At 45.9% G+C, this 144,179-nt stretch overlaps 2 protein-coding genes, 1 long non-coding RNA gene and 1 other non-coding gene across 7 annotated transcripts; 1 reads left to right on the plus strand and 3 right to left on the minus strand.

Annotated features, from left to right (window-relative positions):
* Window positions 1–13,450: 13,450 nt before the first annotated feature.
* LOC149344303 (uncharacterized) lies at window positions 13,451–22,098 on the plus strand. Of its 2 annotated transcripts, none has more exons than XR_016283195.1 (4): window positions 13,451–13,967; window positions 14,696–14,899; window positions 15,787–16,018; window positions 20,989–22,098. It is a non-coding gene; the product is annotated as an uncharacterized LOC149344303 (long non-coding RNA). The 2 variants fall into 2 exon arrangements; XR_016283194.1 differs by having other exon boundaries at window positions 13,458–13,967; window positions 14,719–14,899; window positions 20,989–22,097.
* A 14,397-nt stretch (window positions 22,099–36,495) lies between these two features.
* Window positions 36,496–116,118, minus strand: LOC149344304 (nose resistant to fluoxetine protein 6-like). Of its 3 annotated transcripts, XM_089546236.1 has the most exons (16): window positions 115,838–116,118; window positions 86,831–87,048; window positions 83,262–83,446; window positions 82,652–82,760; window positions 79,784–79,880; window positions 78,114–78,250; window positions 76,647–76,856; window positions 71,766–71,892; window positions 68,686–68,778; window positions 56,161–56,338; window positions 47,759–47,838; window positions 46,050–46,151; window positions 44,191–44,323; window positions 41,526–41,715; window positions 38,431–38,573; window positions 36,496–36,782 (listed from the first exon to the last, which is right to left on the minus strand). In XM_089546236.1, exons 1-16 carry the CDS (start codon window positions 115,843–115,845, stop codon window positions 36,669–36,671), a joined length of 2,124 nt encoding a protein of 707 aa, XP_089402362.1. In that variant the 5' UTR covers window positions 115,846–116,118; the 3' UTR covers window positions 36,496–36,668. The 3 variants fall into 3 exon arrangements, 2 of the variants coding, with proteins under 2 accessions (XP_089402362.1, XP_089402363.1); XR_016283196.1 differs by lacking the exon at window positions 41,526–41,715 and having other exon boundaries at window positions 36,647–36,782; window positions 115,838–116,117; XM_089546237.1 differs by lacking the exons at window positions 41,526–41,715; window positions 44,191–44,323 and having other exon boundaries at window positions 115,838–116,116.
* On the minus strand, window positions 43,447–43,592 carry LOC149344305 (U4 spliceosomal RNA). Its single transcript, XR_016283363.1, has one exon. It is a non-coding gene; the product is annotated as a U4 spliceosomal RNA (small nuclear RNA).
* Window positions 116,119–125,355: 9,237 nt separating the features above from the next.
* LOC149344306 (uncharacterized) lies at window positions 125,356–132,850 on the minus strand. Its single transcript, XM_089546239.1, has 6 exons — window positions 132,692–132,850; window positions 131,658–131,815; window positions 131,043–131,206; window positions 126,969–127,051; window positions 125,615–125,698; window positions 125,356–125,499 (listed from the first exon to the last, which is right to left on the minus strand). The coding sequence occupies exons 2-6, from the start codon at window positions 131,787–131,789 to the stop codon at window positions 125,372–125,374; spliced, it is 591 nt and encodes a 196-aa protein (XP_089402365.1). The 5' UTR covers window positions 131,790–131,815; window positions 132,692–132,850; the 3' UTR covers window positions 125,356–125,371.
* Between the last annotated feature and the right edge of the window lie 11,329 nt (window positions 132,851–144,179).

A 144,179-nucleotide genomic window follows, 5' to 3' on the forward strand; every position in this document is an offset into this window, starting at 1 on the left:
ATTCATTCACTCATTCAAACCCGACCACAGGCACATCAACGTGTTTCCGATGAACTCTAACAAGCCGGAAAGGATATATATTATATTAAATTATGAGAAATTTTCTACAACCGAAACTTTTAACTTTTAAGTAGTCTCGACGTTTCAGAGCCTGCTCGGTTAATTCTTCAGGGTTGACAATTGCCCTTTGTCACCCCAGAAGAAACTGTCTACATCACAGTGGATCTGAATTAGAACCCATTCCCCCCCCCCCCCCCAAAAAAAAAGAAAACATAAAATGGGACGACCATGACCTTGACGCGTGATTAGTCACAGTTCAGAAGGATTTCCACTGGTATATAGGTAAGTCTCTTTACTGTTACCTTTCACCGCGGAAACATAAGCGGGGATGGTCTGAAAAAACCAATTTAATGAAATCAGCACGGAATTCACGAGAAAGAAGAGGTTTAGCTTGATGTTTTTTTTTTCAATCCGCTTCAAGAGAAGGCATTTTCTAAACAGGGAGAGTGCCCTTATAAAGTGAGTTCCGTCCTCAAAACTGTCAGCAAAAAAAAAATGGCTGAGGCTTAACTTGGTTAAGCCTGGAGAATGCGAAGCATCATCGTGTCGCGTAATTTGGAGGCGCACAACCACAGCTACGGCATGAGGTGGGCCCCCGTTTCTTCACTGTCGTGACGTCATCGTGTCACGTGGTGTGACGTCATGTATGACGTGATTTGGAGGCGCACAACCACAGCGACGGCGCGAGGTGGGCCCCCGTTTCTCTACTGTCGTGACGTCATCATGTCACGTGGTGTGACGTCATATATCACGTGACTTGGAGGCGCATAACCACGGTGAAGGGTTGAAGTGGTAGCTAAAGTAGTATGCTTCGCATAAAAAAAAGAAGAGGGGTGTATGGTCTTGCAGTTACGTCCTTGTTAATATGTTCTTGCGCGTGTATTCGCATATCGCAGGACTGGTAAGTTGGTTTCAGTGCGAAAAAAAAAGCTTCATAATCTGCATGCAACAGCTATTGACCTATTTCAATAGCTTCTTAATCTATGTCAATAGGTTAAGAATTTTGCAGGATACGGTGGCCGCAGCTGGCGAAGGACAGGGTAAATTGGAGAGACATGGGAGAGGCCTTTGCCCTGCAGTGGGCGCAGTCAGGCTGACGATAGTGGTGATGATGACAATGATAAAGGAGCACGTCGTTTATTCTTACATCGTGAACTTTGTTAAAAATGTAGTTTATTCACCGCAATGAGCACGGTTTTCAGAAAGGTTAGTCGTGAGACACTCAGCTAGCAGTATTCATAAAAACATCGGTTTAGCTTAAACCATAACATTCCACTGGACGCGTTGTTTTTCGATTTTGAAGAAAGTATGAAGAAGTTCCCATTAAATATTTTTTTTAGACATCCACGTTTGAATCTTATTGATGTCTAATTTTCGATTGGATGCATAGCTTCTTCAATAACCATCAGTTCTATCAATTCTTTGTAAATGGTAATGGACATATATCTCCTTAGACCTCCTTTGCTACTGTGGCTCCAAAAGATGCAGTACTCGGCCCTTTCCTTTTCCAAATTTTGATTACTGACCTGCCGTTTTGGTATTATATCTGCCGACATAATTTCGTGATGGCTACATACTGTAACGTCATGTCAATAACAGCAGCCATACCTTACTACTGCAAGCTGACCAAAAATACATTTAATTGGTGCAGGAGATGGCTGATGTCTCTACAGATTAATAAAACGTCGCTAAATATGTTCACCACCTAAAATCATAACTTTAGCCTAAATACCTTAGCTCTAGCTCCGAAATTTTTGCAGTTTACTCTACCTTCGTTTCATCATATTTCTCTGAGATAACTCGGTCACCGTGCATTGCCAATATTATTAAAGGCGCCAACCGCGTGCTTGGTTATTTACAGCGTAGCCTGCGATTACACCTCCCTCGTTAAACGTGTTGGCCTATTTGGTGCATGTTCGTCCAAAACTGAACTACGCAGGCACAGTTTGCAACCTGCATCTCACAGATCTTTCTCTGGTCCTTAAAGTCTTGCAATATCGTGCAGTAAGATTCATTCATTCTCGTTACTCCTTTCAATCAAGTGTTACCGAACTGAAGTCACTATCTTATCTTCCATTCCTCTATTCTGGTCGTTAGAGGGCCATTCTCTGGCTTCTTCATAAATTCTGCCACTCATAAGATACAAATTGTGTCATCATACCTTCTGGTATGATGACAAACAATCATGGTACAGCAGAGCACGTATCACAGCGCATCGCAGCGCTTTCTTCGCGTAGAGAACGAAAGACTTGAATCACCTTACTGCCGACACAGTTCATCACACTCATCCGGCATCCCTCAAGGTGTTCCCTGGAAAAAATTTCGCCAAGCTGTAACAACCCACCCCTTAATACCCCAAAGGGCATTTGAGTTATAAACAAGTAAATAAATAAATAAATAATTATAATGAAGTCATCGTCGAACTCCTTGAATAGGGCCCCAGTACGCTGCTGGGACATATCCATTGATACCAGAGCACTACCCTCAGCTAGTACGCAGGAATGCACGTTCTAGTAGATCGAGTTGTCGATTCCTGTAAAAGCCGCATGGAACAGTAACGTGCTGCTGTTGTCATTGCGTCTCCGAGGAACCCTTTAACCTGGTCGCACGACGCTAGCACACAGAAGGAACTAGTCGTGCTCCACAAACAAGGAATATGTGCGGCCAGAAGAGTAATGCCCCGTGTCACACTTCCTCCCCTCCTGAGCTCTACTCTTTTCATATGCACGCTTCAACAACCGTCAATTTACTGACACTTTACGCGTGCAGATTCCTTTCACTTTGAATTTTAATATAACTATGTACTTGAGTGACCCGGTGACCCTGGCGTCACTGACACTCGGTGACCCTGCTCCGAAGCATGAGGAGCCTACCGAGAAGATAAGCATGTCTACTGATTTAGCTCAAGCTCCACCAGTCACCGCAGTAGTTCCTCTTGGTCCCCGTTGACGATTCCTGTATATGATACCTGGCCATAACCATTTTCTGAGCTGCGGTAAATGCTAGGGCACTTATCGCGGCCCACATCAACTTTATTTTGAGTGAGAAGAATACAGCCTAAAGCTTCACCCTCAGCTCAACTAAGCGCGCCTTAGTCATTTAATACAGATTGTGCTCTCGCTACTGCGATATTTTCCTAAACGGGGCTTCGATGTAGTTGTACAGACGTACAGGTTTACTGCTTTCTAGCGCAGCATTCTCGACACGAGAATGCTTGAAGCAAGAAACTGCTGCGGCAGTAGTGACATCTGAAATCGATATTTCGCTGTGAAAGCGTAAATTTTCATGAAACTCGAAGCGCAGTCTTGCAGTGTCTTGTAAAGCATCCATTCTTCGCACCACCGCGCCTTTAGTAGTTAAGCAGGCATACGTGCACTACAATAACTTGCTATTAAAACGAAGCGTTTGTTTCAGTGCGATGGGATTAAAAGCGTCATCGAAGAAAATACTCGGCGATGTCCGGCGTCTTCTGCCGTAAAACTCGTCAACTGGTCGACAGGGTATGTGACGTTGACTACGCGATAACAACAAGCGCTAATTGATCAATAGGGTGTGCGACGTCATGAGATCACGTGAAATGTTCGAGTTGGCAAGTGCGCAGCACAGGTGACGTGGCAGAGCGCGATGGCAGTTCGGCATCAGTTGGCAGGTGTGCTTAGTTGTGTGGAGACGTGCCTATACAGCTGCGTGTATCTCGCTCAAATGGAGCCACAATAAACGTGGCATGTGTCTACCGTAAGGGAAAATCCCCGCAAGCGCAGCGGTCGACCACGGAAGTATGTCGCCGAAGATGGAGTACAGATGGAGCCACAGTGGCGGCTTACCATTATTTTCAAAATTACAATAGAAATCAAGCTATTTTTTTTTCTCTGCATAGAGTATACGATATACTCTAGGCAAACTGTGAGCGTGAGAACAGCATTATTTTTTTCTAATAAAAACATGTAGACAATTCGGTCGAAATAAGTGTGTAGGAAATAAAAAACAATCACTAATAAAGCGCTTTTTGTATACTGCAATAACTTTAGTGCAGTAGCTATAAGCTGAAATGCTGAACAATAAGGTGTAAATATCCGGCCTCGGTCTGTATTAGTTGCTGAGAAAAATTCATCGCAATATGCCCCAATATACATGGTAAAGATGACGCTTACCCTATATCCTTAAAGGAAGAGCTAGAGTCTGGGAAGGCATAGAATTCAACGGGCAGTCTCATCGGTTCGAATCCCTGTCACAAATTGCACTCCAACTTGATTGTGAACATGCAAGCTGTATGCAAATAAAAATGGTATTGCGCAACCCGGAGCGCTGTACAACGCACGATTACTCAAAGTTTTGGTACGAATACTGTAGGGAATACTGGCACAACATTCAGGTTAGCCAGTGGTCGGTATATATTGACACATGCCTTCCTTAGAAGATGAGGAAGAACGCAACGGGCCATTGGAGAAAGACGAAGTGACTCTGCTCCGTCTCGTGCTGACCTGACTGGCTGCTGGTGTTCCTCGGCGCAGGAGACTTCTTTGTAACGTTACGTTACAAATCTGGTGGAGGTGCGGGGTACGCTTCCAGCGCATAATCTACCTCTCACTACGGAGCTTACTCCGGTACATCAGCGCCTCGGCCGCCGCCTACGTGGAGAGCCCCCGGAATTCGGACCCCTTCCGGCCGCTACCAGGTCGACGCAGCCTCGGGCCCCTGTAACACCTGCGGTAATGACATCTGAGAGTAGGCTTCCCGCAAACATCCTCTGCCATCAGCCGCGAACACCACCGTCTTTTCATGGAGACGTGTTCGAGGACGCCGAGGACTGGCTTGAGGCCTTCGAGCGTGTGGCGCGTTATAACGGGTGGACCGATGAGCGTAAGCTCCACAACGTCTACTTTGCTCTTGAAGAGTCGGCGCGGACATGGTTTGAAAACCATGAGGCTTCCTTTCCATCCTGGGAAGCCTTCTGTCGTGACTTGAAGACCACTTTTCCAAGCGCCGACCGCCGGGAGCGAGCAGAAGCTGCGCTGCACTCGCGCAACCAGCGCCAAAACGAGAGCGTGCGCATGTTTTATGAAGACATGACGCGTCTTTTCAAGCGCGCAGACCCACAGATGCCAGAAGACAAGAAGCTGCGCCACCTGATGCGAGGCGTGAAGCAAGAACTTTTCGCAGGACTAGTGCGCAGCCCACCGCGCACTGTTGCGGAGTTCCTCAGTGAGGCTACCACCATGGAGACGACGCTACAACACCGGGCTCGTCAATACAATCGCGACGTGAACATCATTGGGTCCGACGCACTACCTATGCAGGGCGGAAGCGATATGGATGCACTACGCAACCTCGTCCGTGCTGTCGTGCGAGAAGAACTGCAAGCACTCCGGATGCCTTGCAACACGCCGTCCTTTCCATCACTAGCTGAAGTCGTCCGGGACGAGGTGCGTATAGCAGCTGAGCGAGTTCCTGACGTTTCCTACCAGCTCGACGCGAGACCCACCTACGCGTCCGTCCTACGTAGGGCTCCCACGCAAGACAACAGTATCAATACCGCAGCTCCAGCAATGGAGCCGCAGGGTCCTCCTCGCTACACCCCTGCGCCAACCTATCAGCGACCCCGTAAGAGTCAAGTATGGCGGGCCCGCGACCGTCGGCCCCTCTGCTTCCATTGCGGTGAAGCAGGTCACCTCTACCGGGCGTGCCCGTACCGCCGCGTCGGCCTGCGCGGTTTCGCACCGGACGACCCCTGCCCCCAAATTGGCGAGCGGCCTACTGAAATCGAAAGCCACCTTGCTGCGCAACAGCATCCTGTTACGTCCGGCTACCAAGAACGTCGGTCTACGTCCCCAACAAGTTACCGTTCCTCAAGTCCGAGCTATCCCCGACGCCGACGCTCTCCCAGCCCTCGCCGGGAAAACTAATGTCAGCGGCCTTCGGAGGCAGGGTCGCTGATGTCGCGAAATGTGAAGATCCTCCGTCCTCGTCACGCCGACTCGACGAGATTTCGCTGGGGTCAGGTAGCAACAGAATCCGACGGGCTACCTTCGACCGATACGAAGACATTCCGCTTGGGACAGGTGGCGACAGCATCCGACACACTACCTCTGATTTGCGCGTAAAGATTGATGGAGCCGATGTAACGGCGTTACTAGACACCGGTGCAGATTACTCGGTAATGAGCCACGGCCTCGCCCGCGAATTGAAGAAAGTTTTGACGCACTGGTCCGGCCCGAAAATTCGCACGGCGGGAAGTCACTTGATTACCCCTGTAGGCAAGTGCACAGCGCGTGTCGGCATCCGGGGTTTTGTGTATGTCGGAGAATTCGTCGTACTTCGCGAGTGTTCCAAAGACTTGATCCTTGGCCTAGACTTCCTGCAGACTAACGGCGCTGTCATTGACCTGAAAGAAGCGCGTGTGACGTTCTCGACGAAACGGGCCGTGGAGCGCATTGAAATCGAGGATCCGGAACTCAACGTTCTGCGTATTGTCGACGATGACGTGAGGGTGCCAGCACGGTCTAGTGTGCTTGTTCTTGTGCGTCATGACTTGTTTCACGACTACGAGGGCATCGCGGATGGGCACCTCCCGCTACTTCTCGAGAAGGAGATAGCCGTTGCTCGAGGACTCGTTCAACTCCATAACGGTTGTGCTACTGTCCTCCTGACGAATTTTGCTAAGGAGATGCGGCAACTCGCCAAGGAAACGGCTGTTGCCTTCCTTCACGACGTTACTGCCTCGCCTCGTTTATGCACCGCCGGGGCCAACCCTCAAGAGGAGGCTACATCTTGCCGTCTCCTTCAAACCGTTAAAATTAGCCCGGACTTGACGCCCGATCAAAGGAATCTTCTTTCGGCTCTTCTGACTGATTTCGCAGACTGCTTCGCCACTGGCTCCAAGGTCGGTCGTACTCCTGTCGCCAAGCACCGCATCATAACCGATGAGGCCACGTTACCGGTATGCCAACGCCCGTACCGGGTTTCTCCTAAGGAACGTGAAGCCATTCAAACGCAAGTGAATGAGATGCTTGCGGACGACGTAATCCAGCCTTCGACGAGCCCATGGGCGTCGCCAGTAGTCCTCGTCAAGAAGAAAGATGGCACCCTGAGATTCTGTGTCGATTACCGGAAACTAAACAACGTGACCAAAAAGGACGTCTATCCGCTTCCCAGGATTGATGATGCCCTCGACCGTCTACGCGATGCCAGGTACTTCTCCTCATTAGACCTCAAAAGCGGATACTGGCAAATCGAGGTGGATCAGAGAGACCGAGAGAAGACTGCATTTGTGACGCCCGACGGCCTATACGAGTTTAAGGTGCTTCCGTTTGGTCTTTGCTCTGCGCCGGCCACGTTCCAACGTATGATGGACACGGTTTTATCAGGTCTGAAGTGGCAGTCGTGCTTAGTGTACTTAGATGATGTCGTCGTTTTCTCGCCTACTTTCGAGCAAACCTGGACCGGTTGCGCATTGTGCTTCAAGCACTCAAAGGCGCACAATTAACGATCAAGCCGGAGAAATGCCATTTCGCTTTCAAAGAACTTCGCTTTCTCGGCCATGTTGTCAGTGCACAGGGCGTTCTCCCTGATCCCGACAAGACTACCGCAGTGTCAAGTTTTCCACGTCCCAGCGATAAAAAGGCACTTCGGCGATTTCTGGGCCTTTGCTCTTACTACCGACGCTTCGTCCAAGATTTCTCCAAGATAGCTGAACCATTGACAGCACTAACCAGAGAAGACATACCCTTCCTGTGGGGAGGCGATCAAGAACAAGCTTTCCAGGAGCTCCGAAGCCGCCTCCACAGGCCCCCCATACTCGCCCATTTCGATGAAAACGCAGCAACTGACGTCCACACTGATGCCAGCAACGTTGGCCTTGGGGCTGTACTTATCCAGTGGCAAGATGGCGTAGAACGAGTTATAGCTTACGCGAGTCGAACACTATCCCGATCGGAGGCGAACTATTCAACGACCGAGAAGGAGTGTCTTGCGGTAATCTGGGCCATAAGCAAGTTTCGACCATACCTGTATGGACGACCCTTCCGTATTGTCAGCGACCATCATTCGCTGTGCTGGCTGGCCAGCCTCAAAGACCCGTCTGGACGCTTGGCTCGATGGAGCCTTCGTCTTCAAGAGTATGATGTTACCGTTGTTTATAAGTCGGGACTTAAACACCAAGACGCAGATTGCTTATCACGCGCGCCCTTAGACTCCGCTGCAGTGGAAAACGCCGACGATTTTCCCTTCATTGGGGCCATTACTCAATCCCATATGGCTGACCTTCAACGCAAGGACCAGGAGCTGGCGCCGCTCATCGAGTATCTAGAAGGCCGCGGTGGTCGGGTACCGCCTGTTTTTCGTCGTGGCTTGCAGTCATACACTTTACGAAGTGGGGTTCTCTACAAGCGCAATTTTGAAAGATCACAAGAGACATTCCTGCTCGTAGTACCTATGGACCTACGGCCTGACATCTTGACTGCTGGCTGACTGGCTGACTGGACCTGACTGGCTGCTGGTGTTCCTCGGCGCAGGAGACTTCTTTGTAACGTTACGTTACAATATTGTTACGTGGCAGGAGGCGTTCACAGCTCGCAGAACACTGGTGCACTCACACTGAACAGAACACAAGCACAGGGCGCACCGGACGTCAAGACACAGGCCACTGCACAGGATTCAGGGCCCGAGCACGCGCCAAGCGCCCTCTCACTTCGTCTGCCTCATCGTCTCTGAGTCGACCCGTAGCATGACCCCCGGGCGTGAAAGCACCGTCGCGGTGCGGCTCAGCGAGTGTCAGAAGAGGGTAGGTGGTAGGGCTTAAGGCGCGACACGTGCACAATATCGGAGGGTGGAGTACGGGAATTGCACTCGGGGAAGGCAGGCTCAATCTCGTATGTGACGGCTGTGACTTGGCGCAGCACGCGATACGGGCCCACATATCGAGAAAGAAGCTTTTCCGAGAGCCCTACACGGCGAGAAGGCACCGAGAGCAATACAAGGGACCCAGGCAAGAAGGCACTGTCCAGGTGGCGGCGGTTATAGTGCTCTTGCTGAGAAGCTTGGGAGGCTTGCAAGCGGGAACGGGCGACTTGGCGAGCATGGTCAGCATGGGCAATGGCTTGACGGGCGTATTCAGAATGTGCGGGAGGGGACGTTCGATACAATGTATCAAGCGGCAGTTGAGGCTCACGGCCGTACAAGAGGTAAAACGGAGAGTATCCGGCAGTGTCGTGGCGGGAGGAGTTATATGCAAATGTAACGTATGAGAGTGCGACGTCCCAGTCTCGGTGATCAGAGGAGACGTACATGGCGAGCATGTCGGTGAGCGTCCGATTGAGTCGCTCAGTGAGGCCATTAGTTTGGGGGTGGTAAGCGGTCGTCAACTTGTGCTTAGTTGAGCACGCGCGAAGAATGTCGTTTACCACTGCGGAAAGGAAGGTGCGGCCACGGTCAGTGAGCAGTTGGTGGGGTGCTCCATGATGAAGAATGACGTCCTGAAGAAGAAAGTCGGCGACATCAGCGGCAGTACTCGTGGGGAGCGCACGCGTTATCGCGTACCGGGTGGCACAATCTGTGGCGACTGCAACCCATCTGTTCCCAGAAGTGGACTCAGGAAATGGGCCGAGAAGGTCCAAGCCGACAGGGTAGAACGGCTCCGGAGGGATGTCAATGGGCTGAAGAAAGCCAGCGGGAGCAGACGCAGGGCGCTTGTGACGCTGACACTCATCGCAAGCACCAACGTAACGGCGCACTGAGCGGTAGAGGCCAGGCCAGAAGAACCGACGGCGGATGCGGTCGTACGTGCGAGTAACGCCTAGATGGCCAGCAGTCGGGAGGTCATGAAGTTCGTGGAGAACGACTGTTCGTAAGTGCTTCGGGACGACGAGGAGAAGGTCAGGACCAGTTGGTTGAAGATTCCGGCGGTATAAAATACCATCAACGAGAGCAAAGCGGTTCAGTGAAGGGTCGGTTGGGGCGGACGTTAGGCGATCGATGATGGAGAGAAGCTCCGCATCCCGACGCTGTTCTTCGCCGATAGTTGTAAACGGAGTTACAGAGAACAGGTCAATGGTGCTTGCGCTCGTCACAGTATTAGAGTGGGCAACAGGGTAACGAGAGAGACAGTCGGCATCTTTGTGCAACCGGCCAGACTTGTAGATCACAGTGTAGTCATATTCTTGGAGTCGTAGCGCCCAACGACCGAGGCGACCGATAGGATCCTTCAGAGAAGAAAGCCAGCACAGTGCGTGATGATCTGTCACAACTGTGAATGGCCTGCCATATAGGTAGGGACGAAATTTACCAACATCCCTTACAAAAATGGATATCAACTTTCTTTAGAATTTGTATTAACATTCTATTGACTCTAGTAACCTTGTAGTAACTTTTACATTCTATCAACAATTGTTCATACAACGTTGGTAGAAGTTACTTCTTTGTATGTACTCCTGTCAATAAAAAGTTACTAGAAACTAATTTTTACATTCTATGTACCTTTGTCAATACAAAGTTGGTAGACTGTTACTTCTTTGTATTTACTCCTGTCAATAGAAAGTTACTAGAAAATCTGGGCGCAGTTTGACACGTTGAGAGAAGTAAATGAACAAACTGCATGGCGTTCGAGGTGATTAACACTATTTTGTTAGCATAATCGTGACGACATCTTATCTGATTACATGGTGGAATCTGTTGCAGCTAGTCAACAATTTCACTATATCGAAAAGCGACCAACATTATTCGCAGCAAATGCGTCTGGAATGTAATCAGGATATGGGAAAACGTTTTAAAACAAAAGGTATATTCCATTTTAATACTTTATGTACTTTACGTACTGTTGTGAGCAGAAATACTCTAGAAAGTGACAAAACATTTTTGGTCATGCGAATAGATGCCTCAAATCATGTACTGTAGGCGAACACTTCAAAGCTATTAAAATAACCTTGAACACGAAACAAACATTACACTCACATTCCCTTAGCCGAGCATATTCTATTAACATTCGTTGATAGGAAGTTCATACAATTTCCTTACTGCTTTCTATGTACTGCTGTCAGTAGAAACATACTAGACACCGACAGAACGTTTTATAATGAAAATAAATGCCTAAATTAATTAAGTACTCTAGCCTAACATGTCAATGCAACTAAAGCAACCTTGAACACGAAACAAACATTTGCAGTCACATTTTCTTAGGGCATATTTTATCAACATTTGTTGATAGAAAGTTCATACAATTTTCTTACTGCTTATATACTGCTGTCAATAGAAATATACTACGAACCGAGAAAGCATTTTGGTGATGCGAATAAACAAATAAAAGCCTAAAATAATCAAGTACTGTAGCCGACAACTTCAAAGCGGCAACTTAACTAACCTTGAAGACGAAACAAAAATTTGCAATCACATTCCCATAGCCGAGCACGCTGTGGATTTTTAAAAATTTCAGTTCAATTTTCTCAATACTAGCTTTACTGCTTTCGCATTTTCGAGTGCGGGGAAAAGGGCAAAGTTCATAACAGAACATTTATCCCGAAATTCAGAAACGTGCCTTGAATTGAAGACATTTAGTGACAATTTTTGATTGTATGAAGTCTACGAAAAAAGTTACCAGCAAACGAAATAATTTTGGTACAAAGTGAATGAATTCATAGAATACTCAAGTATTATTGCCTCGCACTTCAAGGAAATTAAAAGAACTTTAAGAAAAAACAGGAGCTAGTGACATATTGTGTTACATAAGCGCAATGGTGACTTCGTTACAGCGAATCAGTTTCGCTGATGGCTCATTCTACACGAAAACAATGCTTTCTGCTGCGTATTCGTCCTTAAATTCTGTACTCGGGCAGTCATTAAACAGATTTAACATTTCAGAACTAACAAAGAATTTCAGCAGAGCTGTACAACAACTCTGCCAATTCGAAACACGTTGGTGTTGCTATTGTTGTAATTCTTGATAGGTCATATTTTAACGTGCAGTTGAACAGTGATGTACCGTACGACGGTGCTAAAACACACTAGCATTAAGAGGGTTTCGCTCTGAGGTTTCAGAGGGATTATTGTTGCGAGCTACAAAAAAATTCAAGTTTAGCATTGCACCGATGTGTTTCCACACTCATTGAATGACACGTTCTCGCTAGCCCAAATGGCGCCCAAATTATACCACCAGCTTCCTGAACCTGCACCGCAAGCACACTTTCCCTGCACACTGCCCGCCATGCAAAAGTGCCCGGTACACTATGCCACTCCACGTGGGAGCGCCCAATTTAAACCCTCGCACTACCCTCCTCCTCGAGCGACCAGCAATGGCTGATCGCACGGGACTGAAAAACCCCGCGTGAAAAGGGCCGCACCGCTTCGCGCTCTGAGTAAATTCTGTGTAACGTGTGCAGGCTTACAGCTTCGAGAACTCAAGTTGCTTCGTTCCTCGGCGACTGTACATGCGAAATTTCAGGCAAGGCAATATTAATTTTTATTCATGTTCGGCGATACTATACTATAAAGGCCGATACTATAAAGAGAAGTATAGAGAAACAAAACAGGTAACAGCGGCCCGCTGTACTCAACTGCGGTAACAAGGGCTTTGCATGAGGAAGGTGCACGGCAATTGGAGCACTATATAAGCCCTCATTCTTGACTTGTTACATTTTTCGCTAGTACTGAGCCACAGAGGAGCTTCCAGTATGGAAAAAGCTAGGGTGAGAGCAGCCCCCACTTTGAGCACCGCTAAAGCACAGGCGCAGTGCCTCTTCCGCATCTTCACTTGCATCTCCTTCAACGCAAACACGGTACGAAGCTGTGGCGAGGGAAAACGTGGTGATAGCTGTATTTTCTATCTTCCCGTAATGCAATGATTAAGGAATCCTGGAATAAAGTGTTGGGTTTTAACGTAGTCATACGGAGTAGACGCGCGAAAGCATGTGTTCATTCTTCGCCTTTTCTTACTGCCATCAGCGGACGTGAGGCCGAGCCGAGGACCGCGTAAGGCCGAGGCAAAAAGCAATCAAGGAAGCACACAAAAAGACTACGGTAGCGCGACTGTTGGCGGGGCTCGCTCGAGCAAAGAGCGTGCAAGGTGTCCAATGACGTGATATAAACACACACAAAACAGAGGCGATGCTGCAGCGCAGCCTTGAAAGTTTCGCGCGTCACGCTAGAGCGGCGTACACACACACACGTACACTAAATCGCATGAGCCAAGCTGTGTAGAGTACGCTAAGCCACACAATATGCGAAAATAAAAACCGAAACCAGTAGCGTTTGGCAACATCATCATCATTCCTTATTCTGCGACGCAGTTACGGGGAGCTGAGTTATAGCCTTAGAACAAGGCAGACAGTGCAGCCGTGCAGCGGCTGCGGCTCTCCTGGCCCCAGATGCGTCGCCTGTAGCTGCCCGGTTTTCCAAGCTTTCGTTCGCAGCGCCGCCAGAAACAGATGGTTGTGAGTAGTCGCATTTTTTCACCTCAATCATTCCAATTTGCTGACTTTGTAATTGAAACAAAATATTTTGTCGTTTAATGCAACAAGTTTGTGGCAAAAAGGGCTTTATCGATTCTTTTTTTAATGCGTGTAAAGTTAGGCGACATTAGCGCCACCTTTCCGTTCGCTGGCGGCGGATTGCGAGTCTCATGTTGGCCGCGCGCTACACTATCTTTTTTAGGACGCTGAAACGACTCTTTGTTGGCGGGTGCGACGGTTGTGAAGTTCTGGGTGCGTTTCTTCAGTTTGTTTGTGTTAAATGTGCTGCCTCGTTAGTGTTGTGGTAGTGTGACTGAACTCGGAAGGTGACAGATGGCTCCAGTGCTGCGGAAGACGTTCTTACGCGCACGCAGTGCTCAAAAACTGCTCTGACGTACTGCACGCAACCACGCCGAGAGCGGCCGGCGCCCGATGCCCGATAGAAGAAACGGCTTGCCGTGAACGTTGACAAATGTAAGTACAGAACTGGAAAATGACTTCTGCGATGTGTCGGGGGTATGATTGAGGGCTGCGAATGCATTTGGGTTGGTCTTCACGCCTTGTTCGCAGTGAGGTGCAAAATGCGGGCACCACGCGATCGTTTGCAGAGAGAAGGTGTTCTGACACGCTCGCTTGCCAACTATGCAACTTTTAACCCGCCGCCTCACGCTCTTTGCGTCAGCTCCTCGGCGCACGAGTTATGTGATAGAATTTGGTTGCACGCCGAGAACTATGGGGTGCTAACGAAAAGTGCTTGTAGCGGCGTGCGTCTTTTGATTCTGCTGCCTGAGTGTTTACTGGATAAGGAGCATTGCCCGTTCTACGTCGCAGTCACATCAAGTGCTGTGTTTCTTGATAGTTCTGTTCAACGAAACGACGATTAAAAATAGCAGAACCATTCCATTGCAGTGTAGCTGAGGTAATCGCACAATGGAAGGTTTGTTGTCATTTTATTTTTTTACGTTCACTACATTTATGTCATTCCCTCATTTTCAGTCTGAAGCGATAAAAGTATAACGTGATTCGCGAATAATAGCTTTAAGAAAAGTATGACAAGCTTTGTAAACCATTTTTTTGCTAACTATTGGAGGCATAGGTAATTAATCATTAGCCTCCACTCATGAACACATTGGACTGAACAGCTAGAGGTTGTAATGGGATGTGCCTTCTGTGATGTTTATGAAAGCATGGCTCTAATGCAGCCTTTCTTCAAATGCACCCGCAGTCAAGCCCTGTACAGCTGCTCCACCGGTATCATCACGCTACTTTTGCACCAGCTTTCATCTGTCATCGAGCCAATGCTACCTCAACCAGAGGCAAATGACATCAAGACCTGCTGGTTCAGCCTATCAGCCATTGACACTGGATATCAAGCATGTGCCACTTGTAAAAGGATAGGTAGACAAGTGGGTACATTTTCCTTGTCTTTTTTAGCCTGCCAAAAATCTTCTGGTCCAGGCTTCCTCTCTCTTTCGTTTTTTTTTTCTTTTAAAAGAGGACCAAGAGAAAGGGAAAAGATATTGCGGGCATCATGAAAGCACTCCCCTAGTCAAGTGCATTGTGTTATAGTGTGAAATGCTTTTTATAGTTTTTTCCCTCATGCCTCTCGTGCTTGGAAATCTTGACCACAGTATAGACCAAATTAAAACAATTGTCTGCTTCATGACCTTTATACAGCAGTCTAAAAGCAGCAAATAAATTTTATAGGTTTACTTCAGCAGTACCTACCTCTTACAAGGTATGGCATGTTTGAAGTGAACCAGTGATGTGATAGGCATGGCCTAACGGGCAATGCATAATTGAATATTGGCGTTCAAGTGGAGCACTCTGCTTTAGAAGCATATTTGTTGCTAGCATCAATAATTGATACCTTACCAGGTTATCCTTGCATTACATGAAACCCTGTAAAGCTTATATTTTAGCTGTACGGAAGAAAGGTGCCTATTCGATATGTCATGAGCATGCTGAGGTTTTCTTTCACACTCCCTTTGTCACAACTGACTGCACTGTACAGTTGAAATGCATTTGGAATTGAGTATTGGTGCATTGTTATTTTTATTCATGCCGACGTTCAGTTACTGATTGCATTACACTAGCTGAGCCTAAGTCAACAAATATTGCTGTGACCTTAACAAGACCCCTGGCTTTACTTGAACCGATGCATTTGATGTTGCCTTTCTCCCGTGCCATCAAGGTTTGTAATAAGCTGTGTAAATAACTTAATTTACTTTCTCGAGGTATTTGGCAGTCGGTGGCGAGCGTTTGGCTGGAGCTGATCACAGCTTTATTGCAGAACTACAAGGACCAAGCGGATAGTATCACCTGCGATGCATATCATCTTTGAAGCAAGACGGAGCATGCCTGGAAAACCACTGCGCAGCGTGGTCACTATCACCAGGGCATCGTGCTGAGCGCTTCCTGCCCCGCCCCCGCCGAATTCCAGGAGGATAAAAGGCGCTGTCAACGAGCACTGCGCGCAGTCGGTGGCGGGCGTTTGGCTGGAGCTGAGCACAGCTTTATTGCAGGTGAGAGTTGTATTTTTTGCACTCTCAGATTTGCCTTTTGCCCACCACCGGCTGCGTTTCTGTTTAATCGTTTTATTTTGTGACCATGTCAACTTGCTTCAAATGTTCGGAAGCATTGCCCTCCGAAGGCAATTACTTAACATGTTCGGGTTGTGATAAGGTGTTTCATTATAAAAAAAAATGTTCAGGGGTTACGGCAAAGTCTGCTGCCGAAAGAGGGTTTGAAGCATACGCTGACTGGTGCTGTCCGCAGTGTGGCTTACAGAGTGGTACAGATTCAGAAAATGAAAAGGCTAGCTCGTCAAGAACTCTTGAGGAGCTCTTTGCCAAGATAGAGAGCTTGTTGCCAATTAAGGACGCCATCAGCTCACTTTCTCGCAGAGTGGATGAGTTGTTGTTGCTGAAATCTAATGTTGAGTCGCTGGGAGAATCAGTTAAAGGTATACACGCCTCTATTTCTTTTTTCTCTGAGAAATATGATGACTTAGTTAAATCCACTGCTGAACAGCAGACCACAATCCAGAAGCTTCAAGATGAAGTGCTTACTCTGAGCACCACAGTGACGGGCCAAAATGAACAGCTACTGCACCTTCAGAAAGAGATTAATGACATGGAACAATACAGTAGGCTGCAGAACTTAGAAATAATATAGGGGTTCTCTCTTAAGCAAGGTGAGCAGGTGTCTGAGACACTAAAGAACTTGGCAGAGAAGCTGAAAATTGAGCTAATTGATTCAGATATCGAAGCAGCTCATTGTCTTCCGCAGAAAAAAGGAAAAAAACCAATTTTGCTGGTGAGATTCACTTCTGTCGCTGCAAAAGAAAAATGGATGAGTCATCGAAGCCAGATCACGCCCCTAGTGCAAAAGGGAGAGCTATCTGAAATGTACTTTAACGACAACCTCACCACATCAAACAGGAAACTGCTCTGGGAGGCTAAGCAGAAAGGCAAGACAAGTAATTTTAAATTTGTGTGGGTCAAACATGGAAAAATCTTTGCTAGGAAGTCCGAAGTCTCTTCTATTTTTCGAATCCATGATTCTACTGATTTAGATAAACTAGTTTGAATCATGAACTGTACCTTTTCCCTTTGCGCCAATATTGGTGAATTTTGTAACTTAGTCTCGCCAAAGGTGGACGCATTCAGTGTAGTTCATGTAAACATACGCAGCTTACGAAAACATTGGAATGAATTTTTGGCTGTTGTTGACAACACTAAGAATACCATAGATGCATTCATACTTACAGAAATTAACATCCCTTCCACACTTCTCTCCTCTTTTTCGTTACCCAATTATTCTAGTTTCTCTTTCACACGCTCAAATCGGATAGGCGGCGGAATTCATGTTTTCGTTCACAGCAAATGGAATGCTTACCCTTTAAAGTCAACATTTTGCTTTGCTGAGTGTGTTGCATTGCAGATATCACTTTTAAGTTCGGAGGTTACACTTCTAGGAGTTTACAGGCCTCCTTCCCAAAATGTGAAAGAATTTCTTTCTGAGCTCGACAATTTTTTGGGCTCCCTATTGCCAAATCATGCTATATGCCTCATTGGAGACTTCAATATTGACACCTTGTCACCAGCACGTTCATCTGCTTGCGAGTACCTCAACACTTTGGCAAAACATGGTATTGAACCAACGATAAAAGACTACACAAGAGAAGAGTACCTGGGAAAACATTTCGTAGCTTCTTGTATCGATCACATCAATATAAGAGCTCCGTTTGCCCAGAATTTCTCTTCTGTGATTACATACAAACTTTCAGATCATTACTTTGTAGGTTCTCATATCCTTTTTCCTTCTTCAAATAAATCATGCCTTAATAAGGAGCAAATTTCATATACAGACACTGCCACATTCGATAAACTTATAGCCGACTTTAACTGGGCCTCTTTCCTCGAGGAAGCGAATTCTTTTAACGTATACGATAGATTTGTGCAGGTTGTCAGTTCCATAACAGCCTCATCACAAAAGGTCAAAGTGATCAAAAAACGTAACCCAAACCTTCCTTGGTTAACAAGGGACATTCTAAAGGCCATTGCAGAAAAAGACGCCCTTTGGACACGTTGCAAGCGTTCTCCCAACAACACACGCCTCAAAGATAATTTCAGGTTATTTAGAAACAAAGTTACTGCCATGATTCGAGCCTCGAAACGTAACTACTTCAATTCGGCTTTCCGTAACAACCAACACTCTTCGCGTAAAACTTGGTCAACTATCAATTGCCTTTTTGGACGAAACCCTAAACAATCCATTAGCGATGCATTTGCCAAATCCTTCAAAGACCTTCCCTCTGCTGCCTCTGAGTTTAATGCATTTTTCTCTCAGGTTTCCAGGAAGTTTCCATTATCCCACTATGAGGTTCCTCGGTCTTTATATTGCACAGCTTCTTCAGCTTTTCTCCCCTCTATTACACCCCAGGACCTTCACAGCATAATCTTTAGCTTCAATTCGAAGAAAGCCGCAGGTATTGACAATATCAGGATGAGTGACCTCCAACGGAACTTCACGAAACTGCAGTCGGTACTTCTTTTTATGTTGAATGGTTTTATCACTGAATGCTTCATTCCACACAATTTAAAAGTTGCCATAGTTAAACCGTTACATAAAAGTGGCTCTTTAAAAGCTATTGAAAATTACAGGCCTATTTCAATTCTACCTGCGATTGCGCAGATTCTTGAAAAGCACCTATTCCGAGTTATGTACAGTTTTGTTTTCACGAATAATATCTTATCAGAGGCACAGTTTGGTTTTATTGAAGGTAAAGGAACTGTTCTGTTATTAGAAACCTTTACTGATATCATTTACTCATGCTTTGATAATAACAAATTCCCATGTGGTCTGTTTTTGGACGCTAGCAAAGCTTTTGATTGTGTTCGGCATGACCTACTGCTAGAAAAACTTGATGTGATGGGCTTTAGGGGTCCTTTTAAAGATTTGCTGAAAGAATATTTTTCTAATCGGGCTCAAGTTGTTGAAATAAGCGGGCATCGAAGTTCTGAATCATTTTTGTCGGCAGGTGTTCCACAGGGCTCTGTTTTATCGCCTTTGGTTTTCAATTTATTTGTAAATGATTTATCAAATGCTGTCGCAAAATGTTACATCTTTCAATACGCCGATGACACGTTATTGTTGTCAACAAATACTTCGTTGCCTCTGGACATGGATGCTCTTAGAACAGATGTGGTGCATGTTATGAACTGGTTCTTAAACAATTCTATTGCTATTAATCAACAGAAAACTAAACTCATTTGTTTTCGTAATCCTCATAAAAAGCTTTCTTTTGTTGAACCATTGTTTTTACATTCTTCGCATTGTCATAATTGTTCTTGCATTCCAATTAATTTTTCAAATAGTGTCAAGTACCTTGGTATACTTTTTGACAGTGATATGTCTTGGAACAGTCATCTTACCCTAGTATGCAACAAGCTTCGTGGTTTATCATGTGTACTATACAATGTTCGTTATTTATTACCTTTTCAGACTCGCAAGCTTATTGCACATGCTCTCATTTATGGGATTCTCAGATATGGAGTCACTGTTTATTATCATTGCTCAAAGACTTGGCGAATGAAATTAAATGCGATACTAAAGAACATCCTTCGATCCGTGGCATACAACACAAATGCTTCACCTGATTGCAATTTGTTTTCGCTTTTACAGCTGCCCTCTTTTGATGCCCTCTTCCATCATGTAGTCATTCGTGCTCACTTTTGGGAGAGTACATTTTTGGTGCCTTTCATTCCTGTTCGTCCTTTTCGACATCATCCCCGTTTTACGGTACCTCGCTGCTACACTCACTATGGCCACTTCACTCGTAATTATTACATACCAAAAATGTTTAATTCTCTGCCTGATTCAATCTTTTCAGTTTCTTCGTTGTCTCTATTAAAGAACTTCTTAAAAACACATATGTCGGCAACCTAAACTGTTTCTTTGTTCTTGTTTGCCTTAGGTATTGCGGTTTATCATTGTTTGCTTGCTTTGTAACACCTATTGTTTAATATATCTGTCTTTCATCGATTGCCGAGTACTGCCCTACAAGCCTTTATGGCTTGGGCAGACTTGTCTTAAAGATTGTATTCTGTTCTCTGAAAATAAAGGTGTTTATTATTATTATTTATTTATTGCTGCAATTAGTGACAGGTAATTTCCTAAAGAACAACCTAAGTGCACATTTTTATCTTCTTTGGAACACTTGTTTGCTTGTTTCCCTTGTATTCTTAACTTAAACAGATATGAGCAGGCCTCAGCACTGGAGGGATGTGCTGCGGGACAAATAAAAAACTACCAGTCCAGCTGCTCCCTTAGGGGCACGTTTCTGAGGCTTTTATCGCTTGTAATTCTATGCAGCTTCACTTACAAGTATTGTATCTGACGCAGTGTGTGCCTTAATATTTTGATTCATTTGCTTTAGAGTGTGCCACTCTTGCCTTGACGAACTTGCTCACCTTTGTACTCTTTGTTCATACATTTTCCCCTAACACCTGGTATAGCTCCAAATGATACATTGTCTACAGCAACATGTGCATTATATTGCAATGTCTTTGTGCCATCACTTTTGAAAACAAAAGCTGCCTGAATTTTTGTGCAGACAAATCAGAAACACAAAATAATTTTCATATTTGATGGCCTGCATGTTATCTTCATATGACTGGAATGGCTAAATATCTCTTCGTGGTAGCCTAATTAGGTGTAACACGTTAATGTCAGTTCCTGTGAATATCATTCAGTCTTCGAATGTGGGGGCAGAATTGAACACAACAGCATGTTATAGCTTTTTCTTGTTCAAGGACGCATTACATTTAGTTCTAGTCTTGTGACTGCTGCTTATGCTATTACTCAGCAGCCTTATCAAACTCGCTCGGAGTGCTGCATTTTAGTGCACATTTAACTGATTGTTGCTTCTCCGTGTTTGATTCTATTAGAAGTTACTATAACTGTATACTTTGAATGTTTTCTTGTGCAGTTCTCTTGCTGCTGCATTCTGCCATGGAGGAGGCTACCTGTTCGTGCGCACGTCTCATCACTAGGACGCTACCTCTTCCGCTGGTGATGCAGACAAGTAACGACAGGGTTAATTGGAGAGGCATGGGAGAGGCCTTTGTCCTGCAGTGGGCATAGGCAGGCTGATGATGATGATGAACAACAAGCAGGCTGCCTGATATTGAGGACAAGTGTCAGGATAGTGCACCAACAAAGTTGCTTAAGCATTTCTGTGCTGATGCATTTTTATTAAAGTCAGCTCATAGCTTAATATCTACATCCATGGGGACATTTAGCATATGTTTGGCATCTGTTTGACTTTTAATTCGCTAGTGTTTGCAGCCTTTAATGTTGGTCTTAAGACAGTGTAAGCATTGTTTCACTGTGTGGGATTTTTTAGCTGTTTTGGAGAGATGTGTGTATATGCATGCAGTTTTTTTCCACGGGTTTGTTATGTGGCTCATGGAACTTTCATGTTACAGAAGAAATTATTTCGTTTCTGTGTTGTACAGGAAACTGAGCAGTATTTATATGCACCAGGTGTTTCAGGGAAGAATAAGTAGTTCTCAAAAATATGGCTTTTGCTGCAAAATATTACCAGTGTTAGCAGACACCAGAAAGCCGGTGAGGTGTATTTAGTAAGCTGGTTAACTAATTTCTGATAATTAACTTTTTAACTAACACAGGTTTGCAACTGGTTGCAGTTAGAGACTTTTAGCCAGTTGTTCGTAGTAGCCATATCAGTTTCTGGAATGTACAAAACATGATTACTTTCGCTGCTGTGGCTCGACAAAATTTGGCTGCATCGTGCGAAAATACATGCGCTTTTGAAAGCACACAGGGAAAGAAACCCCTCCAGTGCATGTAACTGCTACAAATCTCTAATGGCAACTAGACGCCTAACTCTGATAGTGAAGGAATCATATTCTTAGCGGTAAGAAACAGACACAACACCAAGATACACACACACAGGACACCCGCTAGACTTCAACTATCTTTACTGGACACTTGTACGACATAAATATGTATCACTGAGCACACGCAGGTGCCTCGTCATCTGCAACAGGTCTAACTACACCCTCCCCTCTCCTCCAAGGCATACTGTTGTGATGATAAACAATCTCTTTTTCTGCCAATGCCAGGGAGGGAGTGCTTACACACGTCACCCGCCTCTTGAATACGAAAGACTTCGATAATTTCTCTTTCTTTTTTCTCGGCTCCCAGGCCTTTCGTATTCAAGAGGCGGGTGACATGTGTGTAAGCACTCCCTCCCTGGCATTGGCAGAAAAAGGGATTGTTTATCGGCGCAACCGTATGCCTTGGAGGAGGGGAGGGCGTAGTTAGACCTGATGCCGATGACGAGGCACCTGCATGTGCTCAGTGATACATATTTATGTCGTACAAGTGTCCAGTAAAGATAGTTGAAGTCTAGCGGGTGTCCTGTGTGTGTGTGTCTTGGTGTTGTGTGTGTTCTTACCGCTAAAAGTATGATTCCTTCAAGCCGTTACCAACTAGCCCAACTTTGTTTTAACGAAGTTTCTGATAGTGAAAAGGTTCATTAATAAAAATTAGCTAACCAGCTTACTACGTAAGACTCTTCACAAGTTTTCTGGTGCCTGCCAACATTGGTAATACTATGCTGAAAAAGCCATACATTCATCTCAAAATACCTGTTTTTTGAAAATTACTTAGTCTTCCCTGAAACACCTCGTATATATGTAAGAAAAACCTAACGGGATTTAAGTGACGACGTTTTGGTTGGAGGGCCAGCCGTTTTCAAGTGTACTACAGCATTTGAAGCACACAGCTTTTGTTTCGAATGCTATACTATACTCGAAAAAGGCTGGTCCTCCAGCCGAAACATCGTGAATTAAAACCTGTTATGTTTTTCAATTGCTGTGTGTCAGTCATTGTTACTCAGAGGGAACTGAGGGGAAGCGTGCCGAAGGCAATATTCTGTTCCTCTATTGTTCTGCATAAAATATTTTGATGCATCATGCATGTGTTGTAGCGCGTATGTACACTTGTGCACAATAAATGTAATAATTTGCATTTTGCTTCTATTATTCTTTCAGCACTCCAGGATAGTGTTCACAAAATGATTTTGAAGTGATAAAACTATGTTGGTAAAAGTGTTGTACTGTGTAGTTAGCATACACTTTTCCAAAAGTTGATGTAGGAATTATACTTTCTTCGTACTTGAGTCTTTTGAATAACGGTGGCCAATTGTCGGAAGACCGTTGATAGGTTGTCGATAGACATTGTTGGTAAATGGTCGATATGAGGTATGTAAACTGTCGATAAGTGGATGATAGGAGGTATAAAGACTTTTTACGTACTTGAGTCTTTTGAATATCGGTGGCCAATTGTCGGAAGACCGTTGATAGGTTGTCGATAGACATTGTTGGTAAATGGTCGATATGAAGTATGTAAACTGTCGATAAGTGGATGATAGGAGGTATAAAGACTTTTTACGTACTTGAGTCTTTTGAATATCGGTGGCCAATTGTCGGAAGACCGTTGATAGGTTGTCGATAGACATTGTTGGTAAATGGTCGATATGAAGTATGTGAACTGTCGATAAGTGGATGATAGGAAGTATAAAGACTTTCTATGTACTTGAGTCTTTTGGATATCGGTGGCCAATTGTCGGAAGACGGTTGATAGGCCGTTACTACGTAGTATAAAGACATTTAAAAGACTTTCTATTCAAGGTTACTAGGTTCTATCAACTTTTGTCCGTAGACTTTCTAAAGAATGTTACTAGAAATTTTTGTAAGGGATCCCAGACGAGGGCCAAGCACTCTCTTTCGGTAATGGAGTAGTTCTTCTCGGAAGGGGATAGGAGACGGCTAGCATAGGCAATTACACGATGTGTGCCGCATTGACGCTGGGAAAGGATTGCACCGATGCCATGGCCACTAGCATCAGTACGGACTTCCGTAGGAGCGGACACATCGAAATGTGCCAAGACCGGTGCAGTGGTAAGCTTTCTTATAAGGTGGGCAAATGCTTGGTCTTGGGAGGACCCCCAGGAAAAACTAACATCCTTTTTAAGAAGATCGGTGAGCGGCTGAGCAATGTCGGCAAAATCTTGAATGAATCTACGAAAGTAAGAACAAAGGCCCAAAAAACTTCGGACGTCATTGCTCGAACGGGGTACTTTGAAGTCTTTTACTGCTCGAATCTTGTCTGGATCGGGACGAACCCCCGTAGCATCGACGACATGGCCTAATATATTGAGCTGGCGACGCGCGAAACGGCATTTTGAAGAGTTGAGCTGCAGCCCGGCATGGCGAAAGAGGGAAAGAACTTGTGAAAGGTGGCCCATGTGGGACGAAAACGAGGGCGAAAACACAATTACATCGTCTAAATAGCACAGGCAAGTGGACCACTTAAATCCTTGCAGCAAGGAGTCCATCATGCGCTCGAAAGTGGCTGGGGCGTTACATAAGCCGAAAGGCATAACCTTAAACTGATATAAGCCATCAGGAGTAACAAACGCAGTCTTCTCCCGGTCCTGGTCATCCACAGCAATTTGCCAATAGCCAGATCGGAGGTCTATGGAGGAGAAGAATTTGGCTCCGTAGAGGCAGTCTAAGGCATCGTCGATTCGAGGAAGCGGATAGACATCTTTTTTAGTGATCTTATTCAAGTGACGGTAATCCACACAAAAGCGCCACGAGCCATCTTTCTTCTTGACCAAGACGACGGGCGAAGCCCAAGGACTGTGAGAGGGCTCAATGATGTTCTTCTCCAGCATTTTTGTCACTTCCGCCTGGATTACCTGTCGTTCGGCATGGGAGACCCGGTATGGTCGGCGGCGGATAGGAGGAGCATCGCCGGTGTCGATGCGGTGCGTAACGGTAAGAGCTTGGCCGAGGGCGCTGTTATGGAGGTCGAAGATGTCGGAATAGGACTCGAGAAGCGCACGCAGCTGAGAAGATTGGGCAGGGAGCAAATCGGAAGGCATCATTGCCGTGATCGCGTCAGTCGAAGTGGGATCGTGAGCAGGGTCTGCAGGAGCTGATGCATGGGCAGTGTCCAATGGGGCAACTTGGCAGGAGCCAATAGGTGCGAACGTTGCCACGCATATGCCAGGTGGAAGGACTTGGGCTGAATAGCTGAAATTGATTAACGGAAGTGACACACTGTTTCCCCTGATTGTAGCGACAGTATGGGGCAGTGCAACGTTGCGGTGCAGCAAGACATCTGAAATAGGGGCGACTAAGTAGTCACCATCGGCGACTGATGAGGTAGGACGTAGGGTAACGAATAAGGCGGCTAGGGAGGGCAGAGAAACTTGGTCGGGCGAATACAGTCTGGGAGAAGGCAAGGGTTCAGGATCGATGGCTGGGAGATCGAGGTGTAGGATGCCGTGCGAGCAGTCTATCAGGGCGGAGTGTTCTGATAGGAAATCGAGGCCGAGGATGAGGTCATGAGCACAAGGGGTCAAAACATTGAACTGCACCGGAAGGTCATGGCCAGCAACACTGACGCGTGCAGTGCAGAGTCCGTCAACACTAACTGTTCCGCCGTCCGCGACACGCACTCGAGACCGAGCTGGCGTGAGAACTTTACGTAAACGACGACGAAGTTGTGCACTCATGACAGAGATATGCGCTCCAGTGTCGACAAGCGCACGCACGGGAACACCATCAACACAAACGTCTAGTTGGTTCAAGTGGGAGGTCTGTAGAGGATTTGTGGGCCTGGTCGTGGATGCAGCGTCACCTCCGGGAGCTGCATCAGCTAGTTTTCCAAGTCAGAGCGGTCGTATGAGGCTGCAGCCGAGGATCGAAGGGACTGCGGGGATCGGAAACGACGGCCTCGTGGAGATGGAGAGCGGGAAGAACGACGTGGTCGGGAGCTGGTGAGATCGTTGGCCGAATCTGATTGGTCATGAGGTGGTCGGGGCGGAAAACGGCGGGGAATATCTGAACGGTTGTCGTAGGAGAGCTCGGTGCGAGGAGTCGGAAACCATCTATTGCGGCAGTGCCGGGAAATGTGGCCGACACAGGAACAATTGAAACATATGGGGCGATCATCAGGCGTGTGCCACTCTGCTGGATTTCGGTAGCGACGAAAGTTCGGAGCCCTGGGACGGTAAGCATTCCTGGTTGGAGGCCGGACGCTAGAGTTCCCGATGGAACAGATGGCAGGTGAGAGATTCAAATTTGCGAGTTCCTCTCGTACGACGGCTTGAATAAGGGACACATCGGGCAAGGGGTGACTGGGGATGGTAGGTTGGAGGGCCGCAGGTGCACAGGCCTCCATTTCGCGGCGAACGATCCGGGTGACTGTGTCGTTGATGTTGTGAGACGAAGTGGGAGGTGGGCTAGTTGGCGGCTGCTGCAAAACACACGAAGATGTGGCGGCCGTATGGGGAAGTCTTTGAAATTGTGGAAATATGCGCCGGCTCTTTACTTGCTCGAAGAGACGGCACTCCTTAATAAGGGCATCCACGGTATCACTGCCTTTGCAGAGAAGTAAATGAAAAGCGTCGTCCGCGATCCCCTTTAGGATGTGGCCCACCTTTTTCGATTCCGGCATGGAGTTGTCAACCTGGTGACATAAGGCAAGGACGTCTTGAATATACGTGATGTAACTTTCAGAGGTGGACTGAGCACGCGAGTCAAGATGTTTTTGGGCTGCGAGCTTCGAAGCATCTGGAGGTCCGAAGAGAGCGCGAAGCTTTTCTTTAAAGGTGTCCCAACTCGTTAATTCGTCCTCATGGGTTTCGTACCATTGCCTCGCTGTGCCAGACAAATAGAAAATGACGTTGGCCAGCATGACGGTGGGGTCCCACCTGTTATGGGCGCTGACGCGTTCATACATCAAGATCCATCTGTCGACGTTTTCAGTTGAGGCACCGGCGAAGATGTCGGGGTCACGGGGATGAGCCATGACCATGAATGTAGTGGCAGTGGGACTTGGCGAGTCGCCGGGCTGCGTCATTGTAGCGGTCCCGGTGTAGCGACCGCTGCGAAGCTCCGTGATGGAATAGGCCAGAACGAGAGGAAGGGGAAAGTCCTCACCTCCACCAAGATGTTACGTGGCAGGAGGCGTTCACAGCCCGCAGAACACTGGTGCACTCACACTGAACAGAACACAAGCACAGGGCGCACCGGACGTCAAGACACAGGCCACTGCACAGGATTCAGAGCCCGAGCACGCGCCAAGCGCCCTCTCACTTCGTCTGCCTCATCGTCTCTGAGTCGACCCGTAGCAATATGATAGACGGGATAAATATGATGTCTCAAATTGGGGCGCTCGGCTGGCTGTGTGCCTGCTACAGTCGCTTGATTACGTCACCCTCTTTTTCTTGCCATCGCCGGGATTTCCTTTACCGCCTACGAATACAAGCACACTAACGCATGCCGCAGGCTTTCCTCTTAATGGAGCTAGTAGATCTTTTGCCTTAAAAGAATCATCACCATCACACGCATTTGTCACGGTATTTTCGTGGCCGATTATGCCTAAGCACATATTAGAGGGGCGGAAGTACTCAAATGATAATTTAAACATTTCGGATGTTTGCAACCTCTTTGGCCTCTTCATGGTTTGATCTTGATGCTCGTTGGGCAAAGAGACTTTAGGCGAATGCTTGTTTAGTGCAAGCGAACTAGTTCAAGAGGTCTAACCGGTTGACTTAGTTTGTGTGAAATTTGACGTTGAGGGTTACCTTGGTCAAACCATGAAGATATGAATAAATTAAATGAAATAAATATTGCCGTGATTGAAAATTCGAGCACGAATAGATCACGAAGGCACGAATAGATCAACTTCACTGGCCACTGCACGAGAGCACTATGTTATCGCCGAAACCGAACAAATAAAGTGCGACACACTCTCGTGCTGTACTTTGCACATCGTCGTTTCCAACTGAAACTCCTATCGAACTAATATCGTAGCCAGACGTGCCCACGACCCAGCAATGCAAAAACATGAGCCAACCAGGCTAAACACATGGTTTCGCATTTTTACTCATTGTAACTACCTTAAAGACCTAGCACTCTTACAGCGAAAAGCTCCACTCCTTGCATGCTGAGCCTGAAGGTCATCTGGCTCTTAGATTTGACCTGCAATGAGAGGGGGGGGGGGGGGGCGCCACATGTGCAAAATCGCGCCTGGCAGGTGCCTCGATCTTCTGCTTCACCTTCGTCGCCACACCTGTGCGCTTGGCAGTCACGACCGCCGCTGCTTGGCCCTCCTCCTCGCCAGTTGTGCCATGTGATGTGTCACGTGATTCGCTCTTGCACTTGGCATCACTATCGCCACTGCGCCAACCGCTGCTCTCGACGCTCGCTCTTGCACTTTTGGCACGCGATGCATCACGTGATTTGCTTTCGCTGAAGTCTTGAAAAAATAAAGATGAGCCAAACTAAACTGTGCCTAAGCATATGCGTCACAGAGCTTTTGCTCGGTATATCCTGGTGCAGCTGAGTTGAGCCACAGCCACATTTTTGGGGCATTTTTTTTGTTCTTTTCTTGGTCACAAGGGTAATGTCCCTATTTTTAGCTCTTGACCGAAGTCCTGGCAAACTGTATTTACCTGTATTTAACCGATAGAAACAGAGACAAGTCTGCCTGCTGTGCTTGTATTATGTACTTAGACCTCTTCAACGAGATCACGTCACATATTGGCATTGATATCATAGAGTGGACGTTATAAGAAAGAGACTTGCATCCTGTAGCACAAATAGGCCATGCAAGTTATTGATTAAAAATCTTTTATAGATTACAGTGCAGAAAACTACCATGACAGAGGTTCATTCTTCCCACCACCTCTTGCTTTGTGTCCCTTCTGAAACGTATGCAGCTCATGAACATTTTATTTTTACGATTTTATTTCTCAGATCACTGACACAGATTTGTTTTAATGAGCACGAAAAAAAGGTTCACTGTTATGACAGACGTGTTTCCATCTGATTGTATTTCAGTGTCTTAAGGCATGCCATTTGGATTTTGTTTATTTTGACTTTTGGCCCTTCACTGTAGTGGTATACAAGGCAGGAATGCAGCCGTGAATTCCCCTCAAAGGAGGCCCTCCAGTCAATGCCATCGACCGGTTCCAATGACGTCACGGTTGCAACGATGCTAGGCAGCCCAAATCAAGCATTAGCCCGACAACTTAGCTTTTCGAATTCAGCTACCATCAGAGTTTTTCCTTTACGGTTCGTTCCGTTGCTTTTTCAATGGCGAAAGCATTTTTTTCCAAGACCATAGCTCTAAGCACGACCATTTCTTCGCTAATAACTCACAAATTCAATGATCGGGATGACATAGGGTTCAAGAGAAACTCTACGTGAATTTTGGTCCAGCGAGTGTACCACGCTATATCGCCACAAAAAAACTGAAAGTTTACGTGTAGAAAATATTGTTCTCCGAAAGAAAAAAAAACGAAAACAGCGTTGTGCAATTAACCGCGGAAAATATTAGCGGAATACTAAAAATTTAAACTGAGAAGTCTTACCCCTAACAATAAATCATAAACCAGTTTAATATTGCTAGCTGAAAGAACCGGCCACAGATTTTGACAGTAATGTCAAAAGTGTTGCCGCTGTTCCATACGAACAAGAACCCTTCATTTTTATCTCTTGTTTTCCGGATGCTTTGAGGCATGCACATGAGCAATGGTGGATAGTAAAACCAGTTGCTTGTCAGCCAAAGGACGGATAAGAAAACCATGTTAAGTTTCGTTGCTTATTTTGATTCCAGACGCATTCGGTATATATTGCAAGCGTTCAGAAATTTACTTTAAAATCTGACTGTTTGACACGTTGGAATTTATTCGCGCGGTCCGACGTGCACTGCCAAAACTATTTACAGATGTGAATAGGGTGAGGCGCCCCATATTACTTTTTTAAGTTGCCTGCTGTGTGTGCATAGTCTACAGAGATTACCTGGAAAAAGTAAATGCGCAGATGGCTTGAGCCACTCTTTCTGGAGAAATCTGTTACTCGTTCGAACTTTACGCACATGCGCAACGAGAAATAACCGACGCTAACAGAAGCAACAGCTGAAGAAGCCGAAACTTTGAAAATACTTATATCTAGATGACAGTCCTTAATAAATATAATTTGTCGGAAATATTGAACACCAGGGAAAATCCCATTGCTTTGAAAGCTTGGCACGGCACTGAAGCTACTAGGAAGTGCAGTGACGGTTTTTTTTATATATGGATAAGACAATCGACGCTGGCAGCAGCTGTAGTCGCGGTTATATACGACCGTAGACCGCATGACTAAAGGCTCCAGCGGCGGTGATTTACAGAGCAAACACAGTTGCTGCTTCAATTATGTTATTTCAAATTATCTTAGTTGAGCCATTCAGAGAATCTGGAAATCGATGCAGTGGGCGTGGAAGTCCATCATGAAGGAGGAAGTGAATGTTATGAAAGGAATTTGCATACGTAAATTTCGAGGGCCTCTATTTATCGTGAATCTTTTAGAAAGGAATCGAAAATTCACTGCTTTATATTTTTACCAGAACAGCTCTGCCCAGAATGTGTTCGGGAATTTCTAGTAATATGGCGACTACCCCAGACCTGAGCCGGCAATCAAGGGGTCCTGAGAACATAAATATCTGAAGAACAGTGGTCAGCCTAGTTGACTTATTATTAGCTGTTTCGTCGAAAGTGTCGTACCAAGAAAGGCAGCTTCTGGAATAAATCTGTTAGGAAGTTACCGAGACGAGTTCTCTTTTACGCTTTTTTACCCTTTTCAAAGGCAGTGGGTCCACTACTACGACGTTTGCAATCCTTTTACTTCTGCTCGTTTTATAGCAATTCAGTGCTCCTGTCTTAGCAAACGTGTTCATTCAGTCATATTGAATAGCGTTATTAATTTTATTCGGAAGTGTCCTGCATATGCAAATTCCGCGCCCACATCATATTCATTAGCCTGCTTAAGACGATAAAAAATGATGCAAACGATAGCCTGTTCACTTTCATGACGCTGAACATAATCAGAGAGCAATCAGCGTAAGTATATGCGACACGTTTATTCCGTGTGTAAGGTGCGGCTTATTTCTAAAACCTTCGGAACAGGAGCAGGGTCAAGAGCAGTCCCAGATCAGCCAGTCCAGCCAGGGGCGCCCACCAGGCGATAGCCATTGGCTCGCGCGTATTCCCGTCGTCTTCCTTACAATGTCCCCCCCCCCCCCCCCCCCCACTCCCGCAGAAGAGGAGCCACCCTGGCCTCTTAAGGGGCGGACAAGACAGCGGGTGATAGTGTCCTGAGACGCTGCGCATGTACAGTCTCGCGGCTGCGGCGTCAGAGATCGGGAGACGACGTGAGTGGCTCAACAATGTGGTTGACAGATGTTTGCTGTAATATGCGATAGGGGCTTTTATATTTAGCGAAACGTTTCCGGGAGAGGCCCGGAGTACGGCGAGGTATCCACAGCCAGAGAAGAGAGCCGGGTGGGAAGTGCTAGGAAGATTTACCTTCGTCGTGGCGGGTTTTTTGGAGGGACTGGGTAGCTGTCGCGAGTGACCAAACGATCTGGAGGCAATCTTCGGCGTGCCTGGAGGCGTGGAAACAGTGTTGAGCTCAGATGTGTCAGGGTGGTAGGGGAGAACAGTGTCGATGGGAGCGGAGGGATGTCGGCTATTAAGAAGGAAGAAAGTACAGAAGCTTGTTTTAGACAGCGCAGCAGTATTGTACGCGAGCGTAATATACAGTTCCTGTGGTTCGAGCCGACGTACATAGCCAGCATGTCACCCAGAGTGCGGCTAAAGCGCTCGGTGAGGCCATTTGTCTGAAGGTGGCCTTTCGCTCTCGGAGCAGACCTTTGATGACGTCATGTAGGAAGACAAGGACTCTGTCGGGAGTTCACGAGGGGCACCATGTCTAATGGCTGTCGCAGCAGGGAGCGCGCCGGTTACAGTGTACCTCGTTAGGTGATCAACGGCAACAATATCCCACCGTTTGCCAGAGGCAGTATATGGGAGGGGCTCGTATAAATCATTAACAACGTGGTCTGAAGAGTGAGGCGGACATGATAGCGGCTGAAACTCGCCAGCAGTACGGCTAGTGGGTGTCTTGGGGCGTTGGCACTGAAGCACGAGCGCACATACTTGAAAACGAAGTTGTACATGCCATGCCAGTAGTATCCGAGGCGGAGGTGCGTGTAAGTCTTCGAAAGGCCCGCGTTACAGCATTGTAAGTCGGCGTGAAAACATGAGCGGATGTAGGGTGATAGATGTTGAGGAATGACGAGAAGCCATTTCCGTAAGCCATAATTGTAATTACGGCGATAAAGCAGGTTGTCTCGGATCTCAAAATATGTGGCTTGACGGCGCAGGGCGCGCGATGGTGTAACCCCCGATGGGTAGGAGAGAAAGCCGAGAAGAGCGCCAGTCTAGGGATCCTTCCGTGGTTTAAAAGGCGGGCCACTGATGGCGGGACACGGCGCAGGGGTCTTGATTTCGCAGAGGCTGCCATTTTTTGCGGCTAGCGCGGAACGAGACAAGTCATCGGCATCCTGATTCTTGCGATCCAACCGGTAGACGACGCGGATGTTATATTGTTGGAGATGCAGCGCCCATCGCGCTAGGCGGCCGGAAGGATCTTTCACCGAAGACAGCCAACAAAGGGTGTGATGATCCCTAACGACCTCAAAACAACTATCGTACATGTAAGGAACTTGCCTAGGTCTCCCACAATGGCGAGTCATTCTTTTTTAGAAACAGAGTAGTTGGAGTCAGCCTTAGTGAATGTGTGGCTGGCATATGCAACGACATATTCGTCGAATTCACATTTGCGCTGGGCTAGCACTGCACCGAGACCAATACCGTTAGCATTCGTATGGACCTTAGTCGGAGCCGCCGGGTCAAAATGGCGCAAGATGGGCGGTGCCGTGAGGAGACGACGAAAGGTGTAGGTGTCGTTGCATGCAGGTGACCAAGCTAAAAAATGGGCATTGTTGCCGAGCAGCTCAGTCAAATGGGCAGCAGTAGAGACAAAGTTCCGAATGAAGCGCCTAAAATAAGAGCTGAGCCCTAGAGGCTGCACAGCTCGTTAAAGGTGGAAGGTTTGGAAAACGCAGCCACGGGACAAAGTTTGCCGGGGTCAGGACATACACAGTCTTTCGACACAGCGTGACCTACAACTTTGATCTCACGGGCAGCAAAGGTACATTTTTAACAAATCAGCTGGAGGCCGGCGTTGGTGTGACACGTTAAGACGGGCTTCAGGCTGCGTAGATGCGTCTCAAGGTCGGGCGAAAAGATGACTATATTGCCAGGTAGCACAGTCACCTCTTCCACTTGAGGCCGCGCAAAACTGTATCCTTAATTCGCTAGAAAGCAGCAGGAGCGCTACATAGGCCGAAAGGCATGACGGTAAACTTGTAGAGGCCATCAGGGGTCACAAACGCAGTTTTTGCATGACCTGCAGCAGTCATTGAGACCTATCTGCCAATAACAAGACACCAAATCAAGCGGAGAAAAGAGGTCCGCGCCTTGTAGATGGTTCAGAGAGCGTCATCAATACGGGGCAGAGGTTAGACGCTTTCGTGCGTGATCGGATTAATGCGGCAGTCATCGACGCAAATCGAACGGAGCGATCCTTCTTCTTTTCGAGGAAAACCGGGGAAACCCATGGGCTGTTGAAAGGCTGAACAACCCTGATTTTAAGCATGGTGCTCACCTGTTCTTCATAGTTAGTCCTTCAGGGACGGAAGCATGATAGGCGCGCTGTCGCAAAGGGGCATGGGCACCAGTGTCAATGATGTGCTCGACAGTCGGCGTGCGCCCCGAAACGGGTCGGTGGCAATCGATGCAGCAGCGAAACTCCTTCGGAAGTGCAAGAAACTGGGCTCACAGAGTTTGGGGAAGAGTGGCGTAAATAGAGCGAAGGAATAGGTCGGTCGACAACGGGATGGGCGTAAGAAAAGGTGAGCTGAGAGCGTCAATGGGTATCGGCGGCGATTCTGCGTCGGCGTCGTAGTAGGTAACAGAATCGAAGAGCTGCACGGTGTCGACGCATTCGCCATGGCGCAAAGCGGAGGTGCTTGAAAACGGGTTGTAGACCCACAATGCGATGAGTCCGGGGGATATAGTGAGCAGGGCATAATAAGGCAGCGGCAGACAGTGGCGGCGCACAAAAGTATGAGACGCCATGAAGACTACACGAACCGCGAACAGAGTCGCAGGAGCGAGGCACAATCACGGAAGAGCGCCGGCGACAAGAACTTTCGCAGAAAGATCATCATCAGTGTGATGATGATGGGCAATGGCCGCTCCCATGTCTCTCCAATCAACTCTGCCCTTTACCAGTTGAGGACACCCTATCCCCTCAGACCTCTTGGAATCCATTCTGTTGCATTTAAGGATCAGCGGTTATAGGAATCCACGCCGTTACACTTACGAACCAGTTGTTATGATGCCTTCGCATTGCAAGCCCGGCTCAAGCCCATTTCTGCCTCTTGATTTCGACTAGGATGTCATTCACCCGCGTTTGTTCCCTCAACCACTCTGCCCGCTTCCTGTCTCTTAACGTTACGCCTATCATTTTCTTTTCCATAGCTCGCCACGTTGTCCTCATTTTAGGTTGAACCCTTTCCTTTAGCCTCCATGTTTTTTCCCCAAAGGTGAGCACCGGTAACACAAGCTGCTTTATATTTTCTCTTGAAGGATATTCATAAACTTTCATCCATGATCTGAGAGTACCTTTCATATGCGCTCAATCCCATTCTTATTCTTGTAGTTATTTTTCTCTCTTGATCCGGGTCTGCGGTCCCAACCTGCCTAAAGTAAATGTAATCATTCATCATTTCCAGCGCCTTGCTATCTATCGTAATCTGCTATTTCCTTCCGAGACTGTTGAACATTACTTTACTTTTTGTAACATGCCGCAAGGCGGAGATCCATGTCGGCTGTCCAAGCAGCAGGAAGGCCCCTCTGAAAATAAGAAATTTATAGCAATACACGAAGTTTCAGACTCCTCAAGTCTCTCATCGACTCAGCACACCTTCTGAGCTCTTGCGCTAGCAATCATTCAGCCGCCGCCATAGCCGCGGCAGTCGAATTTCAATGGAGGAAAAATTCTAGAGGCCCGTGTACTGTGCAATGTCAGTGCACGTTACAGAACCCCAGGTGGTCGAAATTTCCGGAGCCCTTAACTACGGCGTCCATCATAGCCTGAGTTGCTTTAGGCCGATAAAACCCCCTAAACCAAACTAACCACCTGCTGACACAGCTGTGGAGCACTGAAATCAAATCGAGAAGCACTGAGCAGAAACTTCTTGATAAATAGGTATACTAAGCATATTGATGACTGCACATCGTTTCCTAGGGTAACTCTGCCGTATGCAACATTTAGAGCTCAGAAGGCTACCCATAAATTGCCTGCGTTCCCTCCTACGCGACTTGTATCACTGCACCAGGAAGTAATTGATGCTACATCGTCGCCACATCTTTTGTTACGTGCAGAAGGCGGCGAATTCTGTTCGTCGGTTATGTAGCAGTTTTACACTGCTGAAACAGGTTCATATCGAGGCTAAAATAACTGGGCCAGAGAATTATGTCATAGTATAACAGAGGTTGCCGCTCTACCATAGGGGCAAGCGCCCATCATTTTCATATCTTGTTTTTCGAGACTTTCTAATCCACACAAATGTCGGTTGTAACTCAGTGCAGTTGGATCGCGTTCTCTGACTTGTCTGCCCCCTTTGTCACGGTCCGCAGCTGCGTGATCGGATATGTTCTTGCAATACTTTGTGAGATCTGTTTTTGCAATACGAGGTGGAAAACAATGTTACACTGCATTTTGATATTTATTTGCATCCGTATAATTTCCTTAGTTTCTGAGTGGTTGACAGGCTTGAACGTGTTTGCACAATCTGTGACAGATCTGAACATCTAGAGGCAATCATTCTAATTCTCTTTTGAAGTTGTCTCCTAAAAGCCGGTAATCTATAGAGGCTAGCTGAAAGACTTATTCACTTCTTTCTGGGGAAATTTGAAGCTTATTAGAGCTTCCTTTTATTTCTCTTATCATCTTTAAGAAAATGTTGTATGCTAACTGAAGAACACCTGTAGAGCAAGCCGGAAGTGCACACATATTCTTCTCTGCGGGACTGCCCTTAAGAAACAATAATATTGTTACGGGGGTGGATTTATTTACAAGATGAGTGGGAGAATGAGTTAAAGCAGGAAATGCCCACCGTCAGGCTAACCCCAGCCCGAGTCCTCATGCTTCAACTTCGATCTTCTCTGCCCTGCTCACAGCGCCGCGGCACGCAGCGTAATCGCCGTAACAATACCAAAGAGTCTGAAGAAAAAAGAAAATTGTTTTCCTTTTCAACCTTGGCATCACACTGAAGCTATGAAGTGCGGTGTAAATACTTTATGGTGAAGGCAGTCAGCTATGGAAGGAGCTCTTGTTGCGGCCATAATAAGAGGGAGACTGCTTACTTTAATAATCGCGATGCTGAAATTTAAAAGGACACACTTGTTCATTCGGAGCAGGTCAGAATAAAATGCTTTATTCACGTCGTTCAAAGAACTATGCACTAGACGCATAGAGTTGTTGAAGAGTGAAGTCCACTTCCAAGCAGGAAATAAATTCTTTGAAAGGAATATGCATAATATGCAAATTTTCCTCGCCTGCATTTGCAGTTACTTGTTATGAATAGAAGGCAAAAATAGACGTATTATGCTTTTCCAAGAACAGCATTCTCCAGGCTTTGTAAAGGAAACTCAAGCAACAGGGAAACGACCACAGACGCGGAGTAGACAGTCAAGACGTGTCCTGAGAACATGTAAACCTGAAAAAGAGCGTTCAATAACTCAAGCTTCTTACTGAATCTTTTGATCAAAGGGTGGTACCAAAACTTTCAATTCTAGAATACATATATTACAAAGCTCCAGAGACAACACGTTGTTGCTGATTAGTCAGTTTTCCACCTATTTATTCGGACAAAGGGGAGGAAGTTTGCGGTATTTAAATAAGAAGGAAGATAAATCACCATTTTGTAATTTTCAGTGTGAATGGCTGCAGTTTTCCTAGGTTTCTAATATTTTTCTCCTGTTCGTTTTAGCTGGAATTATGCGGGACGAGTGCACTAGGATAGCACTTTTCGCCCTTGCAGGAAAAAATGCGTTTACTTCCTTTGGGTGCACATCTGTAAATATGATTTTTTCACCGAATAGATTTCTTACAACCTGCTGCTGGCGAGAGGCATCGATGTAATAGGCTCCCTACTGACTTCCAGAATAAAGCTGAAAATAAAGAACGTAACCCAGCCGTTCGAATTTTTTTAAGACTAAATATACAACGCTGTTATTTAGCGCGTTGTTACGGCATGCTAAAGCACATCCTTGTTAAAAGGAAATTACTATAAGGCGACACGTTTTTTTTTTTAAAGAAGGTACCCATGGTTCCTTAAAAGTGTCAACTTCCTGACGTCTTTCGTAATAGGGCATCATGACTGCTTTTAGCACTGTCACTTTTGTATTTCTATTAAGGTTATGAAACATGACCACAGAATCTATTTAGTCACTTGCCTAAGCTCGCTCTGAAGTCGAGAGCAAGGGACGTCTTCGTGGAAGAACAGGACGTAGCTACCAGTGGCGAAAGAGGCGTACAAGTACTTGTTGTTAATACTGTAGCCCTTCAATGTTTTTTCATTGAAGGACTGTGATGGTAGAGAGGACAATACCGATAGGAGGGGATCCTTTGAAGACTGATACCATAAAGGCTATTTTACGCATAAATAATGAAAACAAGCCACCCGCAGCCATTATGACGCTTTTTGGATCAAAACGACAAAAATATTTAACACCAATGATCAGTTTAACAGGAAACAGGGAAAGAAACGGCAAAAGACGGAAGCACTGTACCACTTCCAAAACCACGCTGAAATAGTGTACTTAATAGCGCGGGATACTGGTATTGCAACAGAGTACACGACCACATACATTAAATGGACAGAACTCTAGGAAAACTGCAGTATGTCAAGAGTAACTGTGTGTCATTATAAGAGTGTTTAAAGATACGGAGATCGGTGGTGCACGCTCGAAAGTAAGCACAAATTATTCGAAAAAAATGTACAAGTGTTATTACATTCTGAATTAAATTTTGTGCGGACTGCCTGCATTAAGCAGGCGAAGCTTTCGAAATCCCGAGATTTCGGCCTGACAAATGTGTTATTGAGGCGTCCGTCCCCTTGTACCGCAAAGAGTCGGAATTTTTTGGTTTGTCGAGATGATTACCGCTTCTTGTATTTGTGATGATGTTGAAGGAAAAAGGAGCCGGTGCAATAAATCAATTGTTAGTCGGCACTCCTCCCTTGGGCTTCTTTCTTGCCCCCTCCTTTTTGCGTACTTATTTATTGTTGTTATAAAATATCAGGAGTAGAAATTATTATTTTTCTTTGTGTAAAAGCCGAATGGTACTGCGGCAAGTATACTTACGATCATGTAAGATGACCCGTCGAAGAGCTCTTCTTGGGAGGCAGCGAACATGTACATTACTATGGGGTGTAGATGGTACGTCGTGAATGTGAGCCTGCTTAACGGCACAAGAGCGTTTGCTGACAAGACTCTGGTGACGAGACCTGCGAGCACACAAAAGGTACCACCCTTTATCATTTCTAAAAAGAACAGTACACATAGAGGCAGGGATTTATCTCCTTTTGTAAACACTGGAAAAGTACATTAGGTCGATTATTTTTCTTAGTGGTTCTAGTAAATTTGACAGTAACTCCTAGCCGTTGTGAATGGCTCAATAGGCGCAATATTAGGTGCAAGTACAATGTTTAGTACACTCTGTTCCACAGTAAACACCAAACAATGGAGCCCTTTTTGTATGTACCAAGGTGGAATCGGTTCTGTACACCTAATTCAACTCTGTGCTATGCAAGGAAAGCTAAGAAAATCTATTGCCCTTCTTCCCCTACGTGGCCGAAACTCGCAGACCAATTTACGTACACCTACCACCGTGCAAATTGCAGTCGATCCTCAGTATCTGACTTTCTCGGCATGATATGGATGATTACTATTATGTTGTAGTTCAGATGCTGGCCGTAAGGGCTCTGGGCTTAGTAAATGGTTTGAAGCAGCACTGTATTAATCTTGGACGTTAAAAAGCACCGTGTCAAATCTCACGGTACAGATAGGGCAGAGAAGATAAAGGAGGAGCAGGAGCGAAAGCTTAGTGTGCTAGCCGTTGTTTCAGCTAGAGATTGTCTTCGTCCGAGACGGAGACATATGCTCTTCTCGAAACATTAGCTTGTAGACGTGGCCTGAGCAGAACTGAATAAGTCAGAGGACTGCTTGACACTTCAGAACCACTGAACTTTCTTTGTTCACACGCAACGGCTACGCCACCTTACCAACTAGCTACTGCTATGCTCCCTATTCACTGCTTCTACTAGCACAATTAATACTACAAGGCAGCACTTCATCGAATCAATGAGGCCGGTACTACGGCAAGTGCGACTGCTCTTTTATATAAAGTAGCTGGCTAATGCAGCAAGCAGCGGCAGCACTGTTTTGTTTTTTAGTGTGTACAATTAAAGACGTTTAAAATCAACAACAAATCAAAACCTTGGCGACGCGTGCAGGCTTACATGTTACTGATTTTTTCTATTATTGCTAACTGCACCTATGGGCAGCCATGGCAGAAATGATTAAAAAGACAGAAGACGAAAAATTTTAAAAATACTCAAGGAGGCCAATGTAATAGAAATACTTTCCCATCAAAGCAGCAAAAGAAACAGGGCGAATGAAATATGTACTACCCAAGTACATGCCAAGAGCAATATTATTCCAAACAAAAATCGAAAGGTGCGGGCAAAAAGCGAGGTCGTGCAGAATGTGGAGTGCCTCGGCGTTGTTTTAAACGAGTGGCCCAACTGGGACATGCATATTGAGAACATCTACACAAAAATGAACAAAATTAATGGCGCCTTACGTAGTCAGAGCAACACACTTACGTCAAGAGTGAAAATATTAAGTTACAAGGCATTTATTTATACTGCCACACATAACTTATTGGCTGATGGTCTGGAGGGCAACAACCAAACAGAATGAAATGGAAATCCTACTGACTCAAAAACGAGCACTTATATTACTAGCAAATGTGTCATGGTGTACTCATACGGGCCCCTACTTTGTAGGGTTCAATATCATGAAAATTCCGCCGTTATTATTATACGAATTAATTTCTGTGTATAAATATGCTGTTTCAGCTTAGAATAAATTAACTTTATCAGCTTTCAACCTCACTCGTTCTATTTCAGCTTACAACTATTTCAGCTTACAGTAGTACATACATCAAGTGCAAATTACATAGAATTACGTTATCGCGCAAGTATTTTCGCACTTGCGTTATTGCGATGTGTCAGACTCCTTCAAGAACACGCTAAGTGAAAGGTGCACCATCGTGAACGGTGTGCCACGAAGTCTACACTCTAAACAGAAAAGAGAGAAACAGGAGTAAGCTGTCGTCTAGCGCATTACCTTTCATAGATGGCAGTGCGCTAGACGACAGCTTACTCCCTGTACACTCATATATAGGTGTATTCACGTTTAGAGTGCAGCGTCCCCATTGATGAGTGAATTTCGCAACTTTTATACCGCCTAATCAGCTGGTTAGTTATTATGATGTTGCCGAACAGTAGTAAGGCTCGAACATCTGCTGCTGAACACAGAGTCAGTTATCACGTTCCATAACAGCGTTAGAGTTCAGCGGCTACCAATCAAATCGTGTTATGAATAGTTTCAACGTGATTCAGTGCATTAAAAATGCATACATTAAAAGTACGGGCAGAGCACGCAATTAAATGGTCACAACAATCGTAACCTATGGATATCGTCCTTGCGCAATACACTTTTACCTTATTTTCTTCCACACAGACAGCTGGAATCGCATACGGAAACAACGATAACGCATTCTTTAAAGAACGACTGGGGCAGGAATCCTTCCGATTGGTGTTGTCTGTAAAAATTCTCTATCTGGCTCTTTCTCGTTATGTTGACGTTTGTGCGGCCGCCAATGGCGCATTTATCGGCGAGGCAGTGCAGTTGCAAAATCATCCCGCAAGTCGATTCGACCTCTTAACGTCCTCAGAAAAAAAAAAAAAAAAAGGAAGGGTTCCCACCGTTTCGCAGTAATGGCCTCAATGATCCGCTCAAATGTTCGGTGTCGACGCATCTTACTTACGGAATTGGCCGGTTATGTCAACAACTGTATTTCGTTGTTTATTCTTTTCTAGCTTCTAAAAGCAGCGCGTTTGGTGGTAGTAGCCTTACTGCGATTACAACGCGATACCCTATCGATTTCATATAATTTATATTTGCAGTCAGCTTTCTTTATCAGCGACACGCGCCCAAGCAGTATGTCAATCACTGCAACAAGATTCCAAGCATCCTTCCTTCCTATAGCGATAAATGCACGGTAATAATGCGCTGCAAAAGGCAAATTTACATCACAAAAATTCGATGTCTAAAATTTAATGGCGGGCTTGGTCGAAACAACCAGTATACTGATTAAAGAAATATCAAACCTCCGTAACCGGCAACTGATGAGAACACAATCCATGCAAGCCCGACGGCCCACAGAGTCCGTACATAGGCAGAGAAAATGGCGGACACAGCAGCAGCTGCAACCGTCCCCTCCGCTCCGCTAGGCCCCACGAAGTAGACGGACCCAATCAGCAGCAAGGCGCACAAGATCCAGCCCAGGCACACATAACACTGCGTAGATAGGGATTTTTATCACCCTAATGTTGAAGTGATTTTTTTCCAGTCCAAAAACGACGTGCAGAAAAGGCAGAACTGGACAGGACCATAGCAGAACTAGCAGGAGAAATTTTTATTGAGCCCAGACGGCTCAGTAAGAGTCACGCGCGCCTGAAGCCACCAACACAGGTAATCTACACACAGCCATTCAAAAATCAGATCCCTTAGATGTCAGCACTAGAGAAAGATAATTGATACAAGGATCGCCATGTTTCGCTGTGTGGAAACCCTGAAAGATTTCGCGTCCATTTCATCCTTTTCTTTGGCCTCGATTGGAAGCATCCGCAATATATAGAGAACATTTCATGGGACATCTGTAAGTATGCTATGCAAGATTGCCGTCCTCACCGATGCTAGTTTTTGTTCGGCGCATGCGCCACGCTCAATCACGCCTCACCAGTACGCTCTATGTAAAATTTTCGAAAGGCCAGCAGAATCTCAAAGATCATTTAACTTCCGAATTTCGCAAATGTATTTCTTTGCTTGGTAGTGCAGCGCTCGCTCCTTTCGTCTCGGGTAGTTAGTTCGCAAAGAACTAAATGTTTATCAGCAGCAGAAAAAAGAACATCAACATCAAGGCATTTTCTGAGCTTTTGTTCATGAATTTCCGCAAGTGGTCTAAAGTCAGTTCTTCAAACACCTGCTCTGCGGCGGAGCTTGCTTTAATTGGCTTTTTCAAAACTCTGAAGAGATGTTTGTCCTTCGGTGCTGCGGCTTTTTTTGTTAAACCACCCCGTGCTCGAGCTCTATCCCCACACATATGTGGTACACTGAATACTATCAGCAAAATAATTGCATTTTGTTATTTTTTTGCATCAATGTACCAAACACATCATTAGCACTCAGCACTGATGTGGAAATTTAATTCATGATTCAAGGGCTTCCTTAGTGATTTTTCTTTCCATCCTGTCTCTACCGCAAAGGATTAGGTGGAAGCAACTCCGAAAGCGAAGGTGGCACTTGAAGGCACCTTAATATTTCTGGCTGAAGGAAACGAGCATAACAATGAAGTGGTGAAAGCTTCTAGCGCGTAGTACATCTCACCGCCGCTATTAGCATGGCTGATAGGGTCATCTACTGCGCACTGCCTTTGTCTTTACCGCAACTTTATAGTGCCGAAGGCCAGTCATTGCGCTTCTTTTCGCGACCAAAGAGGAGTGCCGTATTGCCACTAATTCGCATTTTGTGTTTGCCGCCGCAATAGCGCCCGTTTAACCAGACTGGTGCATAGCTCCTCAGCGTGCAAAAAAGGCAATAAGAAAGAAACGACGTGCTACACATCTAGGGCCATTATTCGTACTTTGCAAATAAAGTGTCACACAGCTACATGCAGACTTATCGCCCAGTTCTGCTGCCCCCCGGTTGCTTCCGCGTGGCACGCTCTCCCTACTCACCTCGTTACACTACGAAGTCCCGCTTCGACGAAAGGCTACAATCTGACGCCTAAAACAAGCCGCCGGTAAAAGGCAGATGCAATGAGACACCGGCTTCAACCTAATCCGCTACAGTAACTTTGTTCTTAATTACTTTTTATCTCGAGTGGTATCCTTTTACAACCATTCACGCTCCCTTCCTGTCTTTCCTAAACTTTACCAAAGTAACGATTCTGCAAACATTTATATCTCACCAAGAATTATTTGTTTGGATTTGTCCTGCAGTCCGATCTAATGCGGCTTTACCATTTGGTGCTCTTGCAAAAACATAGGCGGAAATATCACCAACACTACCGGTACTTTACTAATATAACTGTTTTTATAGCGCTGTTTTCAACTAGCAATAGTCGCTCCTCAGTCGAGACTTCATGAGATACGACACTGCCTCTGCGCAACCTTCCTCACAAAGGAAAGCGGTGAAAGCGCTCCTGAGATTATGAAAGGAATCGGGGTTGTATTCCCGTCTATAATCTTTAAGTTTTTAGTGCCCGCCCTACGTCCTCTTGTCATAGTGGTCGATGGACAAATTGTAGATCGAGGCATAATAAATGAATAAGAAAATGGGCCTCTCCCGTCCCAGTACTGTATCGCGGGTCGATGGACACTCGGAAAACTCATTTTATTGCCGCTCTTTTTCATTTTTTCCCCTTTGTTCCCCTCCCCAAGAGTAGGGTAGCCTACGGGGCATCGCCTGGTTAACCTCCCTGCCTTTTCGTCCATTTCTCTCTCTCTCTCTCTTATAGAGCTGTTACTACTACCACCTGCAACTAGACGACGTAGCCAATAATCGCATTCCGCACCTCTGCCAAAACATCACTTATTTAAAGGCGCACGTGGGGGGATGGAGGGTAATGGGCAGAAACAAAGTTACTACTATTATTCCTGCGCATTAATGTGGTGCAGATGTATGTCAGCTCACTGTGGAATAAACAGGCTCGTTTCTTTCGCACAGAATTTCGCAGGTGTTTAAAAGAGGCACAAAATCACATGGACATACCTTCTTTATTATGATCGGCTCCTTACGACGGACGAGTACAAAGCCAAGCAAGATGCCCACCAAAAATGGCCCGATGCGAAAATAGGGCCTTATGTACACATCGACAGTGTATTCTGGTCGCTCCGGTAGAATACTGCAAAACCGAGAGGTGAAGCTGAGCAAATACACGTACGGCGCCACTGAAAGTCATAAAAAATGTGAGGTGTGAAAAATATTGTTTCTTTTCTTTTGTTTTTATTATTGGATATTTGTTGAGAATCTGATGTACATAAGGTGAAATTCTACACGTGTTTTTTATTTGTCGCGAGTGAATCTTTCCATTATCTTCACCAAATAAAGTGCATCTTAGGAAATTCCAGCGCGTGCTGTTGAAACCGAGCTTCTTTTTTTCTAATAAACGTCTTTGAGTTCGTTCAGCCCATGGTGATTACAACGCTCCGATTAGCAAATTCAAATAGAAGAAATTTCTATGTGATCTTCCATTATCTTGACTTTGCTGATAAATCTTTTGTTTACCGAAAACGAAAAGCTGCCCTGATTGACTGAGAAATTGTGCCTTCACTACAAAAAATGATACTCACGCAACTTGTTACACATAAGATTATCCTAAGAGTTGTAGCTCTCAAGAAAATGCAACGTAGTGAAGTGTGAAAAATGCAAACGCCCCCGATCACGTTCCCCTAGCAGGAATTCTTGTCTCCATTCGGGATTCATTAATTTCCATGGTGGTCACCTTACACGAACACCAGGATATTCTGCACCTGCCGAGAAAAGCTCAGAACGTGGTTGGAAAGTAAATTTCAGCCCCACCTTTTTCGCCACGCACTCCTGAATATTTGTGCCTACATCGCTTTGCCCTGTGTGGGTAGAGCTGTCACTAGGGTTTTGGGTTACGCGCTTTCCTGCGTCAGCCATTGAGTTTTAGTGTAACTCTACCGGTTTATTATTTCTAGCATGAGGAGTAAACACCAACCATGGCCACCTCAATGAGCGACGATGATGTGGCGATCAACTGGCAGTGTCTTTCCTCCTCAGAGTAACGGAGTTTCCTCCTCAGAGAGTCCTTTCCTCCTCAGAGTTCGAATCCTCAGCACGATGATGGGGGCACAATGCTCACTTTCTACTCGCCTTCTAGCTGCCACCGCGGCAGCGTCCTCTACAGCGCTCAAATGCCGAGCACGAAGACATCGGACTGAATCTCTACTTTGTACTCGCCTTCATGCTGCCTCCTGGCAGCGCCTCCTACAGCTTTTAACTTTTCAGCACGACGACGCGATGAAAAGAAAGGTCGAGCCAGGACTCGACCCGCTGCCCTGGGTCGTAAAGCGGGTCGCTGCCCCTCGACTACTGAGGGACGTTCATTCAGAGCAATAGTTAATGGCTTTATGCGATCAACTTATACAGCATAGTTAGTAGCCCTATCGCGTTAAACTGTTAAGGTCACTTAAGCGTCCCAAGAACTTAAGCATCGCAAATGTCCCAAGGTCACCAGATTAACGCCAGGCCACTGAGCCAGAGCGGCAGGTCATATTCGTTATTGTGATAACAGCGATGTGGATTTTCATACGTTGCTTTCGCATCAATTGGAACGCAGAGTACGGACGGGAAAACAGCGCGGGATGAAGAAATACCTTAATAATATATTTCCTAGCTTCTGAGCTGGAAAATTCATCTGCGTGCAATTCATTAGGGCCGAAGAAGGGTGAGGTAGCACGAAGATCAAATGAAAAACGAGTGTTGTAGGACACTGGTACATTTTGAAACTTATTCATAACTTAGGGAGACCCCATGCATAATAAAAAAGACAGGAAATTGTGCGTAGCTCGAAAGGCCCCACAGTTTTTTTTACAAGTGCTTACGCCGCACGGAACTCCGCGTCGTGGATTCCCACATAGATCGCCGTGGCCGTAGTTGATGCACCGAGTAGTGCGGTAGTTATGGCAATTCCTGCTCGTGGCCACCTGAAAGAAACGCATTTAGAGGTCATGACTACGCTTAATATTTGCCGTTCAAGGTGAGACGCTTGCCCTTCATTGGCTGTATATCTGAAATCATTAAGAAAGGTATCAGATTTAGAAGGGGCATGGCAGTGTACAAGCGGTCTGCAGAAACGTGGTCTCAACCACCGAAGCAAATATCGTGTTTAACATGTGCCGTTTTTTTGGCGTCAGTAGCGGCAACAATGAGATATCAAAATGTTCTTGACTGCCAAAAAAACAAAAAGAGAAAACTGCGAAGCGCTTTGCCTATCGCGTAAGGAGTGTGATGCCGATAGCATGGCAGTGCCTTTCACATCAGTCAAGCACCTCCTTTCTCACACCATACCGCAGCATGAGCCTCAGCCCCCAAAATGACAGGCGCCTACAGGACAGATGAAATCAAATTAAGCCATTTTATTTATCAGAGTGGGCACAGGAAACGCTTAATGGTTCGCTGAACTAAAAGTTGTAATTATTAATTTGACGTTGATCAAAGAATTTTACTGAGCCATTGTACAAGTGGTTTTCGATATCAAGAAACAACAGAAAAATTTGGCACTCAAAAAATAATAAGAAATGCAGACGTCCACTACAAAAGATAGTTCTTTCATTCTGTTGTATAATATACAGCGCGATAATCCTTCAGATTGCGTTGTGAGAGGGGTATTTACTTGCGTGTCACATACAATACAGCATGCAGTTGTGTGCAGTTTTGTCACTCTAAGAAATTTCCTAATTCCAGCTCCAGGAAATAAATTTCCTGCGCTCGAGTGATCGTACCTGCTTTTTCGCATTCAGAATATTGCGTGCCCTTAATGATTAGTTACTTCTCATAAGTAAAGCGGTGATAGAACACCAGCAGATTTAATGGTGGAATGGAAAGTGAGCGGCTGTATCCATTCGGCAGGTGGTGTCAGCGGCGGCGCTAGTATTCTTAGTGAGGACGACGAAATTGAAGATCTCCTGTGGTTGTAGGCATAAATAGCTCCTCATCATCACCAAATAGCGCAGGAGACAAGAGAGACACATACATTGCGTCTGTAACAATATAAATGATCTACAGCCGAAGAAAGAAAGCAATAATCAAGGTGCTCATGAAATGAAAAGTACTTGAGTCCGGAAAGCAGCATATACAATGCGAGGAAGTGTTCAGAGGGATGAAAAAGACACTACATTTGTCAAAAATAGCGACGGAATGTGCATGGTTGCTGCACAGTAAGGATAAATATAATCGAAGGCAAACACCAGTAGCATATCATTGAGTAGCATGTCAGCGAATATTCACGCCGGTTAAAATCTTTTTCATGAAAGCGCTTTCTCTCCGTCTCCCTCTGTATCGTTTTTATTAATCGTTCCTACAAGGATGAAACTTTACCTAAATGTAGGAACGGTTCATAAAAACGAGTACTAACTGACACAGCCGCTATCCGCAAAGTGAGAACGGTGTTGTCACTGGCATGTAGGTAGAATCAGTATGAGATGAGCACTGCTAAAACTCATGGGCACAATGCAGTATATGAATTTACTTTCATTGCGATGAGAAGGGGCCTACTAGGTTCTTTTCTGACGCACGTAATAATTGTACCTACCGGTATAACGCATACAATATTGGCGGAGATATTGCATAGAACTGGAAATCGACAGCTGAATACCAGGTTTCGCTGAAGCACTGAAAGACAGTAAGAAAATATTGGAATCAATATCTGTGCTGCTAGGTTTCTTGGGAAAGTATGTACTAACTTTTCCAATTTGCAATAAAAATGAGTCATTACGCAATACAAAAGGTTAAATATCTATCCGAAGACAAGCACACCGTTCCATCGCTGTCCTCGTGAGCACGTATTTTAGGTGCTCCTGGATTTAAGGGCTACCTCAAGCAAAAGCTCTTGTTGGATGAAATGTTCGAGACCGCGAGGCGTTTACTGTTTAACAGCGTATTTGTCACATCCAATTGTTTGTTACCACAACACTGAAATTAAATATCAGGGTTGTGCAAACAGTCGAAATTTTTGAACAGCAAACCAAGTATTCTGCTGTTCCGTTCGTTGAGCAAATCAAATAGTGCTATCCTAATATTTTTTTTTTTCAAAGCAAATCGAATCAGCTCTCGAGTTTCGTCTAGTTTTCGAATAACTGGTACTATGTTCGACCAGTGTACGGCGTAATTTTTTTCCGAAGACTTTTCCAAAACAAGGCTCATGCCGGTACTGCACAGCATGCTGGGGCGATTTCTTCGAGCGCGAAGGCTTCAGGGTAGCTCAGCGGTCCATTCGTAAAGCATCGTTCATAATGCTCAAACACATGATCTGCAAAATTGGGTGACCAGTCACAAATCACCTCGGTTTAGTAAGCCCTGCCTACCTTGGTCTCTTTCTTGGGTAGAGTGAATACAGACAGGGTTTCAATCTGCGACTTCCAAACTAGCATATTGTAATTGTTGCGATCGGCCCATTACACTTGCGTTGAATGCAAGCAATACCACTTTTCGACATTGTCTGCTTTTACTACTTCTAGCAGTGAAAATTTATCTTCCTTCACTACTCTTTTTTTTCCATCTACTTCTACAAATCTTGCATATTCAGCTGCTTCTACGGCTGCTAACCAGCGCTAGATCGTTTTAACTTAGAGAAAACGATCTGAGTTGCACTTTCAGACCTTTAAATAACAAAGTTAGGCAGTGTTTGACCACAGTTGTGCCAAAAGCTCGAGCGATAGCATTTTTGCAATGGCACGGGCCTAACTCAGGTTGCAATCGTGTCGAGCACGGTTAGTGATGTTTGTACGTCGATTTTGGTCGAAATCGGCCAAGGTAAAAATTTCGGAGGTGGGTCTAATTTTAGCTCAGGAATGAATGCGAAAGCACGGATTTGTGTACATAGAAGACGACGACCAGCGGGCAGTGCAGCCAGACTATAGTGCCTAGAATATACAGTATATTCTAGGCACTATAGCCAGACAGAGCACATGGGAGTTGATGAAGATGACGCTCTATAATGCAGAGCCCGAGAGTGTGGTGCAGTTTAATACAAGGCGTGTTCCTTACTTACCCTTGTGCCTTAGTATCATCCGATCCCAAGCTATTCGAGGATCCTCACTGATCAGTTGAAAGAAGGATTTTAGCCTATGCGGATCACGTAGTCCTTTCCTGATTTTGAAAGGACGATTATGCCACAAGCTTCGCATTTAGCAGCGCAGTTGTGTGACCTCTTTGCCGAGGCTATAAATTTCGAAAAATCCAAAGTATTCTGGTTGGACTACTGAGGTACTAAATCTAACCGTTTTGGTGGCATAAGCTGGGACTCTAATTCCCTACACTATCTTGGGGCACCTCTTCATCAGGACTACAGGTCTGGGATAATGGTTCTTATGGGGAGTCGCAAAATCTCTCTTTGGGGCGCCAAACACAGGCGTGGATTGGTCGGGAGCTCTCGCCTTTTGCTCGGGCACAAGTTTGCAACATTTTCTGGTTGCGAATCTTGTCTATGCGTTGCAAGTAACGCACTGTGCGAGAATTAAGGTGCAAGTGCTACCAGACTATTCGCGACCTTTGTTTGGCGCTCTCAATGAGAGCCTATACGCAGAGACTTCAAGAGCTTGCCTTATTAGCTTGTTTGTTCACCAGCTTGTTCCACAGTTTTTCTTCATCAAACCTGCAAGCCGTCCCTTACTGCAAGCGGTGCTTACGAGATGATTCAGTTATCGTCATTCCCATCTGTTCGCTTCGATTGGTCATGGCCGTGAGGGCGCTTTGTAGGGTTTCCTGAAGGAGGTCGCTGATACCCTTGATTTCCTGACTACTCGCTTCTCGCTGTAATATTTATTCTACCTGTCAACAAGGCAGCTGACAAGAGTACTAACAGAATCTCCATTCCCTGTGCCCCTGTATCGGCAGCGTTGCCATTGGTTTTATGGATTGTAGTGTATTTAAGTGAGTTCAGTAAATGTATATTCAATTAGCTGCAAAAAAATCTTTTTTAAACTCTACACTTTCACTCTAATCGTGAAGGTCTGGCTTCGCGCGAAGGAGAATTTTGTGACGTGGACGGTGAACTGGTTTCTGTGCGGCCGACCGCAGACGATTGTTACTGCTTCATGTGGTGCCAGATGCTGTGTTTTTCTAGCCCATACTTCCGCGGACAGTCAAAAACGACATTGAATATCACCTTACACAAGAATGTTCTTGGCTGTCCTGAATGACTCCGGGATTCCGTGCGACCTGTTCATGCTGATTTGACTGTTTAGCCTGTGGAAGAGCTTATCATAGATCGACACGCAGAACCATCTCTTTCATGAAGTCTCTACTCAATGAACAGTGCGCGTTCATGCGGGGGCTTATGCTGTGCAGGACCGGCTACCCGAACATTTGTCAGTTCTTTCCGCATGTTTATGTCTCCCGCATTTCTGGTGTACAGGCGAAGTGCAGTGTACGAAGACATGAGAATGTGTGTCTGCATTGCGGAGTTGTATGTGTGTACGTAACGAATTTATTAGCTCAGCGCGATTTATTTCCATGCAATAAAGAAAAAACTTTGGCGGCAACTTTGCGGTCTCGCGCAGCGTCCTGCGAAGCTGTTCTCTTTGGACAGCCGCCGCCTCGACTTCTAATCGAGACTTGATTTCTTTCAGACCGCAGCGCTTAGGCGCCCGTTTCTGCGTTTCACGGCGTCGCCGGGCGCATGATCCGCCGCGTTTCCAACAAGCGGGGCGGTCTGCGGGGCAGGGACGCACTTCGGCTCGTCTATGCCTTCGTGACTAGCCGGATCCTCTACGCCGTGCCATATCTCCGCACTACTAAGCAAGACGAGGCGCGAATAGACGCCGTCATCCGCAAGGCAACTAAGCGAGCCCTGGATCTCCCGGTGGCTACCTCTAATGCCAAACTCAAGGCATTGGGGGTGCTAAACTCCTACCAGGAGCTGCGGGAGGCCCACCTCGTGAACCAATACACGCGGCTCATGCAGACGGCCCCTGGGCGCCGTCTGCTAAACCGCTTACACATCCAACACGACTGCACTCCAGAGGAGGCGGAGCGTATCCCAGTACTGTGGCGCCATATGCTCTGGGTCTCCCCGCTCCCCCGTAACATGGACACCGACATGCACGTAAACAGGCGACAAGCGCGGGCTCGGGCTCTTGAGAGACAACACGGCTCCCGACCCGGTGTATATTATGTAGACGTAGCAGGCCCATCGCCCACGGGATTTTACACGGCCGCTGTCGTTCACCAGGAAATGCACGTTGATGGACTCTCTTTTCGAGCCCCGAATTCAATGCGAGCCGAGGAAGTAGCGATAGCGCTTGCTGCCGCCCACGCCAATTCGAGGATCATCATTACGGACTCCCGAAAAGCATGTGATCATTACTTGGCAGGGGAGATCTCCCCCTTAGCTGCTTGCATTCTAAGACGGACTGCCACTGATCCAACACCCAAAAGAATCATTTGGGCTCCTGGCCACCAGGGCTTACGAGGTAATGAGGCCGCTGACGCGGCTGCCCGAGCGCTTACTCACCGGGCTCCTCATCCCAGCTCTTCTGGCTCGGAGACTAACCAGCCGCTGCTGCGATTCAAGGAAATTATAACGCATTATAGCGACATCCACCGCCTTTTCCCGGCCCCTGCAAAGGGGCTGAGTAAGACGGAGGAGCGAACTTTAAGGCGCCTGCAGACAGGTACTCTACTCTGTCCTGCAATCTTAAAGCATTACGATCCTAACACGGATGGGCGATGCCCACACTGTGGGGAGACCTGTGATATCTTCCACATGGTGTGGGCATGTACTCAAAATCCCCACCTCCCCCCTTCCCCTACCCCTTCCAGAGAGGCATGGGAGACTGCCCTTCTCAACTGCTCCTCGCTTGAGTCCCAAAGGGCTCTGGTGAAACGGGCTAGAGACGGGGCATTGTCATGCGGTGTCCCGGACTAGGGACGCCGACCATGTAGCGTGGCCACTCTGTGGCTCCCAAACTCTATTTCAGTAATTAAAAGTTTTCACCACCACCACCGTCGCTGTTGTCTGTTCTAACCAGCAGTGGACACCCTTTAAGCTGCGAAAGCAATAGAGCGGGAGCTTGGAAAAGAGAAAGTAAAAGAGCAACCTCGTCCGCTCTGTAGCAGCCAGCGCGCGAGTGAGGGCCGCAGCTGTGCATAGCAACCGTGACGTCACACAGTAGCGGTAGAACGAGTGCGGGCGCGTCGGCGGTGGCAGCTACACCACCGCTCCTTCGCCAGACGTCTCGCTGCAGTCGAGTGAGTGAGACGCATGGCTCCGAAGCGGCCCTCTGATTCCGTGCCAAGCGATGCGGGAAAGCGGCAGTGGGTTCACCACAAGGCTTTCGCCAAGCGCACTTTAGAATTTCCAAACTGTCTTCAGTATTTTTTTGATGAAAGGAAATGCGCAGCACCTGTCTTCCACAGCTGCGAAACCAATAGAGTGGGGGCTTGGAAAGCAGAGGGTAAAATTTGTAAATTGGTTTTTGAGGAAAGGAAATGCACAGCATCTGTCTCGCACATCTCGGTGGACACCTGACCCAGAAGGAAGGCGCATAAGCGCGCTCTCTCACCGGACATTTCCTTCCGACACCGACGATCAGGAATTCGAATTCACTCCCGCTTACTCTTTCAAAGACATTGCTTTACTTTATATATCTGGCCGCGGTCATTATCCCCGCCCGTGTAAAGGCCTCTCAAAGGCGGAGGAGCGCCTTCTGCTTCGCCTGTATACTAATAATTTGCTGTGCCCGGCAGCTCTCAAAACACTTCGACCCTTCTTTCTCGGGCAGCTGTCCGCACTGTGCGGAGAAGTCTTCGGACATCTACCACATGGTGTGGGCCTGCCCCTCCAACCCTGCGTTTCCCCCTCACCCCAACCCAACCCGGGAGGACAGGGAGGCGACCCTGCTCACTGCTCTGACCTGCAGGCCCATTGGGTCTTGGTCGCGCGAGCCCGGGCGGCGGCCGACGCCACTGGGGTCCCGAACTGGGGACCTCCCCTAGTACTTGTAAGGGCTGGCCCCCTCTGGGTCAGCTCATCCATATCCTCCTGCAGTGTATCTGTACATAAATGTTTTTCATCACCACGTAACTGCACTCTTGGAACAGTGGACACCTCAATCGTGCTTTAAGCTACGTGGCGGTAGTGACAGGTGTGCGCTGCATGCTTTGGCATTGACAACGTTGTGCCAGAAACGCTACCGGACCAGGTGGGCCGCATGGTCCGCCGCGTTTCCAACAAACGCGGATGGTTACGAAGTAAGGATGCCTTGCGGCTGGCAAACGCCTTCGTAACTAGTCGAATTCTGTATTCGACTCCTTATCTCCACCTACGGAAACAAGAGGAGGACGCCCTTGAGGTCATCCTTCGCAAAATTGTTAAACGTGCCCTTGACCTCCCCATCACTACTTCAAACAGCCGGCTTATGGCCCTTGGGGTGGTGAATACTTTCCGGGAGCTCCGGGAGGCGCACCTTACAAACCAGTACACGCGCTTGTCGCTCACGGAGTCGGATCGCCGCCTTCTTGCTCGACTCCATATCCAACACACCCCTCCAATGGAAGACAGGTTTCGCATCCCGGAACTGTGGAGACGTGCCCTCCACGTGCGGCCTCTTCCAGCAAACATGTCACACGAAGACCATAATGGTCGGCGCCTGGCACGAGCGGAAGCGCTAGCCCGATATTATGGTAACAAAACAGGTGTATACTACGTGGACGCCTTTGGCCCTCACCACAGGGGATGATGGTACACGGCCGCGGTAGTTCACAACAGCAACACAGTTAACGGCCTCACTTTCAGAGCCCGCAGTGCAACACAAGCAGAAGAGGACGCGATTGCTCTCGCGGCCTCACATTCCAATTCAAAACACATAATCACCGACTCGCGAGGGGCCTGTCGGAATGTCGAACAAGGCTGCACTCCCTTCCTAGCCTATCGAATATACCAAAATTGCATACGGGATACGGACCCCGCTCACCGTTACCTCATATGGGCCCCTGCTCATCAGGTGTTGGCAGGAAACGAGGCAGCAGACGCAGCCGCCCGCGCGCTCTCTCACCGGGCTGTTTTCTCCTCCCCAACTGATCAGGAACCCGATTTTAATCCGGTCTATACGTTCAAAAATATCGCAACCTACTATCAAGATAGCCATCGCCTTTACCCTAGCCCATGTAAAGGCCTCAAGAAGGCGGATGAGCGGCTCCTTCTCCGCCTCTTCACCAATACATTGCTGTGCACGGCAGCCTTAAAACATTTCGACCCCTCCTTTAGCGGCAACTGCCCGCACTGTAGTGCGTGTCTTCGGACACCTATCACATGGTGTGGGCCTGCTCCTCCAACCCGGCCATTCCCCCTATCCCCAACCCAACCCGGGAGGACTGGGAGGCGACCCTGCTCGGCTGCCACGACTTACAGGCCCAACAAGCCTTAGTCGGGCGCGCCCGGGCGGCGGCTACCGCCACCGGGGTCCCAAACTAGGGACCTCCACCTAGTGTTTGTAAGGATCGGTCCCTTACGGGCTGATCCAAACACATCCTGTCCGTTCTAAATAAATGTTTTCACACCCACTATCTTCCAGGGTGGCAGGGTGGGTGGGGACTTTAATGGAGACATAAAGACAAACGGGAATTTCTTACAACTTATGCGGGAGAACGTCCCATTCCTCTCGCTTGTAACGGCTCTCACAGCTGTGACAACCTCGCGAAATATTTGCGCAGATCTCGTCTTTGAGAACCCGGGATTGGTGCAGCAAGTCGAGCATATATTTACCTATTTCTCCGACCACAAAGCTTTCTTCACGACAGTCAATAACTGTTAGTGGAGTGTATGTTAAAGAAGGAATATGCGTGAGAAATAACAAGTTGCCTGTAATTTTACATACATGTCTTGCTCGAATTATTTGCCTCAATCTATCGAAAAGCGGAAACAGCTGATGAGCTGCTCTCGAATTTCGCATTAGGATGTAGCTAAATTGTCATCCTTTTTTTTTCTGCCTCTTTTTTTCTATCTAGGTACATTTCGAGCTCGCCTGAGCTGAAGTTCAATTACACAGCGGGCAGGTCACATGTGTAGAGCGGGGTTGATCCATCGCGTAGAGCTGTCGTCCTAAAAGCTAAAAAAAAAAAGAATTTAGAAACAAGCTTGCTCCACTTGCGTGACCGGGCAACCACGGAGCACTGACGTCACCCTAGAGAACACAGAATGGTGCACTATATTTAATATTGTTGTCAGGACAACATTTTCAGCTTGTTTATTGTCTCCAGTAAAGTTGTAAAAATATACAAAATGACCTGCGTGCCCAAGTGAGCTGTAAAGGTATTAGAAAACGCCAGCAGAAGCCAATTTCTAAGCACGCTTAATTTTTGCCTTCCGTCAGAGTCCTTGCAGATTTTAACCGCGACGAAGAGGTAGAGAGCATTAAAAGGGGAGCCCACATTACCAAGGGAGCCTCTTTGTGTCCATTTCACTTTTGATCTCAGTGACTGCCATTAATGTAAGGCTAAAAAAGCGTAGTCTATCTTCATTTCGGGACACGAGGAACGAAAGGGTTTCACCTGTTACTTTTGTTTCTCAAGTGCGGATTGAGACAACCATACGATTTTAATCCAAAAGCATCACCTCGTCCTCAATAAGAATTCCATGCACAATCAGGAAATAGGACATTACATGTATCAATTCTGAGTTTCCTGATTTTACGATTTTACTGCACGAGGTCTCAAAATGTATCGTATACCTGACCTAGTAATTAAATCTTTGCATCGCACCGTTTCTGGCTGTCAGTGAATCTCTTTTTTTCCTCGCCGTTTACGTTCACCGAGCGGAGTGGCGTAGGTTGCTGTCATCAAAATATTATTTTTCTCCCTTTCTTCTCGATCTTCTCGACAGGCGCGCTGGCTTGTGTAGCAAGTATTTCTAAAATGCAAGTCGTGTTTCACATTCTTCTTCACGCTTGCCAGACGCGAAGCCAAATGTATTCTGGTACGTCTACCTGTGCTTACCGTGCCATAGAGGGGGGAAAAGCCAATGAAGTTCTGCAAGTAGAGGAGATTGGTCCACCAGTTTTCTCTGCAGGGCAGCCACAAAGTCCTGAGTACTTCCTCTTGAATAGGGTTTTCACTAATGTGTGGCAGGAGCAGGGCGTAAACCGCGATCACAAAAGCCATGACCGGTGTCATTCTGAAACATGCACATGTTTCAGGTCAGTAGAATGTGACCGCCCACAGCACGCGACTGACTATCTGCAGGGTTCACCAGTGCGATCAGTGATTTTACTGAGAATGCACTCATACGCTCACCGTCATCGTCTAAGAATCTTGACAACAATCCAATCTTTCCTTTTGGGCCGTTGCATAGCAACCGCAGCCGAGCTTACCCAAGTTAGTCGGATAAAGTCGGGCGGTGACTCGGGCCAGCTTGGGTGCGCTCGGAGGAGCGCAGCGCAAGCTGCAGCCAATGGGAGGAAGCTCAGGTAAGTTCGGAGAAGCATAGTGCCAGCTGCGCAAGTTGCTATGGCAGAGCAACATGGGTCGCACAATCCCCACCGATGGCTGTGACAGAAAAAGTGACCAGCTAGTGCAGTGCCGCATCGCTAAACCGCTGCGCCACTCCACTGGTAATATGTAGACTCGCGGCCATCTAAGAATGTTAAGTGGAGAATGAAAAATTCTGCCTATATAGTCATTAACCCGCTAAATAAATCGAGTCATACTCTTACGGCGTATCTTAAGAGTCCCTCTAATTGAAGAATGACCACCTGCTTTCGCGTGTCTACTCGATTTAACTACGCTAAACGCCTACCACTTTTTCAGTAAAATTTCAAACCGCGCAAGTAACAAACCAATATGCAAACCAAATTAGGTCACCTGGCAACGAACTTTTGACTGAAAGACCTCAAGAACAAATGAGATGGAGCCGCAGGTGCCTAACTCTGGCTAAAAATAGAACGACGATGATGCTCCCATTCGTTGGGCCTCGGCAATTATTAACGAAGACGACGATTAGCGGACCATTTGACTAAAACCAGTCCGCAACATTCACTCTATTTACGAAGTGTGAGTGCTTTCAGCACTTTTATGTGGCGACCTGTTAGAAGCACATCAAGGGGCTTCCTAGCTACTTTGTGCCGCATCAGCCCCGACACAAAACCTAACTGCCAGCTGCACTCCATGCTCCAATAATGGCACCAGTGGCAACTACTAGACCAGTGGTCATTGTTAACGTGGACATAGACCAAAGCCCTCCGAACAAGAGTCGACGGCAAGAAAAAGCCTCCTACGAGCCTTGGGAATGAAATGCAGAGGAGATGGACCAGGCATCCTTGACTGTTCTATCCTACAATAAAAAAAAAGAGTGGCTGGAGTACCTGTAGATTTCAGGCCTACCCTAAAAGAGGCAGTCTATGGAAAGCCCCTAAAATCACAGCGTCAGCAGTCGTAACGTCTGCTGAAGAGAGTATTCTCAGCCATCGTCTTCACAAGGACTGAAGCGTGATGGTTAATGTCGACACTGCCACTGCCAATCGTGCGCTCACAGTAACGAAATAGACGGCTTCTTATGGCGAAATCAAAGATGTATATGTCATTCACTTAGATCAAGAGCTACAGGAGTACCTACGTGACCAAGACACCGTCTCAGCAAGGAGGCTGCTTATTTACCCTCCTGAAGACGATGGCAAGATCAAAAAGGTACGCCGTCGGGCGCTTATGTTAGAATTCGCCAAGGAATCACCACTACCTTAACGGGTTATGCTTAGATTCTGTTGTTTCTCGGTTACGGAAAACGGAGGAACCTTCAACATTCAAGAAGCGATCAGGGATATATCGGCAAATATAAGCTCCATGTTTTTATTAAATTTTGGATTTTGTTTAGAAATTCATAAATTCTTCTCGTAGTTCATTAAATATCTCAGCCACGAACTATACCCTTATCACTTTCCCTTAATTAGTAACGATCACAGTTTTCTGCACTTTTCAGTCCGTAAATGAAACGTTTTAAGGCATTTCAAAAATTTTTTTAAAGTCATGATATGCGATCAATACAGAAGAAAATAGTTTCCAAATTTTCAGTAAATCATCATCGTCAGCAGCCTAACTACGCCCACTGCAGAGCAAAGGCAGCTTCCATGCCTCTCCAATTAACCCTGTCCTTCGCTAGCTGCAGCCACCGTTTCCCCGCAAACTTCTTAATCTCCTCCGCCCGCCTAACTTTCTGCAGCCCCCTGCTACGCTTGCCTTTTCTTGGAATCCACTCTGTTACCCTTAAGGGAGCGCATTTACCTTGCCTTCGCATTACATGTCCTGCCCAAGGCCATTTCTTCCTCTTGATTTCGACTAGGATGCCATTAACCTGTGCTTGTTCCTTTACCCACTCTGCCCGCTTCCGGTCTCTTAACGTTACAACTATCATTCTTCTTTCCATAGCTCGCTGCATTGTCGTTAACATGAACTAAACACTTTTGGTTAACCGCCACATTTCTGCCCCATAGGTGAATACCAGTACGATACAGCTGTTGTGTACTTTTCTCCTGAAGGATACTGGCAAACTGCAATTCATTATATCAAAGACCCTGCTGTATGTGATCCATCCTTTTCTTACTTTTCTAGATATTTCCTTCTCATGGCCCAGATCAGAGATCCCTAATGCTCTGAGTAGAGGTATTCCCTTGCCACTTCCAGCACCACGCTACCAATTCTGAACTGCTGCTCCCTTGCGAGACCGTTCAAGATTACTTTGGCCGCCTTCTACATATTAATTTTAAGACCTACCATTCTACTATGCCTGTCTAACTCATTGATCATCATTTGCAGTTCGTCTCCTGAGTGACTTAGCAATGCAATGTCATCAGTGAATCGCACATTACTTAGGCTATTCTTCATTAACTCTTATCCTCAGCAGTTCACAATCCAGGCCTGGAACACCTCCTGTAAACAGGCTATAAATGGCATTGGCGAGAACGTGTCTCTCTGCCTGACACCCTTCCTTACTGGAATTTTATTCCTGACTTTATTAAGAACTATGGTCTCTTTGCGGTCGTTACAAATATCCTCCCGTATTTTCACATAAGGTTCTTCTGCACCCTAATTTCAGAATGCCTGAAAGAGTGCGGAGGTTTGCACTGAGTCAAATGTTTTCGCGTAATCAGTGAAGGCTATATATCGCACTTCGTTATATTCTGCGTATTGCTCTATCACCTTTCTCTCCCCTTCTCTCTGTGATGCCTTCGGGCCCTGAGAGTATACAAATAATTAAATTAATAATGTGTAACTGCAGACTGTAACGTACATGTTGACGAAGGAGGCTTTAATAGCAAGTGCAAAGACAGACAAGGCCACGCAAGCTGGGCAGCAAAGGCGACAGATTCCTCACAGCGCGAGCCCTACTTCGTCGTCCTCAACTATGCGCCATCTGGCAATACTAGGTGGCATTATTCCCCCTTATGAAGAAAAAAAAAGAGCGCTATCGCTGTGGACGTAAGGGTAAAACAAAAAAGAAACAAAAAACAAGCAAAGTGTCGAAGCTGAAGCTACCGAAAACATCAGCACTGTTGCGTCAATAAGATCTATTATCGAGTATCATTTACGAAAGCCTGCCTGATTATTTGGTTGATTGAAACCTAAGGTTGTTTTGATTCTATCAGCGATTACCTTAGTCAACACCTTTTAGGCAAAGTACAGTAAGCTGATCGGTCTGTACTTTTTCAAGTCCTTGACGTCTTCCTTCATTTGAATTAAGATAATGTCAGCGTTCTTCCAAGCTTCTGGTACGCTCCAGGTCATACGCCATTGTGTAGACAAGGCTGTCAGTTTTTCTATCTCAATCTCCCCTCCATCCTTCAAGAGATCTGCTGTTACCAGATTCTTACCTACTGCCTTCTCCCTTTGCATTGCTTCTAAGCCTTTCTTTACTTCCTCTTCCGTTACTGGCGGAATATCTCATAGCAGTGCGCTACTGTTTCTCTCATTAACCTTCTGAATATATCGGCCAACCAAGCCAACCGTATTTTTCCTCTTGGTTAAACTACTGCAGAGATGTTGCTTAAATTATAGTGTCTACTATTAGTCACAACAAATTTCAGAAAGCGCAGTATATAAACATATATTCGCCTGTCCTTGAGGCTAACGGACAACCCTGACAACCGGAGCCTTCTAAGGTTTCTTTAAGAGAATAAGCTCCACTACTTACTCGAACTTTTCAACCGACTCTCCTTATGCCACAAAGAAAGCCACCGAATTAAAAAAACGTAATACCATTTGTACACTTATTATTAAGTTGGTTGGTTGGTTTATGGGGTTTAACGTCCCAAAGCGACTAAGGCTATGAGAGACGCCGTAGTGGAGGGCTCCGGAAATTTCGACCACCTGGGGTTCTTTAACGTGCACCGACATCACACAGTACACGGGCCTCGAATTTCTCCTCCAAAGAAATTCAGCCGCCGCGGCCGGGATCGAACCCTCGTCTTTCGGGCCAGCAGCCGAGCACCATAGCCACTGAGTCACCGCGGCGGCATCTTATTATTAAGTGTACTGGTTCTGCGGTGATGTACAACGTGATAGACAAAAGTACCATACACTTATTATTAAGTGCATGGTACTTTTGTCTATCACGTTGTACATCACCGCAGAACCAGTTCTAAGTCTGCTGTACCATATATCCTGAAAATGATTGTTCTATGAGCTTTCCTAATTACTCTCACATATTTCCTAACAATCAAGCTCCATTTGTATGGCATTACAAGTGCTCTAATTATAATATTAATCATGAAAAAATGTGAGAATCCTTTAGGAACACTGTTTGTGTGGATTTCTATAACATATATGATTCATTTTTATCGATGCGTGTGTGCGTGCGTGCGTGTGTATGTGCGTGTGTGCGTGTGTGCATGTGTGTGTGTGTGCGTGCGTGTGTGCATGTGTGCGTGCGTGTGCGTGCGTGTGTGCGTGCGTGCGTGTGCGTGCGTGTGTGTGTGTGCGTGTGTGTGTGTGGGCGTGCGTGCGTGTGCATGTGTGTGTGCGTGCGTGTGCGTGTGCGTGTGCGTGTGCGTGTGTGTGTGTGTGTGTGTGTGTGTGTGTGTGTGTGTGTGTGCGTGTGTGTGTGAGAGAGAGAAATTTTGCGCTTTCCAGTCTGTTACTGTGTGGTATCCTGTTCAAAGCTTTCGCGCCCAAAATCATACTCATTTATATCTAATGCCAGAGCAACGTCATGAGCACATTGAAAGGTTCTTGGTCTTTGTTCGAAAAAGAAACCTGTTCATAGATGCAAATGTGAAATATTAATCGGGCCAACGCACATCCTTTCGTAACTGCGAAGTCCATTGCAAAAATTCACTGTAGTTCTCCCGAATGCTTCCACACTGTCAGTCCCTGAAATATCTCAGAAAATTGACAAAAGTGGCCCCTGAAACTCATGTCTTTCAACTTTTTCAACATTACTGGTTGATCATTCCTATCAAAAGCTTTTAAGGTACCAAAACAATGCCAGTATAATGTGATAAGCAAGTATAGTCTAGTACAAGATTTTCTAAATGTGATCTAGTAGTAGTAGTAAAAGACTTTTAATCGACCATAATTTACAGGCCGAGCATTTCGACCGCCTGGGCGACCAGAAGCCGCTGTTCTTCTTCCCCTTCAGCGCCAAGCCAGTCGAGCCAGGTGGTGAGGATAGAGAGGGTGGGGGGAAGGAACCCGACTGCTGAGCAGCCGGGCAATAGAAGATACAATGGGCCAGGTCCGCATAGATACAGGGGCAGTTGGGACAGGAAGGGTCCGATCGATAGCGATAGAGGAAGAGGCGGGACGGGGTGATAACTGCATTCATCTGAATGTGCCGAAGAAGGCGAGACTCCGGCACCGTGAGTGATGGATGAGGGGGAGGGTAAAGGCGTTTGTCGAGGCGGAGCTCAAGGTAGACCTCTTTTATGGTGCGGCGAAGGGTGAGTCTCCCACCGTCCTCCGAGGGCTTGGGCCAGGGGATCAACGGTGCCCGGAAAAGTGTGTCGCGGGCGAGCTGATGGGCCAGCTCATTGCCGTCAATGCCTGAATGCCCAGGGACCCAGCGGAGGAAAACGATGGAAGGCTGCAGTGCGGAGACCGCTCGTTCGACCTCCTGTTGGAGAGAAGGGGTCAGGGTGCGTTTCTGTATGTGGTGTATAGCGGCTTGTGAGTCCGAATAGACTGTGTACTCTTGGAGAGAGGGAAGGAGGGAAAATGACTGGAGGGCATGCGCAATGGCGAGGACCTCGAGGGACAATGCGTCTGGAGGGTGTAGATACGGCCCGCTGGTGTGGGTGTCAGGAGCAGGGAGGTGTGGATGGTACAGGGCGTAGCCGCAGGAACCTCGAGGAGCCACGAAGGAGGCATCCGTGTAAGCTACACCCTGGGTATCAAAGAGAGGGGAATGGTGCTGTGCGGCCGCATGACGACGGCCGGCGTGGAGAACGGGGGACATGTTGGACGGAAGGGGGAGCTAGGATCCGAAGATTGGTAGCCGGGGTGGGAATAGGAGAAGTAAACGGGGCGCAGGGAATGGGCGAGATACCCGCTTGAGTCAGTAACCACTGACCCTGACGGGTAAGGGAAAGCCGGGCAAGCTGCGAGTCACGATGGAGACTGAGAAGAGAACGAAGAGGATGGAAGAGGCCTGTGGCAAAGAGCTTAGTGGTAGAGGTAGTGATAGGGAGGTTGAGAGCAGCCTTGTAGAGGCCCACAAGGGCAGTCTCGAGAGCGTTAAGTTGAGTCTGAGTGAAGGAAGCGTAGGGTGCAAAGTACAAGACCTTGCTGAGGGCCAGCGCGTGGGCAACTCGGCACGCGTGAGCGTCGTGGAGACCTGAGCGTCGAGTGACCACGCGCCGCAAGAGGTGAGTTACAGAGTGGCAGGTGGTGACAGCGTGGTGAAGGGATTGCACATTCTTAGCCGCATGCAAAGGGAAGCCAAGAACTTTGCACTGTGTGACGACAGGAATGGGAGAGCCAGAAAGGTGGAGAGAGACGAAGTGGTTGTGTGAGCGCTGGTAGGAGGAATGGTTGAGAAGGAGAAGCTCGGATTTCTCAGGAGCAGGAGAGAGGCCAGCGGTGGTGAGAAAAGAGTCGATGAGATCTAGGCCTCGTTGCAGGGTGTCCTGTACGTGACCGGGAGAGCCAGATGAACACCAGAGAGTGATGTCATCGGCGTAAAATATATGATGCAGGTCGGGAATTTCAGCTAGCTGGGAGGCGAGAGGGGCCATAGCGAGATTGAAAAGGGTAGGAGAGAGAACAGCACCTTGAGGAGTGCCACGGGGGAGGTGGTGTGGGTTAGACAAGTGGGTATCTACTCGAAAGCGAGCCACACGTTTAGAGAGGAATGAGCGGATATAGGAGTACATGCGGGAGCCACAATCCAAAGAGGCGAGTTGAGAAAGGATGTGATCGTGGCAAACACCGTCAAAGGCCTTGCGAACATCGACGGTCACAAGTGCGTAAATTTGAGTAGGTGTAGGGGACAGGAACGTTTGCTGGAGAATCAGAAACATGTCCTGTGCACAGACGCGGCGTCGGAAGCCAATGAGAGAATGGGGGAAGAACTCCCGTGCCTCAAGAAAATCAGAGAGGCGAGTCAGAGCCATTCGCTCAAGGGTCTTACCAACGCACGACATCAGGGGGATTGGGCGGAGGTTAGAGAGAGAGGGAGATTTGCCCGGTTATGGAATCATAGAAATAAGGGAGGATATCCAGGAGCTCGGCAAGCAGCTGCTCTTCCAGGCCTCATTGTAGGTTTGAAGGAGGAATTCTTTGGCGCAGTCAGGAAGGTTGCGAAGTGTGCTGTATGTAATGGCATCCTCACCGGGAGCCGAGCGTGTAGAATTAGCAGCCAGAGCAGATTCGAGCTCCCGGAGAGTGAAGCATTGGTCCAGATCGGGGTTAAGTCCACCCGAGTACACCGGGTAGGAGGGTGCCAGATGGGGCGGGAGGTAGAGAGCGGCAAGTTGATCAAAAACTTCGGAGGGAGTCCCCTTAGTGAGGGCTTTAGCTAGAGTGGGAGCAAGGGCAGGCTTATTGCCAAGGAGGGATTTAAAGAGAGACCATGCGGATCGCGAGCGCAATGCAGAATCAAGGCCATCACAAAGAGCATTCCAACGACAGTGCTCGAGGGAGGCGCAGTGGGCGACGATCTCGGCCCGCAAAGCAGTGATCCGGGAGGAAAGTTGGGCATTGTGTGGTTGGGAGCGAAAGGAGCGTTGAAGACGTTTACGGCGACGCCATAAACGGAGAAGGTGAGGATCTGGGTCTTGGATTGGGTAACGAGAGCGAACGCGACGGCTACTGGACGTGAGCGCTGCAGAGATGCGCGACGTCCAGTCGTCGTAGGATTGAAAGGAGTCGGAGGCGAGATTAGTGCGAAAAGCATGCCAGTCAGTGTGAATAATCGGATGACAGCGAGGGATGTGGGAGAGAGAGGTGGTGATACGGATGAGAAAGTGGTCACTTAGAATAGTTTCGGCTGTCACCTGCCAGTGAAAGGAAAGTGAACCCCGAGAGAAAGTGAGGTCGGGTGTCGTAGGGCGTTGTGAGGCAGTGCCCGCTCGAGTAGGAGAGCCAGGAGTATTAAGAAGGGTGAGGTGGCGTTCCTGGGCCAGACAATGGAGGAGGCGGCCGGGTTTGAGGGTTTGTGGGTAGCCCCAGAGTGTGTGAGGGGCATTAAAGTCACCACCAAAGAGGAGATGGGAGGTAGAAGAAAGAGAGTGAAGGAATTTGCCCAGAGCACAGAATAAAGAGGAAGTGACAGGGGGGTCGTAAAAAGACAAAAGGACGAGTGAGATGCGGGAAGAAGGGTGGTAATAAACCACACCTACTAAATATTTAAGGAGGGTGGAGGGGATGTCAATTTGCTCTACGAGCACGTCACTGCGTACATAAATAGACGCAAGTGGTGTGGACGTAGTGGCATGGTAGGCGCGGTAGCCTGGGACATTGCGGGCCGTCCGGGTCTCCTGGAGAAGGAGAAAGTGAGGTAGGGAGGGGCGGGTGAGTAGATACTGGTGGAGGGGGTCTTATTGTGGCAAAGATTTCGGCAGTTCCACTGCACAATCTCGAGGTCCTCGCCAAACGCCATTATGATAGTGGAGAGGAACGTGATGGTACGCGTTCCTTCTTTTTTGCCGAGGGCAGTGACTCATGGACGGATTGGAGCATAGATGCGAAGGAGTCCAATTGCTTTGATTGTGCTTGGAGGGTGGTAAGGATCTGGAGAACCGAAGTTTCCAGCTGAACCAAGCGAGTGTGATGTACCTGTGTGGTGGTTTCTACAAGGTCAGCCAAAGGGGTGACCTGGGCGCTGGAGGAAGGAGTGGTGAACGTGGCAAGGCGCTCATTTAGCTTGCTAAGCTGGGAGGTAAGAGAGGAGGTGGTTGTCTGGAAGGTTTGAGTCAAGGCATGTATCTGCTGTTGTAGATCGTGGGAAATGCGCTGCTGCTCTCGCTGCTGGCGTTCCAGCATTGCGAGCCGGAGGTCGAAGGAGCGGCTCTCGTCAGTCAAGGATGGAGAGGGTGGTGTAGTGGAAGAGAGGGACGCTGGCACCGAGGATCCTTTAACTATGGCGGCGTAGGAGCCTCGTGGTGACGTGATCGGAGATGATGGAGATTCATGATTAGAGGAGGAGGAGGAAGAGGAGGCGGGGGAGGAGGAAGGGGTGGTGGGTTGAGTGGCCCGGCGCAAAGCTAGGCGTCGGAGGTATGCAGCTTTAGCACAATCGCGTTGCTTAGCAAGGATGAAGGGGCAAGTGGGGTCGAGGGAGGGGTGGGTGTTCAGCTGGCAATGAACGCACCAGGGCTGGGCACACACATGAGCGGAAGGGTCAGCGGGCAGAGGAGCAGCACAGCGACGGCACTTGGCCGGAACGCTGTGCTGGGGGCATTGGTGGGCGCGATGGCCTAGAGTGAGACAACGGGTGCAGGTGGGAGGCTTAGGTTTATGAGGACGGCACCGGAAGGCAACGCGTTTGAAATAAACAAAGTGGGGGATGACGGTACCAGCGAACGTTATGAGCACTGATTGAGTGGATCCCATCATGCGAGCAGCAAGAATATGTTTTGAAAGATTCCAGGTCATGCATGAGGTCATCAGGAGTGAAGTGGCCCCCGAAGTTATGGATGACGCCGAGGCATGAGATGGGAGGATGGGGTGTGTAAGTTTTGATGGTGACAGGCTTACCATGAAGCTGAAGATGCGTGACAGAGAGTAGGAGGTGGGCGGTGAGAGGAGAATGAGTCTTTAGAAACACAAGGCTTTGGGCTGCACCTACTCCAGCCAAAGGTCCCACTGACACCAAGACCTCCAGCCCGGCACCCGCGTCGCACACTGAGACTCCGGCTGAGGACTCAGACATGGACCTTACGACGTCCCCGGCATACGACACTCCTTCCCAGGAAATCGGCTGGACCACCATCGGTGCCAACCGTAAGCCTGCCACCGCAGCCCGACCCCGCGCCGAGCTCATCACAGTTTCCATCCAGCTTCCCCCTGGAACCCTCACCCCCAAGCTACCTCTCTACGACGTACTCGCCGCAGTCGCCTCCGCTGCACAACTTTCCTCGGAGACCAGTGCCGACATGTGATCTTTAATTCTTCTCTTTTGTCACTGAAATATCGTGGAGAGTTTGGATGATTACCATTTCCTGCAAAAGGACCGCCTGACGTATCACACCTGTTTTTTTCAAAATGTGAGGTTGTGCAGATGTGAGCGAAATTGGCAGCAAGTTTAGACAGCCAATTTTTGTTGTTCTTTTTTCAAGTTTTTTAAAGTTTTTCGTCCTTATTGTGTTTTTTTAGTATTATCTGCCGTATCTTAAGAATCACACCTGCTAGTGTGTTGAAGTTATAGTACAGATAGCCAGTCAGCGAAACCTGTTGGCTCGAACCTTTTCATTTTGCTTACGATGCAATGATTTCGTAAGGTACTTTGTCTGGGCACATGATTGAATCGGCTTGTAATCGAAACGGTTCGTGTCACGATTGCTGTTGAACTTATCAGTTGCGATAATGAAATGTGTCGATAAGTAATTCCCGCAATGACTGAGTTTTTCCCTTCGGAAGCTTGTTGCTTATTATCTCCTGCATCGTAGCCTATTTGAAACGGCCAGTCAAACTGTTTGCCAATTTCTATTTACTTCTTCCATCATTCGTGTTCAATGTGACCTGCTGAAATTATTATCTCCTTTGCAACTGTCACGATTTTGCTTTTCGGAATGCGCGAAATTCTTGTGTATAGGTGGTATTTGCGGACTCTGCAACAGTTCTGCCCAACTTTTTCGCTTATATAACACAAATCAATCAGGTCTGTCGATATCCCGTTAAATATTATATGGCTGTTTTCTGTAATTTTCACAGCTTCGCAGTTCTCGTATATGAGATGGAACTCCTCAATAACTGCTATATTTTATCTGAGCTGACCCAGAAGTAAATGCCATCCAGTTTGTGTTCCGTAAACCATCGTCAATATTCCTGTTGTTTAAAACTTTTCTGAATACAGGCCTGATGTTGACGCTCCTTTCTGGCTGCACATTTTTCTCCTTGTCGCTAGCACAGTCGTGATCAGCAAGTTTCATGAGCAATGTGTGTTTGCAATGCGGAGAACTATGTAGTCGCTGCACGATGCATATATGATGATGATGTCCTCGGATATTCTAGAATCGAAAAATTCATCTTCCTCTGGACCAAAACTGGTAAAATCATTGCAGATGCCGATAGTGTGTGCAGTATTTTTTTAATGGATTTAGATCTTACGGTAATGCAGTCGTGAGTACACAACGCAGGGTGTCAGAAATTGAAGTCAGCTCGAATCACAAGCCCACAACTGCAACACGGCTCAAATCCTTCACGCCTTGAGGAAGCACCACTTCTCTTTCTTATGTCGATTCTTGAGCATCATTACCGTTAGCCTATATTTATAAATTTCTTTTTGCGAATTTAGATGAAGTACCGAACTCAGCTGTACGTGAGAAATTGTGAAGCGTTTATATTAGTTTTCTGTTTACTATTCTGGCTTTCTTCAGGAATTGCCCTGCGAAGAGAACCCTGAGAAAATAAACTATAATTTCTTTAATGCAGCTGAAAACAATGCAGCAGTATTTGCTCTTTAACACAAAATTCTAAACCAGGTTGTTAAGCAGTTCAACGAAGCTCTATAGAGATCAATACTGAGCTGCATGAGGCAAGATAAATAGATAGAGCCATCGTAGCATCAGCAAACTTTTATACAGGCATAAGTACTGAAACTCACTCACTTCCGTCATCGCCCTAGCCGCTCACCGATGAAGACTGTCCGTCTAAATTGAATTTCACAGATAAAAACACGTGCCACGACATGGATGTGTCAGCAAACCGTCCATCGGATAAGCGTTGAGTAGCTGACTTCATAGTGAGGACATAAGATGAGCGTAAGCGCCGCCCCTGTTAATGAAACTGGGAGTTGTCAATGTAACTCGTTTTCAACCAGGCATATTAAAAGGTTCGAGAGAAGCATTCCGTCTCATCCGCTAGGATTGCACTTACCTCCAATAGCGGTGCACGTAGAAGCGTAGCCAGTTCATTTCTCCTTTCGATTTCTCCAGGCGTCGCAAGGTAACGTATGTCATCACGAGGCCGCTACATATTTTATGCAATACAGAGTAACAAGAAGCCAGAGTGATAAAATGGCACGGGCGCGGAAAAAAAAAAAACAGACGAAGCCAGGCACCAAAATTGCGTTCACCGACATGCCTGTGGCTCTTGTTGTGAAATACGCTATGATTTAAAGCAGCAGGGTGAGTTGGTACAGGTTCGCACTCCCCTTTTGATATGAAGCTGTAAACTCATTCGCTGCGAATCGCGGGTATATATCCCCAAAGCCTACTAGACAATCTAGTAAGATGACGATATTGTTTCTCACATTGCTCCCCGTCGAGAGGGCAAAGGACTGGAATGAGAAATAGCTGTCGAAAATATTAGAGCAAGAAAAAATAAAGTAGAATGATAGTTACGTTTAGAAGCAAAAAATGTCTTTAAGAGCAAGAACCCATCTAGTGCGAACGCGGCAAAGAAGACAGCTGAGCAAAAGAAATGTATTATCAAAGGCGTCGATTCATACGCAAAATAAAAATATCCGGGAGCTCTCGAAACATCAAAAATTCCTCTTTGAGTCTCTACAATGGCCTGAATGCAACTCAGGCTACACATCCCGCTGTGTGGAGATAGTTGAAAACCTAAAGAGTCCAACCGGCGAAAACCCGTTCCACGAGTCAAGTTACAAAGTTTCGCATTTGTCTGCAACTAAGCGCGAGCCTTATTCTGAACCCTCATAGGCCAAATAGAGCGGCATGTAGCGTTTGCTAATACGATGGCCTTGCTCATGACCATATCCGGTGCAAATACCGGATCCTAGAAAGGAATTAATTGGTCCAGTTGGTGGTTACCTGAGGTTCCATAGCGCAAGAAAAAACGAAGGGATAAGATACAAGCCAGGACAGCAGCTTGGGCATGTTGGTTATTCGTTTGTGACGGAACAGCGCAAAACACCGGGACAAGAGACAGCGCTTGTCTCTTGTCCCGGTGTTTTGCGCTGTTCCGTAACAAAAGATACAAGCGTTGTCGCTTCATTGTTTCGCGCTATGAAATTTAATGTTAATTACCCAAAAGCCCGAACCATCCCCCTAGCTTCCAGATGGTACATTACATAAAACTATCACCGCAGCAAACAAGACGAAGAAGAAGACAAAGGCACTTGCGCTACTCTGCGCCAGTGACTGTGTCTTCTTGTTTATCTTGTTTGTTGCGCTGCGAATTTGATATAAAACAGTGCATGTAATTAAGTTTGTAGATGATTGGCAACACGCAAAATTTTGTCCATAAAGGCTGCAGTCACAAGGGGTCTTACACTGCAGCGTGGTAGGCAAAACTCTCTCATTTCGTGCAAAAAGGTTCTTCAAGCTTTTAGTTAAGCGATGTCATAACAAGTACTGCCGCATCGAATACTGAGGAGATACTGACGACAACTGTATCTAATTTTTGTTTCGTACAAGCAAAACGCAAATTCTATTGATTTTTCTGGGTATGCTTTCGCTTGTTGTGCCGCAAAAGACGCACGTATATTGAGAAAAAAAATACAATTTCAAAATTTTCGCTCCCATCGATTTAAATACGTGCTGTTACAGCAAAAAGCGCTATGCGATCGTCGTCTTCAAGCTGATGGATATGTATCCTTGCCTCTGGAACCCACATCCACACAATACCACTGACCACAGCATATTCAGGGAATATGCCGCTGGTTGCGACTTCTGTATTTTGTTTTTCGGCCTCTTGTACCTTTTAAACATTCCGTTCTCAATAAAAGAAGCGTTCTTGTTTATTTTAATGCGCTTATCTATCGCTTCTGGCCAACTTCAGTTTGTCTTCAGTGTGCCTTTAAAGGGATGTTCATCACTGCAGCCAAAAATTAAGCCACAATAGATGACACGTTACAGCCACACTTAGAGCCACACTTCAGAGGCACACCCTAGAACCACAAAATTGTATCTGCACTTGCAGTTGTCCTTCTACGTGTAGCATGCCCACGCGTCCGAAAATTTCACTTTTGAGTATTAACTTGCTGTATTAACTTGCAGTCCTTGGCGGCTCGATATGTAATTGGTAAGTCATGCAAACGCAACTTCAGTGCTACAATAGCAAAAACAGTCCTTGTTTGGGAATCACTAGGACAGCGGAGAACTAAGCTGAGGCTCAAACCCTTCCATAAGATATTCTGCTCCCACATTGGCATTCCACTCGAAACATACATCTTCCAACCACATTACGTATCCGCACGCCTTAACCATTATCAAAAGGTACGTGAATATAAGTGCAGGACGGCAGCATTCAGCGACTCTTTTTTTCCGTAGACCAATCGTCAGTGGAGCCGTTTGCCGGCTGTTGTTACTTCCATCTCATCAAATTAATCCTTTTAATCCGCTTTCAACAATGTCACGTCATTTCATAGCTATACGGTGCGTTGTTAGCTGTGCGCTACTACCTCATTTCATGCGTTTCACTGTGTACACCTGTGTCTTCCTGTCAATGCGCAGTATACCTGCGTGAAATACACATTTGAAGTTTTTTTGCATATGCATGTCTACTGCGTTGGTGCTTTTTCCTAAAATAGACGTTTATTGGGGTGAACAACACAGTTGACTTTCTTGTACCCCGAATTCTGTACATAGATGCGCATCAAGTCAATGTTGTTATTCTTTGCTTACTTTGTGAATGCTTGGGCTACTGTTTCTCTTTTTTTTGTATTTACCTGCATTTATGCGCTGTGTTGCTGTGTCAACCCCCCACTGTAATGCCGAATGGCGCTGTGGGTAAAATATAAATAATAAATAAATAAACTACTTCCTTCCTTTGCATGAGCGCGGAAAAGTACTACTGGTTCATTTATGAGGCGGGATAAATTTTCTGTCACATTATCACACTCTTTGACAAAGTCCAGGATTGGCGCTATGAGATCACAGGAATATTTTGTAACTGCGCAAACCGCAGAAGATCTGTGTTTTTAATATGGCATCCATCTCACACTAAGAAATTAATTGTTTAAATCACTGACAAAATTACCTGGAACATACCTGAGGAAAAAGAAGGTGTCCACGGCTAAGTGACCCTTGTCCACCGCTGTCATAAAAAGAGTGTCAAAAACAAGGCCCGAAAAATAATAGTCACTCCCAGAATGACCAAAAAAATCATCACGGTTACCTGCAAAATTGAAGAAAAAAGAAAAGTAGGTAATGCTTAAGGTTAATTAGCTCCCGTCTGAAGCTTTCTTCATTATAATTATCAACGGCACGTGAAACGATGTCTGCCAGCTTTCTATTTGTTAAATACTGCTAACAGGCTACACTTTGACCAGTCCGCTCCACAAATCGTGGCAGCTGGTTCTGAAAAACAAAATAAACGATAAAATCCTGAAAACTCAGTCCTGCACTGCTGTTTTTAAACCCTTACTAACTACCATTACCAAGAAGTGGGCAAAGCTGGCAACGGGAGGGGTTTGGGTGCAGTTCCACGTGCAGTTCAGCCACCCATGCAAATTAGCCCTTTGTGGGTTCACCTATAATTTCCGTAACATAGAGAAAAAAACTACACATTTTTCGGGTCTAGCCATCTTCAGAAATGATATGGAAGAAATTTCAGAACAACAGCAGCAATAGTTTAATGAAAAAAAGTGGGACGCATGTGTCCCATTGGCACATGTTGTCCTTTTGAAAAAGTGGGACAACACTGTCCCATTGACTCACGCGAGCACCAAGCTGTGGTTAGTTCTGTCATTGTTGGTGGAAGGGGCCGAAGCAGGTTGCACACAGGGGTACATTACACACACCACACACAAACTTCGTGCGCGTTTCACTCCCGGAGGTGGAACACCACCTACATCTACGCCTGTTTGGCACTTTCCTTGGGTTGTGACCAGTACCTGCAAACCTTACATCGTCCGCAATTCCGGCCATTTTTTGGCCGCTCCTAGTGCCACCTTTGTTCTTGCGGAACGGCCCAACAGACCTGTAGTGTCGGAACGTTTGCCCGTTGATCAGCTGCCGTCCCAGAACGAGCCGAAACCACATGTAGCTCACGTCGCTGTTGCCACTTTGCTGAATGAAGCTGTTTACAACTGCTAAGTCAAAAAGAAAATAAAATATGCGATACCACGACTTTTTCGATCGCCTGTCAGCCGCATAGGAGTTTCTTTTCTGGTCGAACTTGTCTACGGCTCCCATCCAACGGTTGTAGTCAGCGACCGCTTTGGGGCAGACCACACCCACTGATGAACCATTAAAAAGTTTTCTCTGGGCTTCTTCAGTTTCGTTCGGGTCGTGAAAATTAGATAGGACATGAACGTTCTTTGAATCATGCCATTGGTATGCTGAGACATATCCTTTGCTGCGCCACAGGTACTCTCCCTTCTGAAGCTTGTTGTTTTTCTTTAGATCGTCAGGAAGGTCCTTCCTGTTGACACGGACGGTACCCGCGGCCAAGATACCCTTCTGGGCAAGCGTGTGCATGAGCGGTGTAGACGTGAAATAGTTATCGAAGTAGAGCTGTGTGCCAGGCTCTACGCTTTCAGAAAGGGAAAGGACGACATACTCGCCTAAGCTTTGGCCTGCGGGCCGCTGCTCATTTCTTCCCTCGTATACCTGGAACTGGAGCAGGTAACCAGTCTGTGCGTCTGCCCTGCACCACACTTTGTACCCACGTTTGATCGGCTTCAAAGGAAGGTACTGCTTCATGCTTGACCTTCCTTTGAAAGCGATCATGCTTTCATCAATTGATTGATGACAGGAGGGAGTGTATTCTTCTTGAAACTTTTGGTTCAGCTTTGTAATAAGAGGGCGCACCTTGGCCAGACGGTCATATCCCTCTTCTCCTCTCTTTTTTTCGTTCGTTGTGTCATTCACACGAAGCGAGTTCATAATTTGCTGAAATCGTTTGAAGGACATCAGCTTTGAAATTTCTTCACAATGAAAGAGAGGGTCACGGCTCCAATACTGATACAGGTGGTGCCTTGGGCACACGCTCATCAACAGCAGTACACCAAAATACGCTCGTAACTCTTCCTTTGTCAAAATTTGCCACTTCCTTGGGTACTTCTTTGCACCGAAGAGGTTGGTCTGCTCAACTATGAATTCAATCATCTCATCATCAAAATAGAGCGCGAATGCATCAACTGCGCGTGCTGGCGCCTTTTGGGAGGTTTGAGAATCCCATGTCTTTGGGCTTTGAACTGTACTTAGCGGTTCATTTGTAGTCCATGCACTGCCGACCTCCTCCTCTTCTGGCGCACTCTCTCCACCTTGATCCAGCAGGAGCGCATTCCGTTTCCTCCTGAAACCTTTTTTTGAAGGAGTAGACCGCCGTTGGCGCTTGCTCATTGATGGACCAGCTTCGATTTCGTCGTCTTCAAAGCTCGAATCCGACGGCGCTAGCTCAGGGACAAAGTCGTCCTCGCTGCTTTGGGCCTCGTCTTCACTAGTCTCAGACTCGTCGGGCAAACTGAAGTAGAGCGCCAGCGCTTCATCCCGCGTAAGCGAGCTCCCTGCGAATTCGTAAACGAAACGAAACTTAGAATTATCAACATCGACAGCTTACTTTGTTAGTCGTAGCATACTTTCAGCATACTGTGTGCAAAAATTATGCCCCCTGGAGCGCGCCCTTCACGTTCGCTTAGTGTTTTCGATCGCGTCAATCCGGCTCTGGCGCTCATAGAGACCTCTTTTTCGGGCACTCTGCGATTCTGACTACCTAATAAATCGTTTAGGGCATGCACCAAGTATTTCCCTTGAAGGACAGAAAAGGAAAAACTTACCATTCATCTCGAAATCTTTTTGGGCGCGAACAAGCGGGAGCAATTTTTCCGGCACAAATCTTCACAAAGGAAAAAGTTCAGCTGTGAATGCTGGTGGTGCCATCTACAGGAAATCCTAAAACTTAGTGGCACAAGCGTTGTCAAAGACTCAAGATAGATGGCGCGACAAGACTGTTGCCCAGAAATTCACCCGCTGCCGCGTACGGAGGTTTTTCGTGAGAGCAAAAAGCGGGACCCATGTGTCCCGTTATCCCATAAAGGGTTAGTGGGCGCCGACAGAAGCTCTATTGGCTTGCGACCTCAAAGTACTGTCTTATTTTGCTTTCAATCTGAGACAGCTTCCAACTTGCCCGCGAACTCATCGAGTGGCCTTGTGACTTTTTTCCGGCGGCTAGGTCAACAGGTTACCATGTAAAAAAGCTCAGCATCGGCTGCCATAGTCGGCATCACTACGTTCACCTCTGAACACTTCGTTTTCCTGTTCGAGGGTACTGACACATAAATTTTATCAAAATCAACTTCTTCTGCCTGGCCGTGTCCAACAAGAGAAAGACCACGCCGACTCTTCTGCAGTTGCCTGTACTAGCTGCACCCGTGGTCGCCTTTCCGCCCAAATTTCTGGATTGGTTCTCAACACCGGATTCTCTTCAGCCCATTGCTAGGCTTTCCTAGTCTTATACTTCATTCCCGTTAACTAGCGAACCATCGAGAGTCTCTTCTCCACGTAACAGGCCCTTTCCATGTCAGTTTCATCCTCCTGATTCCAACTTACAGATCATGTTTATTCCGTAGCCTCTTCTGCGAACTTCGTCTGTTAAATTGATTACCCCCCCACCTCATTTTCCTTTCAATCAATCAATCAATCAATCAATCAGGTTTATTTTCACATCAAGGATGTGAGGAGCGGGGACAAAGAGCCTATAGAGGCTTGGCGGAGGTCCCCGCCCTCTACAGTGGCTTGTTTTACTGTGGCCAGATTAGTTTCAAGCATTAGCGTTAGCCTTCGTAGGGACGCACTGGCAAAATGGACTAATGCAAAGTTGTCTTCATGATCATGGATCGCCTGCAAACTGCAGGGAACTCAATTATTAATCTACTACCTGTCTATACAGACATTATGCATGTGTATTATGGATTTATGTAGTTATTCAATTATAATGCAGTTCCTTTCCTTTGCTATCAGCTGGCTGAGAAACTATATCTAGTACTACAAACGGTGCTTTAAGGAACGCAATGTGCTAACACGGGTATCTAACCTCCTAACGCGCAGAGCATTTAACAATGGAGCCATCATACTATACATAGCGAATTGGTCGGCATAAGCCTGTAGAGCCCGGCACTTAAAGTCTGCCCTGGGCCCATAAAAAATCGTTGATGTTTTAGCATTGCTCAGCGCCAAATATTGCACGAAAGCAGGTTTTTGCAGCAGGCTACCATCGCCACGTACATGCAAACGCATTTCAAGTGTCCACTAGCCCAGGGAGCCAGTTATGCCCTTTCTTTTCCTCAAGATTAACGGAGTGTACAACGTTGTCAACGCCAATGTCAACTAACCCATCTAACGCGGACGGCCTATTGCTCCAATAAAGCGTTTTTGCCGAGAAGTTGTGAACTGAAACGCAATCAGCGCACATCTCTCTCACTACCGCCACGTAGCTCAAAGCGCGACTGAGGTGTCCACTGAGCCAGGGAGCCATTTATGCGCAATTTTCTTTGATTTTGTGACTTCTGCGCACAGAAGGAAGTTGGTGAAGAGGATGACGTGCAATGCGCAGCGCGAGAATGCGGTATTTTGACACGAGGCGGCTTCGGCGGCGGAGAGAGCATAGGGCTGCCGTGCGGTGGCCAGCGAAGCCGATCTCTTCGGGCCGCGGCGTGTTCGAGACCACGTCGCGGGAATATTTATTTTATTTCCGCGGGCATCTGAGAGGCTTCAGACACACCTCGTCTCTTTCAGGGTGGCTAGTGAAATAGTGTTTTCGTAACAAAATCTAAAAATTCTGCTGTGGCTTGCTCCTTGCGAAGCTGCCATGGACTGTAGTCACTATTCATAGTCGCTGTACGTTCTTATAACTTCCCGCAGAGGCAATAAGACTCCGCGTCCGTTTCGATTATCACGCTCAAGCTTCTTTCTCTGCGCATCACTCACGTAGTTTCAAGAACCCCATATACAAGCGGGTGTGCACGAGTATGACGGTCAGCATGCTGAAGACACGCAAACCGTCCAGGACTCTGATGGTGCCCGCCTGTTTGGTGTTAGCTTCGTTGGTCCCGAACAGCTTGGCCCCATTCGCTAGCAGAGAGAAGCAGAGTAGGAGGCGCCGCGCAGCGCTCTTGCTTTCATCGGCGCGGCTGGCGTCTGCGGTCAAAAGAATTCCAATTTTCAGCACATTGAATGAGTATGCATCACAAGAGCTAATACCACGTTTGTTATTGCCCGTACTCTCCACTGCTAAAATGGGAAGAACCAAATGCCAAACGACACTTCGCGTCTACTGTCCCAAGCCAGCGATTACCATCATGGATCCGATTTAACTTTTAAGAAAGTGACGTACAAGTGTAAGTTCTGTTTACATTCTTAAATGGGATGTTGCACTTATTTTAAACAATGATGCGTTCTTTTTCTTATAGTAATACCGAGTTCCTCAAAAGGGCCACCCTATCGGTTAGGAGAATGGTCGAATAGCGGATTATGCACAGAATGCCAACTCTGGAGGCGCAAGTGTTCTCAGCATGCGCAATGGCACACCGCTATTCCTCTATCATCCTAAGTGGTAGAAACACCCTATCCTAAAATTTCCAAATAGCAAACAGCTACCAACTTGCTACTTAACACGACTGAAACACCGTTCCTAGACGGTCCCTCCTTCCATAACATGCAAATTTGTGCGCTGGTTCTTGGAGAAAGACTTTTGCTTTATCAATGAAAATGAATTTCCTTTTCGCCTTTCTCCGCATATAAGAGTAGAAGACTACATGCAATACCGCCTTTTTAGCTAAGATTATGAAGAAGACGTGGCACAATTAGGCGTGATTGCCAAGTGGCAGGGTGGGCTGCCCGTCCAGTGGTCAATCTCTGTAGATTCTACCGCGTTAATGGAGCAGGAAGCAAAAGAAACCCTTAGGAAGCAACAGCCTGCTTTATGAATAAATTATCTTTCAGGGCCCTTGATAGGATCTCATTTGGAGTCAGCTGTCTCTCACGGGGGAGAATCAAAAAGGAAGTTCGAAGTTGAATACTGTGTCGTAGTCATATTCCATCTTTACTGCATTCGTGGTCTATATATTTCACCTTCGGAAGCCTTTGCAGCTTAATGAACCCTTAATTCAGTTTTTAGCTCAACAGTGAATTTACATAGCGTAAATATGACTTATAAAGTTCTCTTCCTCCAGTCTCTACCCGCGCCTAAAAGATCTAGTGCAACGCAATTAATTACATTCTATGGCCTCACGGAATATCATAATAATGAGGAAACGATAAAACAGCAACGATAAAAAAAGAGGGAAACTATATACTAATTTTTTTTTTAGAAAAAGGACGTTAGTTCTGGTTCGTCTTGAGCGAAGGCTGATAATTTATGCAGAAATTTAAAGAAAGCCGAAGTAGGCATGATACCTTTACTCAAAAAGTCCAGTGCCGACGCTTTAGACGACTCATTTGAGGTAGGCGCTTTTTCCAAGCGCAGGATCCTTGTGCAGACGTCATAGGTTGTCCCTACTATCGCTGCTATGATGAACCCAGCAATAATTAAGCTGAAATAAAGAAATTTCGAAATATTAAGCAAACTACTATATAAGGTATCTTTGATGCTGTAGTGTCAAGTGCTGTTAGCGATCAAATTTTAGGCGGCATAGCAGCCGCGTGGTCTAAGGTTCTGCGTTTTTCGCAACCAAGGGTTCTTCAACGTGCGCCCAAACATCTGTAGAGAACTCCTTTTGCAGTTCACTCAAGCTGAAATGCAGGCGCTGAAGGCTGGGTGGAACCCGGGACACAGGGTTCAGCAGCCGAGCGCCGTAATTCTACGGGCTGCCGGGGCAAGGCCAGTTTTGGAAGCAATTGCCTTGAGCAAAACTATAACGTAAGTGACGGTGGTGCGTGGATGTTTCAGTGACACACAATCGATCTTTTTAAAGCAGATGTGAGCAATTCTTTTACAAAACGATATTGTGGCTCTATCTGCAAAGAAACTTTTTACCGTGAAGCTACTGTATCAACTAAGTTTGATATTCTATATGCATGCCTTTAATGTCAAAAAAGAGTAAAATTCTAACAATTCATAATTGGACTACTGTAACAGTAAAATTATTCAATAAGTAATTCGCACAAAGTGGCAACATGATATCAATTATTCTTCACGAGATCATGTGTTTCCTCAAACCACATTTTTTCTTCTACCATGCAGCTGTAAAGATTGGCTCAACTAAAAGTACAAAGTTTTCTCTATCCTTAAGGGGGAAAATAACAGTAATAGATGTACCGATCTTTGTTTATCTTTCTCCTCATCATTAATTGCTTTTATTTTTCATAGTTTACTTAATGTTCAAACGAATTATTAAAAGTTTCCTTGCATGCAAACAATTTCAATTGAGATATATAGTTTCCGTATCAAACGGAATGCACAAGACATGCTTCCAATCCTCCAGACTGCGTAGGGGTGCACCAAAGCATCAAATAAGGCAGCTGGATTATACATAGAAAATAATTGACATTAATGAAGATTTAAACATATGCGTAAACCCGCCACTAAGATAACTAAACAGCAATATTTGCCAAATCAGAGCGCGTGAAAAGCTACAGAAAGCTCATTATCATTAGCAGCAATGAAACCAATTGGCACAAATTTTGTATATTGCAATCACTAGGCGCGATCTTACAATAGTTGAGGTACCTGCTTTAAAAATGAACCTCTGACAACCATGAAGTAAACAAAAATATAATGAAATTTGCTCTGAACATTTTCTTTCCGTTGTCTCATCTACTATAGCCACGCATCTATGTTGAGGAAATTACACCATCATAGGTCTACTTACAAACAAGTACTGATCTCTACAAAATAAGCAGCGTTGGCAGGAATAACAATTTTCCACGATTGCCAATTATAATGTGAAGTTCGGAATTTCCGTCAAGATAGGCCATTCTGTTGTGCTGTGGCAAAATCCAGATGTCAATTTCAGTTTTTAGCTTTTCGTCACGGGCTTACACGAGTGTGCGTACGTTATTTTGGGGTTGGGATATTTCTCTGGCACATGTTTGTAAAAAGCAACAGACACTCATGAAAAACATACGTGAACACAACTGCAGGAACGTCTTCTATGAAAGGCGTAGCTCTCTGGCCACAGTTGGCGTCAATACCCGTCCCAACACAACCAATGTCTCGCAGATCTATCAGAAGAGAAAATATATAAACAACCAGAAGTTCAAAGCGATCGCGTTCTTATAATATGTCTTTGGCTTGGCATGGAATGAATGAAGCTAAAAATCGAGAGTTCTGCTAACGAAGTAATTTCCAACGAAGCCTATCGTAGGTAGTGACGTCCGACAGTTAGGTGAACAGAAGACACTAAGAAATTCGCTTTGATGACGTGGCCACATCTGCAGTAAGGCAACCCTAATCAGAAGCTATTCGGAGACGCCTCTGTCATGCAGCGAATGAAGCAAAGGCTTAACTTCACAATGAAATTCATCGACGTAATATAAGGTTAGAAAACTTCAGTTTGCAAAGCTAAATATTGAGAATTATTATGGCGTTAGTAAATTTCGCTCCAGTGTGAAAGCGTTGACAGCGACAAAGCGATGCGCCTGGAAAAAAAAGTGCACAACATATATCTTGGGACTACTCATCTATGAGGGCGAAGCTTCGAAGCTGACATAAATGCTAGCAATGAACGTGGTGAAGATAAAATTAGGCATTAACTGCTAGCGAATGAGCAAAGCTGATAAGGACCAAACGAGAGTTCCCACTTTTTTAGCTGCAACTAAAATGAAAAAATTTGCGCGTTAAACATGAATAATTTTCAACCTTAACAACTACTGGCTTGTAAGCGCGTCAGATTTCGTATTTAGTACCGACTGGGAAAAAACAAAATTGAGCAAGGGTGAGACGGATACACTGTAGCGAGATCAGATGTAAGGCTCGAATACTTCTTGGGAGGTAGAGAAACCGAAGAAATAAACGCCCGTAAATGCCCATTTACATAAGCAGACTTAACATAATTGCTGATAAAGGTGATGGCTGGGACACGTGATATATGGACAAGAAGGAGGTAAACAAATTGTTATCTTTTATTCACTGCAATGGGAAGTTTTTCGGCGTAGTGTAATTTGAAGCTTTACAATATATATATAAGCCGCTTCCCTTGTTCAACTTTGCTTAAGCATGAGGTTTTCCCAAGTGGAAGTCGCCAATATATCGGTCATTCAACCATTGTGTAGCGACCAATCGAAGTGGCCGTGAAGACGTTGTCACCCGTTATTCTAGAGCGCCATCACTGGCTGGCTCGCTTACCTGCTCTAGCAGCGACAGAGATTGCTTCTAAAGCAAGCCTGGCTGGTATAGAGAAGGGCACTAATGTATGAACACCCCTTTATTGTACTATAATGCAGTGTTAGGCTTCGCATACACGTCTTCAAGAGAGTAACAGCGCATCAGCTGCAGTTACATATGTTCCGGAAGTTGTACCGCTATACAATGCTACCCTGTTTCATTCATAATTTTCTTCCATACGCTACCCGCAGGAGTAAGACAGGAAAAGGTTTTGACACAATAATATACGGAACTTAACGTCTCGAAGCCACATACAGGCTACGAGGAACGCCGCACAGAAGATTCCGGTTCAATTTAGACAATCTAGGGTTCTTTATTAGGCGCTAACATTGAACTCCACACAGGGGTTGCTGCATTTCACTTCGATCAAAAGCTTTGAACTGTTGGTAATATTCACTCACTCAGTTTCACTATTTTGTCATTTCTAGCACTGTTTGCAAGCTTTGAAATTATTACAAAATCTAGAAGCACCTGATAATTCTTTACCACTGCACGTGGCAAACTGATTCAGCAATACTATTCTTACAGAATAATCTCTCGTAGCTCATAGCGCAAAGATAGCAGCACTCAAGAAGACAAGAACATAAAAAGATGAGACATGGCACGCGGCTTCACCATCTAAACGTCGTGTGGTGCCTCGTCTTTGGCGGTGTTCTCTTGTTGGCTCTTGGTGTCTGCTTTTCTGTTTTTCTTATGCCTGACTATAAAGGTCTGTGGGAAAAACTGCACGGCCGGCGGTAGGAGATTGTTTGCATCATCACCATCATCATCAGAGTGACTACGCCGACTGCAGAACAACGGCCTCCCCCATACCTATTCTATTACCCGCCCTGAGCCAGCTGCGGCCACCATTTCCCCTGCGAACTTCTGAATCTCATCTGCCTGCCTAATTTTCTATCCCCTCCTACATTTGCCTTCTCTCGGAATCCAGCCCGTTACCTTTAACGACCATGGGCTTATTCCTTTCATATTACGTTCCCTGAACGAGCCCTCTCATGATTTCGACAAGGATGTCATTAACTTGCGTTTCTTCCTTGAATCACTCTCTTCCTGTGTGTGAATTTACGCCTATCATTTTACATTCCATAGCTTTCTTCGTTGTCCTCAGTTTAAGTTGAACACTTTTCGTTAGCCTCCACGTTTCTGCCATACAGGTGAGTACCGGTAAGATACACCTGTTATATACTTTTCTCTTGAGGTATACTGGTAAACTGCCATTCTTGATCGGAAAAACCAGCCAAATTCGCTCCACCCTATCCTTAATCTTCCAGTTATTTCACTCTCCTGGTCCGGATCTGCATTTGCTACCTGCCCTAAGTAGAAGTATTCCCTTACCGTTTCTAGTGCCTTGCTGCCAATTGTAAAGTGTTGCTTCCTTTCCAGACTGTTGAAACTTACATTGCTTTTCTGTATATCAATTCTTAGACCCACCGTTACGCTCTGCGTGACAAATTTATTGATCATACTTTACCATTCCTCCCCCGAGTGACTTAGCACAGTAATGTCATCAGCCAATCGCAGATTCCAATCTAGCATTACAGATTTTCAAATCCAGTATGTTATGTGGCACCCGTTCCGCGAAAAACATGGGCTGTTAACTGGAACTCACACAGACTGGCTACTTGGGCTATCTCTTGCTGGCTGCAGGAGGATGGCACACAGAGTCCTAGGCGAATTTTCTTTCTGTCGATATGTCTGCAGAGTGGGTGCAGTATACCCTAGGTGACATCCATTGAAATCAATATCAGCAACTTTCTAGGTTATGATTTTTTTTAAATAGTTTTTTTTAGAACAAATTTATCTTCTACTCCATGTGATAAAAAAACAATGAACACATAAAGAGCATGACACAGAAGCACAAAAATATCAAGGCGAAGGAAACAGAAACAGCTTTTGGCAGGTCAAATAAGATTGAAAAAACTACCCATGCATTCTGTTAGTGCGTTAAGTGGGACACAGATAATAGACCCGGCCAATATAAAATACATAATACAAAAATACCACTGCAGTCGATAAAGCTGACTTCAATAAATAGTGACTGAAGCACGAGTTTTCCTGTACTTCTATGGTTGTAGCTCCCCCGTGGTTTAAATATAGATGCAACGAGTGTGGCGAGCTATGCTTCCACATACTATGCAAAAATAAAAAGCACTTGTGCTTCTGACTTCACAAAGGGGGTGTCTAATGCTCCACTAAACTCCCTATGACATGGCACGAACCTCTTGCGCGCTTCCTTGCACTTCCAGGCTAACGAGACAATAAATGCTCCAAAACCCGGGTGCGTCTCCAGAGCCGTTCGAGGAGTGAGGCACGGGCAACGCATCCATGCACTCAGACCGGAAACCAAGGAATGTGCGGGCGCCCTTCATGACTCCACTGTCTGGCTTGGCTGTGCTGTCGAACACTGCGTAAACATGTGAACACTGTTTTGCTGCACATTTCTGCCATGCACGCAGCATGCGAGAAGACAAGTCAAGAGTGATCCATAGATTTTTTTTTATTGATCAGAGTTCACCCCCCGCACTGCTGAGGTATGAACTCAAAAATTCTGCGCAGATCATGTTGTAAACTTGAATATGCAAGCCAAAACCGCAGAGAGTTTTCTTTATTTATATGCTGTACAAAATTTTCAACTGAAAATAGGAAAAAGTGACAGGGCGGTTGCCACTGTGTGAAGCAAGATTCAGCAACGTATTTCATGATATGCAGTGGCAGATAATATGAGAGCCACTTCATATCTGGGTAACTCTAGAGCACCCTTTTAGGTTTCCAGATATACTCTTTTCTCTACTAGCTCTCCCCTCCAGTCTACCGGTGTGCGGTGCCACCACCTTGGGCGACACGTTTCACAGCCGCCCACCGCAGATGGACCGTGCTACATTTCTCTGCTCTCCATACTTCCTCGCTTCCTTCCACAGTAACCGCCCTCCGGTTACATATTCCTGCGCTCTCTCTGTACCGTGCTCTTTCCGCAGTGACCTTCCTCCTCCTTCTTCCAGAGTTGCTACCCTGCCGGAGGTGCCCGTGGCCGCTACCTTCCGCTCGCGCCTTTCGTTCTCGCCATACGTTCTTCCTCCCACGGTAACGACGCGCCGGGTAGTTCCCGCGGCAGCCATTCACTTGTAGCGCATTTTTACGCTCTCGGCACGCCCTCTTTTTTTCTTCGGTGGCCATCCTTCGATTTGGGATTCCGGCACTGTTGTCATACCATCCCCCTTCAACGGCAACCACCCTCAAAGGATTCCCATTGCAGCTCACCCGCGTGTTGCACTGACTGCCACAGCTACTACTCAATTTCAATTTTCAATTTATTTTTCCAGAAAGATTCTGGCACGGTTATAGGCAAAAAGCTGCTCCTGACAGCTTTGCAAAGCCCTACAATACCACCAAACGAGGCAGTAGGTGATGACTTGGTGATGCAGATTACTAAAGATAAATAAATTATGTTTGAAACACTAGATACGACTAAAAACATGGATAATGGCAAAGTAATATAATATATATGAACAACAATTACACTTTAAAATTTCGCACCAAATTTCACAACTAAAACCCAGTAACGGGGCTTATCAGCTGATGCTGTAAAACAGAGTGCCAGACTAGTGTTATAACGCTGAAAGTATATTGTAATATGCTTATGTCTACGAGCTGAAGTGTTATAGTGAAAAACCGGTGCTGAGAGGCAGATATTGTTGCGTAGCAGTGACAACGAGCAACCAGTGCAAACGCCAGATGAATGCTTCGAAACAAAACTGGCACGAAATACTAATGTATACTTAACCGAAATTTTACACCTGCACTGTTTCGTGCGAACGACAGTTCAACTGCTGAAATTTGTGAATACGACAAGCTTGCTCAAAAAAAAAAGTGGGAGGGGTGGAAGGGGGAGGGAGAAGTCAAGAAACATTTTTCCTGCGCTTTTTTTTTTATCGCACTGCCGCAGCAGGTGGGCGCCACTGGAAGGTGCAAATGTGAAGCCTCTACACCACACTGTCCCTCACGATTGAAGGGCTATATGCGTGTGGTCGACGCGGTACAGTTTCCGGCAACACGCTTTGGTGGCTGGCCTCCAACGAATCCTTAACACGAAAATGCTTCGATATCTGTTCACAGTTGTGCGGGCACTGGGAGTAGTGAGTGATGCATGATAACAGAGCCACGCAGCTCCATTAGGCTGCATGGGCAGTAGCTGAATGCACGGCCGGGTTCGCCACAACAAACGCTGAAGAGATGACGCTGATTGAGGGATCCCTAGACGCTTGCTATTCTGAAAGTGGCTCGAAGCACCATAGTTGGACGGGCGGACAGTTCGGAGTCGTTCGGACGGTACATATGGCTCATGTCCGGGCTGCCAACGCTCCCCTGACGGCGTGGTGCGCCGATGTAATTCATGGCGGCAGGTTCTAATCAAGCATCACCGGTAATAGTGGTTTAACAACAAAAAAGTAATCGAAGGAAAACATGGCGCCGGCCGCGGCAAAGGCTATCTGCTGTCTTAAACACATGAGCTGTCGTCGGCCAGAAAAAGGGACTGGGAGAAGATAGGGAGTACCTATAGGAGTTATACTGAAAGAGGACAGGGGTAGAGGTGTGTGCAGTTTTTAGAAATATACACAAAAATCACGCAATAAAGAGCAAAAATAATGACGATGCTTATCTAGCGCTATCTAATTCTAATGAGCTCGTCTAATGGGCACGTCATTCTTTACTGAGCTCTTGAATCTTTCTGAGCCTCATAGTGAACGACGTCCGTAATTTTCGGGGAGCCTGCATGCGTGAATGCTAGAATCATTTGGCGCAGCTCTTCGACAATTATTTCACAAATTTCGTCCGGCGAGTTGGCATTTCGGGGCGTCGTGCCGCTGTTTTTAATTACCGAGACGTCTTCGAGCTAGCAGCCCGAAGCGTATCTAGTCGTTCAGCGGACGTTTATCTGGGGAACTCAATGAAAGCCTTGGCCGCGTTTCGTAGCAGGCTGCCAAAAAGCGGTTCTTGAAGGTTCTTGACGGATGGACTCGCCACGTCGAGAACAAAAACTGACGAGGAGGATACTTGCCTCAATATACAGATCAAAAGTGTAGAAATTTTAAAATAATGCGAGTTTTGCGGCAGTATTACTCTATTATTTTTGGTTGTTTACGTGAAAGGTACTTCATAATTAGCCAGGCCGCTACAGTTTGTCTTGTTTCATTCAAATCCAGCAGCAATATAGGCATAATTCACACATGCGATTTCCAACATCGACTCTGGTGCTTTTAATACACTTTCAAACTAACAGTTCCAGGCAACAGGAACACGCTCCTGTTGCTGTACAGGTAACCTAATGGCTGCCGCGTGGTCAGTGACAGATAGAAGTTATCGCAGTTCATAATGACAAAGGTTGCACAAGCTTGTGACTTATATAACCGAGGCATCACTTTATTTTTCTTTGGAGATGCCCCGCGAGTACGCTGTCTAGCGTTTATAACTAATTAGCAATATCTTCCCCGAGACACCGAATACTGTGCTAGTTTAACAGCTGGCACTCATTTTTACATTTTCCCTTCTGCTTTCCTGAGCGTGCCCTGTTAAACATCCTCTGGTTTTACACACCTCGCTCATCCAAGCCTCGGCATTCCCACACCTGCACTAAACTTGCGTAACCTCTTTACGTGGCTCATGGTCTCGTAACCAACATACGCAAGATAGCGAAAATAGAGCACTGAAGTCGGATGCTTTCTAGGTAAACGGGGTAGTGCGTAGCTTATTCAGCGCGAAAGCTTTTTTCATGTGCATATTTTATACTGACTTTTGAGAGCCCACGTTGAATTCCGCTGCAGATGCTCCAAGTATAGCAGCACGTCTCCCCGACAACGCACGCTCACTCTTGACAGAACACGCCAGAGCTCTTCCAAATGGACCGACCGCGTCCTCTGCACCCCGGAAGCGGCTGCACTCGTTTGTGTGCACGCCGCGTGCCAGGTCAGCCATAGCGGCCACAGAAGTAACGGAGCAAGGTGTGGTGCCCTGTATATGAGAAAAGCATAGAAAAAAAAAGAAACAATCAGTCGTCACGCGTCCACACTGCCACTTACACGCCCAGTGAGCACTTCACGTCGCCTACATAATAATCTTAGCGTCCAACGTCTATTCGGCCGAACACTCGCGTTTAATTTTTCTGCTTTGCCACGTGCTATCAAGTATTGGAATGGTCTTCTGGACTGCATTGCTACCATACGTGACCCACTGATGTTCAAAAACGAATGGACCACCTTTATGCATTCCATGATATAGTACATAATTTGTCTTCGTATGTGTAGTGAAATCCATTCAGTGCCGCTATTGTTTTGCTGTTTTTTCTTCTGTGTCAATATAATACGGTTTTCTTCAAGTACGTTGTAATAATTGTTTGAAGTCCAATGTATTTAATATTGTTTACTTTTATTCCTGCCACTTTGTACCATCTTTTGTCTGCTAAATAGTGTAACCCCTCCCCTCACACAATGTTCCAAGTGTGGAACCTGTAAAGTATTTGTATAAATAAATAAATAAATAAAATTCAACAAGAGGTATGTTACTAGACCCCAATTATTGTTACACGACGGGCTACGGTCGGGTCGGCTCATTTTGTCTCGGCGTTCCACTTAAGGTAATCTGCTCTCAACCAACTGCTACAAAAAAAAATTAGCTAAACCTGGAGGATTGCGAAAGCAACGAGGAGAGAGAGAGAGGGGGCATGGAGAGCGCGCGGCAGCGGCGGCGGCCCCGGCACGCTAGCTATGCGCCGCTACTGCGCATGCGTAACAGGCGAGCGCGGCGGCGGCACCTCTGAGTCACCCGCGCAGCGACGGAGGCGGCGCGCCAGCTGTGCACCGTGTGACGTCACTGCTCCTCGCGCATGCGCAGTATGGCTTTTCGTCAGCTCCGCGAAATGGCTCGGCGACTCGCGTAGTGTTGCTTTCGCTACAATACCACGGAACCGACAAGGTGGCAAACATTCAGAAAGAACGCCCACACCGGTACCACTAAACTGCAGTACGGAGAGTACACCTACGAACACTATTAACACTTGCTACGAGTTACGAACACTTGCACCGATCTAAACTAAGTACGCAGTTGGCATAAATAGTCGGGATCGGGATCGGGATCGTCTTCGGGCCTGGATTAACAGACCTCACTTTCAGTCTGTACTTCAATACATGAATGGCTCCATAGTGATTTTCCTCCTGCTGGAGCATAAGACTACTGGTGCGTACCCCTTCTGTGGGCTATTAAAGGGGATTTATCAAGTTTCGCTTCAAAACATTTAACACCTCTTAACTAGGAGGCCACCGTGGTGGCTCAGTGGTTATGATGCTCGGCTACGGACCCGAAAAACGCTGGTTCGATCCTGGCCGCAGCGGGCGAATTTCGATGGAGGCAAAAATCTAGAGGCCCGTGTGCTGTGCGATGTCAGTGCACGTTAAAGATCCCCAGGTGGTCGAAATCTCCGGAGCCCTTCACTACGGCGTCCCTCATAGCTTGAGTCGCTTTGGGACGTTAAACCTCCCCAAACCTCTTAACTAGTATGCAGTTTTGCTGCCGCGAGAGAAGAAAGCGACATGCTAGTTTGCGCACGACGATTACATACCGGAAGTGCCTCACGCCATGCCTTCTTTCCGCCATCCGTTTGATTTCTTGGCAAATAAGACTTGCTTCCAAATGACAGGCCAGGTGACTCGCTTTCGACTTCGACACACAGAGGCGGGAAAAAATCCAAACGAGTGCACGTCCTCTTTGGAAGAGCCAACTGGGTATGCAGCCTCCAGCTGAACGTAGGTTTGTTTGCCGCGCTCCATTTCAACGGCGTCCTAGATTTACGCTCGCAGCTATTGAGAGCGGCGCTTTGCGCACAAAATGGGGCTTCTGCACAAGCGTAAGAAGTCATTTTTGCCCTTGACCAAAAACTTAGGCCTAAAATAGCATACCTTTGAGAAAGAATAGCTTTGATTAGTTGCTTAGATTTTGCGTTTTCTAGGCTGCTGTTCGACCTTCTTCCGGGGAATCCTGCATGTTAACCAAATAAAATTCATCAAGGAAACAAAAGAAATGCTGAATTGAATACAGAGACATTGAGCAGTGCTGTTAAGAAGAGTCATTTTCTGGCTCGGGCTTACAAACAGTGCTAAGAAGACAGGAAAAGCACTGTCCCGTCTTCTTGCGCGTCCTTTGTCTTTTGGTGCTGTTGCTACGAACATGACGTACTAACCAGCTCAACTTTCCCTTTTAGTGCAGTTCATTTTCTGACCATTTATTTTACTCCCGTAATCGATAACTCAGTGCAAGAACTTTCTGGCCGCAAAATAAAAAAAAACGACCGAGGCAGTTAGAGGGCATAAATGCTGTTCACTGTAGCCCGACACACACTATACAGAAATACGCCTCTCAAGGAAAAACCAAGTTTCGAAAAATTCTCGGTATTTTATTTTTTAAGTTCGATTAAACGATCCTTAATGTAAAATGATGGCTTCTATCTGTACACCTCATTTTGCCCCTTGGTTCTCTGGAACAGTTTTTAAGTCTTTTGAAAGAACTTTACCCACGTCTTTGGTAAGATAACTGAAACGTGTGCATTGTGTAGCGTCTTTGTTCCAGTTGTGCAATGAGTTTGCTTCCTAGGCAGGGATATATTACTATCTTATGGAATTTAAAGACGCCGCTTTCAAATGACAACGTTGGATTATTTACCTACAATGACATTTGTTTTCTAGATGTCACTAGTAATAACGAGTACTAGGATAGGAAATGGGGTCTACGTGACCACATTATTATTTAAACCACTTTGCCACACTATGTTTTCTGACTAGCTAGAGAAGATGTTCTTTCTGTTATAACCTACACCCGAATAAGCAATGTTTCAGGTGAAGCCAGCGTTCACTCTAAAATGGTCAGGATATGGATGAGGACGCACGCGCTGTCAGCTGAGATCAAATGAAGTCCCAATCTTAGAGGAATGGACTCCTAGGCTTTTGTTGTATCTAGAGGTAAGCCTTCCAGTTCATTTTAGTGGAATGGTGCGAGCGCATGAGCCTTCCGCTGCAGGAAGATTCTGTGGAAAAGATTGCTGGGCACTGAGTCCCTGAACACGTGCTCGAAATTCTCACTAGCATGCTGCTCTCTTCGAAAAAGCTGTCGCAACAGGAAAGAAGAAACACAAGAAGAATAGAGTATTATGTCGACGAACTTGCTCTCTTTATATTCCTTTTTATTCGAATAAATTGCCTACTATCGCTGCCCATATGTCATCGTGTAAAAGGAAAAAGTTCTTCAGAACTTGGGTGAATCTATCAATTTCTAATCATAATTATTTGCTGCCGCGTACGCCGTTCTTTTTTTTTGGGGCACGCCTACACCTAGTTTGCACATGCTATTCCTTGTTTGGGTATAACTGCCCGAGAATTCTTTTAAGGGATCATCAGCCACGGATTTCATGTGTGTAAAGTTGAAGGAACGAGCTCTGGCGCTTATTCAAGATTCAATACACGAGCTGCTTGAGATTATCCCCAAAATCTTTCAAAAGATACAGCGAATCTTCTGAATCCTTGTGTTTTCATTATTTAGGTCTGCATGTTTCAACATTACTGGTAAGCCTGTAGACAACTGGTTTTTTTTTTGTTTTGATGAAGTCGGTCTGTGCTTCGTGAACATGTTATTTTTGCTGCATCATCGTTTGTGGCTGTCTGCTTATTGCTGTGCCAGGAATTATTTTCATTGTAATTGTATTCTTTCAGACTAGAAACTAGTCAACCTGAATTGTATGCTTTCTGTCTCGCATTTACTCGTTCCTTCATTGGAAATAGAGACATAATTATTATTATTATCATTATTATCGGCTGCGGCCATTACGTTGCCCAACGCTAACACCTTATATTTCAACAGGCGATGCCGTGGATGCGGTTTCCGTGATACCGTAGATGCCGCTATCACCTTCGCCGCAGCTCACCATCCTGCCGCTTCTAGCGGCAAACGAAAACTTCGCCTGAAAACGATCTTCGTGGCGACAATTCTGCAAACACCTCCTTCCCCGATTTCTTTCTTTCCTGGAGATTCCGTCGAAGTCGCAGATAGGTTTAATCGTTTTTATATACCAGTACAACTTGAAAGAATGAAACTCTGTATTCGTTTTTTTAGGCAAGAACTACAAAACAAGAATTGCATGACATATCTTTAGCTTCCTGGTATTAACGGCTTGTCAGCAAATTTGGTCCAAAGGAACTCCGACGCATTTTCTGATGTTCTGATTTTCATGTTAAATCGTTTTCTGCACTCTGCACTTTTGCCGAGTGAACTTAAAACTGCTATAGTTAAACCGCTATCTAAAAAAGTAAAAAAAGACAACATGAAAAACTATCGACCCATCTCGATCTTGCCGATATTTTCCCACACAATCGAAAAATTTCTTTCAGATCCATGTCATCTCTTGTTGAAAACTTTTTCATTTTTCAACCCGTCAGTTTGGTTTTTCCCGGTCGTCGTACTGTAGCTCTTCTGAAAGAGTTCTCCGCTGAACTTTTTCAACTTTCGATCATAATTTATTTAGTCTTCCTTTATTTTCAGACATTTCTAAAGCTTTTGAAACTGTTCATCACGATATTTATTATGAAAACTACACTCCACAGGTTTCAGAGGCCCATTTTACGATGTCCTCAAGAATTATCTTTCCGTTCGAGCTCAAATTGTTGTTTTAGACGGTATGACAAATGTCAGTAGTAAACTTCCGTTGAAGGCCGGAATTCTCCAGGGCTCCATATTATCACTTGTCTTCAATTTGTTCACTAATGACTTATCTCAAATAATTTCCAGCCGCCGAGATGGCTCAGTGGTTATGGTGCTTGGCTGCTGACCCGAAAGACTGGAAAGATATGAACACGGCAGACCCCTTTGTACTGCAATGAGTGTAGTTAGGCTGAGGATGATGATGGTGATTGTAATGATGACCCGGACACTAACAGTTTCGGAAGGAAAAAGAGAAGAGTGGAACAGTATGCAGAGGGCATGAGGGGAGAGAGCGTTACAGCTATTCTCCTGAGATTCAGAGTGCAAACTGCGTATTAGATTTTGTTGAGATGCTGAAGTTGTAATAAATCGGGTAGCACAGCTCACTAAAGTATATTTTGCTGCGTTTCAGACTTTTGCCTGCGAACCGTGAAATATCAATGACGAAAATCGTAACAATGTTGAAGCACTGAAGAAACCTAGATCTCCCTCTTTACTGCAGTGTGTGGTTATTCAGGATTCTTCCACTGTGACCAGTGTTAATAAGCGCTTAAATGTATTTTAACTCCACTTCAAATGCACTGAAACTGCTTGCATTCCGGCCACAATCGTAAAAAGTACTCGCACAGGTTCCAACCTAATTGGCAAAGCCGAAATAGAAGGGAAACGACGATTTTTTTTCAGAATTCTCGGCAGATTGGGCCGGAAAGATGAGAAAGAGCATTTTATTCTTCCATGGCTACCCTACTTGTGATTGTGTTGTCTGATTAGCGCTGTTATAGTATTTGTGCGTGCGTGTGCGTGTGCGTGCGTGTGTTAGTGCGCGCGCGCACGTTGCTGTTTTCCTGTCTTGATTCCCTTTTCATGTTTACACTCGCTCTTCTAGCCCTGATAAACCTGCACTTGTTAGTCCCTTGCTAGAATAAGGGCGAGCAAAGGTGCACCTAATGCGGCGTTAAGAGAGTGAACAATGGTTCCCAATCATACCACGTAACAAAAAAAAAATACGGACGGCTGAGAAAGTAAATTTTTATTTTCTTTTTCCTTTCCATGAGGTGGTCCCGGCTAATACCGAAGAGTTCAAGGTTCTCCTAGAAAACGTCATCGTAAACCGACTTAACAACCTGGCGGCATAATTCTTCCTCTTTGGGTGTACTCAGTGCTCAGAAACATCTACACTCACTTTAAGGCTTCATGGAATCTCTGGCTTACTGGCCTGCTGACTTCACACAACTGGGTGCTACCAATAACATTTTGCTAGTTAAAAAATGCGCGGATGAATCAGCTCCATAGCACACACGGACGCGGCAATGCATTCGAAGAGGGAATACGCCGTTGCCACGGTAGTCGATCACCAGATGCAAGAGTGGATCACTGCGACCGTCAAGTGTGTCAACGTCTCTGAGGCAGAAGAAACAGTCTTAGCGGTGATGTTGGCAGAAGAAGCCATACATAGAAAGTCTCTGTCGCGAATCGGTAACGCGTCCCCGACTGCCAACGGGGAACGCTATCACGGGCAGATTCGTACTACACAAGCAGATCAAACAAAACGAAGCCGTACTTATAATTTAAAGGAATAGAGCCAGTGGGAAACGAAAATACCAAGAATACACACTCAACATGCGTAAAAACAATACAGATTAAAGGAAAGAGTTCACAAGATATGGGGCGTCCCAGATGAAGCGGTATTGCCTTGCTGGCAGCAAGGACGCGGGGTGATGAACTGCAATACGTCGCTGGCGTTGCGTCGAAGGAAGCGGCGGTAGATAGTCAGGTGGTAAGGAGCGGAGCGGAGACGAACACAGGAAGATGCCGATGGATTCCAGTCAGCCGCCCTAAGAACTTGGCACCAGCAGCAGAAAAAGCGCAGCCAAGCTCCGTCGACGGCGTCCCGAAACGCCGTAGGCTTATGCAGGCTATCCAAGGCAGCCTCGGCAGCATGGACCCTTAATCCGTCGGCTGCCACCTCTAAACTTGAAAGGTACGCAGTAGGCTTACGTTGTTGATCCAAGGGAAGTCCCGGCAGCGTGGACCCAACGTCCGACGGCTGCAGCCAGCCTTCAGCTGCGGTGTTTTCCTTCACACCCCGGTTTTCTGACACGTCAGCTTTCCGCGCCTCGTACTCGCCGTGCTCTTCGGTGTCGTCGCCTCGCACACACCATTAGTACGTACACAGGCGCAACGCTTGGCTGGCACGCGCGCTGCTCCGCTGTCTGACGCACCGCTGTTGACGCACCGGGTTCAAAAATACCCCGACGATTTCGTGTGCGCATCACAGTCTCTTACGATAGTAACCGACTCAAAACAGGTGTGCCATAACTATCTGAATGGCAGGGCATGCAAGCAAGCTGCAAAGATACGAGAAGAGAAGAGAAGAGAAGAGAAGAGAAGAGAAGGAAGGAAGGAAGGAAGGAAGGAAGGAAGGAAGGAAGGAAGGAAGGAAGGAAGGAAGGAAGGAAGTAAGGAAGTAAGGAAGTAAGGAAGGAAGTAAGGAAGTAAGGAAGGAAGGAAGGAAGGAAGGAAGGAAGGAAGGAAGGAAGGAAGGAAGGAAGGAAGGAAGGAAGGAAGGAAGGAAGGAAGGAAGGAAGCTTATATAAAAAGCTCTTGCATCGTGGGAGGGCACCTAAAATGCCAGAAGCTCTCTGGCCTCCGCCTCACGCTTCGGTGATGTCTTCGCTCGTTCATCAGGTCGGCGGCAAGTACAGCGTCCTCCCAGGAAGGGCGAGAAGGATGGTCCCGACGACCCGCAGTTGCGGGCAGACCCAAAGATAATGGTAGAGGTCGGCCGCTATGGCTTGACCGGTAGAACAGTGAGCTGGGTGGTACGTCCGGTGCATGCGCCACACAATTTCCAGCGAGACATAGGAGTTGACCTGGACCTGCCTCTAGACTGCGCTCATGTGTGTGACGAGGGAGTGATGTGGCGGTGGATGAAGGCGCCTACTCTCGCTGTAGTAAGTCGCGATCGCATGGTAGTCGGGGATGCCAACGTCGCCACTGCCATGGGGGTGGGAAGAGGGTTCCATCGACGCTCCGAAAGAGATTTCTCAAGCATACGCATGAATGCGCAGATTACCGAGGATTCTCTCGTGCCCGGGTTCGCACGTGACAATTATGGAGTGTTGCGGAGCGGTTGAGTGTTCAGCTACACGCGCTGCCTTGCGTGGGATGACGCCGCAAAGAAAGTGAAGTGAAGTGAAGTGAAGTTTATTTTGACAACGATTTGTCAGAGGTGACGGGAAAAAAGGCAATTCATTTTTTGCCTGACGTGGCCCCGTCACCCGTTACATTGCTCAGGGGGGCGGCAAATTATACAGTAAAGTACACAAAGGAAAAACAAGAAAAGTAACAACATCGCATACGTACTACATGAATTATATGTAAAGATCAATGAGTTACACATAATTAACACAGATGCAATGAAAAATGAAGGAAACAACAACGCATAGCTAAAATGTCTCTAGGACAAAAAAAAATTGAAATAGCAAACAATGAGATACACAGAATTAACATACAGGCAAGGGGATAAATAGCACGCAAACGACAAACAATGAAAACCGCATCGCATGCCTCCTACGTCTTTAGGACAACAAAGCCAAAAATAGCGAACCTGGACATACACTCAGCGAGTAAAAAAAACACAAAAAAACTAGAAACTGGACACTTTATGGAGGAGACAGAGACAGAAGGTACATTTTAATATTGTTCTTGAAGTTACGGGGGGAACGAGGCTGCTGCAGAAGTTCCATAATACGTGGGTGTTTATTAAGTAAATCAGGAATTAAGTAATCAATGTGCTGCATACCATAATTCGTTCTCATCAGAGGCATTTGAAAATGACTATACCTGAAATCATAAGGTTTATTGTTAGGGAAGTATAAAGCATTAAAGGAAACTGGGTCACGGGTGACTTCATGATAAATATGATATGCAAGCTTTAGCTGAAACAGTCCATTTATCTTCAGTAAATTATGTTTTAAGAATAATGGGTATGTATGTTCTAGCGGACCTACATCTTCTATGCAACGCAGAGCTCGTTTTTGCAATATCTCAAGCCTGTGCAAGTTTGTCTTGGTAGTGGTGCCCCAGATTAACAGACAGTAATGTAAATGAGACTGTACTAAAGCAAAATACAACTGACGTTTAATAGAGTTGGGAACCAAATATCTCACTTTATACAAAATGCCTAGAGATCTAGAGATATTTGTGTGAACCTTATTTATATGAGAAGTCCAGCTTCAGTTTTCCTCAAATAAGACACCTAAGAACTTATAAATGGAAACGCGTTCAAGGGCTGAGTCTTGGTACTTGACCTGGATATTAAAATTTTCAGGTTTATTTCGCGGCTTAAACATTACGTACTTTGTTTTCCGAACGTTCAATTGCATTTGGTTTATCCGGAGCCAGCAAGAAAGCTCATGTAGCCAGGTGTTCGCAAAGGTTTCTAGTGTAGATACCTGTTTTCCTGAGAAAAACACACTGGTGTCATCTGCATAAAGTATAATATCGGGTGTATTTGGTATGAGGACAATATCATTAATATAAATTATAAACAGCAAGGGTCCCAGGATTGAACCTTGAGGAACACCATATGCAATCGGTTCTAGAATAGAAGAATGTCCATTAAGGCTTGTAAATTGGTATCTCTCCGTCAGGTAGCTGCGAATCAGATTGAGAGCAACGCCACGGATTCCAAAAAAAGGAAGTTTATAAAATAATATTTGATGTTTAATAGAATCAAACGCTTTTCTGAAATCAAGGAACAGACCTAGCGTGAATCGGTTATTTTCAAAATTATTGATAACCTTGTTTTTAATATTCAGAAGGGCTATTTCAGTTGAGCTATTTGGACGGAAACCATATTGCTGCCTCACAAGAAGCTCTCTTTCAATACAGAACTTACTTAGGCGTGATTTTATCACTTTCTCAAGAACTTTAGAAAATAATGGCAGTACTGAAATAGGTCTGTAAGTGTCGCGAGTGGAAGATAAAGACGAGGAGTGTTTTGCCGCAGCACTTGACGAAAGGGTCAGTAATAGCCCAAATGGAAGAGCTTAGCGACGTTCGTGAAGCAGTTGCGCTGCCTAAGGAGGCGGCCCCGCCCGGGTCACGAGACCCTACAACGTTGCCCCTGGATATCGATCCCAAACTTGAGCCTTCCCAAACACGCGAACTGCTCTCCCTTTTGCATCGGTACAACGACTGTTTTGCGACGACATCTCGAGTTCGACAGACGCCAGTCGCCAAGCATCGAATTATTGTAGACACCGCAACGCACCCGATTCGCCAACCGCCGTACCGCGTTTCCTTGAAGGAAAGGGAAACCATCCAGGAGCAAGTGCGCGAAATGATACGCGACGACGTCATCCAGCCATCCAACAGTCCGTGGTCCGCACCTGTAGTGCTGGTCAAGAAAAAAGACGGGACCCTTCGATTTTGCGTTGACTACCGGCGACTCAATAAGGTGACCAAGAAGGACGTGTATCCACTCCCATGCATCGACGACACCCTCGACCGTCTTCGTCATGCCCGCTATTTTTCGTCCATCGACTTCAAGAGTGGATACTGGCAAATTGAAGTGGATGAGCGCGACCGCGAGAAGACCGCATTTATAACCCCGGATGGCCTGTACGAGTTTAAGGTGATGCCGTTTGGCCTGTGTACAGCGCCCGCGACATTTCAACGAGTCATGGATACTGTGCTAGCCGGCCTGAAGTGGCAGACATGTCTCGTGTATCTGGATGACGTCGTCATCTTCTCAAGCACTTTCAGAGACCATCTGGTGCGTCTTGAAGCAGTTCTTCAAGCTCTTCTGAAAGCCGGACTTACGCTCAAGCCTTCGAAGTGCCGCTTCGCATACAGTGAACTGAAGTTCCTTGGTCATATCGTCAGCCAAGTGGGTGTGAAGCCAGATCCCGAGAAAACGGCTGCCGTTGCATCCTTCCCTCCACCGTCGGACAAGAAGACCGTCAGAAGCTTTCTCGGTCTTTGCGCATACTTCAGGCGTTTCGTTCGAAACTTTGCCCAGATCGCGGCGCCACTTTACCGCCTTACGAAGGATAGCGTTGCCTTTGAGTGGAACGAGGAGCAACAATCAGCATTCCGCCAATTAAAACACGCCCTTGCAACATCCCCCATACTAGGCCATTTTGATCAAGACGCCGACACTGAGCTCCACACGGACGCCAGCAACAAAGGACTAGGAGCAGTGCTTGTGCAATTCCAGGATGGCGCTGAGAGGGTTATTGCGTATGCCAGCCGAGCTCTTTCGCAGGCGGAGGGCAATTACTCGACAACTGAAAAAGAGTGCCTCGCTGTCATCTGGGCCATCACCAAATTCCGGCCCTATCTGTACGGTCGCCCTTTTCGTGTCGTCACCGACCACCATTCGCTGTGCTGGCTCGCCAATATTAAGGATCCCGCAGGCCGCCTTGCTCGGTGGAGCCTTCGGCTACAGGAGTACGACGTCACCATCACCTACAAGTCCGGCCGCAAACATCATGATGCTGACTGCTTGTCTCGAGCCCCTGTGGAGCCGGCACCGGGAGGCGAAAATGACGAAGAGGACGGCTTTCTTGGGGCATTGGACACGGCAGATATGGCTGCTCGGCAACGCAGTGATCCTCAGATTGGTCAGCTGATGGCGCACTTGGAAGGCCACGAAGCTGCGGTGCCTCGCGTTTTCCAGCGCATGCTGCCGACGTTCAAGATAATGCACGGCGTATTGTACAAGCAGAACTTCGACAGCAGCCCGAGGTCGTGGCTCCTTGTTGTGCCGGAGGACCTGCGCTCCGAGGTCGCCCAAGGTTGCCACGACGATCCTACAGCTGGTCACCTTGGCTACAGCCGGACGCTTTCACGTATTCGAGAACGGTACTACTGGCCGACACTTCCTAAGTACGTGCGTCACTACGTCAGAACTTGTCGAGAGTGTCAAAGGCGCAAAACACCACCCATACGACCAGCTGGTCTTCTCCGACCACTCGAACCACCGCTTGTTCCGTTCCACACCGTCGGAATGGATTTTCTTGGTCCATTTCCGACGTCGCAGTCGGGCAACAGGTACATTATTATAGCGACGGACTACCTAACGCGGTACGCGGAGTCCCGAGCACTTCCGTCTGCGACAGCTGTTGAGGCAGCCAAATTTTTTATCGAGTGCATTGTGCTCCGTCACGGTGCCCCTGCCGTTTTGATCACTGACCGGGGTGCCGCGTTTCTGGCCAAGCTCACACAGGAGATCCTCCGTCTCAGCTGCACCAGCCACCGCCGAACTACTGCGTACCATCCGCAAACGAATGGGCTGACGGAGCGGCTGAACAAGACCATCGCCGACATGATCGCCATGTACGTGGATGTCGCCCATCGCAGTTGGGACTCGGTACTGCCCTACGTTACATTCGCTTATAATACCGCTGTCCAGGAGACGACCGGTATGACGCCTTTCCAGCTGGTCCACGGCAGACAGGTCACCACGATGCTTGACGCTATGCTACCGCACGAGCCGCCTGTCGACGTAGACGATGGTGCCCGAATAGTATGCGAGCGCGCGGAAGAAGCTCGGCAACTCGCGAGACTCCGCATCCAACACCAACAGCATGCCGACGCTCGTCGGTACGATCTCCGTCGACGCGACGTACATTTTTACCCTGGAGACAAGGTCTGGGTGTGGACGCCAGTACGCCGTCGAGGTCTCTCCGACAAACTCATAAAGCGGTACTTTGGCCCGTATACAGTTCTTCGCCGCATCGGTGAACTTAACTACGAGGTGCTGCCGGAAGGAACACGACCGTCATCACGTCGTTCACCCCGCCCTGACATTGTGCACGTAGTGCGGCTTAAGCCGTATTACGCGCGATGATCGTCTGCCCCGAACTGATTTTCCCACCTCCTTCTACACTGGCCAGCAGGAGTTTTTGTGCGCGTGTGCGGCTTTCCGTGCCTTTGTTTTCGTGTTAGCATCGGGACGATGCTTCTTTATAGGGGGAGGTAGTGTCGCGAGTGGAAGATAAAGACGAGGAGTGTTTTGCCGCGCGCCGACGACGACGTTGCTGCTGGTGGACCTCCCTGTTTTTCTGTGCTCCCTGTCTTCACCCGTTCTCGCCGCCGGCCTGTACGTCAAGCCGTGACAATATCATCATGCGCACCACCTTTATGCAAAACCACCACCTTTGCAATTTTCATGCTGTTTGGAAAGATTCCTGCAGCTAACGAGCTATTGCATATATGCTGCAGAGGACGAGATATGAGGTCAACAACAGATGCTATAGGCAGAGCCTTGATATCATCGTTCCCTGGGGCAGCATTTTTGCTTAAAGAGCTAAGACAGCAAATAATTTCAAGCTCACTGCATGGAGTCAGGAACAATGAATCAACCACACTAGGAGATATGTATTTGTCAAGTCCATCAATATCTACCACCTGTTGTGTCGTAGCCCCGGAGTTTACAAAATGAGTGTTAAATTTATTGGCCAAACAAGTGTCCTTATACTCAACACCATCAATTTTAAGAACGTTAGGTATCTTGATGCTAGTTTTTCCAATAATGTCTTTGAGGCAGTTCCATACCTTTTTAGTATTACTGGAGATGGCTTCAAACTTTTGCGTGTAGTATTGTAACCGGGCCTTCTTAAGATCTGAACTGAGCTTGTTCCTGGTTCGTTTATATTCAGCTAAGAGATCAAGGTTCTTTGACCGAACAAACTTGTCGTACAGTTTATCGCGTGCCTTTATTTTTTTATATAACTGCTTGGTTACCCAGGGTTTTCTGGATTTCTTGCAAACTTTGACCGGCTGCAAAGGAAATGCTCTGTTATAACTTTCCTTTACCTTATGTAGGAAAATATCATAGGATAAACTCGGGTTTTCCTCCGAGTAAACATCATCCCAGTTTGTCGCTTCTAACCCAGTACGGAACGTAGCTAGCGCCTCAGCACTATAATTACGATGAAAAATTGGAGCAAACCGGTTACGACCTCCCCTTCTTTTTGCCCATGGAAAAAAACAAAATATGGGTAGATGATCGCTAAGTGGCAGTGTTAAAATTCCCGAAATAGTTTCCTCGTTACTATGGCTAGTTATGCACAGGTCAAGCAGTGTTTCTGTGTTAGGTGTTATCCTGGTTGGTGCATTTATAACATTACAACAGCCAAACGACTCGAAGGTATCCCGGAAACGTAGGCAAAGAGGGCTTTCAGATGACAGATCAATGTTGAAATCACCAACGCAAACAATAGGTACATTGAGAAGTAAGGCATGTTCGAAAATACTAGAAACAAAATTCAAGAAGTCATTGATATCACCAGAAGGTGGACGATAAACTGAAGCAATTAGGGTCCCATGAACTATTACGGCGACAGACTCATAGTGGTCGCATACAACAAAACACTCAGGCAAGACTTCATACAAATGTTTATCTTTAATGTAGAGTGAAGTTCCACCCCCTTTTCGAGTTCTTCTGTACACGCCTACTTCTTTATAGCCTGGGACCCCGAGAACCTCAGTTTCGTCTAAAAACCACGTTTCAGTGAAGGCCAAAATATCAAACTCCTGGTTCAGAGAACTCAAAGATAACTCAGTATCGTTCCATTTGTTTTTTAAACTTCTGATATTAACATGAAACAATGACATCTTTCCACTTTCAGTCTGTGCAATGCGTGTAAAAGACGAGCAGTCATGATAAGTATTTACTCGGGGCTGTGACATCAGAATTTTGAATGAACAACACAGCAGGAAATAGAAAAGATTCAGCGAATCTTATCTAGATCTGCATGACTTTCAATACGAATAGCTGTGTCGCCTTGTGCCTTGCGCACAAACAACTTTCCATTGCTTTGCCAAGCGTACTGATAAGCCATTTCCGCGGCCTTCCTCTTCATTGCCCATAACAGCTTTTTGTTATATGCTGTCAGATTGTCGAGCGTATGCACACCTGAATTCATGTCACTGAGAGCACGCCTCTTCGCCATCCACTGGTCCCGTGTTGTACGTGACACAAAGCGAACAAGTACCGCCGGCGATTTTCCTTTTTTCTCGGGAAGCCTGTGCAGGCCATCGAGCTCATGTTCGGACAGCAGAGGAAGTTTTAGTTCATTTGCCAGTGCATTTAGTTTGCCAAGCAGGTCTTCATTACTATCGTGCTTCAACCCATGAATTTCCAAGTTCTGTCGCCTAGTGTATTGTTCTAAGCTGTTCAATTCTTGCCTGAGCTCCTGAACTTCCTGTCCGGTGTTAGTAGCCTCAACCTTTTCCACCCTCTTCTGAAGAGCTGCGATTTCAGCTGACTGCTGTTTCATTTCTACAAGTACCTCGTCGTACTTCTCAGACATATGTTGAACAGAATGTTTCATTCTGTCTACAGTTTCTTTAATTTGCAGCAGTGTCTCGACCTTGGCTTTTATCTCCGTTATTTCTGCCAGCTTCTTATTTATCTGTAGTAAAACGTCCTGAAAGGCAGGTTCCTTTTCCGGTTTTTCTTTCCTAGGTGATGCAGTGCCGCGAGCCGATAAAATGACGCATGTTTGACACGTCCATTCCTTCCTATCTGCGAGACTTTTAGATTTAAAGGCAGTTTTAGAAACTCCGGAGCAGGATCCTAAGTGATAACCATAAGCACATTCACAGCACATCGGATACGTGCCGTTTTCCGGTAGCAGCTCATTGCAAACCAAGCAGGAGTCGTTTGCAGCCATGTGTAACAAAGCAAAAGATGCAAAACACACAGAATGCACTTCAGCAACAGCGGCGGTGGCGGGGTCGGTAGTTTGCAAGGAAAACTACAGAAAAACCCAACTAACCTGCGAAGTATGAATGCTGCTGTTAGCGAAGGCCGCTGCGTTCGGTGCCACCGCCGCTGAGCAAATGCGCCGAGCGTGGGTCAGCTCCGTCTTTTTCAAGATATCGTGGCTGACGTAGTCCCATCCAGGAGCAGCAGGCCAATCACTTGTTTCGGCGTACTTGCAGAGGAATGGGGGCAGCAAACTCGAAGAACAGCGCTGGCCCTGGATAACAGTCTGCGAAGTATGAATACTGCTGTTAGCGAAGGCCGCTGCGTTCGGTGCCACCGCCGCTGAGCAAATGCGCCGAGCGTGGGTCAGCTCCGACTTTTTCAAGATATCGTGGCTGACGTAGTCCCATCCAGGAGCAGCAGGCCAATCACTTGCTTCGGCGTACTTGCAGAGGAATGGGGGCAGCAAACTCGAAGAACAGCGCTGGGCCTGGATAACAGTCTGCGAAGTATGAATACTGCTGTTAGCGAAGGCCGCTGCGTTCGGTGCCACCGCCGCTGAGCAAAAAATGTGTCTGTGTCTGTCTGCAAGTGTCTGTATCGGGTTTGTGAATCAGTGCAGATGGTCGTCAGGTCGCTGTGCTGGGCTGCATAGTCGATAGCTAGATTTAGGGCGACGCATCCTGTTTCCCCTGGGTCCCGAGTGCGCAGGGCAGCCATACTCGCGTGTTTCATGTCTGAGGAGGCCGCCTCAGTGGCTATTGCACTATCGTGGTGAAGCACCGCGTCCGTATACAAAACATCCTGCCGGTTCCCAAATTGGCGAGTTAAGTGTTGGGCGCGGGCTCGCCTTCTCCCCGTGTGCGGTCTCGGATTCATCTTGGATGCACGGCGGAGTTTGGAGTCGCAGCTGTTCGACTATACCAGCAGGAACGGGTCTCGTTCCAGCATCCAGTGTCTCCTCCTGGATGGAGTATCCGAACTATAGGAGGAGTCTGCGGCCATCGAGTTTGGTACGTAGACGCTTGTACTTGTTCGACCGATAGGCCTTTAAAAGCTGTTCTATAGTGTTTTGCACTTCGAGCTGCAGAAGCTTGAGCGCACTGGCGTACAAGGGGATGCGCAGGGGGGTCTTGACTACCTTGCGTACAGAGAGCACAGCTTTTGTGAAACTCCGCTTCAGAAAGTGATAAGTCCCAGAAGCCACTTTTCGGGTGTTTAATCAAAGGGGCGCACTCTGACAGCGACCGATAAAAGCTGTTGCCATCAGTCGCCTATTACTTCCATGAGTGTTTATTTTTCTTCTTTTAGATCTTAATTTACCAGTCGCATTGTGATATCAATTGGTTTTGGTTAGTGCAATTGTTTCACGATTTTGTTGCCAGGTGCCTGTGCCTTTATCAACAATGTCGAAATTTGAAACTTTAAGACGGCTTACGTTATTGAGCCCGAGTGTTTGCATCTCACGGAGGCCGGCCTTCCTCTCCACAGGTCCGTCGCCTTTCTGCCGGCGTGCAGACTGCGGCATCTCCCATTTTCGCCTCTTCCCTCTTCTTCCCCTGGTCGCGCCAGATATGACGCCAGATTTTGTGGGGCTTATCATTTCCCGCTCAACTTCAGCTCTGCTCAGACGTTTTCGCAGGCCACCGCCCCTGGGCATACTTCAGCTCAGCCCTGCTCTCGTCAGCTCCTTCAGCGGCACATTTTCCTGCTACCGCGCTGCTACCCAACTCTGCGGCGACCACGACGAGCGCTTTGTGTTCGTTTCCTTCAGGCGCCGCTAAGTGCCCGCTTGCTACGCTGCAACCTGCATCGCTCGTCCTGTCTTGCTAGTTGATCCTGCGAAGGACCGTGGGGTGCGTACGCCCCACTCCGTTTTACATGCACATCGGGGCCCTCGTTTTATAGATTACCAGACTCCCTAAAATAGCTTCTCAGACCGCTCCGACGGCGGTTCTGCGCGCTGCAGCCGTGCTAGGCGGCAGCGGCAGTCGGTGCTTACGGTGGTTGGTTCGTTCAGATATAGTCATAGTGATGGCCTTTAGCGCCGGGGTGGGCATTAGCTACAGGACAAGCGATTCTATTTCCAACTGGGCGTCTTTTCGGCAGGTTTCTGTGTAATATGGTAACGTGGCGGCCAGCCGAAGAATGAGGCGTGATGAACCATGAACAAGAGATGACTTAATGGCCGCTGGCCTAGCGCGAGCGCTCCGGCCCGCGCCACTGCCCGCTTCGTCTTCGTCACACTACCCGGGGCCACCGAGCGATCGTCCCGATCGGTGACGAACAGACGCGCGAAATGGCGATGGTCTTGAGTGGAGGGTTGAACAGTATGTAGAAGATGGTGCAGTGCTGCCCGCCACGATGAGAAAGATGAGAGAATGAGTCCCCGTCCACGAAGCATCGGGGCCGTAGGGTGCCAGGAGCTGACGGCCGAGGCCCTTGGACGCACCGAACGGCAGAGGCAGGGGGGCGGTGTCTTCACGTGTGGGTCTTGGGTCTTGGGTCGGTCGGGTCTCGGGTCGGTCGGGTCTTGGGTCGTCGTGTCTTGTGGTCCGGGCGGGGGACGGGGCTGGGGTGAGCGGCGAGGTCGGTTCAGGTCGGGCGGGTTGGGGCATGGCCGGGCGGCACGGACCAGGCACTCACGGCCGACGTCCACGGCAGGCGCAGGACACCGAAGCTCCGGGACCAGGATGGCGATGAAGGGACCCCAGCACCTCACACCAAATGTAACGTGGCGGCCAGCCGAAGAATGAGGCGTGATGAACCAAGAACTAGAGATGATTTAATGGCCGCTGGCCTAGCGCAAGCGCTCCGTCCCGCGCCACTGCCAGCTTCATCTTCGTCACAATATGTTAGCACGAACTACGCTCAGTGGTCGCGGGCGGAAGTGGCTATTGTCCAGAGAATGAAATGACGGTGCGACGCCCTGCTTAAAGTTAAGTTTCAGAAACGAATAAGTCCGTCAAAGTAACAAAATTGTCCTGGGCTTTCACCTTAGAGATTGAAGGAGTAGAATACTTTGACATCCCCAGCCTTGTTGCACACCTGGTCAATTTTTTTTAATGTACACCGATTTTTGCTTTAAAATTCTAACAGATACGTCGGTGCGGTCTCTGCATTTGGATTCCAAGAGAAGGCAAGCGTAGCATGGGGTGGCAGAAAGTTACATGGGCGGATAAGAAGTTACGTGGGCTGTATCCCCATAATAAATTTATGGGGATACAGCGGCCAAAACTGGTAAAGGACAGGGTTAATTGGATAGACATGAGAGAGGCCTTTGATCTGCAGTGGGTGTAGTCAGGCTGATGATGATGATGATGATGGGAGGTGACAGCTGTGCGTATCAGAAACGGCAGTATGTGCAGATGCGTTCACCGGCCCGGCACAGAGGATGCCGTTTGCTATGCCACGGCTCGTCATTGCGGGGTTGCTCTGGGCGTAGCGTGCAGTGTCCCCGTCCTGTCCACTATTACCTTCCTAAACTACGCCGCCTGACGCCTGAGGTGACATCTCCACCCTGGTTTTATTCTTCCTCCATGCCCTTAGCATTCGAAATGTGTTACTGCAATGTTTAGTGTAACTGTACAATGCATCATGCGCACCATAGTATCATAGTACGACTCCGGCTCTTGCTGGAGTAGCATGCTAGGCTAACAACCAGGAAGACCTGTCCTGCATTTACTAACGTCTTTCCCTCTTCCTCCTCCTCCGGCTCTTGCTCAAAGGCTCCCAAACTGCAGCAGGCTCAAAAGCGCTCTAACGAGAGCAGAGGGTCCAATATACACGTTCCTAAGTAAGTAAAAAAACATTTATATGATTACTTCAAGAAGATTTAAATAGTTGTAAGATTAATTCGCCACAGGCTACGTTTAAAACTTACCTATGGGCATGAAAACCATTCCCTCAGCGCCCCATACCAATTCCTTGAAGGCGCATATAAATGTTAGCGTAAGGTTTGTTGCCCGGCTTCTTGGTTCTGCATGTTAACTTGAAACAAGGCCCTACATTGACAGACACAAAAGACAGGACGATAAGCACTGGTGCCAAAGCACTTTTTTTCTTAGTGTCACTAAGCGGCAACTTCAAGCAATCCCTCCACTTTGTCTCGGTCAGTTGTGCAGCTATCCGGTTCATTCAAGGAGGCGCGCTTCGCCACAAGCCATTAAGAAAACTTTTGCGGCACGTAACACGCGACCAGTCGTGAACAAAGCGAACCTGGCCTCACAACTCAATCTTAAAAATTTGCATATCCTGTTATCGTGTTCTCGAGACGGCTTTCCAAAGCCAAAACACACACGTCCTCAGAAACAAATCCTTTCCGAAGGCAGAAGGCATAGTGCCTTGCTTGTCACGTAGCATTCGCGATGTGGCACACGAAAATATCACTATTGGGGGAGGAGACGTATAAAGGGAGGGCCCGCTCTACTATAAACGTACCTCATTGAGTTGTGTTGGTAGTCTCTTGGTTCTTGGTAAATATTCGCATTTGGGGCCAAAAAACTTCCCTGGGCGGCTTCTGCGGTCAATGTAGCGCCTTATTTCCCTTGCTAAATATTCTTACTGCGCGCCAGAAAAACCTCCCTGGACGACTGTAAATGATGTCGTTTTGAAACAATAAAAAGGGCATGAGCTACAGGACAAGCGACTTTATTTCCATCTGGACAACTTTTGGGTAGGTTTTTGTTTAAGGTGTTTGCGCGAACTACGCACAGTGTTCGCAGGCGAAAGTGGCTATTGGCGAGAGAATGAGGTACGGCGCACTAATTGAAGTGAATTTTTAGAAAACAATAAGTCCGCTAAAGTGACAAAATTATCCCGGGTTTTCCCCCGAGAGGCTGAAGGAATAAAATTCTTCGACTCCCGCCAGCCTTGTTGCATACCAGGTCATTTTTTTTGCACAAAGTTTTTTATTTTAGGATTATAAGAGATACTTCGGTGAACTTCCCCGCAAGGCGGAGCGCACATAAGAAAGATTGCAAATAAAAAAACCACTAGTTAACTCACAATAATTAGACAACTTTTTTACTTCGTGAACAACAAACGCCAGTCTATTTTTCAATATTTTGAAACGGCATTCTGGTTCGAGGTATCCAGCGTCAAAATAGGCCTTTGAAAGCCAGTTGAGTTGGCTTTCCCGTGTTACCCATTCATAAAAGGGTATCGCTGTTCGTGGTATCGTCGCATAAATCGTGGGAACTTCTTCTATATGGTAAAAGATGCATTTTATCGATGTGGAGCGCGTGAAAGGCAACTTTTAAAAGACGCATCTTTCGTTTTCAATATTCCAAACAAGGATGCCGAATCAAAGAATTGAAAGCTTGGCTTGACTTCGAAATTGGCAGCCTTCAATTTTGCAACATAATCCTGCGCCCTAAAGCCCGAAGTTAAAAAGATGTTCAGTTAAATTTAGTTACCGAGTCGCATTTTATGTTGAGCTGTACCACTTGCATAATGCCCACCTTGCTATGCAGTTCACCTGCACCGACAGCGCCCAAATATTTCTCGGGATTTTTCGAAAGAAAGCTTTCGTAGACAAAAAAAAATTAATTCGTTGTGCCTATGCATGCTTCAGGTAAAATGGCAAGTTAAATATTCACAACATAGTAGTAGAAGGATGAGTACACTAGGAAGCTTTTGTTGTCATATATCATAAACTGCTTTAAAGGGAGACTGAAGCACTTTTTCTGAAAATCGGGCTGGCAGCGGCATCCTATAGTTTTTCATGCTGTATACTGGAATATCGCATCCAAATAAGGCAAAAACAAGCGCGAATTGCCTTTTTTAGCCGAAATATGCGGGCTGTGCCGCGGGGCACGCCACGCGGCGCGCCGCCGCCCGTGATTGGTCAAGAGAGGTCGTGACGTCACTTTGAGGACTGGAGAAGCTGCCGATGCGGATCCGGCGCTGCGTTGAGTGCAGATCGCAGCGTTCCGTGTCGTTGTAAAAGCGAATACGGCGACTGTTTTTTTTTTACTGACCACCGAAGAAAAGGATACTACAGTTTGCTCATTCCACGTATCGCCTGAAACCAAAAAAGACACAAGCAAAAAATTCTACGCCTAGCACAAGCATACGCCAGCGTCAAAGACGCGATGCAGACCATGCGTAAAAGGTGCCAGCACAACCTCGGCTCGTATTCTCGGAAAGGAAGGGGTGCGAACAATACTCAAGTCAATTACCACCACCGGACGCCTCCTGGCTCGCCCGGAAGAGCGTCATCCTAAAGAAAAGGCCCAAAGCACTGTGTACAAAAAATCCTGTTCTCAGTACCCGGCGTTGCAGGTTGGGGCAAGAAAGTATTTCAAGGAAACAATGAAGGAGCACAAAGTTGGTGTCAAAATTAGCGAAGCGCAGTGGCCAAGCACTGCGAGGCATGTGACCACAACATAGTGACGCAATCATGGTGCCTTGGAAACCAAGCCAAATACGTGCACAAGGCTGCTGCTTCACTCCTGGCGCGTTCAGCAGATGCCAGAAAATATTAATCGCTGCCGCGGAAACGTTCGCCCTTCCTAGATTTGCAGTTTAGGTTCAGTGAAGTAGTTGTCAACTACATGTGTGTTTAAAAGCCAAGCTAGCTGCAACTCGCCCGCTGCCACAACTTGATGAAGAAACCGAGTAAGGTTGCGGTGTTTTTTTGCAAAAACTCGGTTGGAATTCATTTCTCTCATAAATTTGCATCCGAAATCAACGTCGAACGCTTTCATTTTAATTGCTTAGCTAGGATTAAACGAGATGCCGCATATGAAGAGCTTCGATGCTTGCTTGCTTTGCTTTATTGTGCTTTGCTCTGCTTGCTTGCTTGCTTGCTTGGACACGTCGAACCGAGTATAAAATCACTAACCGAGCCTTGCTGAGCAGCACGTCTCAGGTGGTCTGGCCGCACCTAAGCTGAGGAGAGCGACACATGCTTAAGCCTCTATAAGGTTTCTTCAGGGGCTAAGTGAGCATGTTTTTACTTTTAAAAGAGGCGCTTCTTCGGAAGGGTGACACGCCTCTCATGCGCGAGGAAATCGATGTAACTGTGTCATGGTTCAGCCGCGCCTTTTCGACAGAAATCTCCAGAGATCACACTAGGACAAGCTCTGCCTGTAGCCGCTCTTACGAAAGTGTTTCGAGCAGAGTAAGCTTGCTTTAGTCGGCATGAATTCGTCACAGCAGCGAGCGGTTGCGCTGCGAGCTTGTGATCTTGCGGAAAACAGTGGAAGACGACACAGTCGCGGCCGTAGTTGTTCGTGGACACGAACGCATAGTAGTACCTGTTGAATCTGATTCTCAAGGTCGGCTGACAAGCTTTGTACGTCACAACGCACGCAGTACGAGGAACAACGCATGCAGCAGGAGAAACAACGCGCGCTGAAAGCGCGCTCGGGTGCGCCGAAGCATCCCCGGCTCCTCAACATGACGTCACGCTGGCCGACATGGACGAGGTTTCCCTCTCCGCTGTTCCCCTCTCCTGCGCTCGCGCGGGGCGCGGGAAATTTAAACATCGCGTTTTTAATTGGTGATTGCGCCACTGTTTTAGCCAAAATCGAAAAAATAATTTCACAGACGTGATCAGCAATGACACTACTTCAAAACCCTAGAAGGTTAGCTGATTCGAAAACCGCCTCAGTATCCCTTTAAAAACTGCTCACACAAGACACATTTAGCGGCGTAGCTGATCATACAGCTTACCGTGGGGTATAACCTAAAGGGGGGTTTCCGCCATCTAATTGAGATGAGCGTTTTTGGAAAAGCTCTCCAACTACTCGCCTTTTTTTAAGAGACACCAGTATCCCTACCCTTTTCCCTCTGCTTCATGAGAGTGCTGAGTCGAAGACCCACGTGTCCAGCCCACCCAGTTTCACGTAACAACACACAGTCCACTTGCGACAACAACAAAACCTGACCCACGAGGATAATATTTCCATTAGCCAGCAAATCGGATGCGGCAGTTTTCAAAACGGCATATTGCAAACGCTGGCACCAGAGCAGTTCGAGATTGTGATGCAGGGAAAGGCATAATAGCTGTCATTGCGTGTGCAATTTATTTAATTTTTGCAATCCGTCTATCACAATCTATATTTCAGTTTGAGGTGAAAGGAGAAAAAGCCGATTACAGCGGCTTCATATACTCAGTGTCATTTCTGGTGCGTTTAGCACGACGAACGTTATCAGGACCCTCACTTTATATATTTGGCAGATTAACGACGAAAATAGCTTCATTGGGAGCTGTTGGGAAAGAAAAATGAGCTAAAAAGTCGGTTGCTGATATGACTCAGCCGTATGATATGTAGTAAAAATGCAGCTATGACAAGGTATCATCTTAGTAGAAACAGATATTGAAAGCGACAGCAGTCTTCCAAGGGTCACAATAACTGTTCGTGTTATCGACTTCATTGCTATTGTCGCCACGTGGGGTGCGGTTCCGGTCTGGATTGAATCCCGCACTTTTAAGACGAAAGTTTTCTTGGCTCATGAGTGACATGGATGGAAGTTTTTCCGCAAGTGTGGCGCCGACTGAAGTTGTAGACAGAGGCTCTACGCACGAACTGTTAATCATAAGTTGTATGGCAATTAAAATAAAACGTACAAGTTCATTAAACAACGCTTGATAAGCAGCATATATGTAATGACAGTAGTGAAGTAAATAAATACTAAAAAATAACGATAGGTTGCGATAATGGCACCTGCTTATAATGACAGTGCTAGAGATAGATAGTGATAGTGATGGTAGTGACACTGATAGCGATAGCTGCCTATAGTGATAGCGCCGGAGATAGTGATAGTGGTAATTTATGATAGCTATGATGGTGATACTGAAGAGTGGTTTATTGACACGTTGAAGCGCCGGCAACGAAGACCCGGGCGCAAGTCGTCTAGGGACCAGCGAGGCGAGAGCCCGGCACACAAGCGGCAGTTCTCCAGCACGAGCCTTTCACGGGCGGCGCTAGCGCTTCGTCGTCGTTGGTGGCGGTGCTGAATCATCATCTTCATTCCAACTGCCCCGGCGGAAAGAGGGAGCCATCCTGGCGACTCAAGGCGAGGAGACGACGAGAGGGCTGTAATAAGGCTTCAAGCGGCTGACATGAACGACGTCGCGACCACGGCGGCGATGGTCCAAAGAAGGTGTCACCGGTTCGATGATATAGTTCACTGGTGACGTACGCTCTAAGATGCGGTAAGTACCAATGTGCTTGGCCGAAAATTTGGACGCAGCCGGAACAGAGAGCCAGACCAATGATCCAGTGGAGAAGTGTGTAGCGGGCGTGTCTTGGTCCGACTCATGTTTCCGGAGCCCTTGACGTTCGGCGGTGAAGGAGCGAGCCAACTGGCGGCACTGCTCAGCATGGCGGGTAATGTCAGAAATGGAAGTATATTCTGAGCCTTTCACGGGCGGCGCTAGCGCTTCGTCGTCGTTGGTGGCGGTGCTGAATCATCATCTTCATTCCAATACTAATAAAAATGATAAATGATAAAATGAAATAAAATTTAACAAAAAAGTATATTAAAAAGTAAATAGTAAAAAGTAAACAAATAACAATCGGAAGCAAATAAATAATTTGAAAATGAAACTGAAAAATGGAGAAAATAAAAATAACAAAAATGAAACGCAGAGAGAAAGAGAGGAAAGAGAAAGGTTTTCGCATTTCCGCACTTAAGCGGACCTAAGGGCCATCCTGTAACTCGTTTTGCACTGTTCACGGCCGCAAGAACTCCTTGATCAACCGCCTTTCACTTTCTTTGCTACGCCGAATAACAATTTTCAGTTGTTCGTAACGAGCTAGTAATGTGCGTCATAAGGCTTTATCTCTTCTTTTGTACAAATATTCTTTGTGCGCATTGCTTTGATAAGTTTAGGAAGGGTCCGTGGGTATCTTTGTACCCATGCCACTCCTCCAATTATCAACATCATGGTGAAATGAATATTCTTTTTTTCTCTGTCCGTTGTGAGAGAGGGCATGACGTAATCATAGTAAAGGTTCATCGGGTAAAAGCACAGCGCGACTGAGACAGGACGAAATAAGTAGTCTACTTCTTTCGTCCTGTCTCAGTCGCCCTCTGGCTTTACCTGATGAACATGTATCGATTAGCTCAAGGAATTACCATGTTGCAATAGTAAACGTGTCAAGGATCGCTTAAAGTTTTGCCGTTTCTGATTTCTTAGGCTCAATAAAGCCCTCTGTGGGGCGCTAACGGCAGCGACGAGCACAATTTATCCAACACAAGTTTGAAGCCTGAAAAAAACCTGGACATGTAAAAGAACTTTGAAAAATACGGCAGTGATCAGCAATGTCAGAATTTGAAATTCCGGAGTCCGGTAGACTATTTTCAATAAACTGTGCACAGGCAGTGAATTAACTCCGCACCCCCCATAATAAAGACCCTAATATCAACAACTGCTCAGGCATTCGTAAGCATATGACATGCTAAGAGCTTATTCCAGCCCGCGTATTTTAGTCACCTTAGTATGGAGAACAGTGAGAACAAACCTCGACTACATCATCATCATCATCAGCCTGGCTGCGCCCACTGCAGTGCAAGGGCCTCTCCCATGTCTCTCCAATTAACCCTGTCCTTTGCCAGCTGCGCCCACCCTCTCACCGCCAACTTCTTAATCTCATCCGCCCACCTAACTTTCTGCCGCTGCTACGTTTGCCTTCTCCTGGAATCCACTCCGTTACCCTTCACGACCAGCGGTTATCTTGCCTTCGCATTACATGCTACGCCCAAGCCCATTTCTTTCTATTGAATTCGACTAGAATGTGATTAACCCGCGTTTATTCCCTCAACTCCGGCCGCTCCCGGTCGCTTAACATTACGCCTATCATTTTTCTTTCCATAGCTTGCTGCGTTGTCCTTAACTGCGTTGTCCCACAAGTGAGTACCAGTAAAATACAAGTGTTGTATACTTTTCTCTTCGGTTACGTTTGTAAATTGCCATTCATGTTCTTAGAAGACCTGCTATATGCACTCCACCCCATTCTCATTTTTCTTGTTATTTTCCTCTCATGATCTAGATCAGCGGTCACTATCTGCCCTAAGTAGGCGTATTCCGTTATCTCTTCCAGCACCTCGATACCAATTGCGAACTGCTGTTTCCTTGCCAGACCTCGACTACACCAAATAGATATACTTTCTTATGTATTGAGCGCACGGCAACAGCGAAAAACTGCGTAAAAAGGCAAATGGCTGAGTGGCAGCCAATTTTTTTTGTTGTTATTGCTTTATGTTTCACACTACCATGTTGGTCAGCTGATGCGCATACCATATCTCGTCTTGCAAGAATGGCTCTGAAAAAAAATGCTTTCTGCAGTTTGTACTACCGTTGAGTGGAAACCGAGTACGGATATTATTACGTGGCGGCCAGCCGAAGAATAAGGCGTGATGAACGATGGACAAGATATGATTTAATGGCCGCTGGCCTAGCGCGAGGGCTCCGTCCCGCGCCACTGCCAGCTTCGTCTTCTTCGTAACAATATGTACTAGCAGTGAATTCTCTCATGATATGTGGCAAATGGTAGTAGGGTATATGTACTCACGCCCTGAATCGCCACCACTCGTCTCACAGACCCCTAGGAGCTGCGGTATGCACGAGATTATTTTCGAAATAGTGACTACTGGGATAACAAACTTGAAGCTCCCAAGAATTTGTCTAATTTATACTTCACTGATGCCAAGTACAGGCAAAAGTACATCTTAAGCATAACTGTTTTTAATTATTTGTAATGTGTTTTTTCCTGTTGGTTCTTTATGGGGGGAAGGAATCGCTTTATGAATAGTTTTGCTCTGGAACCAAAGCGTCAATATTACATAGGCACGTCTACATTAGTTTTTCTCCGCGAAAACTGTCATAACAATTAGAAGAACACTACAAAGTTTAGAAATAGATAGAGAAAACGAGAAAAAAAGACAATAATCAAATGAGCCTTATTATGTCTATACTGAGACAAAGATGATCGAGTTACACCCAGAACGATTCGCAGTCGAGCACGTTTGATTCTCTCGCCCGCATTTTTAAAAGATGTCTACTGGGCGCCTAGTTTTTGTCTACATGAGAACAGAAACAATAAATACATTAATTTGGAAAGAAGCTGCTTCAGTTCCTTGGCTTTGAAAATTATCAATACCTGACTCGCTCCGCAATGACATCCATTTGATGGCATATTGGGGACTGTCTGAGGAACATTCGCACCATCACCGCACCCTCAGTGCTATTTTTTTAGTTTTCAGGGTCTTGGTATACGTCGGTAGCTAATTGTTTTTACCATGCTTATCACAAATAGGACATTTGGGGACTTGAAGTGGCACTTAAGGCTGTTCCGGCAGATCCTGCTTTGGACGACACCGAATCTGAAGTTTGTATATTCATTGTAAATTTGTTCAAGATACTATTGGTAAGCTTACTGTACTCACCCAGCACCTTTAATTCAACTTCATAGGCTGCCTTCAGGTGCTAAGTCGCAGAAGATGGGTTTTACAATTCCCGCACACATGCACTTACGAACAGCATTCTGACACCAGGTACGCCCGCGCTAGACAGTTTAAAGAAGCATTGGAGTTCGCAGCAACGGCACACAGCAGACCGGTTGGAATTTTTTTACAGGTGGGCACGTAAAACAACACGAGAGTTGCATAACCCGTAGCTGTATACCGTATCAAAACAAACCAGCTCGAGAAACTAAACGAAAGAAACAAAATACGACGCTGTTTTAACGGTTGTTCATCGCCGTTATTTTCTCAGGCTCCTTTCTTCGTCCTGGTTTAGTTACTTTTGTTTTCATGGCTAAAGCAGCCCACATGTTAGAAGAATGACCGTTTTTCTATCTTTTTTTTTTATCGGCGTTTTCTGGCACGTGCCAGGAGTTTAATTCACCGCCATAAAAAACATTCTGCTGAAATCGATAGAGGTGACGTGCGCCTTTGCTTTTTCTATAAGAGGTTTCAAGCCCTCCACTTTTCTGTTTAGCGTTCAACAGCCTCTTCTCAACAGCACATATTTCTTTCGTTCTCTCGTTTTTTCCTAACATGTAATTTATTCGCTAATTAGCAGTATTTCTCTGCCCTGTTCTTGGCAGACAGCCCACAGTTAATCGCACAAAGCTCCAATAATATCACGCAAGAACCAGGGAATAAAAACAGCGACGGGAAGACGGGAGGGCAAGTGTACTAAATTTTTTTACCCATAGTTGAACCAATCTGAGACGGCATATTACTTTTGTTCTTTGCCACAGATAAAGCCTTATCGATTATTCATCTCAAAACGTACCTTCGGCGGCCGTTCGAACGCTATCGCGAGACATCAAGACAGGAGCTGCTCCTGGAATGTTCCTTAAAAATCGAACTTACAGTTGCATCGTCCATCCAGAATGCTCGGCCTAGAGGAGTCAACGGCCGCTGAATGACACTGCCAATGGCAAATACGAGAGATAGTATGCCGCTCCATTTGCTAACCAGTCGGAGCGGGCGCTTCAGAAGGCGGACACTGCAGTCAAAAATACGACGACGCATAAGTAAGTCAACGCAAGGAAGGTCAGTGCGCCTTAACCGAAGACCACTGATATCGCGCAAAGCCGCCGCTTTCTTGAAATTTTACCCCCCGAGAAGCGAGTCCGACAATTTCAACGAAAGCATTGGCCTTTCTTCATTTCCTACATTTTCCATCCACCCCATAATCTCGCCAAGGTGCAGTTATTGCCAGTGCTGCAGTGATCGCGAACCACTGCATTCGAGCATCCGACGAAGCAAGAACATAAAAACGCAGTAACGTTCCCGATAGTCCGGGACACTTGGTGGGCACGACGACCCAATAACAGGCACCCACTCGCACCATCGAAATGGTAAGCCGTTTTCCAGTCGGGCCAATAGGAACCTAGGGCTCAACTCTTCTCCGTCATTATTTTTTCTTACTATGTATCGACGCTGCCGCAGGCGTGCGGCCTCCTTCACCGATCTTTTGGAAATCGCCGTAGGGAGCAAATGACAGCTTAGATGAAGTTGGAAGCTGAAAAGATGGGAGGTCATGATCGATCTTTTGGATAAAGTAATTCGTGGGTCGCAGTGCGGGACCTCGAAACTATGCCCTCTATTTGACGGCTTTCGAGGCTGTGCTCTGCATGGTTGAATGCCTGCGCAAACCTTCTGGGTTTTTATCCCAGTACTTTCCTAAGGCTCTACGCTAAGCTCCTATAAGGTATGTCTGCAGATACCGCAGCTCACTTTGATGAAAACAATATAATTGTGACTCACGCATTTATTTGTTTCTGTTTTTGGCCCTAGTTACTTTACTTACAGTTACAATAAAATCCCTAGTTACTTGTCTTGCCAAATGGTGCTTGCTTTTAAATACCATGTTTCATTCATTTCAAGCCCTAAAAATATAGTCTATATTTTTTTTTCTTCGGCCACCATGAGCCTCTGCAGTTGTGTTACTTTATACGGCACGGGTAGTCTCAACTATAGGGAAAAAACGAAAAAATTGGAACCCCGCTGTTTAAAACGGTTGTCCGGTTGCTGCGTGCCGAGACACACCTGACAGCTAGTACTGCGCGCCCCAAATAATTGTTTAATGGTGAGCTAATGGTTCACAGACCAGTGACCACTAAAAAAATGCTTCAGGATTCCCTGGTAGCCATAGGAACACCTGCGAATGCCGCTCTTCCAATGGGGTTCTTGTCCTACATTACTTCGCCATGTTGACAAGGCCAGTAACTCCTCTGTTTTAGACCCCACCCGTAAACTGCGAATTCGGACACTTGTTCTGAGGCGTGCTCAGCCCCTGCGAACTGTTAAAGAGAAGTTGCGAGTAATATTGCGCCCGACAATGGCACAAAAAACCATTAAATAAAAAGCGAATTATTTGGTCACAACATTTAGCCTAAGGAGCTGTTGAATCCAGAAAGCCGCAAAGCGTAGTGGGTGAAAAAAATGCGTGCATCCTATAGACATTTCCATCGGGCGAAGGAGTTGTCGACACGCCTCTTCTCTGGACTGTCATAAACCAGCAGAGTCGAACGCGGCAAGTACAGAATTGCATAAACCAGCGTTGAGTGATCGCAGCTACAAGGTAGCATTTTGCTTCAGGCCATGTGCCTATAACTGAACAGAACACTACACACCGCCTCTATCACGAACATTGAATGAAACCTGTTTTTCCTAAAGCTTCTATTTCCCCAGCTTACTCTAGTTTAACCGTGCACGCCACCCGTTCGCACAAAATGCATGCATGTGGTAACGCAGTTGTCGCAAAAAGCAGCGCCTCAGACAAATCGCTATTTTACAGTAAAAGACGAAGAAACTATATCGCCGGACTCGGGGATTTCCGGTAAGCTCTCAATGAGATTCACCGCGGTAGACCACGCACACATCCAGCCAGGACGCGGCAGATCGGTCCCATCTCGCAGCGTACGCGCAGCCGAGCTGAGCGAGATAAGAGTACGCCCGAGGCACACTTTTACAAAGCCACGACCGGCGCACGAGCGCCTCAATGCATCTGGCCTCAATCGGGGCAGGCACTTATGGAGGCCGTGATCGATGGTACGGGGCACACTTACGCACGCACGGCGCGCGCACGCACGAAGGACACAGAGACGACGGATGTTTTCAGTCGCTTTGCTCTTTCTGGGTCGGGATAGGCCCCGCGGCCCCGGTGAATAATCGCCAGAAGCAAGCACAACGCTCCACAGAGCGCGCCTGGCTCGGAGCTATGCAGTGCAATTCCACCGAAAGTGGGTTCGGCATTGAACGTGATTCTAATCAGAATTCCGCCAGCGCATAGCCGTCGCCGCCGTTGGAAAACCCTAAAGTAGTTAAATATTTCGTTTCGTGCCAGGTGTATGCATCGCTTCGATTATTTAACGTTGTTTCCACGTATCCATTCGCACTTTATTTTGTTTATTCAGTTAGATATACGTAAGAATGGGTGCTGCTCTCGTTACCGTGGCACCAACCGATTCTTTTCTTGCTGCGCGCGACAAACTCAACTGGACAGAAGTAAACTGAACAGAACATGCGAAAGGGAAAGAAATTTGTTCATCATCATCAGTAGCAACACGTTGATTAAGTCCACTGCAGGCCACAGGCCTCTCCCATATCCTTCCAATTTGTCCTGTTCTGTGACAACTACGGTCACCGTATCCCCGCAAACTTCTTAATCCCATCCACCCACCAGACCCTCAAACGCACCGTGCTATGCTTGCCTTCTCTTGGAATCCACTCCAATTCCCTTCAGGTGCCATCGGTTATCTTGCCATCGCATTACACGCTATGTACAAGCCATTTTTGTTTTCTTGATATCGACTAGAATTTCATTCAGTCGCGTTTGTTGCCTGATCCACTCTGCCCTGTTCCGGTCTCTTAACATTACACCTATCATATGCAATCTATTCATATTTTTATGTGGCGGCCAGTCGAAGAATGAGACGAGATGACTGATGGCAATGAGATGATTTAATGGCCACTGGCCTAGCGCGAGTGCTCCGTCTCGCGCCCCTGCCAGCTTCGTCTTCATCACAAAGTGAAATTAAAAACACCAATTTTAAGTTGTACGAAACTCCAGCCAGAGATTCTTAGACATTTCTCGAAAAGCAAGGAATTTTTGCTTCCAGGCTCGCTTTACTCCGCAGGTATGAGCAGTGAATTTATGGAGGTAATCATATGCAGAGTAACCGAAATATTATGCATTTCTGATCATCAGTCCATGCTGAATGTTTTTGTAGAACACTAACATGTCTATCATGTATATGAAGAGTCCACCTCTATAACAACCTTCTCCACAAGTATCCTGTCAAGATTGAATTTGTGAGCATAAATATAAAAGGAACACTGTTATATCACATAAAGTATGAAGTGACATCATTATGAAGAAAATGAAGGAAATGATTTTTGACCCCACATTCGTGGTTAATGCCATGTCGTCACCGGCCACGCTATCCACATTTCAAGATAAGTTAATCTCTAGCGCTCTTCTATTTTTGCCTTCTATAAAACATCCTTATATATATATATATATATATATATATATATATATATATATATATATATATATTGTGTATTCAGCGCAGTGAGCTTTTACATATCTTCTTGATTTTCATCGCCAGGGGGCTGGTATTCAATAACGAGGAACCAATGTATGAATTATTCGAGCAGTGATCCAGGAGCCGAAAGACAAAAGTGAAACCCGATGTGCAGTGAGGCGTCCGTGAGAGTGAAATCTGAGTAGTCCGTCTTTTACAGATTTTTTTGTTATTCTGAGTGTTTATTTACATGTACGTTGTTCGTCCACTATCTTGTTTACTAATTTAGGGCTTCTTTCCGTAGCGATCACGCTGGTAATCTGGGCTTCATTCTCGATGGGTACGTTTCTGTTTTTTTTTTAAGGTAAGTTGCACGACAGCTAGGACTGAGCGTGCCACTGGGCCATGTAGAAATTTTTCTCCCAGTTCACTCTTTCACGCATTTCCCAGTATACTGCATGTGCATTAAAACCACGGTCCAAAAAGTACGCATGTTGGCCAGAAACTACCAACCCTTACGTCTGAGCGGGTAGCGAGCCATTGTTGCAGGGGAAAAGAATCATTCCTCAAAAAAATTCGTCCCAGTATGCGGTCGCCCAATAAGCAGGAACGTGTCTTTGCTTATACGTAAGTCTGTTAGCAAGCTTTTCACAAATTAAAGTCAAACGTTTTACGTCGTATCCGCTTCTTTCTACAGCAGAATCAGCACAATGAATTCACGGAATTACAGCGCGCAGTATTAACCGTAAGGGAATAATTGTCACTCAGCGCCTCAACAAACCTTCTGAGCGATGCCGCGCATAAATACATATGAAGTTAGCTGGCGGGTCACGCACTTAATAAACGCTTGGAAGAATGTTGCGTGCCAGTCATTATTCATGAAGTTACATACGTACACACCACAAACAGGATGGGAAGGCGGGCGAGGAGGTGAAAAAGTGTACAAAGGTAAGTGCAATTTGTTCAATTTAATTCGTGTCAGAAAGAAGGCGAGATGTAGAAGGCGCCGCATGAACTGTTCCGAAGAGGCGCTCGAATCCAGAAAGTCATGGTCATTCATAGAGTCAGGGACAGAACGGAAGTCTGTTTTTGCGCATACCTCACAGATGAGGTCATGTGAAAGAGAAAGCAGGAGAGAGCGGTACTTTCTGAATATTTTCAGAGTGAAACAGAGAATAGTTCAAATTTACCACTTCAAAGGACATGCTAAGGCGGAAAAAACATTTTTTTTTATCTTTTAGCTGATCGGCATACAAATACCAAGGTTAGTAGAAACGTGCACTTAGAGATACTTTTACCGCTTCAAAGTCCGCCCACAAATAAAGGTCCGGATTTTTTCTTCCACTGGACAAAAGCGAATCGCGGAGAACCTTTTACATACTTCAGGAAAATATTTTAGTGTTAAACGTGATTCTTTCGTTTAAGATTTAGTTCTCCATGATAAGCAAACTCACTCCTTCACCAGAATATATTTAGCATCCTGATGCCTTACCTTATGCAATGTGGCTCAGTAGAAGGATATTTGTCCGTTGCAATGATTGCTTGTCCAAATTGTTCGGAGTTTATTTAATCAACACGCAAAATATATTCAACTGACGTAGCGCCTAACTTGAGCAAAGTGTTCGAAGACGCTGAAAACGGGATGTACGAACCCTAAGCTCTTTCAGAGCGCATGGTATGCACGGTGATTTCTTACTACGCGCCTCTACAGTAGCCGTGTCGCATTTTCCTTCACTTCTTGACCTTTTATGAAGCGCAAGATCTATGCGTGTCTAACATGTATGCAAATAGTAGAATTGGACTCAGAAGACTCTAGAAATTCAAATTCATGACATAACTTTGGAGCCATTTCAACCACTGGTTTTGTAGAAAAAGTGGTTACCAATGGCTTCACGAAAAAAGATCCAATGTGGTACGTATCCGTGCCTGTCCCTTCTCGACGGATACGAAAACCCGCCATAGAACTGAAATTTTCGTCAAGAAGTATGACGAAGAAGTTGGCAGAATGAAAAGAATGACAGGCTTAACAGTTTAAAAAAAAAAACCTTTTCCTGCCAAAATTTGTCGTGTTGAACCGCCCACCCACGTTATTAAAAACACACAGGACACCGAAGAGGCTTATTAGCGAAGCTAATCAGCGAAGCTAATATTAGCGAAACTAATACATGCTAAATGGTTTGCATAATAGTTCGGCTTTATTCAGTAAGCAAAATTATTGTCCATTAGGTCATCATTCTCCGTTCGCCGACACTTGAACCAGTTGGGACAACACCAGTCCCGCTGTCCTACAAAGGGTTAATTATGAAAAGAATCTAAAAAAAATGCTCATAGCTGCTCTGTCTGTATAAGGCTCCCAGACTCCGTCAATTACAGGATGAATCCAGTTCAAGCAAACAGAAGACATTAGAGCAAACACATAGTAGTTAAAAGATAGCTGAAATTAGTCAGCTTTATTCACGCGAACTAGACGAGTAGTAACTTCTCTGCCGACTGATGTAGCTTAACAATGCCAATGGCAGTAAATATAATTCCGAATTCCGAGTTTCTTTTTCATTGCTTCCCTGCCATCTTTCGTAAATTTAAAGCAGGAAATGGGGTTCTATCCTTGCTCGTTATGCGTAAGACGAGCGCCACAATATTATTCTTGGTCAAATTTTTAGCCCTGTCGAGCATTCGAGCAGCATACCTTTCACTGAGCAGTAAGCCGGAACACAGAAGCTTTTTCCCGGCCGCTAACAGTTACGTGAAGTACTTAATTTCTCAAATACGAAAGGCGCTAGCAGCCTCTTCAACTGTTATTCTTAAGCCACACACGCTCTGCATTCTCTCGCTCTAGGTTTCCGCATTTCGTTCCGTGCTTGTTTCGTAAACAGCATTGCGTGAACACGAGTTCCTGTGAGTGCTAGACTTCGAGCTAGCGCCCCCGACGAAGCGTCCGATTACATAAAGTGGCCATTTCCTGTGGCTCAACTTAAGCGAAGCGTTAAGAGCATTTAAAGCATGAAGCGTGCATAATGGTCGCCGGTGAAGTATTAACGTTGTACTGTCAACATGAGCCTTTAAGAAAACGAAGCAGGCGCGAACAGTTACAATAAACCAAAACACTTGTTAAGAGCACACATCCTGTTTTTTGAAATAAAGATTACCTTTACGCCGCAGCATACCACAAGCCAAAAAAGTGTCATATACTGTGTAGCCAATGCCGAAATACTATGCATGCAATCGCCAGCATTTGTAATCAAATTCCACATGCGGACGACTCGAGTGAGCGCCGCCGCACGCTGACAAACAACGCTTGGATCGTGCGGTTGCCTTCACAGATTTTCAGCTTGAAGCACGCTCGTCAATGTTTCTATAAACGCGTCGTGCCCATGTCGATGACCAATACTCCGGAACAGATATTTTATGGGCCAGATTTTCTGTGAGAGCTGTATTTTTCTAAAAAATAGCTAAGCGCTTCCAAGATATATCGCTATTCCTTCCTAAATATCCATACAAAAATGCTTCTTGAGACAGTGTTGAACTTCTTATGAGCGGACTTAACATGCCATGTTGAATTTGTGTTGGGACCAGGATGGCCTCGCGTTGGTGAATTATTGAGGCCGAGTTGAAAGCCACTATGTTAGAGTTCAGCATTCTCGACAATCTTTCTGCAATGCTTACGAACCTCGGTTGTGTTAAAAAAATGTCTATCAATACATTTGTGTTGATGGGCCTACCGATCAGATTTGCGGCGGTATATTCATATTTATTGCTATAATTTCACGTTAACTTGACGCAGACATCCCCAGCCGTCTAGTGCTCCACAACATACGCACAAACACACATGTTATTTAAATACATACACACTCGTCTATACAACCATCAGATAAAGAACATGGAACAATATTGCACATGAGGCTAAAACACGACCTCACTAAGAAAGCGTAACTTTTCAATCTTAAGCGCAATCTCAGCTAAGATCTCAGGCGCAATATACTCCAACACATGGGTGTCCGGATCTGCGCAGGTAGTGGCCTGCCGATCAGCAAAGTTATGTCAATTATAAATATTACTATTTAGTTATTTTATGTGCAGTAAAAGTGATCAAGTTCACATGCAACGTACTGTTAGTTGAAAACCTTGATTCGTTCATAAACAACAGAAAGAAAACTCTAACTAAGCTCCCTTTTTTATGAGCGCACATACGAATCCTCCGAAGTAGGTATGCCTGAAAGAGTATATTGCACCACTAGCACTTTTTTCTATTCAAGCAAATGACTTAGAGCGGTTTACGAGAGTCTTAGCAAGTGCTGCATGCGTTCTTAATGTATAATCTGATAATGTTCTGCATACACGAAACATGTCGAACTGACTTCATTTAGTTAGGCTTAGAAACGGCTGCCATGAGACGCCATTCAACGTAAATTCAACAGAAATTAATCAAATATGAATGTGTTGACTACGTTCAATAAAAAGTTTGTTTAGCAGATGTTGAGTAGGCTCAACATAGATTGGGTTCATGTTGGTTTCCAGTTGATTCAACAAGAGCTCAACAAGGCGTCAACTGAAGCTCAAAAGTCATTTTTGTGAGGATAAACTATTGATGTACGACTTCGCCTGCACTAGGATGTGAGGTGCTTGATGTGAGCATAACAGCACCGAGATAAGCATGAACAAGTACGCACCTACACAATATAATGACATCTGGTGAGCATTCTGATCATTTTATTTTACATCAACTTTTAAAGGCACGTTGAAGCCAACGCCTGGAAGTTCCGTTTGCTTCTTATCGCAGAGGGGAACAAAGAACAGAATGAACACGCGACCCACATGATAAAGTAACAGCAGTCACCTACGACACGCAATGCAACTCACAGCGCCAAATGCAGGTAATATTAAAAGGCAACGTTAGACAGGGAACCCTGGCCTGTAGATTAAACACCAAAAGGAAATAACAAATACTAAGGGGAATTGGGTAAGGGGAATCTTTTTCCTAGAGCATGCAGTAAAAACTTCTTACAACAAAAGTGCCTTTGGCACCACGTCGTGGAGATAGCTCACGTTATCCATGGCCTTCCGAAAAATCAAGCAGGATCCCCGTCATCGTTCTACCACTGCTAGAGTAAAATGAAATATCGAGGGCGACAATTGGAATCGAGTGCAAGCCAGCGAAACCGGATTCTTATATCATCCATACACAGCCGCCAAAATAGGGCCGCAGAAGACGGTCTGATTCCATTAGTGCACGTGGGTAGAAAGGCTTCCGACCCGGTAATAAACTACTGAGGCATTCCTCGGGGCTGAGGCGCGACGCCACCTCAAGGACACTAAACACGTTTTATGACCGCAAAGCACTCATCTTAGGTTTGGGCTTTGAGGTAATGATCAAAATCGACTGTTTATGGAAGGCCTTTATCAACACCAAGGGGTTAGTGGAAATACTACGCATGCCGTGAAGAAGTCCTATGCTCGGCTTTTCAAAAGGCGACTCCTAAATAACGGCGTGGAAGTGAGTGTTTATCGCCTATAGTTCGAACTATACGGCCTCAAACAGATACACAAGTAAGGCCTTCGCATTCATTGCTTTGCATACGATCTAAAAGTGATTTGTTGTAACTTTGCACGAATGTAATGCACTGCACATCTCGTTCTATTCTAGGTGTGAATTAATAACGAACAGCTTTATTAACATCGTGGGAATGAAAGCATTTGTTTCTACAAAAACATTTTTGCGCAAACAATAGATCCTTGTGTCCTGACAGGGGAAGTAAAATGATGTCTTGAAATTCAGCGCATCTAAAGGTCACATGCATTTTTCGTTAGTTCAGTGTACGAGGATGTAACTGTAAAAAAAAGGAAAGGTGCACAGGATTTCGCGAAAGCCAATTTATTTTTCTCCGCACAAAATTTTGTCATACACCATGTACTTCTTTGGCCCACAAAGCAAGTGAAATACAAAGAAACAGAGTGAATCAATGTTGTTCACTTCAGAAGCTTTCGCCCAGAGTTCACAGCCTGCAAAGAAAATTACTTATAATCACATGGACACGCCTATGCACTCGTTATTCACATTTGAACAAGAATCCTTAGTTTTAATTTCTTTTTTCCCCCCAATGCAAAAACATCTCACCATTGTTTCGATGTGGGACCCTCAGAATTTCGCAGTTGTCGTATTCCGTGAAAACAAGCGGGAATTCCACGACTTTTTTCCTGTCTAGAGCAAAACACATAGGAGAAAACTGGCTTACCCTTCGCCTGTGACAAAATGCACAGCGAAGCTATAACACGAGTGGCAGAAACTAAATGCGTCTGTTTGGAGCCATCAACAGCAGCACTACGATGTGTAGCTGGCATTCTGCCAGCAACGGACACTTACTGAAAGCACAAGCACATATGAACACAAATTCTAGGTATAGGTATGTTGAATGCGCATTCAGGAAAGAATGAAACTGATTGCGCAACAACCGTTTATGTCAAGAGATCAACGTGTTTCCTTTTTTCTCAGCAATATTGCGCGCTATTTCTCCTAGCACTTTGAAATTAAAATTCAAATTTGCGCTCCTGCTTGGCATCCGGCATTATCGACTGTATTCTTCCGGAGCACGCGCTGTTGCACATAACAATGCCCAACAGAGGCACAGAGAGATAGTTCTGCGTCAGCTTGTTTGCTAAAAGGACCGACTTCAATGAACGAACAATGTCAAGTAGCAGTTATTTAATTATTCGTTCTTAACGCTTGCACAAATGACAACGCGAAAGGACCCGTTGTTTTGGGGGTAGTAGGGCTACAGATGACATCTTATTAGGGCTGCAGATGACATCTATGTCATCTTACAGACGACATCTTATTATGACGCTACATTTATGAATTATTAGTCTGACATCCGTCAACGCTCCGAATTTTCCGATAACAGCCTTGTACATCTAACTAAGTGATTTCCTGGTCACCAGTAGCGAACACCGCGTAACTAAATGGGGATATTTTAAAATTTTAATTTTTGAAAAACTAGAAGTCTCGAGATTTTCTGCGTCAACGTGGGGCTTACCACGCTCTAATGATCTTCCTCGCTGCAAAATCTTACCCATACATTGCTCCCTGTGTTCACACCAAATATTTTCGACCCCCATAGGAAATCACTGCGATGTACGAAACACTCCAAATTTCAGCGGGGATTTTGACTGTTCAGCGCCATGCGGCATGCAGCTGCAGGTGAGCTTGTTTAGGGTTTTTCCACTTCTTGATCGTGAAGTCATAGCGCTGGGCTAGGATGAATAGCTTGTGTGTCAAAAAGGAAGCCAGAGTGCCCACGTGTTTTCAAGTTAGGCACCGTAACTGGCGTAAAAATATCTGAGCCAGTGGTCACTCTATGAGATATAAACGGTAATTTCTTGGGAGTTGTTTCGAATAGTGGATAACCTTTATCGGGCGGGCGCATATAAAGATCCACTACATTTAGTGCGATTTAGCGTTCCGCTGCTCTTACCAAGTGTCAAGGATGTCTGTATAATGTTGGGAATGGGATAGCCTTCCGAGGCACGAACCCATGCGTATGCCGTTCGATTGCTCCTGAAAAGCGGGGAAAGTCATATGATTTATTCAGAATATTACATGTCTCACGATTACAGCGGCGACTTCATCGCCAAAAATGTCTCGTTTCGATACTGCGGTTAAAGATTAAGAAAGCACTAGCGCGGTCGTTCTCATCTTGAAATTTATATAAAAGCAAGTGCTGACGACAGCATTTCAGCCTTGAAGAAATGAAGCCAAGGAAATCGGTGTAATATTTTACCTAGGTCAATGACGCTTATTATTATTTTATTTGTACATACTATCGGTGCAACCTGGACCAGGATAGGAGTGGACACAACATCAAACTTGTGTCATACGCTGACGAGCAAGAACAAGATGCAGTCAATAGAGCAGAAACAATAAAACAGCTTTAATAAAGTACAGTCATAAAATACATGTGAAAATGGTTTCTGTACGGCAGTAACCATTCAGCACATTACCCTACCGAAGCGTTAAATTCACTTGAAAACAACAAAGCAGCCGAAAAAATTCCGTAGCTGCCTCAAAGTACTACAAACTTCTCTTTCCTATAAGCTTAGCCTCAGCTTAAGAACAGCCGCGGACAGTGATTTTTTGTAAATATCTTTGAAAATGAAAAAAGGCGATATGGCGGCTAAAAGTGACGTAAAATTATTTTTTATTATTTTGCTGTTTAAAAAACTAGGATTCCTTACTAACATATCCTCCAAGCAGTAAGCTCGCATGAGTATTGATAAACATTAAAAAATAGTGTGAAGTTCATTAAGTTTTGCGGCAAAAACCGTTTTCCTAGGGAACCGAGGAAAAGAGAGATATATAGAACATCTGACTGGGCTTTGGGCAGCACATTTCATGCACGCAACTCAAGAAGTCAGGAGGCACGCAGCACTATAAAGGGAAGATCACAGGGGTTACAAGAAAAGGATGTAAGACATTTACAGTTCATAACCAGAGGCTGCAACATCAGAAAGCGACTATTTGCATAGCATGTCAAGGCAGCCTTTAGAACTGTGCTGGAATATATTGTGGGAATGGTGGCGTACAAGGGAAATAGTCCTGCATTTATATAAAGTGATATTTAGCGTTTTTCTGCTGATGAAAATGAGGCATGATTGATCTATTCTGTCAACTATTCTGCGCTAACACTTTCAAAGATTACGAATTTGCCATTCAATTAGGTGCATTTCGTACTGTCGCACGAATCTCTCAAACGCGCTCAATAAATTAGGCTTGGTTGGCTTACCTGTCGGTGACTTCAAAAGAAACAAGCCAGGAAAATATGCTTTTTTATTAATTGCATCAAACATAGTACACCAAAACCAACTGGCACAGAGTAGGTCCCGTATGGACGCAATTGCTCTTGCTTGTCGCTTTTCTACACCTACAATTTTTTTGCGTACCATGTACCATAGTTTTCGAGTTTAAGAAAGCTCTCAGCTGCTTTGTGTTTTCCAAACAGGTCGAAAAGATAACGGCGGCTTGTTTTACCAGCGATCCGTGAAAGAAGGGTGACTTGAGCGAAAACAGTACTGTACGCTGAGTGTTTTGTGATGCGGCACTAAACCACGAGGACAGCACTCGAATAGCAAAGGCACGCTGTCGGGAGACATTAAAGGGGATGCCAACGTGGAAAAAAAAAGGCAAGATGAAGAAATGCGCTAAAAAAACCTTTAGAGCACAATTAGAAGTAAGCCAAGTGGAAAACTATGCGCCAGGCTCATTTTGGGATAGCGTTTGCGTGACCAAAATTCAAACTGCACTTTCTGAAAATATTTTTTCAACGTGCAATTTTCCCGCAAGAAAAGCACCTATGTACGAGATTTAGTGTTTAGATTTTGCTACATGGGTGCTGCAAACACTGAGGCAATCAACCTTTATTCACACAACTTTCCATTTACAGATTTTTTTTTTGCCCGGAAACAAGAAATTCAGCCCTTATTGAAGACTTTTTATGTTGAAAAAAAAATCAATAAAAGCAAACTTTATATTTGGCTCAGGAAAGAGCCCTTGTGCTGGGGAACGGATGGAAAACTTTACCCTCAATATACTTTCAAAAATATTCGCGAGCAGAAAACCGTAGTGTTATTTTTTGTTAGCATCAGCGCGCTTCAGGTTTCCTAAATAGGAAAGTGGACCGGCTTTGCGAGCCACCTCAAAAATGTGAGTATGTTTTCTGCAACAGGAACCTAAACGTTAGTAAGACAAGCTACGCCGTAAGTTATACGGCGTCTCTCATAGCCTGTGTTGCTTTGGGACGTTAAACCCCATAAACTACACTAAACTATGTCGTAAGTTAGCCTATGATTCCCGGATAATCTGCATGCAATATATAGAGCTGTTTCTTCTGAGATACCTCCTCTATAGCAGACAGCCTGGTACGGGAGGGTACGGTATTGTATGGTTTTGTATAATATGGTTTTGTATATATGGTGCAGTATGGTATGGTATGGTATGGTATGGTATGGTATGGTATGGTATGGTATGGTATGAAATGATATGGTATGGTATGGTATGGTATGGTATGGTATGGTATGGTATGGTATGGTACGGTACGGTACGGTATGGTATTGTATGGCATTGTATGGTATTGCATGGTATTGTATGGTATGGCATGGTATGGTTTGGTATAATATGGTATGGTATGGTATGATAGGGTATGGTAGGGTACGGTAGGGTACGGTACGGGACGGTACGGAACGGTACGCTACTGTACGGTATGGTATGGTATGGTGTGTAGGGCTTAACTTCTCAAAACGACGTGGCTCTGATGGAAACGCTGTGGAGCGCTCCAGAATAATTTAAACCAGCTGGGATTCCTTAACGCGCTTGTTGGGGGCCATGTAGAGTATGGTATGGAATGTAATGGTATGGTATGGTATGGTATGGTATGGTATGGTATGGTATGGGAAGGTACGATAAGGTACTGTATGGTATGGTATGATGTGGTGTGGTGTGGTGTGGTATGGTATGGTACGGTATGGTATGGTATGGTATGGTATGGTATGGTATGGTATGGTATGGTATGGTATGGTATGGTATGGTATGGTGTGCCGGGCTTAACGTCTCAAAACGTAGTGGCTCTGAGGGAAGCGCTGTGGAGCGCTGTAGAATAATTTCAAACCAGCTGGGATTCCTTAACGCGCTTGTCTGGGGGCCATATGCCAAGAAAAGCTTCCATCCAATGCGAGAGGCACCGCTGGTAGCACTGTAACCCAACCTCAATTTCTCTAGTTCCCGCATCGTTGGATAATCTGCGCCTCGTTTGCTTTGTTGATGTCCGTACCTCACTCAGATCGGTAAACTGACAGTTCAGTTCGCAAGTCAACTTAAGCTCTTGTTTGCGAAAAATGTCCGTGCCCTTGAGCTGCCGACGAAATAACACAGGTGTTTTGTATGGAAATTGAGTACGTGACGAAAGTTGCCTCTTCTGGAGCCACATTTGTTTCAGATGCATGAAACTCTCTTAAAGTATTATATCCAAGAAAATTCAGTTTCCAGGTATTCCTGCACAGCGGAGCTTTCAAGTTTGGTGCTTCCAGAAAAGCATTAGCCGTACAAATACAGGAAATAAAAAAGGTGTACCTGCAATGAGCGGAAGCAATCTGAAAATGCCTGCAGATATAAACATCGCAAATGAGCACGCGCGTATTAGGTTTAGCAATATGTAGCTGAGTTGATAATTTAAAGCAAAAAATGGTAAGAGAGAGGTTTTACACCCGTGGCATTAAAACACTGGTTTAGACTAACATGAACTCATAAACATCATACAGAAGTTGTGTTAACGTAGCCTCTATTTAGTTCCGTACTGCGTCGATAACATTTATTATCCTTCTTTCAAAGATCAGAAGTATTGCAAAAATCTTGACGTCAGAAATCTGGAGCGTTTTGTTTTTTGTGACTTGTTCGGTTTCTTGATTTCTTTGCATGAGACTCCTTCCTGACTCAATCACTGTGGCCAAACATTCTGGGAGTTGCACAGCTAAAAAGAGTGCTGAGACAGCATCCTTACCTTGACCCATCGCTGGGGTTTATAGATCCAATCATGTTCACGGTGTACCTCTCCTCTTCGTTGACAGAAACCAGCTCATTGTAGACGCATTTTCTGTTTTTATAAAACGGCTCTTTTTCGTACGATCTCATGACGAGGTAATACCTCCCTGGTACTTTCAATGCCTGCAAAAAAAGAAGGAATATTTTCTTTAGGTCTGCTTTGCTACCAGGCATTAAGCAGCACCTAACAAACATCCCTTCCGTCGTTAAAGACACAATAACCGGAAAAGAGTTCAGACTTTAGTCCTCTCCCCACATTTCACGTTCCCAACTTTTTAGAAGTGCCACCTGCAATTTATAGAGCCAAATATCCCAGAAGTATAAAGTTTTATATCGATTTGAAATCAGTAACAAGAGTTAGACTTTTGAATTGCGTTTCAAAGCCAGAAAGGCCACTTATTAATACCTGACATGGACCTTAAAACTGACAGCAAGCAGCTTGCAAACGCACACTTTCACAATAAAAAATCGAATGTCAGTTACTCTCCTTTCTTTCAGTATAAGAAATGTACATTAACAGGAGGTTACCTTGTTAACTGAAGCCACTAACATTTCAGTACTTTTCATCGCTTACCTTCCAAGCATCCTGGTACCGACATAACTGCGGCCTGCGTTCCAGAAGTTCGGGCCGGATAAAGGCAAAGGCGGCCACAAAAACCAGGGCTCGCAGAAAATAATGACTGTTTCTTGTTCGTGATGCCATCATACCGCGAGACTAATTTTCCGTATAGCCTGGGAGCAGAAAAATAGAACGTTAGTTTGCGTCACGCAAAAATGTGCAGAGAAGACACAACCTTGTGGTTTTATTACAGCCGCCTACTGTAGCATTAGTACGAATCCCAAAGTGCATATATGCAAGCATTCCACACAATAATTATCATTCAAAATCAAGAGGCGGAAAAACAAATATACATTACAGTAATTTAATATTAATCAGTGGTAGTCCTGAGTGACGTCCGCCTTCCTGCCGCATAAACAGTTGTTATGTTAAACTAAATTACCAGTAATTATTTTTATCGGTCGAATGCTCCGGACAGAGCAGGATTAAGTAACACGCCATGTCACACTAAATTTGTAATTACTGTCCATTCACAAGCGCAGCTGGAATCAAAGTTATTTTCCACAGTTTCCGCTGAATATCTTGTTAAATAACCGTGCACTGCAGTGTCACGTCAGCTGCACTTCGCTATCAAAAAATTTGAGCACTGAAATACGTAAAGCCCTGAAAAGGTGAGTTGGACGGCGGATTCAGAGAGCCATAGTATTTTTTTCTGTGAATTTCTTGTCATCACTCATACCTATACACTAGCATGCCCGATCTAAAGTTATTTTTATTAAGTGCCATTGAAATCAAATTTCTCCACAAGAAGGCCAGTACTGTGGAGAAAAAAAAACAGAGAACCGCACCGCCATGTGAGTGGCACTTCGCTGTCGAAAGATATCTGTATTGAGATTCATAGAAGACCCTTGAGAAGCTGTAGTGCAAGGTTTGTTAAGACAGATATTGTCGGTTTCTTTTTTTTTTTTTGTAGATATCCAACCATCCTTCATAGGTTTTCAATAGCATCACTTCTTTCTTATTAACCGACGGAGTGTAGATACACTCACCGATGGATGCAGATTCCGCCTGTTGTTCTGCGACCGCCACGACGACGGATCGCGCAGCAACTTGGAACGAAGAGGGTCTCCAGCGAGAGCGCTTAGGTAAAAACAGTAAACAAGTATTCAGCGCCCGCGGACGATTCGCAAGGCGAATCACGTGGCTCAGCACAACCGGTCGCCGCCGCCGATTAAGAAACTCCTCGATTGCTCGCCTTGCCCTGCGCGTGAGGAAAACAACGGCAGCCTTCCCTCCTACCCCGACACTCCGATCGATGATTGATAACGAAAGCGAATCTTCGCTTGGCGCCCAACCGAGCAAGATCGCGGCGGATTTAGTGGAGTTTGAACTTAGTTGCTGCCTGCGCTCAAGGGCGAGTGATCGGCCTCGTCAAGCGTAACGGTCATTTTTTAACAGGCCGTAAAATTCTGACAGATGTTCCAACCCCAAAGAGTGCGTCGCTCTTGTTTTTACCTAGACGAAGTTACACTTATTTCTGCTACATTTATATAAATAAATACGAAAACAGAATAGCAATAAGTACGGAATAAATGCATCAGACATATATAAAATACTGACACGTATGTGACGCGCAGGCATCTGCGCGACCTTATTTCAATGGAACTACGCTTCTTTTTGAATAAAGAATGGTCAACGTCGGACGTGCTCGGAGAGTAATGCGCTACCTTGCTAATCGTCGTTTTCATTTTTCGTCGTACTTTCCCTTCGACTAATTTATGCTACCGCATGAGGGTTCGAGCTAGTAGACAGTTCATGTGAACGTTTTTTGATTCACACCGGTCCTGTCAATATATAATTGTGTGAGCTTTCGTTCATGTCTTTGTGTGGAAATGAATTGGCTTTCATGGATGCGGTGCAGTGAACGCACACGAGTTTTCGTGCTTTGCTTTGTGTTTTTAGTTTTTCTAGTGTTCCTAGTTGATAGTTTCGGGATATTATAGTTGATGGTGATAAATATGCTAAGGTCCTTCCTCCTTACCACGCATTCCTTCAAAAGTATGTGTCAGCCATATTAAGCATAGTGGAAGTAAGTTCTTGTTTTATGTGTTTCCTCTGCTTTGTCCGCGTGTCTTTTTATTTTCGCGCTATGAACAGTCACGTGCCTTCTGCAGCCATGTACGATGGAGGTCGAGTAACTTGTCAAGCGGCATCTGCGGGCTTTCTTGTTGGCGCGAGCGAAGTCTACGAGAAAAAAAAATATAAATGGTCAACTCATTTTCTTTGAAGGCAATGGTCGATGGCTGCTCGGACAAGCTAAGATGTATAACGCGAACTGATGGGCAAGTTGGTCTCAACATACTTCTTAACGAACCAGCGCAATGGCAAGAGTCCAAAGACGAGAAGACAAGACAAGGCACATCGCTCTGTCTTGTCCCGTCCTCCCCTCCTTGACGTCGTGCTGTTGCGCTGGTTCGCTAAGAAATATAGCTAAGACGGATTAAACTGAAAGGGCTTGAAAGTGTAGAGCTTTGGAGGCATGCAGATAGGGGGAACGTGCTACTTGATTGTGCGCCAGTCTTTCAATCCTGAAGTACGGTGCATGAAGCAGTTCTAGGGAAAATCATCGCGGCAATTAGTCTACGCATAAGAACTTAAATTTCGCCTTTTTAAAACTATCTTTGTGGATTGGCTCCTAGATTTTACATTATTTCTCGCATGCGAAAACGTAGTCCAGCCCTCTTTTTCCTTTGTTTTCTAGTCGTTTTGAGTAGTCTGTGTGGTGAGATTCTGAGGATATATATTTATCCCCGGATTCCACATCAAAGGATAGATTAAAGAAAACTGGAAACCGAATAAAAAAAAGGAAGCCTTTTGCGACTTTCACAAGGCAGCTTATGATTTCTTGCAATGTCAGAAGAGCTACCCACGAGTGAACAGACTACATACTAAACGTAAGTTTAATTAAAAAAAAGAGTACAGAAATTTGGCAGCAATTTTTGTACATTATCCGATCGATAACTGAGACCTGAAGTTTGTCAATCGGCTCGGTGGTTGTATATGTAGGAATGCTTGTGACGTCCCCTTTAGTAACATGAAACATTGCGAAATGTAATTACATGCTTACTTAAGCGCAGCACCCAATTACGTAAACGTAGGTAATCATTTTCCACCTCCTGACGATTTGTGAGACCGGGAAAGCTTCCAAGCTCCTAGAAGACCACGTACAATTAATCAGTCAGCAACAGGCACTGAGCATACACCGCCAGAAATATCGTCGCGTGTAAACGCGGCAACGTTCCTGGCGGTAGAACCAGCGCAACTGGTAGAACCAGTTTGTTTCATCGGTGTCTCTTCCCGTGAAATGATTCTCAGCATTGCCTTCTGCATGGGAGGCAGTTCGTCTTTCAATGCACTTCTTTTCTATTTCGAAATGTGTGTTTTGTAAGTATTGTGTTTGTCCAACTCCTGCATACGGTCTAATACAAGGCTAACAATATTATGTAAATAATTAAATAATTAAAAGTCATAACACGAGTCACAGAAGTCTGCGAAGTGCTCTGACTGCAGCCGGGTTTAAACCTCGCAACCTCGTACTGAGGCGCCGAACACCGTTTGCACTGAACCAGCGCGGAAAGTGTCCACCAGAGCTTGCATCAGGTGACCTGCTGGTCGACACGAAGCCAAATTCTGCATAATTTTTAGACAACACATTAAATCTCGCAACCTCGTACCCAGCTGCGGACCACTGGTCGTATTACACCGAACCAGCACTTAGGATGTGCACAAAGTCTTGCAAAAGTTTGCCAGGTGGTCGGCGAAAAGCCAGAATCTGCGCCATTTTTAGACAGCGCATGTTTTGCACCATCGCAATGATAAGTTCGACGCATGGATTTCAGGCGTCGATTTCAGTTGTCTGTTCCTTTATTCCCTTGCAAGAAACAGAAGCCCATTTTTTGTTCTCTTTGGGCTTAATTTGCTTAGTTATTGTTTCTTCTTATCCTTTTTGTGAATTGTTCTAAACCACCGTTTTTGGTATCTGCTCACTAAGACGCAAGGCGCGCCTTTAACATGTAAGACCCGTTCTGTGTCCTATGGTTCTCAGCGATTTGTGAGTAAATCCCATTAGCCTAAGGCGTTTGAACGTTTTTTCCTATTTGAGTGTTAGGCAGCCTGGCGCTCGCGTTAGACCTTACATTATATGCACTTGATATGGCTTCTCTAACCCTTTGATCATCACTTCTCCTAGTGCGCGCTTTGGGCATCCATTGTGAGTGATAGAGTTACTGCGCCTTTCGTTTTCTTCTAGCCCATTCAATGCGCCTCTAACCCACATTAGTGACCTAAAATGGAAGGTAAAGCGAGTAAATTAGGTCCCATCCTGAGCCGTATTCATGCGAGCTCAGCCGCCGCAGTCTGCTTGCCACCTGCGCACGCCGCCGAGTTCTGTTTTGTTTTTTAATTTAATTTTCATGTAGTGTCGCAGAAATAATTTTCTCCGAACATATGTCTTGCTCAAGTTGTCCATCATTAAGGAGTGAAAAAATCCCGGACAATAATAATAAAAATTACAGCTTTTTTTCATCATTGAGATAGAGACCGACTTGAATGAAGCCTATACCCTCCATTAAAAAGCAGGCAGCGATACTGCAATTGCTCGGAGTAAAAAATCATCCAAATACAAAATTATCAAAACACAAAATGCTTACGAATAAAGATGTCCACAATGAAAAGTATAGAGAACAATGCGCTTTGATGTGAAATATTCACAGAAGTAATATACAGAAGAAGATCAGCAGGAAAGAAAGCTGGGCTCGTTAGAAGCTGTTCATGGTGAAGTTTATAGGCGAAAACTTTACATGGGCAGCCCGGGATTTAAACAACCGTGTCCTTTCCAATAAATAAGCTGTAAGAACTGCGCATGTTCTGTGTCCTGTTCTTCTCTGAGCTTGCAAAGTTTGAGCCAACAAATTTCATCACCAAAAAAAATCACACTCTTTATTTATATTGCAAATAAGGAGCAATGAACGTTCGCGTAGTGTTAGCAAAGAAGTTGTTTGTAAATGAATGTCGAATTTGTGGAATGAATTTAAAAATGTTGACAGCGTTTATGATATTTTTTTGCCATGGCAGTGACCATCTTCCACTCTTTCGTGTAACCAGTGGCGCATGAATCCGCGTTTTTATTGAGAGACGATAAATCATGAAGAAACTTCAAATTTTTTATCACGTCCCGCTTGAAAGGCATACTTAGCATATAATTGTAAAGATTAAACATGGGTATTACATTTGCTCTCAAAAATAGGTCTGAATTGTGGGAATTGTATGGTACATTAAATACTACTCGAAGAAACCATTTTTGCAGTATATGTATTCTCTCGAGATTTGTACATGTCCTGGTGCGCCACACCAACAGAAAATAATATAATGAAGACAAAAAGAAGGTGTTGTAAACACGCAGCTTTATTTTGAAAGATAATATAAATCTGCGCCATGCCACATACCTACCCGAGATAACATGTCTAAAACCGATTCAGTGTGTATCCCAATGCATATTTTCAGTAACCGTGACACCATATATTTTAACAATACTTACTTGTGCAATTTGTGCAGTTATCAAAATTCCAGCTCGTGATGGTATACAGCATAAAAAAATTTCGCGATAGGCCACTTCAAAAATAGCCCTTTTTTAATGCGCTATGAAACAGATGATGCTGAGAAGTCTGCCTAAACCGGAGCTTCAGTAACTAAAAAGCAAAGTATGCCAAGCTATGCACAGCTGCTCAAACTAGAGCAAAGTTTTTATTAGTACATCAGTAAAATTCAGTGAGCGTTTTCTCAAAACGCAGCCCATCCAACCTCGTTCCTGGAGCCACGGTAGCGGACCGGGCTTCAAGAGGCGTGTTCTGTACAAAGGCGCTCAGCCGCGAGCTGGTGTGCTCCCAAGCAGAAATGAACAACATTTGTGCTCTGACTAATGTAGTTTCCAGCCAAGGGGATTGAGCACAGCTTTGTACAACGGTAGAAGTTGGTGAAATTTTTGTGTGTCATGCGCCTGATGCCTCAGTTCTTTTAAATGCCTCTGCTTACGGCTATCGTTGAGCAGATAAGGATTGCACTAGTTTAGGCATAAAGTTTTTACACTTAGCAACGTCTCTATTAATGTATTTTGGAGCTGTTTTGTGCTTTGGAATTTCACTAACACTCTGAGCCATTATACGTTCAATACAGCACGACTTCAGAATTACTTCTAGCACGCTGGCAGTATTCAAGGAATTTGACTTTTTTCTCATTTTATATTGCTTCGGCCTGAATGGCAGTTCAGGCACGAATTCTACTAAATAAGTTTCTCTCAATATTCCTGAGAGCACTCTCCACCATCTTCTCCAATGACGAAATAAACAAAAAATATGTGGCACAAAAAGCCTTTCAAGCATAAAAAAATCCAAATGATTTTAGGCCTTTAACATGTTCATAACTGTTATATTCTTAAAGCGTAAAGTGGTTTATACTTATCATTCGTTAGCTCATCCAGCAAATTATCGAGGAAATCCAAGTGCATAAAGACAAGCGATTATTCATATTTGCGTGTTTTAGCAAAGAAGTTCACTGGAAATATTCGTGACCTATTAAAGATGTTATAAATGAAAACGTGAATGAAATGAAAAGAAATGAATACACCCCTTTTACGTAACTTCCGGAACATAACTACTTATGAATTACCTGAGGGCCATCAGATATCGGCCAATAGTTTCGCGCAAATGATTATTCGCACCCAGCCGCTGCAGGCATTGCACTTTCGAGCCATAGAGAAAGTGTGCACAGTTCTCAATTGCGTTATTAAACACTGTGTACAGTTCAATACATCCCGACACATCTTTATTTTGTGCAAGTATGAATGCAAATTAGAAGTAGAAGGCGTTATGCGTACCGATCATTGCCGGCTTTCTTTCTTTTCAAGCTGCGATCAAGCATTTGCCAGAACAGCTGCCTTCGTACGTCATGTGTCCATACTAATACAAGTGATTTCCTGCGGCCGAGCGTCCTGAATAAACAGCGCGAACGAAGACGAGCACAAAAGACAAGAAAACGGACGACACAGCGCTGGTCACATACCGCGTTGTATGGTATTCGATTTCAATGAAAACGATGTAACGTTTGTGATGTTTCCTACGCGCAGAGCATGAGCTCGTCCACACCCGCCTCCACCGCTCTTGTGCGGTGGGATGTACACACGGAATCGTCAAGGGATTTTTTGAACACGGCGTGTCGACGGTGGTGTGTCGGACAGCGGAGCGCTGCGCGTGCCAGCCTTGCGTTGCACGTGTGCACGTGCGAATGGTGTGTGCGAGGCGGGCACGAGGAGCGGAGAGCTGGCATGTCAGTAAACCGAGGTGTGAAGAAGAACATCGCAGCGGACGTCTGGTTATTCAAGCGTGGAGGTGGCAGCCGTCGGATGTTGGGTCCGTGCTGACAGAAGCTTCCCTTGGATCTCTGACGCAGGCCTACTGAGTTCCTTTCGAGTTCAGCACAGGCATGACAATGTTGTGAACATTGTCATGACTGTGCTTAAAAGAAGAAGAAACTATGGAAACTTGTCTTCAGCGCATGCAAGATTGTCGCCAAACATAGTTGTCAGGATGTTAGAGAGATAATAGAGGCAGATTTGATTAAAAAAGCCGGTCCATCCTGCGTCAGCGTGCCATCTGTCACACTGACTAAAAAGGAAGCAATGTTTTTGGGAGCGGCCATATGATGTCAGCAGGGCTATTTGTTTGACGTCATGCAGCAAGGTGTATATAATTGTGCTCGTGTGTCAATAAATGTTCAGTTGGAAGTAAGCGCTCGTGTTGTCCAAGTCTCTTTCTCTGTCCGTGTTTTTTTTTTTTGCGCTTGTACGTGTCTGCTATGCACCAACTAGCCCAAAGGTCTGTGCTCCTGTGCTCCTCAACTAGCCAGTTCGTCGCCAAGGCCACTCTCGTTGCCTTCTGGTCTCGCCGCTTCGGTCTTTTTATCTCAGATCGAAAACGCCAATGAGGCCAGGCTTTCTCAAGGATAGCCGGCGCATTTTAAAGCGGCCCTTTGCCTTGATTCACGGATTCGCGCATTGGGTACATTTTTCTTGTCGCATTACTGGCGCATTTGTCTCCGCTCCTCGGTGAAGATGTGCGTCCATAGCACTTCAAGGTCACTCGCCTCTACATTGCAGAAGCTCAGTTACAATGTAACAAATATTTTTGTCACATTGTTAAAAAGAGATTTAGGTTACAAAGAGAACAGTGAAGGATATAAGCAGCGCCATTGTTGCAGCCAGCAAGGCATGCAGTGAAGCTTCCTGCTCATTGTTTTGCATCTTGCGTTTTTTCGGCCGCAGGAGATAACACTTTGGGCCTCGAAGAAAAGAAATTCATGTCCTTGCATGTCGAAACAGCTACATCCGGCCGTTCGTCCTGTGCCACCCCGTCTTGGGAGGGTCAAGTGGCTCCACTTAGCCATGTATTGTATTGTATTCCGAATTACAAAGTAAATGCTGAAAGTGAATGCAAAGGCTGCAGTGAGCCACTTCAGGTTCCTCAACTCCAGTAGCACGACAGTATGGCATCGAATATGTATGCCATTTTACAAGAAATACATTTTACAGCTCGAAATAAATAAATGTCATCCCATCCCATTCATGGAGCGAAGTCTCAAAATACAAGAACGGCAGCAGATTAGGCCAAGTGGTTCTGAAGGATATCAACAATGTAACTCTGAGTGACAAAAGCCAACCTCACATTTATTTCTGGCACTAGGCATAAAGTTTTCCCGATCTTACATGAGGCTGTTTATGCTTAATACATTCAGCAGTGTTGTTCATGACGAGTCTCACCAAAACAACAGGCCACATTTCCTTCCTTACATCACCAAAGTGCCGGCACAACGCGAATTTTTTGTAAAATGTTTTGAACAGTACGACACAGTACTTCATTCGCACCACCAAAGAAACTACACTAGGTTAAAAGTGTGTGACCAGACCCTAAAATTTTGCATAACTCTACTGTAAGTCCTACAATGAATATGGAAAGAATACGTACTAACAGGAGTTTTCTGGAGGTATGTGAATGACCATTTCTCTAATAAAAAATGCGGCAAGATTATTATTTACGGCTCCAGTTTATGTTTATCGAGAACGTCATTCCTGGCAACATATCGAAGGGCACGCGCTCACATTTTAAGCGCGCTAATTTCAGACGCATTTCTTATGTATCAGGGTTTGTTCGGAAGTTATCATTCCTATATAGCGATTTCAAACGCTATTTTTTTCTATGATTCAGTGCAGCCTAACGTTTCGATTGAACAGCTCTCTGCGTCTTGACCTTCACGTTAATACACCGTGACAGACACCGTGCCAGAGGTATGAATCTTTCTGCTGTATTTTTGTAGTGCTTCTTCTATTTTTCCGCTTCCTTGTATTAGGTTATCGCTACAGGGACGAACGTTCCGTCATTAAATATCTCTTCCCTGTTGATTACGCCTTGTATTGAATGAGTCGTTTCCCATTGAAGTCGAGCTGACGTTGTTATTCAGTTTGGCACAAGTGGTTGAGGAAGTGCTCTTTCTTCATCTGTGTCGAAACTAGTGCCACAATTCTGCGTAATAATCTATGCAAATCTGTATCTTTTGGCAATGCTTGTTGAGGACTTTCCAGATGTTCGTCCTCCCAAAATATATGTATATTTTTTCATGAGTGGGTAAAGTCTCTGCGGCAGCTGGCATCATTGTTCTGTGTGCTTTATGTAATGCCATGCTGTTACACTTACATAAAAATGGAGCGGCTACAATGCTTAGTCTCTGTCTTGAATTTCTCTTCATGTGTTTACTTTTTATACCAGGGGTTCGTTCTTTTTAGTCTATAAAGAATTTTCTTTTAAGGTGCATAAGACTTCGTAGGAAGCAATAAGAAAATATGCTGCAACAATGATATAATAAAAGCTTCAGTGATGAAACTTGGCGAATATTCTGTGCAGAAGTCGTAGTAACTAAAAGGTTTAATATTTGCAAAAACACATGAGTTTATTTTATTTTTTACTCAACTGCACCTGTCTTCTCAGGCGTAGCTTGTAACCCAGCGCTAAAGTTAACAGGGCGAAAAGCCACGTTTATGTTGCAGAGGTGGAACTATAATTATAAGCGTGCGACAAACACTACATTTTCAATTACTGTTTCATTGTTTTCATGCAGATGGTGTACTGGTGAAAAACCTTTATTGTCAGTGCCCCTAGTTCGGGGCAGTAGAAGGAAGTGTATGCATCACAGTTTACTCATTTAAACTGCAGTTCTAATGTTAACAATACAAATCAATTGGGAATTTTACTTTGCAAATGTTAAATTTTTCTGCGACTACTACTTCCGCGCAATATTTGCGCCAAGCTTTGTTATTGTAGCTTGACTCTGCCACTAAGGGATATTTTATTACTCCTTCCAACATGTCACTCCACTATAAATGCCGCGTTAAGAATGTATACCGAAGCGCACAATATCAGGCGATAGAGTGGAATTAAAATTGGGCCACTCATCTACTAAACATTTACTTTTTACTTTTTTACGGGAAAATATTACATTGAGGAACTGCACGCGGCAGCGATCGAACGTAAAACCAGGCTTTTAATGGGGAGCCTGCGCTGCCCAGGTGGCACTGCAGTTATTCCACTATTCGACTAAAAACTGCTGCCGTCAGTCGCTTGGGCCGCTGCAAACGCGAGGGCACATTCTGAACGATTAGAAGCCCGCGTGTGGTTGATAGCACTATTTGCCTCGCTTCTGTAGACATAATCCAGATAACTGACACGCACCACGTGTGGCTTCGACAGATCGCAGAAGCTCATGCCAATAAGCTCAGGAAGGTGGCGTGGAATAGCGGAGTGCCCCAAAAACTGCTTGCTCCTCTCGCTATGCTGCGTGTTACTGCGCTGCAATCGACACGGCAAACTTCAGCGCACGTTCCCCTTCTTTAAATCGATATCGTGGTTCGAGAAGTCTAAACTTTGAATTTTCTGCACTGAAAGTAGCCGATTCCGAAACTCACGCGTGACATACGCCGTACTAAGGAAGTACCATAGCCTCACTTCATGCCGGGGCAACACGCTTCAAGGCCGAAAAACGTAGCAGCTGAAGCTGCGTCCTGCCCTATAACTAAAAAACGGAAAACAATTGATAAAAAGAGAGAGCGGAGTTCGGTTTTTAAAAAAACGCGACATTTCTTCTCTCGGCGTAGCTGAAGTTACGGGGCGTATACAGATAGCTACGAATTCTGGAACATGCTCTGCAGCCTTCTAAGCCGGGCCCAGATTCTACAATGACCAACGTAATGAAAAGTTGAAAGCGGTTAGTGTGGTGGCCGTCAGCCTATGCAGTGCTGAAAATTATTTCCACAGACAATTATACGGCTAAAAACAAACAGCAAAACAAAAGAAAATATTTTCCCAAAATGCTCCCAACATCTCACGCACTACCAGCACCAAACAAGGCAGAAAACAGCAGGGCACAATAATATGCCTCATATTTCCATGCCACCGCTTCTGCATCTTTGACTCGCTATTAAAATTGTCATATCTTTCGAAATTCAGGTGTAGAATTGAGGTCACAGCGCCAAAAATGTCATAACCAAACGCTAGGTCCTGTTCTTATCGGAGGACCCCTGATCCTCTTCGGCGAGAAATTCAAAGCGCCCGTTTTTCGAAAAGATTTGTTCAGAAAAAAAATTCTGCACAAACTAGGCAGGCCGTGACCTTTCGTAGTAATGAAAGGGGTAACGTGGCCGCTTATGGTAGTCATGCCTGGAAAATCCCCCAATTCCAGTCCCTCTGTCAGTTATTCCACCCTGTACAAGCCCCATGGATGAGACGTACAGTATAGGAGCGAGTCGGCGATTCAGAGGACGTACCAGCAACATACCACCTGGTACTTATTTCCCGAGACTGTTGGCAGCATCTCATCCTGTCAGGAAATTCCGTCCGCGCGAAGTTGCTTTGAGGCTTACAGGGCGCACAAGACGATCGCACCCGGCACGGAGACACGGTGCCGCCTGACGTGACGAGCATCTCGGTCACAAGAGCGCCTCGCGAAAAAACAAACGCAGTGATGGCCAAGTTGCTTGCACGTTTCGAGCGAGACGGCTGCTTCACTTTCTCCTTCTTTTGCATCCTGAACTCGTCCTTGCCTCGACGTAAGCCGTGGCGTTATCATGCTGCCCCGCACCGCTCACGGCGCCATCCTTGCGATGCATCACGTCCCTTGGAAAACGCTGCAGAAAGATGCCTGGCCTTCAAGTGATGCGATACAAGAAAGCGTTCTTTCCTAACCGCCGTTCGGATGTCATGGTCTACGTGGAGAAGCTAAGAAAAAAAAAGATTAGAATAGCGTTGATCCAAAAGGACGTGTAGCCGCGGCGTGAATGCGTGGTCTGCATTCAGTGATATGGCACGTGACATTATTTTTTTATTCGCTAGGACTCATGTCTGCTGCGCTTTTGTGCTAACTTCAGTCTGGACCGTGTCA

The sequence above is a fragment of the Amblyomma mixtum genome, chromosome 5 (assembly GCF_055824585.1).
Source record: "Amblyomma mixtum isolate Tamu chromosome 5, ASM5582458v1, whole genome shotgun sequence".
NCBI classification, from domain to species: Eukaryota; Metazoa; Arthropoda; class Arachnida; order Ixodida; family Ixodidae; genus Amblyomma; species Amblyomma mixtum.

What these genes read in the sequence shown, in the direction of transcription:
- LOC149344304 (XM_089546236.1), bottom strand. An exon ending in ATATTGTATGCGTTATACCG is followed by an intron (nt 46,152 to 47,758) that starts GTAGGTACAATT and finishes CGTTTCTTTCAG; the next exon opens with GTGGCCACGAGCAGGAATTG. An exon ending in ATCAGTTGCCGGTTACGGAG is followed by an intron (nt 38,574 to 41,525) that starts GTTTGATATTTC and finishes GTGTGCTCGCAG; the next exon opens with GTCTCGTCACCAGAGTCTTG.
- LOC149344306 (XM_089546239.1), bottom strand. Translation starts at nt 131,789, where the DNA reads ATGATGGCATCACGAACAAGAAACAGTCATTATTTTCTGCGAGCCCTG. An exon ending in ACAGACATCCTTGACACTTG is followed by an intron (nt 125,699 to 126,968) that starts GTAAGAGCAGCG and finishes GTTTTGCTCTAG; the next exon opens with ACAGGAAAAAAGTCGTGGAA. An exon ending in GGTCCCACATCGAAACAATG is followed by an intron (nt 125,500 to 125,614) that starts GTGAGATGTTTT and finishes TTTTCTTTGCAG; the next exon opens with GCTGTGAACTCTGGGCGAAA.